The sequence below is a fragment of the Carcharhinus amblyrhynchos genome, chromosome 5 (genome assembly GCF_965287045.1).
Source record: "Carcharhinus amblyrhynchos chromosome 5, sCarAmb.v2.hapA, whole genome shotgun sequence".
Taxonomy (NCBI): domain Eukaryota; kingdom Metazoa; phylum Chordata; class Chondrichthyes; order Carcharhiniformes; family Carcharhinidae; genus Carcharhinus; species Carcharhinus amblyrhynchos.
In genome coordinates this window covers 55,114,067-55,250,258 of record NC_137328.1, presented here as the reverse complement: position 1 = coordinate 55,250,258, position 136,192 = coordinate 55,114,067, and the positions used below count along the sequence as shown (strand labels likewise).

General features: G+C 40.9%; 1 protein-coding gene across 3 annotated transcripts; it reads right to left on the bottom strand.

The window, feature by feature from the left end:
- Positions 1 to 15,774: 15,774 nt before the first annotated feature.
- LOC145343046 (terminal uridylyltransferase 7-like) lies at positions 15,775 to 103,484 on the bottom strand. Of its 3 annotated transcripts, none has more exons than XM_080188821.1 (29): positions 103,363 to 103,483; positions 91,044 to 91,574; positions 79,923 to 80,077; positions 75,346 to 75,462; positions 71,996 to 72,173; positions 68,328 to 68,416; positions 66,810 to 66,861; positions 65,989 to 66,058; positions 63,649 to 63,775; positions 59,311 to 59,430; positions 58,512 to 58,631; positions 58,243 to 58,423; positions 51,892 to 53,186; positions 51,513 to 51,663; positions 48,716 to 48,802; positions 44,648 to 44,751; positions 41,942 to 41,999; positions 34,702 to 34,805; positions 34,334 to 34,423; positions 33,920 to 34,033; positions 33,506 to 33,583; positions 33,161 to 33,338; positions 29,643 to 29,690; positions 29,464 to 29,555; positions 23,830 to 23,945; positions 21,068 to 21,429; positions 20,390 to 20,460; positions 19,891 to 19,933; positions 15,775 to 16,968 (listed from the first exon to the last, which is right to left on the bottom strand). In XM_080188821.1, the coding sequence occupies exons 2-29, from the start codon at positions 91,549 to 91,551 to the stop codon at positions 16,895 to 16,897; spliced, it is 4,782 nt and encodes a 1,593-aa protein (XP_080044947.1). In that variant the 5' UTR covers positions 91,552 to 91,574; positions 103,363 to 103,483; the 3' UTR covers positions 15,775 to 16,894. The 3 variants fall into 3 exon arrangements, with proteins under 3 accessions (XP_080044947.1, XP_080044948.1, XP_080044949.1); XM_080188822.1 differs by having other exon boundaries at positions 21,068 to 21,426; XM_080188823.1 differs by lacking the exon at positions 20,390 to 20,460 and having other exon boundaries at positions 103,363 to 103,484.
- Positions 103,485 to 136,192: the final 32,708 nt, after the last annotated feature.

The following is a 136,192-nucleotide window of genomic DNA, read 5'->3' as shown; positions in this document are numbered from 1 at the left end:
AAGGATTGACAACAAGAAGGCAAAGATTTAAAGTGATTTGCAAAAGAAGCAAATGTGATGTGAGAAGAAACATAGGAGCCTTAGAAGCTTGCTCCACCATTCAACCTAATCATGGCTGAATAGACATGACAATGTCTTTTACACTATCCCTATACATGTTTACATTTTACATTTTTTCATTTTTACTTCTTACATTTTTACCCTTTACATTATTGTGAATCATAAATCTATATACCTCTGCCTTAAACATACTCAATGATTGAATTTCCACAGCCTTCTGAGGCAGAGAATTCCAAAGATTCATAACTGTCTTGTGTAAACAGATTTCATTTCATCTCGTTCCTAAGTGGCATCCCCCTTATTTTGAAATTGTGCTCCTGGTTCTAGATTCCCCAACCAAGGAAAACATCTTACTTGCACTGAACCTGTCTATTGCTTTAAGTATTTTGTAGGTTTCAATGAGATCACCTCTCATCCTTCGAAAATTGAGTGAATGCAGGCCTGGTTTGCCCAATCTGTCTTCATAAGACAGTCTCACCATTTCCACAAGTCTGGGGAACCTTCTTCGCAGTCCCTCTATGGTCATTATACTCTTTCTGAGGTAAGGGGACCAAAACTGCACACAACACACCAGGTGCAGTCTAACAAAGCTTCTATACAATTGAATCAAGACTTCATTACTCCAATACTTAAATCCTATAGGGATAAAGGAGTTTGCATGTTCTGCCCGTGTCTGCGTAGGTTTCCTCCCACACTGCAACAATGTGGATTAGGTGGATTGGCCATGCTAAATTGCCCCTTACTGCCCCAAGATGTGTAAATTAGCAGGGTAAATATATGGGGTTACGGGGAGAGGGCGTGAGTAAGATGTTTGTCAGAAGTCAATGCAGACTCGATGGGCCAAATGTCCTCCTGCATTTTTGGGATTCTAGGATTCTTTGAAAGGCTAATATTCCATTAGCCTTCCTAATAGCTTGCTGCATCTGCATGTTGGTCTTAAGGACACCCTTTGTACATCTACGCTTTCTAATTTATGTATAGGAAATACTCTGCGCATCTGTTCTGCCAAAGTGGATTACCATCCATTTTCTCATCTGCCAAGTCTTGTCCACTCATTAAATCTGTGCAAACCCTCTGTAGTTGCTTTACATCTTCCTCACTACACATTGCTGCTGAGTTTTATATCTTCCGTGAACTTGGAAATTTTACATTGGTGCCCACATCCAAATCATTTGTAAACATTGTCACAGCTGAGGCTCAGATACTGATTCTTGCAGTACCCCACTAGCCATATCCTATCGAAGCAAAAATTTATTCCTATTCTCTGTTACGTGCCTGTTAGCCAATCCTGAATCCAAGACAGTATATCGCTTCCTAACCCATGTGCCTTTATTTTGCTGATTAACCTCTTGTGGGGGACCTTATTAAAAGCCTTCTGAAAATCCAAAACGCTATGTCCATCAACCCTGCTTTGTCAATTTTGTTAGTAAACATCCACAATAAACTCCAACAAGTTTGTCAAATATGATTTCCCACTTGTAAATCCATGTTGACTATGACCAATCAGATCATGATTGTCCAAATGTCTGTTTATCACATCCTTTATAATAGATTCTAACATTTTCCCTACTACTGATGTAAGGCTAGCAGGTCTGTAGTTCTCCGTTTTCTCTCTCCCTCCCTTCTTAAATAATGGGGTGACATTTGCTACCTTCCAGTCTTCAGGAATCATTCCAGAATCTATAGAATTTTGGAAGATGATCAACATTCATCTGGTATATAGCAACCTCTTTCAACACTCTGGGTTGCATAATATCAGGTCCCAGGGACTTTACAACTTTCAGTCCCATTAAGTTCGCCAATGCAACCTTCCTACATATACTAATTTCCTTCAACTCTTTATTCTCTCTAGTCCCTTGGATCTCTACATCTGGGAGATTTTCACTACATCCTATACCTTACATAGTGAAAAAATAATCATTTAGCTTCTCTGCCAGTTCTGTTCCCCATTATGAATTCTCCCAACTCTGTCTGTAATGGACTCTCATTTCTATTTATCAAATGCTTTACCTATAGAAGCTTTAAAATTCAATTTTTTTTTGCTAGATGGCATTCATATTCTGTTCTCCCATTTTTTATCAGTTTCTCGGCCTTCATTGACTGTATTTGAAAGACCTCCCACTCTTCAGTTTCACTCCTGTTTCTGGCAACTATATAAGCCTTTTCTTTCAGTCTTTTGCAATTCTTAACTTCATTTGTTAGCCAAGGTTGTCTGTTTTTTGGGTTTTGAAGAAATGTATAGGGGCGATAAGCTATGTAATAGTTCTTTGAAGGTTATTCATTGCCTATGCACAGTTGTACCTTTTAATGTATTTTCTCAGTTTACCTCGGCCAATTTGTCCCTCATGCCTTCATACTTTCATTTATTTAATTTTCATACCCTGCCTTCAGATTGAACTTCTTCACTTTTAAATATAATGTCAAGTTCAACTATATTGTGGTCACTTGTCCCTAAAGGTTCTTTTACGACTAGAGTATTAATTAACCCTTTTTCATGATATAATATCAGATCTAGAATAGCTTGTCTCCTAGTTGGCTCCTCAACATCCTGCTCTAGAAACTCATCTCTTACATACTGCAGAAACTCATCTTCCACAGCATTACTCATATGGTTTAACCTGTCTATGTGCAAATTGAAGTCACGTGATTATTGGATTACCCATGTTTCAGGATTATCGATGCTACATGCTTCTCTCATCTCCTAATTAGTACCATGCCCACATTAACATTACTATTAGATGACCTATAAACAACTCCATACAACGTCTTCTACCGTTGCTGTTTTTTTTAGCTCCATCCAAGCAGGTTCCACATATAGTTCTTCTGATCTGAGATCCTCCCATACTGCTGCACTGATCCTGTCCCTTATTATTTGCACAGCCATATCTTTTCATTTCTTATCTGTTCTTCCTAAATGTTGAATATCCTTGACTATTCAAGTCCCTGTCTTGAACACCATGTAGCCATCTTTCTGTAATAGCAATTATGGACATTCGTTTTGCACAGCAAGTGGTTCAGGTCTGGAACGCCCTGCCTGAAAGTCTGGTGGTGACAGGTTCAATTGAACCTATTACATCCTTATGATCACACTTGTCATCATAAAAACAGCACTTCAGACAGTACACACTGAAATATCAGCATGGATTATGTGGTCAAATCACATGAGTAAAACTTGAGCCTATAACATTCTGACTTACCACTGAGTCAAGGCTGACAAAAATTAGCTACAAAACAAGAATGTTCAAATTTATGAACTGCAAAGATTTCAGTGAGTTTAACATATAGTACACTACCGCATTAGCTGTTTATGGTCACAAACCCCTAAAAAAAACTTGCTAAGAATGAATGTCAATCAATATGACATAGGGCTGAATTTTCCTGGCCCCATAAAGATAGGTTTTGAGGTGGGAAAGGGCTGAGAAAATTGGGAAGAAGCCATGACAGAATGCCTTTTCAATGAATTCATGCCTTCGGGCACTTTCCCAGGGTGAATTGCGAACCCATGGAGGCAGGGAGCCATTCAGTCCTGCTCAGGAGCTGTTTGTCCCGGTGTCAGAATGTGTGTCAAAGCCACCAGCTCACTTGAAGGAGCCTCCTGGCGATAGCCAAGGGGATCATTAGAGGCTCAATATCTCAATGATGAGACCGTACAGGGATGAAAAACACAGGTCCTATTCCTTAATAGTCCTGCAGTGGTGTTTTCACTCTGACCCAATAATATAGCCTGCCACCTTAAGGGGTGCTGCATTAGCGACATGGGAGGTTTTGAAAGCCCCATATGGGCCTGAGGTCAGAGTCCTGACACCCATTGGCAAACTTAGCCCATGATATCTAACTATTTAACTAAGCCTAACTTCAAGCTCTCGCCCACTATTCATACACAATGAGATTGAATCCAAAGCTATCGGTTTTGATATGGTAGCCTTTTTTTAATGTTTCAGTGGCTGTGGGCATCGCTGGCTTTGGCCCTTGAGGAATGAGCTGCCTTGTTGAATTATCTCATAAGTTAACTAATGGCATCAGTATCTCAAGTGAAATTCTGTTCTAGTAAAGAATTTTGAACTTTGAAGCATTTGGAATAATTATTACCTGGGTTGTATATCTGATGAAAATTTTTACATTTCAAACCAAATTTAATGTTAGATTTTGCTTCTATTTTTCAATAACCATATAAAGAGAAAGGATGCAGGTAAATTTGGGGTATTCGATGTCATATAAATTTACACTATACAGCATTTTATGAATTTAAATGGCTAAAAAAAAGAATTATTTTTAAAAAAAAGTTGGTAAATGTTTATCCAAAAGTATGTTCAATAGCATCATGTAAAGAGAAATAGTTACGTTAATGTTTTGGGTGTAAACGCTGGGTGGACCAAAGATGTGCCAGCTGTGTTAAGAAGATAGGGTTGTTGTTCACGGATTAGCAAATAGATAGTTTCACTTTGACTGGGTGTGGGGAGAAATACAGAGAAGGCAACACGATTAAAATGTATTAAACTTTTGTCGGACCAGTAAATAATTTGTAATGCAGAGAAGCACTTATTTTTTATTTGTTCACAGGATGTGGGTATTGCTGGCAAAGCCAGCATTTATTGCCCATTTCTTGAAAAGTTGGCAATAAGCTAGCTGCCTTCTTGAACTGCTGCAATACAAATGTTGTAGGTACATGGAGTTTTGGAATTTTATCCCAGCAACAGTGAAGGAATAGCAATATAATTCCAAGTCAGGATTGTGTGTAGCTTGGAGAACTTGCTGGTGGTGATTGTTGTAAGATGTTGGATGTAATTTGTTAGGTCTTAAGGTATTTGTAGTCTTAGATAGTTCAACAGTATTTATTAACCACTAGAAACTATATACATTGGTTCAGTACAGGTCCAAGCTAGGCACTACCTCCATGCTTGCTTCTACATGTGGCTCTGGCCAATACTGCATTGAAACCAAGGTGCAGATCATGTGTTCTCTAACATCATTGTGTGGATGGTACTGTATTCAGTCCCACGTTAATCCTTTATGTACCAGAACATATACTACACTTCTCCCCAAGTCTTTATTCCAGTTTACAAGATATTCCAGTTTCTCCCTTATATTTACACTATTACTGGTACCCCCATTCCCCCACTCCCCCCCACCACCCCCCCCACCACCCCCAACCCCCACCCCACAAGTCTCTGAGTTCATAGATGCAAGATGTAGAGATGCCGGTGTTGGACTGGTAAGGAGTCTCACAACACCAGGTTGAAGTCCAACAGGTTTATTTGGTAGCAAAAGCCCTTAGCTTTTGGAGCGCTTGCTGCCCCTTCATCAGGTGAGTGGGATTTCTATTCATAAACAAGGCATATAAAGACACAAACTCAACTCACAAAATAATGATTGGTATGTGAGTCTTTACAGTCTGTATGTTTAAGACTTGATTACCAGTAAAGACTTGCATTCCAATCATTATTTTGTAAATTGAGTTTGTGTCTTTATATGCCTTGTTTGTGAATAGACCTCCCATTCACTTGATGAAGGAGCAGCAAGCGCTCCGAAAGCTAGTGGCTTTTGCTACCACATAAACCTGGTGGACTTTAACTTGGTGTTGTGAGACTCCTTACTGTGTTCATAGATAAAAGCAGTCTGGAGGCCTTCTAACCCTTCTCACTGTTGTTGGAGCAGTAGGTCCTGTCATTGTAGGTAAACATTGTTGAATTGGAAGAAGTTCTGGCATCTGGGTGTTTTTTCATCCACTTTTTCCGTTCTTTGACACTGAATCACTCTCTGTCGATTCCCCAGTTGTACTACTGGATGGCGGTTTATCCCATTCTTTATGGGATAGATAAACCCTGGGTTCATCTCTGTGTTTTTTTTCTTCTTCCTTTGTATGGCTAGTCGTGACACATGCTGGGATAGAAAATCACTCTTAAGAACAAGGCAATTTAGTCCCTCAAATCTACTCCACCATTTAATACGATCTTGGCCCCAACTCCACTTTCCTGCCCATTCTCCATAACCATTCAACCCATTACTTATTAAAATCTGTCCATCTCCTCCTTAAATGTGCTCAATATCCGAGCATCCACCATACTCAGATAGTGAATTCTGTAGACCCTTTTGAGAGAAGTAATTCCTCCTCATTGGTTTTAAACCTGCTACCCCATCCTAAAACTCTGACCTCTCATTCTAACTTGCATCATAAAAGGAAACATTCTCTCTATGTTTATCCTGTCAATCACCTTTATAATCTTATATGCTTCAATTACATCTCCCCTCATTCTTCTGAACTCGAGAGTAGAGGCCTAAACTGCTCAACCTCTCTTTATTAGACAAACTCGTCATGCCTGGAATCAATCTAGTGAACATCCTCTGAATTGTCTCCAATGCAGCTACATCCTTCCTGAAAGGGTCCAAAACTGTGCACTATACTCCATATGCGGTCTCACTATGCTTTGTACAGTTGCAACAACACTTCCCTACTTTTGTACTTTATTTCTCAAGCTATAAATGCCAAAATTTGCTTTTCTTATTACTGCTGTACCTACATGCTAGTTTTCTGTGATTCATGCACAAAGACACCCAGATTCCTCTGCACGGAAGCACTGACGTTTCTCTCTATTGAGATAAATTGCCTTTCTATTTTTCCAACCAAAATAGAAAAAAGTCACATTTATCCACATTAAAACTTCATCTTCCAAATATGGGCCCATACACTTAACCTATCCCTATTCATTTGTAAATTACTATTTTTTGTAACTTACTATGCTATCTATTTTAGTTTAATCTACAAATTTGGTTATAGTACCTTCTATCCCTGTGTCAAAGTTCATATAGATTTTACGAAGTTGGTACCCAAGGACCAAATTTGTGGCACGCCCACTAGCTATATCTTCCTGTCTGAGCTGGAGTTTGAAGCTCTTTTCACTGCGGCTTCTTCTCTTGACTGTCATCCATGTGAGATGTTGCGTTAGCCATCTGGGTGGTTGGTTAGTCTGACCAATGATGGGTCTCTGGCACCTGTAACGATGTGAAAAAACTGGTTGTACAAACATAAGAACATAAGAAATAGGAGCAGGAGTAGGCCATCTAGTCCTTCGAGCCTGCCCCGCCATTCAATAAGATCATGGCTGATCTGTCGTGGCTCAGTTCCACTTTCCCGCCCTCTCCCCATAACCCTTAATCCCCTCGCTTATCAAAAACCCATCAACCCGCGTCTTAAAAATATTTAGCGAGGCAGCCTCCACCACTTCAACGGGTAGAGAATTCCAGAGATTCACCACCCTTTGAGTGAAGAAGTTGCTCCTCAACTCTGTTCTAAACCGCCCCCCCTTTATCTTGAGGCTGTGCCCCCTAGTCCTACTGTCCTTTCTGAGTGGGAAGAGTCTCTCCACCTCTATCCTATCCATCCCATTCATCATCTTATATGTCTCAATGAGATCTCCCCTCATTCTTCTAAACTCTAACGAGTCCAAGCCTAGTTTATTCAGCCTCTCCTCATAGCTCAACCCCCTCAACTCTGGCATCAGCCTAGTAAACCTCCTCTGCACTCCCCCCAAGGCCAAAATATCCTTGCGTAAGTGCAGCGACCAAAACTGCACACAGTACTCCAGCTGCGGCCTCACCAGTGCCCTATACAGCTGCAGCAAGACCTCCCTACTTTTATATTCAATCCCCCTCGCTATGAAGGCCAGCATCCCATTAGCCTTCCTGACCACCTGCTGCACCTGCAGGCTGGATTTTTGCAACTCATGCACAAGGACCCCGAGGTCCCTCTGCACCGTCGCCTGCTGCAGTTTTTCGCCACATAAGTAATAGTCCTTCCTACCATTATTCCTACCAAAGTGGACCACCTCGCACTTGCCAACATTAAATTCCATTTACCAGTTCCTGGCCCATTCGCCCAGCCTATCTAGATCCTTCTGTAGACTCTCCACACCCTCTGCGCAATTTGCCGTTCCACCAATCTTGGTGTCATCAGCAAATTTCGACACCATACACTCGGTTCCCTCCTCCAGATCATCCATATAAATGGTAAATAGCTGAGGCCCCAGCACCGACCCCTGGGGCACTCCACTAGTCACCAACCGCCAATCCGAATAGCACCCATTGACCCCCACTCTGTGCCTCCTATTTGACAGCCAATCCTCTATCCACGCTAACACCCTACCCCCAACTCCATGCCCCCTTACCTTCTGCAATAACCTCTTGTGAGGTACCTTGTCAAATGCCTTCTGAAAATCAAGAAAGACCACATCCACCAGCTCTCCTCTATCCACCACCCTAGACACATCCTCATAGAACTCCAATAAATTTGTCAGACACGACTTTCCCTTAATGAAACCGTGCTGCGTCTGCTCTAACAAGCAATTCCCCTCAAGATGCCTCGCTATTTCCTCCTTGATGACGGATTCTAACATTTTACCTACAACAGATGTTAAACGAACCGGCCTATAATTCCCTGCCTTTTGCCTGCCACCCTTCTTAAACAACGGTGTAACATTAGCCGTTTTCCAATCTTCCGGCACTTCCCCGGAATCCAGCGACGTTTGGAAAATAACCACTAAGGCATCCACTATCACCTCCGCCATTTCTTTCAGAACCCTGGGATGCATTCCATCCAGTCCTGGGGACTTGTCCACAATCAGTCCCTCCAGTCTGTCGAGCACTGCCTCTCTAGTAACAATAATGTCATTGAGACCCTCCTGTCCTACCATCTTTCCATCGCTAACACCCGGCAAATTATTCACGTCCTCCTCTGTGAAGACCGAAACAAAAAAGTTATTCAAGGCCTCAGCCATTTCCCCATCCCCTACCACTAAGTCCCCCCTCTCATCCTCTAAGGGTCCAATGTTCACCCTAGCCAGCCTCTTCCTTTTTATATATTTATAAAAACTCTTGCTATCCTTTTTTATATTAAGCGCTAGCCCAGCTTCATAGTTTATCCTACCCTTCTTTATCAACTTGTCAATCTTTGTTGACATTTAAACCTCTCCCAATCCTCTTCTCACCCACTACTCTTAGCTACTCTAAACGTCTCCACTTTTAATTTAACACTTTCCTTCACCTCCTTCGTTATCCACGGCTTATTACCTCTCCTCCTACGGTCCTTTTTAACCATCGGAATAAATTTCTGCAGAGCGCCAAGAAAGATCTCCTTAAAGATCCTCCACTGCTCCTCAGCAGACCTACCTTCCAACGTGCTCCTCCAGTCAACATTCGCCAATTCTTCTCTCATCCTTCCGTACTCCCCTCTGTTCAAACAAAGGACGCATGTCCGGGAACCCACTTTCTCCTCCTCCATCTGCACCAGAAACTCCACCATACAATGATCACTCTTCCCAAGAGGATCCTTCACCGCAAGGTCCCTAATTCTACCCGCCTCATTACATAACACTAGATCCAAGATAGCTCACTCCCTCGTCGGCTCCAACACACACTGTTCAAGGAAACTATCCCGGCAGCATTCCAAGAACTCCTCCTCGAGCCCACCACGTCCAACATGGGTCGACCAATCAATATGTAGATTGAAATCCCCCATAATTATCGCCGTTCCATTCCTGCATGCCGCACTTATTTGCGCGTTAACAGCCCGCCCCACCTCCAGATCATTATTTGGGGGCCTATAGACAACACCCACCAGCGTCTTCCTCCTTTTGCTGTTCCTAATCTCCACCCACAACGATCCCACTTTTTGCTCTTTGGTTCCTATATCATCCCTTGCTACCACCCTGATGCTATCCTTAATCAGCAAAGCTACGCCCCCCGCTTTTTCCTCCCACCTATCCTTCCTAAACACTTGATACCCCTGGACATTCAGCTCCCAGTCCCTGTCACCTTGCAGCCACGTCTCTGTAATGGCCACCAGATCATGTCCATTTGTGCTGACCTGAGCCACCAGCTCATCCACTTTATTCCGAATGCTTCGTGCATTTAGATAAAGTGCCTTCATCCCAGCCTTCACCTGGACTCTATTTGCCAGAACGCCACCAACCATACTCACGTCCCCTACTCCCTTTATTATTGGGACATCCTCGGCCTCTTCCCTTACCTGTACCCTCTCCTTAACTTTAGACCCTGTAATGTCACCTACCCTCGCACCCTCCCCCCCTCTAATTAGTTTAAAGCCCTACCTACAGTCCTATTTACACGATTCACCAGGACTCTGGTCCCAGCACGGTTCAGACCAACCCCATCCCACCTGAACAGGTCCCACCTACCCCAATACTGATGCCAATGCCCCATAAATTCAAACCCATTCCTCCCACATCAATCCCTGAGCCACCCATTCACTTCCTTAATCTTATCAACCTTATGCCCGTCTGCACTCGGTTCAGGCAGTAGTCCGGAGATAACCACCTTGTCGGTTCTACTTTTTAATTCCATTCCAAGCTTTTCATACTCCCTCCCCAGACCCTCAGTTTGCATTTTGCCTACGTCGTTGGCACCCACATGTACTACAACGACCGGATTCTCACCCTCCCACTCCAAGTTCCTCTGCAGCCCAGATGTGACATCCTGGACCCGAGCACCAGGCAGACAACACACCTTTGTGTGCACTTTGTCATTGTGACAAAGGACAGTGTCAATCCCCTTAACCCCACTGTCCCCAATTACGACTAAGTTCCTTATCACCTTCTCTTTGCCTATATCCTGCGTCTGCATCACTGTACTGTGTGCAGTTTGCTCACCAACCTCACCTCCCTTGTTCTCGTCCACACTGGAAGCAAGAACCTCAAACCTGTTACGCAGATTGAGAGGCTGAGGCATCCGGTCCCCACCCTCCTTCCTCCTCTCAACAGCCCCCTCTTGTTCCTGACCCTTAGAGTTAGCCAGTCTAGGGGGGGTGGATGTCTCTTGCACCCCATTGACAATGGCACCCTCTCTCCCCCTGATGACCCTCTGTCTGAAGCTCAGAGGCCAGCTCATCTATCTTGAGCTGGAGCTCCTCCAGCAACCTGAACTTACTGCAGACATGGTCACTGGGAAGGACCCTGGGGTCCACCAGCTCCCACATCATACCGAAACAGCACATCACGTGCCCCTCCATTATTCACTGTAGTAGTATTGAAAATTTCCACATGAACTTACCTGGCCCTTTTTCTCCCCAGCCCTTTGATCCTAAGCCCTAATAGCTCACTCTGCTTCCCTCTCACTCCGCTGCCCGCTGTCCAGGCGTCCTTTTAAACCTGGCACTGTTTTAAAGCCTGCTCACCCACAAATCCCTGCTATCCACTCCCTTAGAATTCTTAAAGCGGTAAATACAAAAAGCCCGCAAAAATGCTTTTAAATGATTTAAACAGTTCTACAAGGTAAGTTCTTACTACGAAAGTGCTTTCAACTTATTTAAACAGGTTTTTAACAGGTAATTTCTTATCTGACTCTCTGCTCCCTCACTCGTCTGCTCCAGCAAACAATGGAAGAGAGAAGACAGTTCAGAGCTCAAGTCCCAGTCAAGAGATTCTTTCTGATGCCTTGGCAGATTTGCAGATGAGGCCTGTAAAATTCCCTGGGTGCTCCTCCAATATGTTTTTGACATGTTCAAAATCTTATAGGGTTGCAGGAAATGCCTAGGGTGGTTAACCAAGCCTCAGTTTTGAGGTTTCCAGGAATTCAGGAGTGGGGGAAAGCACAACAGATCACCCATCTTAGGCAGGAAGGGGTAGGTGCCTCCCTTCACGATCAATTCCAGTGTGTTTTTGCCATCACTAGGTTCTCCTAATGGTCACATGTCAGAACAAAGCCAGTGGAAAGGACTGCCATGAACATCACAGTTATTTACCTACAGTGACAGGACCTACTGCTCCAACAACAGTGAGAACAAAATATGTAAGGGTTAGAAGGCCTCCAGATTGCCTTAATCTATGAACACAGTAAGGATTCTCACAACATCAAGTTAAAGTCCACCAGGTTTATTTGGTAGCAAAAGCCACTAGCTTCCGGAGCACTTGCTGCTCCTTCGTCAGGTGAATGGGAGGTTTATTCACAAACAAGACATATAAAGACACAAACTCAATTTACAAAATAATGATTGGAATGCAAGTCTTTGCTGGTAATCAAGTCTTAAACGTATAGACTGTAAAGACTCACATTCCAATCATTATTTTGTAAATTGAGTTTGTTTTCTTTGAAAAGATATTGCCCAGAGGAGGTAGCACATACCCAGGGCTGAGTCCTGAGAACCAGCAAATTCCTCAGTTACAACAGATCCAACTTCACAGTTTCTTTAACTGCAGCCTGGCCACAACCACCTGGAGATTCTGCTGCTTATGCTGGAGCTATAACAGAACGATCATCTTCCCCTACTTCCGAGCTCTGCAGCCACTTGATTGTGGGGAGTTGGGAATATATGAGGCACATAACTTTCCACATTGGGCACTACCGCTGTCCTGTCCCCTCCAGGTCTTCCACCAATCCCCAACTCCCCTTCCACCTCTGTAGCAATTTTATGTAACTGAATGGCTTGAGTGAATTTCAGAGGGCAGTTAAGTGCTAAGCACATCACTGAGTCTGAAGTCACATGTAGACAAGGACAGCAGATTTCCTTCCCTTAAGGACATTATTGAACGTTTACCACAATTGACAATGGATTCATAGTCGCATATATCCAGACTGGCTTTTAATTCCTGATTTATTGATTTTCAATTCCTTCATTGTCTTTGGGTCAATATCTTGGAACCTGTTGGAAGGTCCACATACCGACTATACAGGAATTGTCTGGGAAGTTTGGACTTCGGATGCCAAGTCCCCGTCACCTGGAATCCTCCAAAACTGAGTTAGAGACTGCAATTCTCCCAATGAAAAATCAAGTGCTGCTGCCGGTGGAAAAACTGGAGAGATTCCTACTTGCACTGGCAGCTCTGTTCAAGTGGGATTCAACTACTTTAAACATGCAAAAATGGTTCCAGCAAGGATCAGGCCAGACAGCCAGGCATACGTGAGGACCCCAAGTCAAAAACACTTTCTGCAGCATAGATTTTAAATTGACCAGGTCACTTCAAAGATTATACAGAACACCAACAATAATAAAAATTTTATTTAAAAAGTTGCCTGAAATAATCCCCATTCTAAGAGTGATTGCCACATTTCCCAGGGAGAAGTATAGCCACAAGACTCCAATTCCAGGGAGAGCCCCAAGATCAACCCCCTTCACCTCATCTCTTTATTTTGTGTCATATGTGATGTGGTACCTTGTCAAATGTCTTCCTCTTTATCCTCTTCCTCAAATAACTAATAAATTCGTCAAACATAATTTCATGATACAGCTCTACTTTTAATCTTGGAAAAGGTCCACAGCCCTGGAAATATGCCTTTTGAGGCCAAAGAAGACAAATTTCTCATTCTGGAATCAGTACAATGCAAAGCTTGGCAGACTAGTGGGCATAACACCAAAAACAAAGAATGTATGAGTTTTAAATTCTGTATAGCAATACAGCCAAATAAATGCTTAAACTATAACTCCTTCAATATTACACACCACCAGATTTGCACTGTAACATGCTAAGTGATTTGCTAAACGATCATTGACACTAACTACTTTAGAAAATTTGCCACTATTGAGAAAAAGTTGTATTGAATACCAATGGCAAAACACCACAGATTTTCATTGAGAGATTGTCCCATTTGACAGATCAATTAAAGATTTTAGGAGAAAATTACGTAGACTGGTGGTAATATTAAACTCATTGCCGAAAGTTTGATTGAAGTAGACAGCATTGATACATTTGAGGGGAAGCTTGATGCATGTTTGAAGAAGGGAATAGAGAATGGGGCATATTAACAATGATACTTGTCATAGAGTCATACAGCGCAGAAAAGGCCCTTCAGCCCATCAAGTCTGCAACAAAAATATCTACCACTAAAGGCACATTAATCCATTTTCCAGCACTTGTCCCATATCCTTAACTGTTACATTTCAAGTGCTCAGCCAAATATTTTTTTAAAGTGTTATAAGGTTTCTAGCCTCCACTACCTTCCCAAGCAGTGTAATCCAGATTCCTAGTACCCCAAGTGAAAATAATCTTTCTCAAATTCCCCTCTGAATCTCCTGCCCCTTACCCAAAAACTATGCCCCCTCATGATTGATTCCTGAACCAACGAGAACAGCTGTTCCCTCAAACTTTCACACCTCAATCATGTCCCCCTATCACTTCAGTTCTAAAGAAAGCGATCCAAGCCTATCTAGTCTTCCAAAGCTCAAATGCTCTATCCCAGGCAACATCCTGGTGAACCTCTGCTGTACCCACCTCTGGTCCTACCATATCCTTCCTATAATGAAGTGGCCAGAACGGCACACAGTACTTCAGCAAAGTTCTGTGCAACTCCAACATTACCTCTTTGCTCTTAGACTCCATGCCACAACTGATAAAAGCAAGTGTCCCCTATGTCTTCACTATCCTATTCAAATGCTCTGCCAAATTCAATGATCTGTGAATAAATATTCCAAGATCCACCTAATCCTTCCATTTATTAAATTTTTTAAAAATTTATTAGTCACAAGTAGGCTTACATTAACACTGCAATGACGTTACTGTGAAAATCCACTAGTCGCTACATTCCGGCACCTGTTCAAGTACACTAAGGGAGAACTTACCATGGCCAATACACCTAACCAACACATTTTCCAGACTGAGAAGAAACCGGAGCACCCCGACGTAACCCATGCAGACATGGAGAGAGCAAGCAGTCTCCGCACAGACAATGACCCAAGCCAGAATTGAACCTGGGTCCCTGGTGCTGTGAGGCAGCAGTGCTAACCATTGTGTTTCTTTGTCTTGTTTCCTCTTCCAAGTGCATCATCTTACACTTATCAGGGTTAAATACAATCTACCACTGCTCTGCCCATCTGATCAACCCGTCTACATCTTTCTGTAACTTATGGATATCTTCTTCACTATTAATCACCCTATCAATATTGGTGTCATCTGCAAACTAGCTTAATATTGTAAGCAAACAAATAATTAGAAAATTACTTTTGCATTGTTACTCAAAAGATTATTTTATATAATCAAAGTCCAAATAGTAAATATCAATATTATAGACTGAAAATCTGCCATTACATTCATTAGGAAAATATTGTGAATAATTTCAAAGACGCAGTTCCCGAGGACTTGGGTGGTTAAATTGCTGTCCGTTCCCAATATCTGGTTTAAACTGCCGTCTTATGATGCATAGAGAAAACCTAGACTATAACCACAGAATACCTAAAGTGCAGAAGGAGGCTATGTGTTGTTTTGGATCATCCTGCAATTGATCTGCTAATAATGAGCATGGTCAATATTGTCAAGTCCATGTGCAGTCTAAATGAATAAAGGCTTAAATAATAAGTTTTTCCAGCTCAATACCAAACAACTTTGATTTTTGCTGCAGTTTATAGAAAGACCCATTAGAGTTCAACTGCACCAAAGAGAGGTCAAGTGTTCTTTAGATCGAATTCCCATGGTATAATTAAAACCCATGGATATAATATCCTGACCAATGTAGGCCAATTATACTTTAAGGATTTCAGTGTCTTGAGCTGTTTAAGATTGTTTCCAAATTTGAAATAAAAATCTATACAGAGGCATTAGACTGAAATACTTCTTTGACAAATCCTTAAAAAAATTAGTTGAGATTTTATTACTAGATAATAGTTATTGCTGTGCAGGTTGTTTATAATTATGTTAGGTATTTAAGTGTTTGTGATAAATAAAAAAAAATGAATACAATTCAATTGTCGGACATCACCTTTTCCGCATTGTTAGAAACTCAGTAAGTTTTTCTATGAATTTTATTTGTGTTGCCACAAGACTTTACATACAATAGTTGAGAGATTCTGAACGTATATTTACCACATATGTACAAACACAAGGTATCCGTCAACTTTTTTATACAAGCATCATTGTTTTAAACATTGGGCAACTTGAGTAGCAAATCTTCAAAAACACACATTAATTCAAAAGCAACATAACACAATTATACAGTATCAAGCATATTCAAGATTCCCTTCTCCTGATGTGACTTCAGTGGATTACATAAAACATGTTTCTTAGTCGTATTCATTTTTCAAAACCAACATTTAAAAAAATCACTAGTACAATAATTCAGTTTATTAACTTTTTGGATGTAATTTGCAGTTCAAGGTAAATTATGGAAAATTCAGGATAGAATGTCAATAAATAGAATCCATCCACTAAGCTTTGGCAAATCACCAATGTCCAAGATTGATTTTATTGTTTAGAAACAATGATACATTTCTTCTTCTGTTCACATCTATAGTAATTAAATAGCTTTTGAAACACTGTGATATTTCCTTGTGTTTTAATAAATTTATCAAATATGACAAGTTTTTATACAAACTTTTCCCCCGATAAATACACAAGAATGGCACTGCAAAACAAAATAAAATTCTAGAGGTTGAACAGAAATGTAACTTTCTATGGAATACAATATGTGCTTGCCTGAACTTTTATTACATTAATTGCTTTAAAATAATTTAACAGTAAAGGTGCCACCTTCTTATCTATTTCATTTGCATAATAATAAGGAAAGTTGCCACATTATAAATTGGTTTACAGGAAGGAAAAAAATGCCAGATTGGCCAAAAGATTAAAAAAGGCTTGAAATTTACGCTTGATATCACAACACAAGAAACATTTTAAACAAAGAATGTTATCTAATTAAAACATTACTCATTTAATTCAATAACAGGGATCCTACTGGGCAACATTTCGATAGAACATAAAATCAACCTATTTCTTCAAGAACAAGCATAAAACATTTATTGGATTGCCTCTACTGTGTCAGAATTGCAGAGGATTTACACAAAGGTTATGGTTCATAAACATCAAACTGAAATGCAAATATTTTCAGCTTCCTTCATAATTCACTCCAGTTGGATCCTTTTATGTGGAGAGCTTCCCAGAGTTGACGAATTTGTTGAGAATTTACAGGTAAGGCCTATAAACAGATTTATTTCAAATAAATGATGAAAATGTACCAATGAATATTATATTAAAATTATTACTCATTATGTGGAAAATCTGGGGAGTGCTGTCTTTAAACACAGCCCCTAGCATCCATGAAGTGGTGAGGGTAAAAGGTTAAAAAAAAACTTTTTACTCTCAAAAAACTTGGGTGACACAGCTGACTGGAAGTGACTCCATTTAAATGGAATTTTAGCTTCTGTCCAGCCTAGGCACCAAATTAGATCTATTTAATGTCAATAAAACACACCAGCTATGCAAAGTGATTTCTTTATATAACTCATTAGAAAACACAATACAATGGGCCATTCCTACCTTCTAAAGCAAACTTATTTAAGTTTGCAAGCAGTCCAAAATGCAAGTTATTGACATGCAATGCCATGGCTGAGGCCTTGAGAGAGAAAAGGCCAGAAAGAACCCTCATTCCCACTTGTACAACGTTACATAACTAGATTTGCTTCCATGAGTATGGTGCAAATTGTCATAAGCATGAGCAACAGTGTAATTTATAAGGAACATTTATGATTTATTACAAAATACAACACTTGTGGAGTTCAATTCAGACAGGAGAAACTGGCTGAACACTAGACTGAAACTTTCAGCTTAGAACCAGACATTACCTCATTGGTGCCTCATCAAAAACAGCACCACTCTTCCCATCAATTTTTAATGAGTTTTCTTGCAGTGGCAAGTAAAAATTGGTGTAGTATGACAGAGCAAAGGTCTGCAGGGTCTTTGTACATTAAATAAAGCACAAGGACAATCCAAGTCAGTAGTCTGGCCAACTGGAGGTGTTGGAGAAATTGACCTTGTCAAATGCTGTTGAGGAGGATGAGGAGGAATAGCATACCATAACAGTTACATAGGAAGGCATGTGTGACTTTGGTGAGGGCTACTTGATCATGTAGGAAGAATAGAAACCTTATTGGAAAGATTCAAATGAAGAGTTGCAGAAAATATGAATAATTTGAACCTGTGTCCCCTTGTTCTAGATTTCTCCATGAAGGGAATCATCCTCTCAATATATACCCTGTTAAGATCCCTGAGGGGGGCTTATGTTTCAAGCTCATTTCTCATTCATCTAAACTCCAACGAACGTAAGCCCAACCTGCTCACCCTTTTCCAATTTCTCCCTCTTGATTAATTTTTTATTCATCTGTTGCTGGTTTTTTAAATTTTCCCAATCTTCTTTCCTATCACTAATCTTGGCAGTATTATATGCATTTTCTTTCAATTTGATGCCACCCTTCCTTAGTTAGCTACGGATGATGCACTTTTCTGGTGGAGCCTTTATTCCTCAGTGCAATATATCAGCTGAGAATTATGAAATGGCTGTTGTTACTGTTCTATTGTTTCATCTGTTAACCTATTTACCAGGCCACTTTAGCCAGCTGCCTTCATACCTTTCAATTGCATTTATTTAAGTTTATCAACCCACGTTTCTCACTCTCAAAACTAAATGTGAAATTCTATTATGTTATGATCACTCTTGCCGAAAGAATCTTTTACTGATGTCAAGCACCTGAACGGATGGCTTCAAATTTTGGAAGTTAAGGTGAAGGGGGCTGGGGAAAAGAGCTTAAAGGTATGATTAGTAGCAAAGAAAAGAAGCCATGGAGAACATACCCCTGCCTACATCAATGGGGACAAAGTAGAAAAGGTTGAGAGTTTCACGTTTTTAGGTGTCCAGATCACCAACAACCTGTCCTGGTCCCCCCATGCCAACACTATAATTAAGAAGGCCCACCATATAATTAAGAAAGCCTCTACTTTCTCAGAAGACACAGGCAATTTGGCATGTCAGCTATGACTCTCATCAACTTTTATAGATGCACCATAGAAAGCATTCTTTCTGGTTGTATCACAGCTTGGTATGGCTTCTGCTCTGCCCAAAACTGTAAGAAACTACAAAAGGTTGTGAATGTAGCCCAATCCATCACGCAAACCAGCCTCCCATCCATTGACTCTGTCTACACTTCCTGCTGCCTCAGCAAAGTAGTCAGAACAATTAAGGACCCCACGCATCCCAAATATTCTCTCTTCCACTTTCTTCCTTCGGGAAAAAGATACAAAAGTCTGAGGTCACATACCAAACGACTCGAGAACAGCTTCTTCCCTGCTGCTGTCAGACTTATGAAAGGACTTTACCTTGCATTAAGCTGACCTTTCTCTACACCCCAGCTACGACTGTAACACTACATTCCGCGCTCTCTCATTTCCTTCTCTATGAACAGTACGTTTTGTTTATAGCTGGCAAGAAACAATACTTTTCACTGTATGTTAATAGATGTGACAATAATAAATCAAATCAAAATGGTAATTTCATTTTCAGGGTCATCCTGGAATATTGTGCAGTTTTGAAAGAGATGATAGCAATACCAATTTCATGTTATAAAAAAAACACCTATTACAAATTGAGCTACATTGAATTTTAAGATGAAAAATCTGAAGTTTGTTACATATTTTTATCCTCTAGTCATTAACATTAGGGGGAGATAGTGGTAATGTCACAAGGCTAGTAATCCAGAGATCCAAGTTAATGCTTTGGGAACACAGGTTCAAATCCCACCGGGGGAAATTTGTGAATACAAATAATCAATAATTTAAATTAATTAATCTGGAAGTGAAAGCTAGTCTCAATGAAGGTGGCCATGAAACTTTATCTGATTTTCATAAAAATCCATCTTGTTCACTGATGTCCTTTAGGGAAGGAAATTTGCCACCCGTACCCAGTCTGGTCTACATGTGACTCCAACAACATGGTTGACTCTTAACCGAAATGGCTAAGCAAGCCAGGCTTCCTCAAGAGCCATTAGGGATGGGTTATCAATATTGACTTTGCCAGCAACACACGTGAAAGAATAAAATAAATAATAAAAGATTGAAGCTTCCAAACCTGGTTGGGAATTTAGGAGTCCTTTTTGCTTTCTTTTCTCCTTCTGTGATGGAAGGTAAAAGTATATGAATTAGTAGGCAGCTAAATTAAGCTCAAGCACAGCTCCTCCTACCCCTCCCATCCTCCACAATTCCTTCTTGTTCTGCTTGAGAGGCTGATAATTTTGAATACCCAATTACTTGATATCCAATATCTGACAATATCAATGCAAATTTCTAAAATAAAACAAAAAATGCAGGATAAATTCAAAACAAAATTAAAGTTTTGAGTCTATATGACTTCTACAGAACTGAAGATGAATAATTCTGTATGTGAACTATCCCTCTTCAGTTCTGTAGTTGAAATGTTAACTCGCTTTCTCTTCCCACAGATGCTGCCAGACTAATTTATCCACTATCTTCTGCTTTTATTTCAGATTTCCAGCATCTACAGTATTTTGCTTTTGTTATTATAATGCAAATTTCTAGTTTAGTTACCCAGCATTTATTCTCTCTCTTACCACGTTTACTTTGGTGTACTCATTTCCAACATTGGGTGCTGAGAATGCGGAAAATTCAGCATTAGCTACACCTGCAGCAAATCAAAACAAACATAACGTATCATAGAATCCCTACAGTGCAGGCGGCCATCCAGCCCATCGAGTCAGCATCAAATATCCAACACAGCATCCTACCCAGGCCCACCACCTGCCCTATCCCTGTAACCCCACACATTTATTCTGTTAATCCCCCTAACCTTCACATCTTTGGACACTAAGGGACAATTTAATATGGCCAATCCACCTAACCTGCACATCTTTGGACTGTGGGAGAAAACCAGAGCTCCCAAAGAAAACCCATATAGACACAAGAAGGACATGCAAATTCCATACAAGACAGTCCTCCAAGGCTAGAATTGAACCTTGGACTCTGGTGTTGTGAGACAGCAATTCTAACCACTATGCTTCAGGTATACATTAGATATAAAAGAAATTCTGGAAAATGGCATTATAATTGAAAGTAGGTCTTGAATACAAATTTTCAAGGCAGGTGAATTACTACCTAAAGTAAAAAAGAAAATATTTCACTGAATTCTATTGCATCTTTGGACTAATGTTACAAAACCATGTAGAACAACCAATTAGAATTATGCCCCTAATTACCAACAGCTAAATTCAACCACAATAACAAAGCAGTACCTTTATGACGAGGACATTCCTTTTTGATGTGACCTTCCTTCCCACAGATAAAGCAACATTTATCTTTGTCCTCCTGCTTCCTCCTTTGCTCTGGATATTGCCTGGAAGTTCTGTCCCTGAGAAGTTCATTTGTTGCTCGGTCGTCTTTAGATTTCCTTGGTGGTCGAATCTCTGCATGTACCCCTCCTTCTTTCACTGGAATATCTTTTATGCTTTGTCCATGCAGCTTTAGCACTTCCTTGCTTGGGGATTCTTTGTCTTCAGGTTTCTTTTTTGCTTTGATTTCAAAGGGTCTTTGAAATTTATCCTGGAATCCAGATTTAGATCTAACATCATCAAGATTTTGTCGTCTTGTCTTGCTGCTAAGAAATATTTCAAAAACAGTTTTTAGGAAATAATAACTGTGACTGCTGAATTGAATGCATTCAGGAATAAGAAATTCAGTGGCTTTGCTCAACACAAATGCACAACACTCTTGAGGGAAAACAACTATTAGTAGCATGAATGCAATTTTATTTTTTCCTTGTATATATCAATAATTTATGGTGGTTGGAGGTTTATGGGATAGGACAAAAGTATGGAGTTTGTAACAAGAGCCAAATAAAATACCATCAGGTTTCCTTTTGCTTGTATCCAATTCAGGTTACCACAATATAAGAGGATGCCAAGTCACTGAAGCGGGAATAGAGGTTATTTAACCGGAATGATACAAGGGAGAGAAACTTTAGTTCTATGGAGAGACTAGGGAAGCTGGGATTGTTCTCTTCAAAGCAGAGATGGTTTTGGGGAGTCAATAGATACTTCTAAATTATGAAGGGTTTTTAACAGAACTAAATAAGAAACTGTTCCTACTAGCAGATGGTCAGCAATCAGGGGACCTAGATATAAGACAGTTGGCAAAAGGTTTTGTTTTTCATACGTCAAAAAAGACTTCCTTTGATATTTTTTGAAGCTGAAGAATTCTAGCTAAGACAAAGCTCTTCCCTCTGACATTGGCTTTACTGCTGCTCTCCTTACTGTTTCTGGGCTTTTGTAGTAACCAGGATTTTACAGAGCACTTCAGGTTTCAACCTAATTAGGGTACTGACCAAAGGTCATTGATCTGTAACGTTGGCTGGAACTCTCTGGCCATTCATGCCCCGCCGCCACTGCCAATGAGAATGGAAAATTTAGCACTTCACCAAATCTCTATTCACTGCAGCGGGACTGGCAAATCTTAGCTGTGGACGAGATCAGAGAATCCGGCTGGTTAACTCTGTATCTCTTTCACAGATGCTGCCTGACCTGCTGGGCATTTGCAGCATCTTTTGTTTATTTCAGATTTCCAGCACCTGCAGTATTTTGCTTTTGTAACCATGGTACCCATCCAGCTTCAATTACTTCTATGTAACACTACTTTATTACTACGTATTTAATATGTTCAATTGGTTTAGTAATATATCCCAGCACTTTATGATTAACAAATCAACAGTTACCATTAGGACTCTCAATTTTTGCTTTGATAAGATCTATTTCACTTCTAGAGTTCATATTCCTACTTTCACTTTCAACATGTAGTAACTTATGCCTGTCTATATTGAACAGTGTTTGCTACAAATTGGACCAAGAGCTAACACCAATTAACTCTCCTGTGCAAGTCCCTTTGCAACATTAAATTAAAAGCAAAATATTGCAGAAACTGGAAATAAAAAAAACTACGACTCTCTTTACAACACTCCTTTTACAGCTTGCTAATCTAACCACTTTGTATTGAGACATTTATACATGCAAGAAACAGGAGCATGGACCATTGGGACACCCCATTTAGTACCTCTTCCACCATGCACTACAATCCATTCCTCCATGCAGAGGAACAATACACCATTTAGTTGGTTAATAAACCGTCTTTTATCCTTTATACCCACAGACAGTAATTCATATACTCATTCAGCAGTTCATCAAAACTTGGTTTTCTAAAATACACTATCTCCTGATGTTGATGTGAAGGCATCTTTGCACACGTGTTTGCCCATGTATGCAGTTTTCCCTGTCTGTTAAGTATATGATTTACCATGTCTAATCAGAAGCCAAACTTGATCAATTATTAGGGATTAATCAATTACAGCACCAGAAAATGTTCAAAATATGCCACTAAATAGCAGGATGTGGGTTTCTTACCAACTTGTATAAGTAATAACTAATGACAGTAAATTGAAAAAGTATGAAATGAGTATGCTGATTAGAGATTTATGATTAAGAGATCGAATAAAGCAGTGAAAAGGACAGAGGTGGATTTCAAGAGATTACAAACAGCAGATGGAATGGGAAGACAAGTAGCAGATGAAATTTAATGCAGAGAAATATGAAGTAATACATTTTGATAGGGTGAACATAGAAAAGCAGTATTGAATACTGAGTTTAAAATTATCACCAGAAAAAAAAGGGTTTTTTTTTGAAACACAAGATGGTTTTTCAAGATAGATGCTCTATTCGAATTATGATTGGTGGAATTAAAATGGAAAACTAATATTTAAGAAAAGATTATGCTATGTGGAATAAAACAGGGAATATGACCAAATCCCAGGAAAAGCATGACAGGACAAATGACCCTACCACCCCCTTATTTGCTGCAAAATCCTTTAATTTATAAGATGAACCATAAATTATAAAAATGAGCTAATAATAAAAGAATTAGGGTTCTGAACAACGTAGTACTTTTATAACCTATGGGCAATTAAATCATTTCCACAGCAGTGGAAGCAAGATGTTTCTGTGTTACTCACCTTCTCCGCATGGGGCAATCTTTCATAAAATGACCAATTTTCCCACAAATTCGACAGCATCTGTCATTTGGTGCTAACTGCCCCTCAGTCAGAATTTCTGGATCAAAGAAATACTCCTTAAATTAAGAAAACAGTAAGTTAAACACAATAACAATCATTGTATCTGAACAACTGGCAGTATTTTTGATAACGCTTTCTTGTTCAAGCCAAGATTAATTTTCTTACAATTTTACCGAACATTTCAAAGTTATCCTTTTATCTGACATTATTAATATATCAGACAGACTTTTCTATATTAAAAATATTTCCCATCAACAATGCAAGACTTGAATACTACATTTACATCTGGGAAAACAACTAACTATTCTCTTGCAATTTTCAAGAAGATACATGTAAAAAAAAATTTTACCCAAAAGATTTTTTTTAATACATGCATTTCATAGTGTAAATTATTTAATAAAGATGACTCTGATCAATGGCATGAGTGCAGGAGAGTTGAGCTTCTTTCTCGACCTTACAAATTTCCTGTTTTGGATCAATTAAACCAAAGGTATCATTTGATCATTTTTTAAAAAATCATGACAGGTTAGTAGCCTGACTGTATCAGAGCTGAGCAGGTATTTTGCTGGGGATGGCTTTCCAAATTCAACATTTATAGAAACCTCTCAAAATTTGGTATTGTAACAAAGAGTCCTTTAACAGGAATCCTAACAGCTAGGATAGTTGAGAATTTGTTCTTCACGTAATAAATAAGCAACACAGGAATGGACTTTTGAGTAGAATAGTGGGGGTGAAAGCCTTGCAATAGATCAAGTTGTTAGATACCCTGATGTGGGGAGGATGGGAAGGCAATATTAATTTATTTCTGATTATATAGTTACTATAGGTCAAATGGCTCTCTTCTTGGAAATTATGATGGAGACATTTGATTGAGCATGATTGAGCTAGCAGTCAATGGAGTCAATGAAAAGCTTTCCACTTCAGTCACAGTTGACCAGAGGAAAATAATTGCAGTTATCGGAAGGCAATCATCACAGTCCTAGGGCATTGCTGGGAAGTTCTTCATAACCACATTATTGACCGAACAAAACTCAGATGCTTCCCTCCTATCATGTGGTCAGGAGTACAATTGTTTGCTGTGATTTCAAAGTGTTTCATCCCATTTACAACTCTTCATGATAATTAAACAATCTGTACAAGCTTACAACAGAATCTGGCCACCATTAAACTTGGATGGGTATTGTCCATCTTGAACAAGAGATAGCTCACTTATCACCCATTGATTTTCAATGACACCACCATTTCAGTTTCTCATCAATAACATTTTGAAGGTCACCAAGGATTGTGATGTTTGGACTCTGATCAACACAACCAGTTTATTTGTGTTGGATATAATTCTAGCCATTGGAGTTTTTTTTCCTTTGACACAAGCACCCCATCATCACACAGCTATTTATGCCACTATTTAAGGAAATGGTCCACCTTTTATCTTTTACAATTCTGTTATGGACAATTTACATTTAAAGAGAAATCTAAATGCCCTGTTTAATTAATAGAACTCTGCCACAAGATTTAATGTTTTTAAACAAGTACAAACTAAGGTTCATTCGTTTTTCCTGGGATCAACTCAAAAGGTATTCCAGCTCTCTGGAATTCACCAATTTCTCTCCAATGTTCCAGCTGTTTGGCAAGGTACAAGATTTCACGAGGACCCTTTTGTTAGCTTTTGGCTGAGTGACTTCCATTTTCTTCACTGGCCTCATGACTCTGGATTTCTCAGCTCCGGCACACACCTTCCTGCGACTCGTGCGCAGTGGCTTAAATCATCAGAAAACACCCTAGTTTCCAATAGCCTGTTGCTATTGTTTCAAACTACAACCAAATTGATTACTTTCAGAATTCTAACTGCAACAAGGTTTTAATGAGAGGATTTCTTGTAGAGTTATTCCTTGATCTTCCAGCTAAATAAATCTTCCAGTTGTTTTCCTTTTTCCAATTCTGTCAAATACTGAACACCAGCTCCCATCACAAGCTGTGTCATGGATGATAGAATCTAGCATTTACCCTATTTCAGGTATAGGTCTGGTCTTTTCTCTTGATGTCCAAGGAGCTGCAAGCTACACCAGACCCAAAGGTGATATAGTCATATGGCCACTTTTCCAAACATTAATTGGCACTGCCTGCTGACTGTATCCTCACTGAACCCAAAAAGACAAACTCAAAACCAAAAGTCTCACTACTTTCCATCTATTTCCATGGCAGTGTGATACATATGGCTTGTTGCCAGGTAGAGATACAAATTAACTATGTTTTAATTCTAAAGCTTTTCTTAATTCTGAGAATCCACATGAACTTATCCTTTCATGGAATAACTGCAGATATCTCCATGTTATCTAGCCTTGCCTGCAGCTCATGATCTCATTGTTTTAGTTGCTAACTTAAGTTAACATGGCCCTAACCTTTTCAGTGTAATATACTCCAAGCTTCATTAAATTGCTTTTACAGCAGGTCTGTTTGTACCATCTTCTTAACCAGATACTGCCATTTTCTACAGTTAAAACTTTAACTCCTAAAAGCTAATGGAGTTGAGGAGAAATGTTTTCACCCAGTGGATAATTGGAGTCTGGAAAACACTGCCTGAAAGGATAGTTGAGTCAAAAACTCATGTAACCTCTAGAATTACGGGCCAAGCATTGGAATATGGGATTAGTGCAGTCACTACTAGTGTAGTCACTTGTTGACTGTCAGAGATAAGATAAACCGTATGGCCTCCTTCTGTGCTGTAATCATCAGTGAGTCTATAAACTAAAAGTTATGTTCTAGAACATATGAACTTTGACTTCAGGCACATGTAATGTTTGTTCTTGGGCAATCAGGAGTGAGCAATTAAATATAGCCTTAAATGTAGCACTATAGCCTGAGGACAAACGTCAACCTCCCAAGAACATTTGTGTGTCTTGGGTTTTTTTCATTAATACGGCTACACCATGTTCTTTTATCTCTCATATGTACCCTTGAAATGCAGGAACCCCAAGCATTAAATTCTCACAGAAGTCCAAACCAAGTCCTTCTTATAACTGTTCAGATTCTCTTCTGGCATTGCTAATGCTTCTGATCTCTAGTTTTGTTTTAAATCTGCATTTAAAACTATACCACGCAATCTTGATTCCAGTTTTTAATGGTCTTATTTATTAAAGATCCTCTTCCCTCTGAACTATTTTTGATTTCTTTTTAATGCCACTTGCTTTTATTGCTGTGTTCTCATTTTACTTCTCCCCATCTCCTGTCATTTTAGTTTAACCATCTCCCATAGAATTACCAGGAAGGAAATTGGTCATAGCTCTGTTCTTATGAAGTCAATCTCTCCTGTATGCACTATGCATGATCGACAAATAATTTAAATGTGCCAAGAATCTGAATTCTTTTATGCTAGGCCCATATTTTGCTGCATTAATGAGCATGTTTGGCATCATTACTCATCTGAAACTAACAAAAATCTCTGGAGTCCACAAATACACAATTAAAAGTGATTCTATGCTTTTCCGTATGGGGTGCTGTTGAAGTCCCATTGGCCTACAATGAATTAAAAATCACTACATTGACATGAATTTCCAATTTGATGCTAATAGTCTTGTAAAAACCCTCATTAAAAAGTTATACAATATGAGATGTAACTGGATTTTTAAATGGGGTACAAATTCATAATTCTACTGTTAAAAAACTTCTAGCCCTGAAAAATGAATTTTATATTTGTGAAATGTCAAAATTTCCAGAAAAATCCCAGGTATTTTTGGTAATTATTTTCTGTTTGATATTTCTATTTCCACCTTAATCTTAAATGTGCATATCAGAATCTTCATTGCTCTTTCTGTAAAAGGATTAAAATGTATAGAGATAAGTGCTTTGAACTTCCTGGCTCGCTGTCTAAGAATACTTCAATGTGACTGCAAATGCTGCTTAAGAACATCACTGATACTGAACATATGAAGGCAGCCTTGACTTGGCAACAGAATCAAATTAACGCTGATGAAAATAAGATCCACACCACACATATTGCTAGATGTTTGTTCAAGGTCTGTAGTGAGTTCCATCATTTCTAGAAGATTCTGGGATTATGTCGGCAGTCACAGCTTCACCTTTGTCATCTTATTATTCTTGTACTGACCAGCTTGTAGCACTGGGAATAACCCTGAGATTATTACCCTTGAAGCCCTACTCTTTGATTGGTCTCCATTTATAGGATCTTAATTCTGTGGTTATTTGCTTTCCCTCACTAAAATGTTTGCAACTGCGCCATAATATTCTGTAACCTGATATCTGGAATAAAATACACCATTTGGAACTCTCACCTGTGATAAAAAAAATGCCAGTTTGTTTCAAAAACAACGGCATCCCTATTATTCTCGGGTTTGCAAGTTAATTCCTAATTTCTTTGGCAACCATGTACTACATAGCACTGTGGTTTGCTCATGATTGCCTTCCTCTGGTCATGATCACAAGTATTTTATATTTTACATCTGTCTGTCAGTTCAACATGCTCAGGGGAATTCTCAAATTGTCTCTCATCTCCTCTTTCTATCTGATCACCATTTACGTCATGACTATTTCTGGGGACCTTTCAGCCTCCGCTAAGGGTTGGGGCAATGACAACTGTTTTTCAACCGCAGAAACCTTAAGCTTCAGTGAAAGTAGTAAAAGGAAGTTCTGGCATGCACGGTCATCATGTATACTCAAAGCCTCCCACATCGTGCAGATACTGCTTTGGTTGTTCCTTCATATTAAACTAAACTGTGTTCTCTGAAAATTTATAAGAATTTAACACAATGTTTTAAAAAAGATTTCTGTACCTCAAGGCTAAATTCTTGCTCAGGCTAAACTCTACACACTCTTGGCCTTTTACACTTCACTGACTTTTCACTGCTCAATGGTGAGAGGACTGGTGACATACTGATGACACTAATTAAAAATTAATAGGGGAAATTTTCCTGTTGCACCCACCATGGGAATTGTAGCAGGCGGGGAGGGGAACCCATGCAAATATTCACTAACCTTGGGTGGGCTTTTCCAGTTTTGGGGCCAGTGCAGGCGGAGAATCCCATCCAATATGTTAAAATAAGTAGGGAAGCAGAGTTTGCTTTAAATGTCTTAACAATATGTGTAGTGGGTTGCCAAAGAAGGCCCATGAACCAGATGTTAGAGACAAAAAGTTGTGTTTATGCAGAAATAAGGATACACTCACACATTTTATAAGCTAAGTTGATCATTAGAAAAGGACAGATATGCTGAGCTTTAATGGCCAAAAATTCTCAATTCCTAACGATATCAGCAAATTTTTTAAAAATTGAATTAATGCAGAGTATTTCATTTTTAAAAATTACCTCCTAAAAATGAGATTAGGATACAGACAGCCTTATTTAAAGTAAATATATCACTCCTATAATTATGATTTTCTCCCTTTTCCAAAATAAAATGAAAACCAATTGTGCTATTTGCAAATATAGAAACATTAATTTTTTCTTGCCTATGCCACATGAAGAAGTTGCAGCCAAGTAAATTACTGTAATGTAACAAGCAGAACTGATGTTGAGAATGTCAAGTAGATATGTGAATTTCCAGACAAAATACAAAACATACCATCATTGTGGGATATTGCATTGGGATGAATTTAATTGGAGTTCCAAAAACTTTTCTCCCATTGATGAAAGCTTTCATGATAAAATTTGTCACTGGAAAAACAAAAAGCAATCATCTCTATATTAGACCTACATACCTAATGCTGAAAACTATTTAATAGGAGACAAAATACAACTTACTCTTTCGGGACAATCCAGCTCCAAGGTTATGATTGAGGTCAAATGGATCTATTTCAAACAAAATCTTTTAATTACATCTTGAGAAAACTATTTTTTGTTTGTACACAAAACAATCGAGATTTAAATTTTTAATGTGCGCCTGGCAATGTCAAAAAATGGTCAAAGAAGAAACTGTACACAGTCATCGCGCCACCACCATGGGATCAAGTAAAGGCCCTGCAGCCTGTCCACACAGTACAGCACAACTGGACTTTTACCGTTGGAAAAAATCCAGATCTCTTTAAAGGTCTATAGTTAGTCAATACTCACTGCACGTTCCAGCAATCTATTTGACAGGATTTCTGCAAAAGTACTTTCCAATATCTACCCTAACGTTTTATTAGTCCTAGTCCTCCCCTCACTACTTAGTTCAAATGACCTAAGCTATTGGGCATATCCTGAAAATTACAATCATATCTCTCTGAAGTTGAAATTTATGCAACTAAGTAAACTCCAATCTCCCCAAGCCTAGCGTCAATATGGAGCCCTTCCCTAGACTTTCTCTTGGGTCTCAACACCCACCACTACTCAAGAGCAAAACTGCACTGTATTCAAGAAGTAACCATATTCTACATTGTACTGTATTCTGTCTTTGTATTTCAATGTCTTTGATAAACATCCTAACATCAGATTCATTCTCTCTACGACTGAGGAACACCAACAAACATCAGTCAAAAACTTTTATTTAAAGAATATAGGGTACTGCATGGTAGGTTGTTACATAAAGTTAAATCTCACGGGATCCAGGGTGAGCTCTCTAATTGGATACAAAATTGGCTTCTTGACAGGAGCCAGAGATGATTGGAAAGAGTTGCTTTTCAAACTGGAGGCCTGTGACCAGTGGTTTGCCTCAGAGATCAGTGCTGGGCCCACTGTTATTTGTCATTTATATTAATGATTTGGATGAGAATATAGGGGCATGGTTAGTAAGTTTGCAGATGACTCCAAGACTGGTGGCATGGTGTACAGTGAGGAAGGTTATTTCCAATTGTAATGGGATCTTGATCAATTGGGCCAGTGGGTTGACAAATGGCAAATGGCGTTTTACAGACAAATGCGAGGTAATGCATTTTGGTAGACTGAACCAGGGCAGGACTTACTCAGTTAATGGTAGGGTGTTGGGGAGAGTTACAGAACAAAGAGATCTTGGGGTGCATGTTCAAAGCTCCTTGAAAGTGGAGTCACAGGTGGACAGAGCAGTGAAGAAGGCATTCAGCATCCTTGGTTTCATTGGTCAGAACATTGAATACAGATGTCTTGTTGAAGTTGTACAAGACATTGGTAAGGCCACACTTGGAATACTGTGTACAATTCTGGTCGCCCTATTATAGAAAGGATATTATTAAACTAGAAAGAGTGCAGAAAAGATTTACCAGGATGCTACCGGGACTTGATGGATTGAGTTATAAGGAGAGGCTGAATAGACTGGGACTTTTTTCTCTGGAGCGTAGGAGGCTGAGGGGCAACCTTGTTGAGGTATATAAAATAATGAGGGACATAGACAAGGTAGATGGTCAATATCTTTTCCCAAAGGTAGAAGAGTCTAAAACTAGAGGGCATATGTTTAAGGTGAAGGGGAGAGATACAGAAGTGCCCAGGGGGGCGATTTTTTCACACAGAGGATGATGAGTGTCTGAAACAAACTGCCAGAGGTAGTGGTAGAAGCGGGTACAATTCTATCTTTTGAAAAGTATTTAGACAGTTAAATGGTTACGATGGGTACAGAGGGATGTCGGCCAAATGCAGGCAATTGGGATTAGTTTAGGGGTTTAAAAAAAAGAGCGGCATGGACAAGTTGGACCGAAGGACCTGATTCCATGCTGTAAATCTCTATGACTCTAATAAACTGCAGTCAAAAATAGTAACCTCTGAGGGAAAAGCAGTACACATGGAAGAGCACAAGACACTTAAAGATTATAGTTCTTGAAACAATTCAAGTCTGTCCCCTGGCTCCACAACCTTCAAAGTTTAACCCTATGTTGGAATTACCTGCAGCGGTAGCTTGCCTAATTGACTCTAACCTCATTGTCATTTAGCGTGGATAGAAGATTGGTTGTCTAATAGGAAGCAGAGAGTTGGTATCAATGGGTGCTATTCTGATTGGTGGTTGGTGACTAGTGGACTGCCGCAGGGATCGGTGCTGGGGCCTCAGCTGTTTACCATTTATGTAGGTGATCTGGAGGAGGGGGCTGAGTGTAGGGTGATGAAATTTGCTGATGAGTGGAAAAGCAAATTGCTTGGAGGGTGTGGAAAGTCTGCAGAGGGATCTGGATAGGCTAAGCGAGTGAGCGAGGACCTGGCAGATGGAGTATAATGTTAGCAAGTGTGAGGTTATCCACTTTGGCAGAAATAATATTAGGAGGGATTACTATTTAAAGGGCGAAAAGCTGCAGCATGCTACAGTGCAGAGGGACCTGGGGGCCCTTGTGCATGAGTCGCAAAAACCCAGTCTGCAGGTGCAGCAGGTGATCAAAAAGGTGAATGGAATGCTGGCCTTTATAGCGAGGGAGATAGAATATAAAAGTAGGGAGGTCTTGCTGCAACTGTACAGGGTACTGGTGAGGCTGCAGCTGGAGTACTGTGTGCAGTTTTGGTCGCCGCACTTGCGCAAGGATATATTGGCCTTGGAGGGAGTGCAGAGAGGTTCACTAGGCTGATGCCGGAGATGAGGGGGTTGGACTATGAAGAGAGACCAAATAGACTGGGTCTGAACTCGTTGGAGTTTAGAAGGATGAGGGGGGATCTTATAGAGACGTATAAGGTAATGAAAGGGATGGATAGGGTAGAGGTAGAGAGATTCTTCCCGCTTAGAAAGGATAGCAGGACTAGAGGGCACAGCCTCAAGATAAGGGGGGGGGGTGCAGTTTAGATCAGAGTTGAGGAGGAACTTCTTCACTCAAAGGGTGGTGAATCTCTGGAATTCTCTGCCCGTTGAAGTGGTGGAGGCCACCTCGCTAAATATATTTAAGTCACAGGTAGATAGGTTTTTGATAGACAAAGGAATTAAGGGTTATGGGGAGAGAGCGGGAAAGTGGAACTGATCCACTTCAGATCAGCCATGATCTTACTGAATGGCAGAGCAGGCTCGAAGGGCTAGGTGGTTTATTCCTGCTCCTATTTTTTATGTTCTTATGTTGTCCAGGCATACCACAACATGGATGCCCAGTAATATTTCCAAATCGCTGTTAAAAAGAAATCAAGTCTAGTAACTGGTTATTTTTCTATATGCTCGCTTAAATGCTGCATGAGAAAAGCATTAATTCCACAACTATTTGGACTGCTCCCTCAACAATTTGCTGTCCTTGATCAGAACAACTGGGTAATTAAAATCCCCATTACACACACACACACTACTGAATTCTATGGTCCTGAGGGTAAGGGCACTTAGTGTAGCCCTCTTTGCTCACTGTAAACTGTTTAAAAAACTATTTTTAAAAAATTGGATGCAAGCGACACCGAACCATTTTTGTAATATTTACCTTCTATAACAATATATTTAGAAGTCCATTGCTTTTTGAAGGTTGTGAGTAAAGCCTTTCTCCTAATGCTGATAACATGTTCTTTAAAATCAAACTCCTCTGTGTAGAACCTGAGAAGCCCCAGCCATAACTCTCCAACAGACTCCTTATTTTTTCCATAGTCTGGCCATTTGCTTTTCTGCAATAATACATTTTCAAAGGTCTGCATTAGTTTTCAGACAAATAATGGTTTATTTGAGGATGAACTCACCAAAAAAAAATGTTATTCTGGAATAAAAACCGACTGAAGTGAAGAAACTAAAGATGCTTGGCTTAAAAATAACCTCGCCGTTTAAGCTAACTTACCAATTCATCCAATTTATCAAAATAATAGACATTCCAACCATCAATGAATAATTCTGGCTTTTTTGCTGCATCATATATCTGAAAATCAGTGAAAGTTAAATTATGATAATTCTGCAAAACAAATTTAATTCTTATGCAAACCAAGAATTAATTATTAACTGAGTGTTTAGCCTTTATGAACAGCGAAATAGATAAATTTATTTAATTTATAATACAAAACTGTACATATCATCTGCATTTTCAACACACAGCACATATCCCTGGGCTTATTTACAAATCAGTAGGGTCCTAATTAAAAAAGAATGAAATATTAGTGACACTTTGCTTTAAGCATGCAAAATATTGTCCTACACAAGAGTTTAAAGTTGATAAGCAAGTTTATCAAGATGAGGATCTTGGTCAGTTCTTGCATACCTCTTGAAGGACAGGGATGACAGGTGGTTTCCTTTGTTGTAGGAAGTAAAGTGCCATTAGAGTATATGCATATGATGAAAGGCTGCCTCTGGATGCATCACCAATATCGCACACCTGTTCAAAACAAATCACATTTCTAGTATTTGACATGTATGGTTTGCTGACTCCAGAAAAAGACTTCAAGACAAGGTTTAGTCCAGTATGACAAGATCTCAGAGCTTGTTCCAAAGTACAAACTGCCATGTTTTAAATCAATGTTGTATTCAAACATCCATGGAAAATGATTAAATTAACAGATTAATTAAGCCTTCAAAGCCCAAATATAATGGCAAATCATAAACAATCTCAAAGTTTAATCTCTAAAAACATTCTTGCAAAATTTTAACCAATTCTGATCTACAAAAGTACTGTTACCTTGGCAAAAACTTTCATAGTATATCCTAAGCATTGCACTCTGGGGTCAATTGCTGCGTAACAGGCCAACAATCCAGTGTTGTGCAAGGCCTGCAAAAAGATCACAGATTTTGCTTTGTTCAATCAATTAAAAATGTACTCTCATAGAAGCAATTGTGCAAAGCTGGTTGTAGTCTTTTAAGAAAAAAACAAATATAATGGTGAAATTAGTCAATATCAGAAATTTGGGAATCATTTTCATTGCCTTTGACTGACAACAAAGATCAAATACACAAAAGCAATTGGCCATAAATCAAACATTTTTTAAAGGTCTATTTTAAACAATATTTTATTAACATTGCATCTAATTAAAATGTTGTGTTTCTTACCAGAGTGTTATACAAACTAATGTCTCCCTCAAGGCCACTTCTTACATGGAAAAATTTAACAATTGGAACTTTTGCTGTAGTAATAGGCAGAATGCTCTTTAAGCCTAGGATTATATTTTAAAATCAAAGATTATAATTAAAACATACAAACAGCACTGTTTGAAATTATCATTAATAATAAAAAGCAAAGATAGTTACAAATACTCAAAATCTGAAAGAAAATCAAACAGCAACATGGAAATATCAGCAGGTCAGTCAGTATGTGGAGATGATGTGGGTATGCCGGCGTTGGACTGGCGTAAACACAGTAAAAAGTCTGACAACACCAGGTTTTAGTCCAACCTATTTATTTGATAATATTCTCACTAGCTTTCGAGGGGACAGCCTCTTCGTCAGGTGAATGGAGAGTTCAAATAAATAGGTTGGACTAAAACCTGGTGTTGTCAGACTTTTTAGTATGTGGAGATAACAGACAAGTCAATTTTTTCTGGACAGGCCCTTCACTCACTTCTTTGGCAAAAGAGTGATCTGTTGGCAGGAGTTGGGTTGGGCATGGAAAAAGAATAGATTGGGTTGGATTTTTAGCTCCAAATAACCTTGCAGGTTAAAACATTAGTGGGTAAACTGGTCCTTGCTGGGCAAACAGAGAGAAATTTACTGTTGTTCTACTCTGGAGTGTAGCCTGCTAAAGGCATGCAGTTTTACTTGTGGTAGCTCTGATTATGTGTGGGAAACTCCTATGCCTATGCTCTCTGGACTGATATGTGGCCCTTTTTGGAAGATGTATGTTTTTGAAGGGGTAACCAAGAAGGTTGATGAGGGCAGTGCAGTTGATGTTGTCTACATGGACTTTAGCAAGGCCTTTGACAAGGTACCGCATGGTAGGTTGTTGCATTAAGTTAAATCTAAATGGACACAAAATTGGCTTCTTGACAGTGGCCAGAGGGTGGTTGTTGAGAGTTGTTTTTCAAACTAGACGACTGTGACCACTGGTGTGCCTCAGGGATCAGTGCTGGGCCCACTGTTATTTGTCATGTATATTAATGATTTGGATGAGAATATAGGGAGCATGGTTAGTAAATTTGCAGATGACACCAAGATTGGTGGCATAGTGGACTGTGAAGAAAGTTATCTCCAATTGCAACAGGATCTTGATCAATTGGGCCAGTGGGCTGATGAATGGCAGATGAAGTTTAATTTAGACAAATGAGAGATGATGCATTTTGGTAGATTGAACCAGGGCAGGTCTTACTCAGTAAATAGTAGGGCGTTGGGGAGAGTTACAGATCAAAGAGATCTAGGGGTACATTTTCATAGCTCCTTGAAAGTGGAGTCACAGGTGGACAGAGTGGTGAAGAAGACATTCAGCATCCTTGGTTTCATCGGTCAGAACATTGAATACAGGAGTTGGGATGCCGTGTTGCAGTTGTACAAGACATTGGTAAGGCCACACTTGGAATACTATGTGCAATTTTGGTCACCCTATTATAGAAAGGATATTATTAAACTGAAAGAGTGCTGAAGAAAATTACTGGGATGCTACCGGGACTTGATGGATTGAGTTATAAGATGAGGCTGAATAGAGTGGGACTTCTTTCTCTGGAGCGTAGGAGGCTGAGGAGTGACCTTAAAGAGGTATATAAAATAATGAGGGACATAGACAAGGTAGATGGTCAATATCTTTTCCCAAAGGTAGGGGAGTAAAACTAGATCTCAGCCCACCAATCGCCTATTTTTGGTCACAGAACTTATCTCCCAGCTGTTTCTTATCTTTTCTTCTTCCAGTTGTGCTTGCAATCACCTCTCCACTTTTTCTTGTATCATATTCCATTTTATTCCTCTCTGATGTGGCGCAATTTTCCACCTTGTTGGCCAAAATTTTATCCCCCACAAGGAGCAGGCTGGCAGACAATTGCTGGGTAAGGGTGTAGCTGGGTTTCTAAAGATGTGAATGGTGCAGGGTGCATTGCTGGTTGCTTATCCATGTGCATTGGTATTTTACCAGCGGCTAAGTTGATGACAGGCATCCTGCACACATTTGGGTCAACTGAGTCCTTTAAAAGATCAATAAAGGGTTGTCTCCTACTGTCACTGGAATTTTACCAGTGGTGAGGGTGCACGTGCAACATGGTGAAGCCACAGGTTAAGCCCTGACAACCTGATTACAGGCTTGGGATACCCTTCTGTCCAGGCACCCTGTGCCCAAGAACATATCCTTTAACAGCATTGGGAATTGCCACTAGAGGTGGTGCTGCAAGGACTGTAGAACTATGGCTATTTGATTGGTCAAACTGCCCAACAGTCATAAAATCTTGTCATGGTTTCCTGGGCTGGTGGAGGTCGACTCATCCCTAGCTTTTCAGCTGGTGGATACTGTCTTGACATAAAGTTCAGCTGTTTCCCCAAACGCAAGATCCTTTTGAACAAGTGCCTTCCTCTTGCTATTCTCCTGAACATTTGTTGCTGACTGTCCAACAAAATAGAGGGCATAGGTTTAAGGTGAGAGGGAAGAGATACAAAAGTGTCCAGAGAGGCAATTTTTTCACACAGAGGATAGTAAGCAACTGGAACAAACTATCAGAGGTAGTAGTAGAGGAGGGTACAATTTTATCTTTTAAAAAGCATTTAGATATGGGTATGATGGGTACAGAGGGATATGGCCAAATGTGGGCAATTGTGATTAGCTTAGGGGTTTTAAAAAGAAGGGCGGCGTGGACAAGTTGGCCCAAAGGGCCTGTTTCCATGCTGTAAACCTCTATGACTCTACAATTTGTACTGGACAAAAATAAATCATATGGGTCAATATAGATTTTGTATTGTAGATTCTTACACAGATGAGTTTAAATGCATCAAGCCAACCAGTTGATCGAAAATACTTTTCTCTTACCAAAATTTTTCTTTATACAAAATATATTGAATTTGTTGCTATTTTGTTGGACAGTCAGCAACAGATGTTCAGGAGCATACCAAAAGGAAGGCACTGGGCTTGTTCAAAAGGATCTTGCGTTTGGAGAAACAGCTGAACTTTATGTCAGGACAGTATCCACCAGCTGAAAAGCTAGGGATGAGTCGACCTCCACCAGCCCAGGAAACCATGACAAGATTTTATGACTGTTGGGCAGTTTGACCAATCAAATAGCCATAGTTCTACAGTCCTTGCAGCACCACCTCTAGTGGCAATTCCCAATGCTGTTAAAGGATATGTTCTTGGGCACAGGGTGCCTGGACAGAAGGATATCCCAAGCCTGTAGTCAGGTTGTCAGGGCTTAACTTGTGGCTTCACCATGTTGCACGTGTACCCTCACCACTGGTAAAATTCCAGTGACAGTAGGAGACAACCCTTTATTGATCTTTTAAAGGACTCAATTGACTCAACTGTGTGCAGGATGCCTGTCACCAACTTAGCCGCTGGTAAAATACCAATGCTCATGGATAAGCAACCAGCAATGCACCCTGCAGCATTTGCATCTTTAGAAATCCAGCCACGCCCCTACCCAGCAATTGTCTGCCAGCCTGCTCCTTGTGGGGGATAAAGTTTTGGCCAACAAGCTGGGAAATTGCATCACATCAGAGAGGAATAAAATGGAATATGATGCAAGAAAAGGTGGAGAGGTGGTTGCAAGCACGACTGGAGGAAGAAAAGATAAGAAACGGCTGAGAGAGAAGTTCTGTGGCCAAAAACAGGCGATTGGTGGGCTGAGATCCTGAATAGTATCTAATAGTCATGAGTAGAAACTAATATGAATACAGAGTGAAACCTAAAAGTAAATTGACCAGTGACAAGCGAGCTGGCCAAGTTAAATTCTTGAGATAAGTAACATCTTCTGGATCTATCTTGATTGAAAAACCTGAGAACAGTAAAAGTTTGTGGGAAAGCATTGGAATGAAAGTTCAGCTTGGAGCCAGTGCAAGATCAGTAGTTGTTGGAAGGTCATTATTAGAGTAAGGAAGAAGCCATTACAGAATTGTGATAAAGCAGAGCAGTGTCCAGTCAGCAACTGGGTGGATTTGAGTCCAGAAGAGAATACAAGAAAGCAGTTTGATCTGAAAGCTTACTCCAAATGAATCTGATCAGGGAGCCCAGAAAAGTAAAACCTAGGAATCCAGCAGCAGATTCCAGCTGAGAACTCATGGAGGAACAAAGCACAGCTGTTGGGCCTGGGGAATAATATGACAGTTGTGGGGAAATGAAATGGCGTTCAGCCAAAAAATCCTATAGACGATCTGATATTTCATAATTTGCTGTGAGGCACTGGTTCCAGTAGGTGACAATGTTAGTTAGGCGGTGACCATAATGTCAGGAATTGGCGTTGGTAGCTGATGTAGTGAGAAAAACAGATAGGTCAGTATCTTCAGACGGGTAAAGATCTAGAAAGGGCTATAAAGAATAAGACAAAATAAATTTGTTTCATGTACAGATGCAAGGGAAAGCAGCAACGGCCACAGTGAGTAAAACCACTAAAGATGTAATTCCAATTTGGGAGTCAGCGGAGCAACATGTTCTACGTGAGACAACAGTGTCTGTCTTTGTATCAAGGTAGTATTTGACTGAATGTGGTATCAAGGAGCCCTAGCAAAATTGAAGATAATGGGAATCAGAGGAACACGCTCCAATGGTTGGAGTCACATGCAGCACAGAAGGAAGATAGTTGTGACTGTCGAAAGCCAATCATCTCAGCCGTAGGACATCATTGCAAATGTTACTCTGGGCTTAGGCCCAACCATCTTCTGCTGCCTCATCAATGGCCTTCGTCCATCATAAGATCAGTGGTGGGGATGTTCACTGATGACTATACAATGTTTAGTTCCATTCACAACTTCTTAGGTAATGAAACATGTTGTGCAGCATGACCGGAACAACATACAAGCATGGGCTGATAAATGGCAAAAATCATTTGTGCTCCAGAAATGGCAGGCACTGACCATCTCCCAATAATCTAGCCACCTCCCCATGACATTCAATTGTAATAGCATTAACACCCCGCGGGTAACCATTGACCAGAAATTTCAAGAGCAAATCAGAAGCTGGGAATTCTGTGATGAGTAACTCATTTCCTAATTCCCCAAAGTTTGCCCAAGAGTTACAAGGCTCAAATCAATGTTCACACTTGCCAGATGAATGCAGTTGCAGCAAGACTCAAGAAATTTGACACCATCCAGGAAGAAACATTTTGCTGGAATGGTAGCCTACAGTAGCAGTGTGTACCATCTCTAAGATGCACAAAACAACTCAACAAGGCTCTTTTGATAGCACCTTCTAAACCTGTAACCTCTACCACGAAAAAAGACGAGGGCAGCAGGAGCATGTGAACACCATCACCTGCAAGATCTCCTCAAAGACATACATCTTGACAGGAGAACATAACAATGTTCCTTCAATACAACTGGGTCTAAATCCTAGAAGTCCCTCCCTATCATGACTATGGGTATAACTATAAAGTGGGGACAGCAACTGTTCAAGAAGATGAATCACCACCACCATCTCAAAGACAATTATGACTGTGGGGGCTTCCTTCCTGTTGCGGCCTTGTGCATTCCAAGTGGTTTTGGAAGGTCAAGTCCACACAGTTTGAGGCTTTCTTCAACTCCTGAACACCACAGATTAATTGTATTAATGAAACAAACTTTATTAATTACTTTTTATTTAACTGGCAATTAGCCTAATGTCACTCTATTTGCTCTCTCCAAAGTGATTGGGGTTAACACATTTTTGAGGTCAGAATGAACGTTGCTTCGTTTTCCAGATGGCTGTGCTATATTTGAATTCGAGTGCTTGGTCCTGTTAGGAAAACAAAGGTAATTTTATGGGATTTATATTTGTATTGATAAACATTAGAACTAAGGTATAGCCGTAAGGGGGTTTAATTTAATGTTTCTATGAAAGGAAGGATAAAACCTATGATTAGAATCACGCTGGACAAAAGTGTTGGGATTTGTGGAGTTTGGTCCAGTTCCAACTGTGTTTCTATTGCTTAGAGGGGGTTATGGCATGAAGCAGCAGCACTGGTAGCTTAGGAACTGGGGCCTTTTAAAGTAGGAATGTTTTTAATGTTTTAGTTTTCAGCTGTATGTGTATGCAGTTGGAGACTGGACACAGTGGAGAGAACATCTCGCAACTCTGCCAAGAGAAGCTGGACAGGACAAGGGTGCTGAAAAGAGGCAGACCTTTCAAAGAATCAGATATAGTCCAAATAACTAAGGAATTTGGACAGAAAGAATGTCTTAAGAAGACTGAAGCTAAAAGAGACCAAGATAGTGTTCAGAGTTGAATTCAAGGGAGAAGCAGACAATGGGTGGAATTTTATGGCCTTGCTCATCCTGAAAACGTAAAATCCCACCTGAGGTCAACAGACCTTTCCATGTCCTGCCTCTAGCCCGCTTCAACTCCGATGGCAGGTAGGGCAATAAAATTCCAGCCAATGTGTTGTGAGGGAAAGAAACAGATGCAGTAAATATAGATAAAGTGGGAAAGCAAACTTTAGGAGTAAATCAAAAGTTTGATGTCATTTTAATAGAGTCTGGGAATCGAGGGTTGAAACAATTGTGAACAATAGACAAAGAAATCCCGAAGTGGAACTTCTAAAACCTGGATAGTGGACTTTTTGTTAAAAATGAAGTGGAAGCTTTGTTTGAAAGAGTAATGCAGAAAACCTGGACAGGATTTTGGAAAGCAAACCAATGATGGAAAGCATTGTTGTGAAAGAAGATTTTGAAGTATGTTTTTGGGGAATGGAGTTTGGAAGCTCTCACATGACAATCAGCTGAAGGAATTTTGAGGAGAAATCCACAGACATTCACTTGGGTTCAGAGTAGAGATTGTATTTGAACTTGCCAAACAGTGCGCTTAAAGGGAACTGTGTATTACTGAGAACATTGTACCTTAAGATGTATTTTGCAATCTGTGTTAATTGTTAAATCTGCATGTACTTGTGAAGCTAGGGGACCAAGTAAAGGAGTAATGTATCATAATCCAACATTTTATGTTTAATAAATGTTTTTTTCTTGCTGTTAAAGCTAATTAGAGGTTCTGTGACTCTGTTCCTCCATATTTCAAAAACGAAAGCAAAAATTACGATATTTTGAGCCAGAGTTCCATTCTGGAATCTTCCTGTCCAGTTATAAATCAACCGGGATTGAAAGTTCTGAAAGATTTTTCAGCGTCAACCTCTTTCACCCTGATGAGTAGCATGTCCTTTCTGTAGACAGGATTTTAATTGCTATAAACTAAGCTGTGCAATACCTGGGTGTTTTCTGAGCACTCTCGCCAAATCCTCAATAATCTTGATGCAGTTTAATCCCTGCAAGAGATGTGAAGCAAAATGTGTCATTTTTTTTCCTTTTCATCCCTCCCTACCGTTTCTCATAGATATGACCCGGCATGGTAGAAAGGGATTGATAGATTTTCAACAAAGTTCCATTTAGGGATTAACAGCTGGAGTCACATAATGGGTGTAAAATATTATGGTCAATAAATAATAGACGTTTAAATAAAAATCATATTTCTTGACTAAGCCCAAATAGAAAGCAAATCAAATTACTGCGGATGCTGGAACTTGAAACCAAACAACAAAATCTAGAAAATCTCAGCAAGTTTGGCAGCATCTGTAAGGAGAGAAAAGAGCTGATATTTCAATGACCCTTTGTCAAAGCTTGTCAAATGAAAAAATGAAGTCAGACTCCGGCAGGTAGATTTTAGATAACTGATCTAGCAGAGGAAGCTGAACATTGACAGGTATAAAATAATTAGTGCAGTACAGGTGTAAGAAACCATAATGGAGCATGCTTTAAATGGACAATCATACTGTGTGCAATTAAAAGGAAATAGGGATATTTTTGACAATACTTGGTGATGTAGCAAAAGGAAAATCAAATAAAAATCAGGTTGCAATGGTAGAGATGAAACAATCTGGAAGTTACTACTGTACAATGCATTAATTATAACCCATAAAGATCATGGTATACAGCTTTGATACCTGATCGTTGGAACAATGGCCTAGATTTTGCATTCAGCAGCAAAACAAGGTACTCCCCATTTCCCCATGGCAATATAAAAATCAAAGAGATCTCTTAATATGCAGTAGCAACCAGGTAACAACCAGTCAAATTGAGGTACTCATACACAATGGCAATTAAAGGCAATTTAACTAAATTTTCAGATAATGAAATTAATCTGTGATTATATCAAGACTGAAGCTAAAGATACAGGGGTCGATCTAATCAAAAAACTCTAAGTGCCAAACGAGTGTGAAAACGGGAGAACTGCACTTTTTTTTGGCGAGCTCTCAAAGCTCTCTTTGTCGCATGGTGGGACAGTGGATAGCACTGCTGCCTCACAGCACCAGGGACCCAGGTTCAATTCCCAGCTTGGGTCACTGTGAGAAGTTTGCATATTCTCCCCGTGTCTGCGTGGATTTCCTCCAGTTTCCCCCCACAGTCTGAAAGACGTGCTGGTTAGGTGCATTGACCCGAACCGGCGCCGGAGTGTGGCGACTAGGCGAGTTTCACAGTAACTACGTTGCAATGTTAATGTAAGCCTTACTTGTAACTAATAAATAAACTTTAACCTTACACCGTACCTTATGCAATTACTGCAAAAAAAGAGGCAAAGTGTGAGTCATGCCCATAGGGGGAGTGGATGGAGTTTATTCTTGCTGGGAAGCTGGCTGCTGACTCCAAGGGGTGCTATTGCGCATCGGCCTTGATTTCTCAGTGTTCTGTGTGCAAATATATCGTGATCTGTCGCTCCCATCCATCCCCATCAATCGCCATCCCAATACTCCACTCGCCAATCGCTGACCCAGCCAATCCTTGATGCAGTTACCCTCCTGCCTCCCTATCATTACCCTGCTCCATCATGGCCTCAACCCCTCCCAGTAGGCCCCACCCACTTTGCACTGCCCAGTGCCAGACTGGCACTGCCCAACGGGCACCTCCTACCTGCCCCCAACCACCCGGGGGGCCTCAATGACCTCTGGTCCCTATTGCTGGGGACCATATATGATCCTCATCGGTTAGGACATAGACCGACGAGGCTGTTAAGGCACTCCATCTGGGACTCACTAATTGTATTAAAAAAAATTTAAATCTTACAATCCAGGGGCGCTATGATTGTGAGAGATGAGAAACTGGGTGCGAACCAAGATTTTCGCCTCTCTCGCAATCTTACCAGGTTGCCACGCTGACCGACCAGCATGACGAGCCAGTAAGATCGCCGCCATAGACTTTAAGGAATTATTTTTAAAATGTAGACCTTTTAAGTTATTAAACTGAAATTTGATATTCCACAAACATAGGATTCACTTTTCAGGATCAATAAAGTAGCATCACAGTACTTATCATAGATCATTAAAAGTCCCAGTTCCATCTCATTCAACAAGCTGCAAAGTTTTCCTTTTGAAGGTTTTCTTTTGAACAGTGAGACTAGGAACATAAGAACAAGAGTAGGCCACTCAGCCCATCGAGCCTGCTCACCATTTAATGCAATTATGGCTGTCAGAATCAAAATGCTCATCATTTCACGACTGCAAGGAGGATAGCAGTCTGTGGGAATCTCGTCGACAGCAATTTCTAGGTTTCGGCATTATGCTGTACTTGTCCAAATTCTGAAAGTTGCTGTGAGTTTCAGTATGGTAACGATAATGGCTGCACTGTCATTACTGCAGCAGGCCAATATTTTTGGCTCTGAGAGGGCACATATGAATCAGTTATGAAGAATGATTGAAAAGAAAGGTCTCATTCTCTTTGGGAAAGATGAACATTCAAAAATAGGTCTTGGGAGTTTGCAAAATTAGGAAGGGAATTGGCAAGATTCAAGTTTGAAGGGTAGGCAGAGTTAAATATTTTGGTTAATTAGAACTTTTTATGAGAGCATTCCACATTCAGTATTTATTACATAGCAGTAAACCATTTATCCAGATGTGTTTCAAAGAAAACATAGTGAACGTACCTCTGCTGTCTCCCGATCTTCAAACGTCATACAGATATCAAGATCACTTTGTCTAAAGCCAAACCCATTCTTGGAGGAGCCAAACAAACAGAGTTTTGCTTTGGCTGTAAAATAATAAACTGTACTGAATTTTACAAATAGTGTTTCTTCAACTTAAAAACCACACAGGAGTAAAACAAATTTAGCTGTTCTGAGTTTGGGTAGAAATAGATTTCTTCAAACAGTGAAACAAATGTATTACAGCTTTCAATTCTCTACAACAATACTTCGTTAAAATCACTAGTTAAGGATTTTGTTCGTAAGCAAATACATCAAAGACGACTTTTAAAAACAATATAAAATTCTGCTTGTATACTTCAACAACGTCAGAATATAACAGAATTTTTCGATCGAAAGTAAACTCTGAATACTCATTGACTTACAAATTTCACATCTTATTCAAATAAATTCATTTTCCTGGCCTTTCCTCTGAAGGATTTCAATTTCCATGGGTGCAACGGGCAAGAAAAGAGAGGGATGTAAAAACATTGGTGGGAAAAACAAAGGAAAATTTCAAGATGTTTAATATATATATTAAGGTGACCAGGGACGAGTAGGGCCCATTAGGGGCCACAGTGGCAATCTGTGGAAAACGTAGGTGAGTTTAAAAATCAGTTTTATGTATCTGTGTTCAATGTCGAGAAGGACAATGAAGGTAAAGAAATCAGGGAGGGAGACTATAATATAATTGAACAAATTAGCATTCAGGAGTAATAGGGTTCAGTGGGCTAAAAAGTGGATAAATCCCCAGGCCTAGATGCAATCTATCTAAGGCTGCTGTGGGAGGCAAGGGTGGAAATTGCAGGGACTCGGATGCTAATTTTTAAACCCTCTCTGGCCAAAGGAGAGATGATGTGGAGATGCCAGCGTTAAACTGGGGTAAACACAGCAAGAAGTCTCACAACACCAGGTAAACAGAGGTTAACACCAGGCAGACAGAGTACCTTACGTCGTCCAGTAGTTCCCTGGAATGGAGAAGCTACGACATCTTCTCCGGAGCCTTCGGCATGTCATTGATCAAGACGAACATCTCGCCAAGGCACCCTCACACCCCCACTTCTTGCCTTCAAACAACTGCACAACCTCAAACAGACCACTGTCCGTAGCAAACTACCCAGCCTTCAGGAGAACAGTGACCAAGGCACACACAACTTTGCCACAGCAACCTCTGTAAGACGTGCCGGATCATCAACATGGATACCATCATCTCACGTGAGAACACCATCCACCAGGTACACAGTGCATACTCTTGCAATTCAGCCAACGTTGTCTACCTGATACGCTGCAGGAAAGGATGTCCCGAGGCATGGTACATTGGGGAGACCATGCAGACACTATGACAACAGATGAATGAACACCGCTCGACAATCACCAGGCAAGAGTGTTCTCTTCCTGTTGGGGAACGCTTCAGCAGTCACGGGCATTCGGCCTCTGATCTTTGGGTAAGCATTCTTCAAGACAAACTTCAACAACGCAGAGTCGCTGAGCAGAAACTGATAGCCAAGTTCAGCACACATAAGGACGGCCTCAACCGGGATCTTGGGTTCATGTCACACTATCTGTAACCCCCACGACTTGCCTGGGCTTGCAAAATCTCACTAACTGTCCTGTCTGGAGAAAATGCACATCTCTTTAGCCTGTGCTTAATGCTCTCTCCACTCACATTGTCTGTATCTTTAAGACTTGATTACCTATAAAGACTCGCATTCCAACCATTATTTTGTAAATTGAGTTTGTGTCTTATATGCCTTGTTTGTGAACAGAACTTCATTTACCTGACGAAGGAGCAGCATTCCGAAAGCTAGAGGCTCTTGCCACCAAATTAACTTGTTGGACTTTAACCTTGTGTTATGAGACTTCTTACAAAGGAGAGAAACCAGAGGACTGGAGGATAGTTAATGCGGTACTATTATTCGAGAAGTAGGGATAAACCAGGTAATTACAGGTCAGTGAATTGAGTATCAGTGGTAGGGAAATTATCAAAAAAAAAATCTGAGGGACAGAATTAATCTCCATTTGTAAAGGCAAGGATCAATCAGGAATAGTTAGCATGGCTTTGTCAGGGGAAGATCGTACCCAAAAAATTTGATTGAATTTTTCAAGGAGGTGACTAAGTGTGGAGGTGAGGGCAATGCAATTGATGTAGTCAACATGGACTTCAGTAAGGCTTTTAACAGGCTCCCGGCATAGAAGACTAAGGAGTTAAGAGTCCAAGGGATCCAGGACAATTTGGATCCAAAATTGGTTTAGTGGCAGGAGGCAGAGTGCGTTAGTGGAAGGTTGTTTTTGTGACTGGAAGCCTGTGTACTGCAGGAGTTGGTGGTGGGTCCTTTGTTGTTTGTTTTCTACATTAGTGATCTAGATGTGAAAGTAGGACATATGATCAGTAAGTTTGCAGATGACATAACAATTGGTGGTGTGGTAAATAGCGAGGAGGAAAGCCTTAGATAACAGGATAATATAGACTGCCTGGTCAGATGGACGGAACAGTGCAAATTGAAATTAATCCTGAAAAGTGACAGGTGTTGCATTTTAGGAGGACTAACAAGATAAGGAAATGAACAATAGAATGCTAGGAAGTTTAGAGGACCGGGGGACTTTGGGGTGCATTTCCATGGATCCCTGAAGGCAGCAGGACAAGGAGATAAGATGGTTAAGAAGGTATACGGGATACTTGCCTTTATTAGCTGAGACAGAGAATATAAGAGAGGGACGGTTATGATGGAGCTGTATAAAACACTTGTTTGGCTAGAGTACTGTGTGCAGTTCTGGTCGCCTTACTATAGGAAGGATGTGACTGCCTTAGAAAGGGTGCAGAGGAATTTCATCAGCATGTACCTGGGCTGGAGCATTTCAGCTGTTAAGGAGAAGGAGTTAGGCTGAGGTCATTTTCCTTAAAGAGACGAGAAGGCTCAAGCAGGACCTGATCAAGGTGTATAAAATGATGAAAGTCATAGATAGGAAGGAACTTACCCCCAAAGTAGAGGGGTCAATAACCATAGATAAGGCATAGATTTCAAGTAACAGGCAAGAGGTTTAGAGCAGAGTCAAGATAAAACTTTCCACCACCTTCTGGTGGTGGAAATCTAGAGCTCATTGCCTGAAAAGGTGGCAAAGGCAGGAGCACTTCAAATGGCATGATGTACAAGCAATGGACCAAGTGCTGAAAAGTGCGAATAGAATAGAGGGTGTTTGATGGCTGGCACACGATGGACCAAAGGGTCTCATTTTGTGCTTTAAAATTCTATAACTCTATGCTTCTCAACCTTCCATCTCTTTGAGTGCTAAGCATGTGGGTGCCCAATCTGTTCAGGAAAAGCTGTTGCTGCAGCCTGCCTCCAATCCTGTTGGGCCAAAGATTGGCAGGTAGCTCACTATTTTATTAGGTGCTTCCACAAATGCTTGCATTTCAATCACATCCCAAAGTCTGCGGCTAGAAAGGCACTGTCTGCCCCATTTAACTTCCATGTGTTTTCTGGTTCTGGTATTTGGGTGTGCTACTCCTAATTAGGGTCCAGGGAGGAGTGGCAGGGAAATAATTAGTCTTTGTTTCTAAAGTCATTACCATATTTCATAAAATAATTTTGGTTTATGATGCACTAATTTCTTCCAATATGTCTATCATCACAAAGACTTCATCTGGATCCTCTAATTCTGCTCTTTTGTGCATTCCAAGTTGCGATTACTCCACCTCTTGTGGTTGTGCCTTCAGATGCTTAGGCCCAAGCTTGGGAATTCCCTCCCTACACCTCTTTACCTATTAATACATAACTCATGGATCAAGTTTTTAGTTATCTGACCAAATATCTCATGTGGCTTAGTGTCATGTTTTGTTTCATAATGCTCCTGTGAAGTGCCTTGGGAGGCTTCATTACATTAAAAGGTGTTACATGAATGCAATATGTTGTTTGCTATTTTCAGTAATGGTATATAGCAAGATCAACTGAAAAATTCAATTTGTTTAAGTTGTCTCTATTACGGACACATGTAGTAAATTAATAACGAAAGGTATACAAACATCATTCATACCATCAAGTTCTCTCCTGATAAATGTCTCCAGATTTACCAATATATGTTCACGTGCTTGAATTTCCAGATGATCTGGGGCAAAGTCACCTGAGTTGGAAAGGGAAGATGTTTAGTTTCCATAATTTATTTGATGTCCTGACAGGAAGCTTTGAGCTTCCATGGTTGGCACTTGGCTGCACTTCCTTCCATTCCACTTCCTCTAAAGACTCGACTCCATACATTAAGTTTTTCCAACACTGTTGCATCTGTTCCTACGATGTTACCTTCCATACCAATACTTCTGATTTTATTTTTTTTCAAGTTTATTTATTAGGCTTTTGTTAACACTGCAACGAATTTGCTCTGAAAATCCCCTTCTTTCCTTTTCCTCAACAGAGGATTCCTCTCCAGCATGGAAGACAGGGCCCTCAGCTGCATCAACCTCATTCCCTGCACTTCTGTTCTCACATCTTTCCCTCCCTGCTTTGTCTTTACCAATCACCAGATTTGACAAATCATTCCTTCACCATTTCACCTCCTCCACTATCAAACACAACTCTACTCCTCATAACAATACAAATGGACAATTTTATAAGATGCAGAAGTAGGCCCATTAGTCCCTCAAGCCTACTCTTTCCTCATGACACCCTGGTCTGTGCCTCAATCACACCCAACATGCCCTTCCCACACCATGTTACTGTGCAAATGAAGGAGATGCAACACTTGCCTTTTTAACTTCTCCAGGGCCCCAAATACCCCTTTCAGTTGAAATGGTGATTTACTTCTGTTTCCCTGTGTGATTTTTGAACTAGAAGAGCCATAATTTGGACATGATCTTCTCAGTCCAGCAACTGCAGCTGAATGCCACAAAGAAGAGTACTATGTACTGCCTTCATCAATTGGACCAAGGCATTCGACTAAGTGAGCAGAGGTGGTATGTTTAAGTTATTTGAGAAAATCATCACCTCTTTCCCATGAAAACATGATGGGCAAGGTCAGCTACAACAAAGTAACATTGGAACCCTTTGAGGTCCGCAGTGGGGTCAAACAGGCTTGCGTTCTGGCACCAACATTTTTCTGGCATATTCTTCTTTCTGTTGCTGTAATTTGCGTTCAGTTCATTTACACCGGGTATCTATTCAGATATGAGAACTGATGTGAAGTTGTACAGCATTGTCAAAGCATTAGGAAGACAAATATCATGGTCCAGAGTTTTGTCATACTTCCAACTGCCAGCATCATGTTGCTGGAGGTCACTGATAGTTTCACACATCTTAGCTCAACAATCTCAAAAATCCACCCAGCTATGAATAAATACTACAAGTCAATCAATCTCGTTGAAACTCTGTCTCTCATGAAGCATTCCAATCTTCATCTTCAAAATCTAGCTTTGGAATTCTCTCTAAAAGTCTCTCTAACTTGGACGATGTCAATGACAGCTCAATGTCATGTTCCAAGATTCCGTTCCTGATTCTCAAATGTACACTCAAGCACTAACTCACAAGCACAACTTAAGCTCTTCAGCTATGCAATGCACAATACTATGAAAGATAGTATGGAGCCTCATGCTTCGTTCCAACAGCCAACAGCACAGAGTCACCAACCTTCTGTTGTTTTTTTAATGTTCAGGACTGCTCCTGAACCTTCATTACTGTCAAACATAGCCCCTTTTCTGCTTGGAGCCTCTTACTCTGTTCCTCTCTCTTTCTGGGATCTCTCCTGTCTGAATAAAAAATTAGTAGCACCAATTGCTCCTCAGGGAATCTTTAATCCCTGAAAATGAAATAAGAAAGGAGGGGGTGAGGAAAGCAACAAAAGATTTGTTTAAATGGTTATCTGTAGGCATCCCAATTCTGCTCTCTCTAACTATTAAACAGGGACAATGGTAGTTTACAAAACCAATATATTTTGCGCTATCTGGCACTCCCCTGGAATTCCCTTGTATATTTGGAATTTCCAACAGCTTGATTTTTTTAAAAAGTCGGTCACTTCAGATAATGCATTCTTCAAAAAACTACTCATAATAATAACTGATTGCAAATCTGCATAAATTTTTAGGATTTACATTGAAATTTGTAGTTTTTGGATCAGTTTATTGCACTTGAACAAAGATATATTGCTTGGGGTGAAACTGATGGTTTGATTTTGTTTTTACAAAGCCAGTCCGAAAGTCACGCAGTCAGTTGCGCTGTCAGCTTGGTCTTCAGTTGTATGGGTTTACTGTGATGGGCTTCTCAACTGCCTAGCTGCTTCCCCCCAACCTTTCAAAGTCAGAGCAGCATTTTATCTTGAATCTTGAGTCTTGAGCAACTTAATGTCTCATCAACCAGCATTTTGATAATCAGGCACTGTCCATTCCCTGAGCAGGCTGGAAAGCAAGGATTATACTGCAATATAGTTCTATCACTGAATGACAGAATGCAAATTTCTGTCAAAATTCAGAAATAATGACATTTTGTTCCATTCCATTCCTAGGGTTTTGCTGCAGGGAGAGGAATGTCATCTTTTCAATTAAGAAAATAGCATATGCTGCGGTGGACTAAATTTTACACGAAAGGGACGATAAGAGAAAAGTTGTGCTTCAAACAAAATGAAGATGGTGAATTAGAACTTGGAAATAAAATTCCATGATTTTTCACAGCATATAATTAACAATATGATGATACAGCATTATGTTAATACATCCTACTGGTGATGCTCTGGTTTAAACCAGAGAAAAACAACATTTAATTTCTTAAGAAAACTTAAGATTCCTCATTCTTTTCAAATATTAAATATACAGGTTTTTAAAAAACAATAAAACAAGACATATACTTACAGTAACACTGGGGAGGAACCTGATCCAACACATTCAAAAACCTTGGAGTCATTTGTGGCAATGGATCCAGATCAACCTTTTTGAAATCCTCTGGACAATCAGGCTTTAAGTGTCCTTCTCGCTTACACAAGCTGCATACTATTATAGAAGCCTATTTAAGAAAAACGGTGATAGTAATTTTGTCTTTTAAAAAAGTACTGCATTTCATTAATGCAATCAAATATACAGTTACTAAATGCACTAACTTCAAAAAATTTAGTTTATGCAAGTATTTTTCTATGTTTTAACTATTCTGAACAGCAGACTCAAAATATTAATGTAATTAATCAAAATACAGCTCTAGTTTCAGGGAAAAAAAGTTTCTAAAGTTTGGTATTACCTTGCCCATTGTAAAAACAGCTTTGCTGAACGTATAAAACATATTGTCATCACTACACTGCAATTCATTTCCATGCAAGGCTGTTCCAATTCCCCCAAGAAGTGATTCCTTATTTATTTCATGTTGAACAACTTCTTTCTGCTTTGGAGCTATTTCGTTTGAAGTAGTATGTCTGACTAGCTGAGGTGGCACCTCATTTTCACACTTTACAGGTGTATGGTCCTTCCAGTTCAGAAATTCATGATCAATTACTCCATCTTCATCAGACTGATTAACTTCTTCACTAGACTCAGTATATATATGTTCAATTTCATCTTCAGCTGTAAGACTGTCCAGATGAACCCGTGAGGCGAAATTCAGATCCTCCTCATCATCATCATCATCATCATCCCCCTCTTCCTCCCCTTCTTCATTCTGGCTAAATGTCCTTTTATGCTGCTGCATTGGCTTTTTAGAGAAATTATGTAATTCACCTGCACTGTCAGAGCTTTCTTGGGCTTCATTATTCAATTTTGTTCTCTCATGTTTTTCTTCCAGTGGACTGGAGTCATCCACACCAAAATCATCACTTTCCACGTTCCAAGGCGTAGGAAAACACTCAGAATCTGAGAGGTTTTTGGAATTAAAGTGATCTCTGTAACAATTTGTAGGCTTCACATCCAGTTCTTCATCACTAGAGGTCTCATTATCTGCTTCTGTAGATTGTTCAAATTTACCTTCCTTTAGTATCCCACCAGCAACAGTTGAATTGTCATTTTGCTCTCCAGGTATATCAAACAGTTCTTCATCATTTCCACTTTCTAAAAGTTCATCACTGTGTTTATCTTCACCTTCTGATTGATTTAGATCATGCTGATGAAACTTATCTCCTGTAATTCTAATTTTCTGTATATCAGATACCAGCTCTTCTTCTGTGAAGCTCTCATTCTCACACTCATGTGCTATTTGTAGGTTTCCACAAGAATCTTCAGAAGGCATATTTTCACCATTTTTGCATATGACATTATCATGCAACACTGGGCATTTCCCATTGGGGATTTCTGCTGAGTTGACAGATGCCATACTACTTAGTTGTGTCTTTGTAGGGTAAAATTCAAGCAATTTCTGTTGATCTGCCATAACATTAGATGCCCTTTTAGAATTATTTTTTGCATTCTCTCTTTTCTTGAACTTTGCTGACTTGTACTTAGGCAATGCAAAATAGCTGTAAGTAGCTCTTAAACAATGAATGATGTAGTCATAAACCATTTGGCTATTGAGTGTTCGTGCAACATTTCTCTTTACAGAGTATGGATCTGGAGAAACAAAGACATAATTAATGATGGTTGGTAACTGCATTGCTTAGCAAACACCTTATTCACTGAATTCTATAGTTAGTTTACAAGTCAGTTTCAGGGGCATTTTAGTCATTCAGAGCAACAGCACATCTAGGGTTACCACTATTAAATTTTGTGGCACTTGAAGCAATCAGAGAAGAAGCAAATCTTGCGAAATACCTTTTTACATATGGACAATGTAGAGACAGACAAATGGTAAAAACAAATAGCGTAGTAGCTCTGTTCAAACTATGAAATTATTAAATATCAGAAAACTATTAAACACTATAGTTTTCTTAATCTCAGAATATCTCACTCTTTACTAGTTATGGTTCTGGATATCAAGTATTTCAATAATTTTTCAAGAGATTGGTGAGTAATCTATACCTATTATTAGCTCCCAAAAATTCTATTCTGTTTGAAGGTGGTCTTTTATACTTGTTGTAAATGTAAGACTGCATTCATACAAACATAAAAGCTTTCTTTTTGCACATTTTAAGTCGTTTATAAAACTTTTGAACCTACTCTCAAATTATACAGTATTAGGCTAATTATAGGCAAGGTATTGATGAAAAGTTCATAAGACTGTTATAAGCAATGTCAACCAAAGTAATTACACTATTTTTAAAGATTTGTGTCAACATGTTCCAACCTGGACAATTAAGAGAAAGCCCAGGCATCATGCTACAAGGTTCCATTGAACCATTATCATCAAGTCCCTCAAAATCAAATCTGAAAATCCCCATTATAACCTGAAATTAAATGAAGCAACCACACAAAAAAAGGCTATAAAAGCAGGGCAGAGGTTTGTTACAAAGTCAGCACTGCCATGGCATATTTACCACTATCCTGGATGATTACATTCACTACTGTGTTCATGAAGCTGGTTGCTATCCAACTTGATCAATGTCCTTGCCTCTGGAAGTGATGTGCCACAACTGTCATTGCACTCACAGGAAAATACAAGTTCCAAGTCAAAGAAGGAGTTATTAGGAAAGATGACCAAAGGTACAATCAAATGGCAAATGTCAAGGAATATCTTAGAATGAAGAGAGGGAGGGAGAGAGGTGTAGGAATTTAGAATGAAATTCAAGATGGTGGGTCCTAGGTGACCGAAGGCATGACCATAGCTGGTGAGGTAAAAAAATGAATATACGAGGTCAGGGTTAGTGAAAGAACTGGAGAACATTTAAGGATGAGAATTTTAAATGTGTTGTTATCGGACCAGCGTAGGCCAATAAGGACAGCATTGACTTAGTAGGATATAGGCAGCAGTGTTTTGGATAAGCTAGTGTTTATGGAGGGTGGTACCTGTCAGGCTGGCGAAGAGAACATTAGAATAGTTGAGCTTGAGGTCAGTAAAGCATGAATGAGCGTTCCTACAACAGAGAGGTGAAGGTGGCAGCATGAAGTTATGGATTAAAGTGCACAATCTTTATGATAGAGTCATAGAGGTTTACAGCACGGAAACAGGCCCTTCAGCCCAAGTGGTCCATGCTGCCCTTTATTTTAAACCCCCGAAGCTAGTCCCAATTGTCCGCATTTGGCCCATATCCCTTCATACCCATCTTACCAATGCAATTGTCTAAAATTGTCTGACAAAATTATATCCGTCTCTACTACTCTTTCTGGCAGTTTATTCCAGACAATCTCCACCCTCTGTGAAAAAATTGCCCCTCTATACACTTTTGTATCTCTCCCCTCTCACCTTAAACCTATGCCCTCTAGTTTTAGACTCTCCTACCTTTGGGAAAAGGTATCAACTATCTAGCTGATCTATGCCCCTCATTATTTTATAGACCTCTATAAGATCACCTCTCAGCTTTCTACACTGCAGAGAAAAAAGTCCCAGTCTATCCATCCTCCCCTGATAACTCAAACCATCAAGTCCTGTTAGCATTGTAGTATATCTTTTCTGCACTCTTCCTAGTTTAATAATATCCCTTCTATAGAAGAGTGACCAGAATTGTATACAGTATTCCAAGTGTGGCCTCACCAATGTCCTGTACAACTTCAACAAGACATCCCAACTCCTGTATTCAATGTTCTGACCAATGAAACCAAGCATGTTGAATGCCTTCTTCACCACTTGTGACTCTACTTTCAAGGAGCAATGAACATGTACCACTAGATCTCTTTGCTCTGTAACTCTCCCCAATGCCCTACCATTAACTGAGTAAGTCCTGCCCTGATTCATCAAAATGCATCACGTCACACTTATCTAAATTAAACTCCATCTCCATTCATCAGCTCACTGGCCCCATCGATCAAGATCCTGTTGCAACCCGAGATAACTCTCTTCGCTGTCCACTATGCCACCAATCTTGGTGTCATCTGCAAACTTACTAATCATGCCTCCTACATTCTCATCAAAATCATTAGTATAAATGACAAATAACAGTGGACCCAACATTGATCCTTGAGGCACACCGCTGGTCACAGGCCTCCAGTTTGAAAAACAACCCTCTACAACCACCTTTTGTCATCAGGATGTGGAGATGCTGGTGTAAGACTGAGCTAAGCACAGTAAGAAGTCTCACAACACTAGGTTGAACTCCAACAGGGTGAGATAGCTAAATGGATACAATTTTGTATTCATTTAGCTATCTCGCCCTGAATCCCATGAGATTTAATGATGGGAGTGGATGTTGGATCAGAAGCTCAGCTTGGGCCTGAGTTTGAGGTCAAAGTTGCAAATAGTCTGGTCCAACCAAAGACAGCAGGAAAAAAGGAATTTGGTAGTTAGGGAAAGGAGTTTGTGGTGGGGACCCATCACAAACATTGAATACAGGAGTTGGGACATCTTGTTGAAGTTGTACAAGACATTGGTGAGGCCACACTTGGAATACTGTATACAATTCTGGTCACTCTTCTATAGAAAGGATATTATTAAACTAGGAAGAGTGCAGAAAAGATATACTACAATGCTAACAGGACTTGATGGTTTGAGTTATCAGGGGAGGATGGATAGACTGGGACTTTTTTCTCTGCAGTGTAGAAAGCTGAGAGGTGATCTTACAGAGGTCTATAAAATAATGAGGGGCATAGATCAACTAGATAGTTGATATCTTTTCCCAAAGGTAGGAGGCTTTGATCATTCTGAGCTTTAGATGGACAATATTGTGACTTATCCAAGGCTGAATATTGACATGCAGTCAGGCAGCAAAAAGCAGCAGAGGATCAGAGAGAAGCGATTAAGACACAGAGTGTACTGTTTTCAAGATACATGTTGAACGTAACTGCATGTCTGAGGATAATTTACCAAGGGGAAGCATATGGATGAAGAGGAGGAGAAGAAGGCGGCTAAAGACTAAGGCATGAGAAGAAGTCAGTCACTTTAGGATTGGTATGTGATGGTTCAGTATATACTATCTAAAGGAAGCACTAAACTAAATCAACAAACTTATTTCAACAGCCCCTTCTGCACTTGGCAACATCTACCAGCAAGGACAAGAACTTAAAGATCATGGAAACAACATCAACTGTAAGCTTCGCTTCCAATCACACATTACTCTGATTTCGGACAAGCATTGCTATCCAAACATTATTACTGCACAAAATTCCTGGAATTCTACATGCACCATCAGCATTTGGACTGCAAAACTGCATTTACATAGTACTCTTCACATAATAAAACATCCCATGGGGCTTCACAAGAGCTTTATACAGTAAAATTAGTCATGGAGCCACATGAACCAATATTAGGGTTGACAACCAAAAGTTTGATCAAGGAGATAGGTTTGAGAAACATCTGAAAATAAGAACGAAAGGTGGAGAGGTTTAGGGAGGGAATGCTAAAGTAAAAGGCCTAGACATCTGAAGACATAAAAGCCAGAAGAAGATGAGTACAGAAATCTAGGAGGACTGTAGGGCTGGAGGACATTATAGAGATAATGATGGTGAGGCCATAGAAAGGTTTGAAAATAAGGATGTGAATTTTAAAATTAAAACATTACTTGACCAGGTGTCAGTGAACACAGTGATGGTAGGTGGACTAGAGAACTGGACTTGGGGCGAGTAATGATATGGGTTGCAGAGTTTTGAATGACCTCAAGATTGCAGAGGGGAGAATGTGGGAGGCCAATCAGGAGCATCTTGGAATAGTCAGGTCTAGAGTTAACAAAGATTTGAATGTGCATTTTATCAACAAATTTATAGAGCTGGAAATAGATGGTCTTCATGAAAGAATGTGTCTTTGGAAGTTTATCTCAGGATCAAATATAACACCATGGTTGTGGACAGTGTGTTTGAACGCAAACAGTTGCCAGGCAGTAGGACAGAGTCAGTAGATAGGGAACAGAGTTTGGAGTGAGGGCCAAAAACAATGGCTTCAGTCTTCCCAGTAACAGTACTGTTATCGAGGTGCAGCAAGTAAATGACAAATATGAACGGACCAAGGATAGATCCTTGGGGATATCAATGGTAATGGTGAGGAAGCAGGAAGTGAAGCCAGTACAAGTAACATACTGGCTATGGTTAGATACGGTAGTAAGGCAAGTGCAGTCCCACCAACTGCACAATGGAGAAGAGGGGTTGGAGGAGGATGGTGTAGTCAGTCATGTCAAGGCAGATCAAGGAGAAGGAGGAGGAATAGCTTTGGCCACAGTCACATTATATGCCATTGGACAAGAGCAGTTTTGGTACTGTGGCAGGGGTGGAAATCTGATTGGAGGAATCAAACATATAATTCCAATAAAGGAGGACTTGGAAGATAAAGGGTAAAAGTGCTATCAATTTTTTCAGTACAACTTGGGATGAGCTTTGCTATACTACTACTATCTGAAGTATAAATTAAGAAAAGAATTTGTCACTTTTGTACTTTAAGCACTGGTACCAAACAATGATGCCAATGCAGTATATTTAGGGGCAACTTAGAATCACAAAATATTAATGTCCAATAGTACACCAAATTCATAATTTTCCTACCAAAATCGCCCTACCAACTGCAAGGAGATCGGTGCAGAAAGATGAGAAGAATTAGCATTTAGACTCACAATCGGGATGGATTGTTACATTTGTAGGTTTCTTTATATACCTTCCACAGCAATCCTCCTTTTGGGCCAGTCTTTAGCTTCCCGAGAAAGTGGTTCTCTGATCCGTATACAAATTACATAATCAGCCAGTGAAAACTCCAGTGCATAAAATCGAAGCAGTTCAACCCACAGCTGCCCCACTGGTACAGAATTTTGTTGATCTAATCCAAATACAAGAGGAGCCTATAAAGGAACGTGGTCGACAAATTATTTAATTACCATAACTGTTTAAAGAAATGATTGAATCCACCCACAAGATAGAAAAACATACCTTTCCTTCATTAGAATTGCCATCATCCCCACTTGTAGGTTTGAATTCCCAGATAACATTGTTATTTTCTATACCTTTAAGACTGAAGTTGGCTAGGTTTGCCACCACAAAATCTCTGATCTTGGAAAGAAAAATTAATAGAACAATTATTGTGTTTATATATTCCAATGAGCATACATACAATTAAATGAACACCCAAATATTAACATGCCATTGGATTAACAATTCAACCTTTTTCACATAGGTTATGTTGTCCTGCTATGAGGCACAATTTTCTGTGTTTGTTCAATTAACTCTCTTCCTTTTCCTCTGCAAATAGTCAACTCACTGAATATGGAAGAGGAAATTAGAGAAAACTGTGGTGGGGTAAAATCTGTAATCATAATTAAGAAAAGCACAAAAATATTGGCCTGTTTATGATAAAACTGACTAACTGTGGAGAAGCTGGTGCCAATATCCTTATAGCTATTTTTAAGAAGTCAAACCAATTTTTGCTCCTGAGTTTTTATTCCAGAGTTTTTCTTCTAAATAAATGTCAGCAACACATTTTAATAGGCTACTAACTCTAAGTCATAGTTATTGATTAAAAAAATTAAAGGTTTATCTGTCAAAATATACCTATGGTATTCTTGACAATTTCTTCTTTTCAGTAGACTGAAGATAAAACTGAGCAGTTTAGGTTAGGAAAGTATGCAAATACTTCCACATTCCAAACGTTGCTTGCTAGGTAGCTTCCTAGATGGCTAATAAGTAACAAAAGAACTAAAATTTGAGAGATGATATCAAACAGATATCTTACCCATAATCCTAGATACACAGGCAGAATACACTCCTTCCTCTGCTGCAGAAAATAGATTACCATCAAAGCAAACGCATAGGGTGGCAGTCCACCTTCATCTGGACTGTCAATGTGGCAAAGCTGAAAACAAGAAGTTTCTTTCAAAAGAAAATCACACATTTATAATTCTAGAAATGTACAACACACAAAAAAGGCTTGTGGTGAAAGTTGAAACCTGTGTCTAGTTTCATTTAGTGTTTTTTTGAGTTGGTGCTGGCAAGTCTGAGGCCCTGTTTGGTGCACAATTGTTTAGTGATACACAATCTGAATGTTGCTGAAAAGAGAGACGTGAGGCCAATGCTTTTCATCTTGCACTAATCAGGATAAATGTAAGAATGTCATATTTCAAAAGATCACAACAAAAATACCACAGGACAAATAGAGGCTGAGTGGCAGGATGTTGATTTTTTTTGTTTAAATATTCATTCACAGGAAGTGCATGTCACTGGTTAGGGAGACATTTATTGCTCATGCCCAGTTGCCCTTGAGGTGGTGAGTTGCCTTCTTGAATCACTGCAGTCAATGTGGTGTAGATACACACCCACTGTATTGGATGAAGGCAGTTCCAGGATTTTAACCCAGAGGAACAACAATATAGTTCCAAGTCAGGATAATATGCAGCTTGGAAGGAAGTTTGTAGGTGGCTGCTTTCCTTCAGCACTTGCTAATAATCCTGAGTGTGCTAATAGCTACACTAACAACCAGTCAAGTTTATAATGTTTATGCTCACTCAACTCATGGACCTATTTGCTACTAACAAAAGGAATATGCTCAATTTGTGCCTTTTTTGAATTATTCGGGAGCTTGGGGAGCCAATGGTTTTTCACTGTTTTCTCATTACACACCTCAGCCAATAAACCAACTTGTCAATTTATCAATATCCTTATCTCTCTGTATAAATTGTCATTGTTTGAAATTTAATATTGTGTTTGTTCTGATGAGTGCAAAATGAAAAGTTTCAGCAACATGTCTCTCTTTTCAACAATATTCAAGATATTATTATGGTTGAATTATTGTTTAAAAACTAGATGAATAAACTAATTGGGTTTCCTCATCTTTATTTCAGAGCTATAGTGAGAAACACTGTATCCATTAAAAGCTTGTCATCACGAGACATATTACTTGGTACAAAACCACAGGTTCATGGAGAAATGCCACATCTGGGGTGGAATTTTCCAAAAAGAACGACAGAGTAATTTTCGACGCAAACTCAATGTGATTCCTTCCCACCTGGTAGTGCGGTCCAGACCATAATAGTTAGGCACTTAAGAGTTCACCCACCTTGGGGAATCAATTTATCTACTATGAATATGTCTGAACCACTCACGTAACCCTCCTGCTGTTCCTGCAGGAGAAACTTGCCCACAGCATCACCAGTGAGAGAAGACAGACAGTGGGATGCCTGAGTTGAGGAGCAGGAGCAGACCTGTCTAAAGGCGACGTGGTCCTAAGACAGGAAGACACCCTTTGGCCCATCAGGTCTGCCCCAGCGATCCAACACCTATCCATTCTAATCCCATTTTCCAGCACTTATCCCATAGCTTTATATGCTATGGCATTTCAAGTACTCATATAAATGCTTCTAACCTGTTGTGAGGGTTTCCACCTATAACATCTTTCAGGCAGAATTCCAGATTCCCACCATCCTCTGGGTGAAAAAGTTCCCTCTCAATCTTCTGCTTCTTCCTTTAAATCTGGTATTTGACCCTTGTACTAAGGAAAAAGGTTTCTTCCAATTTACTCTATCCATGTCCTTCATAATTTTGTACATCTTGATCAAGTCCCTGCTCAGCCGCCTTTGCCCTAAGAAAACTTACCACTCAAAGGGCGGTGGGTGAGTGGAATCGGCTGCTGTCGGTGGTAGTGGAGGCAAATCGAAAGGGTCTTTTAAGAGACTTCTGGATGAGTACATGGGACTTAATAGGATTGAGGGTTATGGGTAAGCCTAGTAGATAGGGATATGATCGGCGCAACTTGTGGGCCGAAGGGCCTGTCTGTGCTGTGGTTTCTCTATGTTCTAAAAACAATCCTAGCCTCTCATACCTGAAACATTCCATCCTAGGCAACATCCTGGTGAATCTCCTCTGCACCCTTTCTAGTGCAATCTCATCCTTTCTACAGTGTGACATCCAGAACTGCACACAGTACTCTAACTGTGGCCTAACGAGTGTTTTATACACCTTCATCGTGAACTCCCTGCTTTTACAGTCTATGCCTTGGCTAATGAAGACAAGTATCCCTAACATTTTTTTAATCACCTAATCTATCTGTCCTGCTGACTTCAGGGATCTTTAGACATGCACTTCAAGGTCCCTCTGGTCTTCTGTACTTTGTAGCATCCTATTATTCATTGTACTCCCTTTTCCTGTTAGTTCTCCCAAAATGCATCATTTCACACTTTTCAGGGTTAAATTCCAGTTGGATAACAGGAGTGTGAATAATTGGATGGGATAAACATGGGAGAAAATATTAGGTGCTTAGGATCCTTGAATGTTGATTAGTGGCCAGGCCTAAATGAAATGTACCCTGACTGCCAAATGAAACAACGGAAGAAGTTGCAGAACTCTGACCATCATTTTCCGATCCTCTCCAGAGACCAGCATGGAGCTACAGGATGGGAGGGCGCCTCACATTGTACTGGATAGCCCAAATAATTAGTCCAGTCAGACTAATCATGGTGATGGGACAATTATTAGAAAAACTTCTGACAGACAGTAAGCATGGATTTGTTAAGGAAAGGACATGTCTTATGATGCCTAACAATAAAACTAATTTGATTGAATTTTTTGAAGCAGTAACAAGAAACATTAACAAGCAGGGTTCATGAGCAGTGCATTTAATGTCATCAAAGTTCCATGTGGCAAATTTGTTCGAAAATTAAAAGCTCATAGGCCTAAAGGAGCATGGCAAATTTGAGTCAAATTTGACAGGAAGCAAAGCATTACGTTTGAATTTTTTAATGAGTAAAATCTATGTGCCCTGTCTCCCATCAGTACTTTGCAGCTCTTACTTGGATCCTGGATGCATCTTTAACATCTGATCCCACTGGGAAATATAAAGTTACTCTGAGACAGAAGCAGCAAAGATAAATAAAGAGTCATAATAGAAGGTTTTACAAGGTTACAAAATGATTTTTTAGAAGTTCAGGTTACCAAGAGGAATAAGGGCTCTTCCTGCCCCATTGCTGGAAATTTGGTAGAAGTTTCACAGGAATTCCACCTACACGTTTGAAATGGGATTTTTGCCACGGTTATAGTGACAGAGCAGAAATGTCAAGAAATTCACCCCTAATAAGTATAGACATTGGTAGTGATGGTGAGGCAGCGAAAGGTGGTGAAATTTACTAACAGTAAATATACACATCAGAATTTTGTTTCAGTTATGTATGAAAAAAGTCAACCTGAAGCACCCAAGAGAAGAAATTATTGCTCTGTCTGCTGTTAGAAAATGTTTAAATTTACTGCAAATTTGATGTGATAGAATTGTACTGACAATTCTTGGAACAAGTTAAAAATTCTTAGGAAATGCTGTGTGTGTAAGCAACCTTTTTTAAAGAACTGCCACAGTTGTTTTCTCAAGGAATTTTTAATGCAGACAGTAACTCATGCGTCTCGGATAGTTGCATAACCACCTGTCAGATAATTGAATTTGAAGAGGACAGACAAGTCACCAGACGTCCTGGGGTTAAACAACTATACACAAGAGAAATATGTCAGACATGAGGATAGCTGCTGTGCAGCCAAAGGATAAAAGGAGCGTAAGGACCCTCCTTGGCAAAAATAACATGTGGTTCTGAACAATGGACAACACTGTCAATTCCACCCTAAATTTTCTCCAAATCTGTTTTGGGATTTAGAGTAAATGATGCAATCATTTCCCATTCAGGAAGGGGGCAAAAAGTTTTAACAAAAACAGAAAATGCTGGGGAATCTCAGCAGGTCTGACAGCATTTGTGGAGAGAGAATAGAGTTAATGTTCAAGTCTGGATGACCATTAGTTATTCTCTCCCCACGGACACTGTCAGACCTGTTGAGATTTTCCAGCATTTTTCGTTTTGTATCAGATTCCAGCATCCGCAGTAATTTGTTTTTATCTTAGAAGAAAAGTTAAAACCTGCCAGACGCCCGAACATTCTCACTCTGAAGCAAAGCAAGAGAATTTCTAAAAATAAAGTCAAAAGCAAATAAAACACAACTGAACAAAAAGGAAAAGCATCTATTTTAATTTACAAAGTGAAGAAAAGGTATAGCTTAAAATAATTTAAAATGAAATGTAACTTTGTTAAAAATAAGTTCTTACCTTTCCCCAAGTTCTAAAGGCAATAACCAGTGGAGTAAGACAAGGTTCCAACTTCGCCAAGGCAGCTAAGTGACATGTTGTGAGCCATGCATTTTCATTGCCTGCACTCACTTTACATAAAAGGCCACTAAGGGAACAAAAAAAATGTAACAATCATCAAAGATTTAGAGAATGATTACAGCACAGGAGGCCATTCAAACCTGTCATGTCTGTGCCAGCTCCCTACAAGAGCTAGTCCAAATCTCCCACCCTTTCCCTGTTGTCCTGCAAATGTTTCCTGTCAGATCCCTGAGACAATTCCCCTTTGAATATCTATGCTGTATAGACCTTCTGACAGTCTCTTCTCTGAGGCAAACAGCCCCAGCTCCACCAATCTACACACACAATGAAGTCCCTCAGACCTGGAAACATTCTCATAAATCTTTTCTGCTCATGTGTTCCCATGGTACGGTGTCCAGAATTGGGCACAATATCACTCTAGTAGAGTTTGAATCATAGTTTTATAAAGGTTCATCATAAGTTCCTCCCTTTTGCATTTTTATGCCCCTATTTGTAAAATGAGGACTTACGGTCAGTTTTTGCAAATCTTGCACAAAATGTTATAACCCAAATAATTCTCACATTTGAGAACAAAAGCGGAGGGCATCATGCATATTACAAGATGACCTTGGTTTACATGGTTTTATTGCCACTCTTTGAGGATCTGTATATTAGGTAACACAAAGAATTTGGCACATACCCACAAATCAAGCAGCAATTCTGTCCATTAAATCCATTAAACTAAGCATGCTGTGCTTGAGTCCTCAGGGGGGTGTGGTAGGGTGGTCTTACTGGGGTAATGTAATCAAAGAGATTGACAGCGGTGTATGGGGTAAAAACATGGACAAGGACCATGATTGTTTTGCAATGCCTTTGATGGACAGGACCTTCAATTTAAGTACCCAGTGATTTTAAAAGGTCCACTGCTATTCAGAGGTTCCTTGAATTTCAAAGGCCAATTTTATTGTTAATGCAGGGCAAGTATCTTTTCTGTTTGGCCTTTGAAGCGAACAGTAAAAGTTACAGTTTCTCTAAAGATACTATTTGTACTGAATTCTACTGATTTACCCATTGAACAACATTCTTAAATTCGTTGGAGTTTTGCCAGAATCCTGGTTAGGAAAAGTTATATCCTTCTGAATACCAGTGGTAAGGTCATATTGGGGCCACATGATACACTGTAGTAAGTCAGAGCAGTGACAAGAATTCAATGTTTGACCTCTGGGTGTCACTAGTTAGCAATGGCACACAAAGGCATTCTCTCAGTCATTGGATCTGTTCATAATCATGGGCAGTAAAGCTAAATCTGAGGAGAATATCTGCTGTACAATAATCCAAACATTTTTTAAAAATGGCATTTCACCGAAGATTTACCAGCTTTATATTTACATCTTCAGTACAACTAAAGAAAAGCAGGCATTTTTTTACATTTTCACTATGTCTATAGATATTACACCATTAACAATCTATTGATTCAGGGGTTTACTTTTAAGGTATCAAAGTTTTATATAGTTTAATATTTGCTAATAAGCAAAACTGAAAAAAATACGTAATACGTTTTTAATATGCTGAATCTATAGAAAGTTAAATTGCTTTCAAAAAATCAAGCATCTTTTGAAACGTCGAAAAAGGGTCATCAATCCCACAAACTTCACCCGTTGAAAACTTGTATGATCACAGAAAACATCTGAATTATCAAAAGACCATAAATTGAAACAAAGCTAAGATTCATCTGTAGTAAAGTTATTTGTCGAAAAATCATAGGTTGAAAGTAGTCAATATGAGAATGTATCAAGAAACAAAAACCCACCACTCCCGGCAATTGTCTTACAAAAGCTATATTATTTAAAGTATAGATACAGAAGAGTTTATTGGTTAAGGTAAACCTTAAAACATCTGGTTTTACTCATTTTCTAACTAGTTATTGTTCACAGTTCCTCCTGTGAAATTAAGGAAAGTGTGAACAAAGAAGAAAGCTTTATAACTGAATACAAATCTTCCCGCATCTAAATGGGATTGGTTGGGTTCAGTGGCAAGTCATCCCTCACAGCTTTTTAATAACTGAGTAACAAAATGTGCATGCCTCCAGAGGTCAGGGAAAGAAAGAAAGATAATCTTAATACATGGTGCAAGGAATAAAGGAAGAATTTAAGTTTTACATGACTTCTTATGGTGTGTTAAAATGTGCATATTAAATTTGGTTCATTAAAGCTCAGTTAGTCTTTTACAAATGGCTCAGTTCACATTACACATTATAGACAGTAATTACATTCAGATTAAGAAAAGTAAGTCCCGACAAACCTTTGCTTGTCTCTGCATAGTACGACAGGCACTCTGGCATGGAACTCCGCCTCAACATCAATGAAAGAAACTGAATAAATTTGGGAAGAGCAAAAAAATCTATTTAACAATTCTTCTGACTGTTAAACTGTTCTTTCTGCTCATCATTGGGAGATTCAATAGTTATGAACTGAGCTAGTACTAAACTAACCTGAACAACACATTTACTAGGGACTGTGTCGACATTCAAAGTGCAGATCCTTCAAAGGACCATATCCTCCGGCCCAGTTACACATTCTCTTGAAGTAGAACTTAAGCGTTACTTGATAAACAATTAAAAGGCACACAGTATTCGTCACTGTATAAACTTGGTGACTCACTTTCAGTGGGCAACAGTCTTCTAGAAAATTCTGAAGAAGAATCCCTATTCTGATTTACTGGAGCTCTAATGATTTATTTTAGTTTTTGTAAATTAGTTCCTGGGATAGGATCTAGGGTCTTCTACTTTTGACCTATTGGAAAAGGACAAAAATATTACAAAATTTGCTAAATTTTAATTTGCTGGTCCATTTAGTTCAAAACACTATATATGCCTATATAGTTCATATGTTAATTTGTAAAATATACCATAACTTAAGAGGGCAAGATGAATTTCTGTAGTTCTCATGTCTGATTAAGCTCCAGGCAAAAAGATGGACAAATACAACTCAAAATGTGTACAACTTATATTACATAATCATTCAATCTATATATTATTCTATAAAATGTACTGGTTTCTAAAAACAGGGCAAGATGAATGTAATAGATGAAAAATATCTTCTCTTATCATTTGAAGAACTTACTATTGTTCTTAAGGCTTTCCTGAACCAGCAATAGCACATCTGGTTGATTCATCTGAGAAACAAAAAGGAAAAGTCTACTTATTTATGAAACAATTTTTTAACTTACTGCTTTCATATAAAACTTGTTTCCTCCTTACCCCTTCACAAAAGCATCAAAATATTACTTGCAAAATTATTAGGGTACTCAGAATACTAATTGTTAAATTCTAACTTTCCATACGAAAAACCAACTTTATCAGAAACCAACATAACTTTGTTATAGTCTTTTTGTAGACTGGTTAAGTGGGAAAAGTTAGAAGTGGGCATAGCATAGAAAAGATGCCAAGGTAGTTGGATAACAGGAAATTATATCAAGGTATAAAAGAAATTGCAGTGGAAATATTGGGCCCTTGAGTGTGCCTGTGGGAATTGTGCATGCACATGGAAGTACAAGACTGGAATGTCTATGCCTTCCCAGAACTTAAGACCTTGGATCCTTGAGATAAGAGACAGTTGAACATGTGTGGAAGTGAAAAAGGTTATGTGGTAGTGTGATATTCACATGAAAGATACCTGGCTAATCAAGAAAGGTATGGTCAGGCACAAAACTCAAAGTGATTGGTTGAAGGAGGGGTTAACTGGATAACAGACAGACAGAGAGACTTGAAGACTTAAAGACTAACGCTGTGAGATAAACCATTTGTGCACTCTACCTTCTACACCTTGTTGTGGCTGGTATAATCCACATTAAACTGTAAATCACTGCCTGTGTTTATAGCTACAGTTTATCTTAAAACTTAATAAACTTGTCCTGGCTTTGTCTCAAAAAGTTGATTCACCCAAACTTTGCTGCCAAATCTGCTCCTGCCTCATAAGTGAGAAAGACCAAAACTTCTGACACACTCCAGTCTTCACAAGGATCATACTGTTTGCATATCTAGTTCCAAATGTTTTGTTTGGGACATAGCAACACACAGTGCTGGTATACATATTAAATTTCTTCAGTGTATTCCTGTTCATCATTAAACATCTCAGCCTTTATATTTAATTTAGAAAATGTCCCTGTTACATGGTTTTTGATGATATACAGAGCAAAGTGTAATTTTGCTAAGGGACCATGGGTTGAGCCGTGGGAGAATTCATTCCAAGATGGGTAAAATGAGTTTGACATTTTAGCAGACCATGCAAAGGAGGTTACAAAGTTACACAAGATGGTAGGGAAAGCAAGCAATGCCCGACAATTATCAGACACTGAGTCTAGGCTGTTTGCAATTGTACAGAGATTCGAAATACCAGATGGTGCTACTGAGACCAGCCTCTCTTGCAATCAGAATTCACAAAGCATTTACATCAGATTGCAGAGCAGAAATTGTATGCCAGTTTTAAAAGTAATCTGGAAATTCAGTATTCAGGAGGTTAAACAATAAAGTTCATAGCTGATCAATTTTAACATCAGACTTATCTCAAAGAGTGTACTCAAAACCTGATTGCATACACAGTTGATGTACAGAGTTCTTCATTCAGTCTCTGAAAACTTACATGAGCTGGAAACTGTATATCAATGTTAAGGTCAGAATCTTTAAAGCCAAATCGTGTACAAGAGGAGCCATACAGTCTAAGTGAGCAGTCTGGATGATAAAAGGAAACCATTATATAAATACCATATATTTCAACAATGGTTTATTGCAGTATTGTAGTAAAAAAAATTACTACACCAGTATAATATCAAAAATACCAAATGGAGACCTACTGTACAAATGAGTTTTTTTGTGCAACATAGCATTACAGAAAAGCATCTTATTTGTGTGACAATTTATATTATAGGTAAAATTATAAAACATTACACAAAAAAATACTGCAATAAAAAAACAAAATGCTGGAAACACTCAGCAGGTCACACATTTGTGGAGAGAGAGTTAACATTTTATGTTGATGCTGTTTCATCAGAACTGAAGAAAGACAGAAATTAAAAATGAAGTTTTTAAGCCAGTTGAAAGCTGGGAGGTGGGGATAAGAGATGCAGGAAGAATAAAAAGGTGGAAGGCAGGAGAGATTAAATAATAAAACATTTCATGATGCCAAAGCAAGAGAGTGACAGTAGATATAGAAACAAAAAGGGTTGTGTCCAAATTAATGATTATGAAGCAGCCACCTGAATGTAACATGCAGAGATAAATAAGAAACAAGCCAGCAAAATAAAGAAAGAACAAGACAGAGGCAGAGGTTATGATCTAAATTCTTTGAACTAAATATTGAGATGAGAAGATTCTAGAGGCAGAGGTGAACATTGACACGGGGGGTGGGGGGGTGGAGGGGGTGATTCTCCCAGCCTACTGCTCTCTAGAGCGCAGCAGGTCGGGAGACACAAGCAGAGGCTGTTTAGTGGGCTCCCCACTGGACACCACAGCCTCCACACGTGTCAGGTCACCAGAATTCCAGAGCGGAGCTAATATGAATATGTTAATACTAAATTTTAGCGGGCTTAGGACTACGGGCTGACTAGCCTCTCTCTCCCCTCCACTCTGAAAGGAGTGGCTCATGCCAGCATGGTTACAACAACTCCCCACTAATGGGGAGCTGGCGACCCACTGGAGTGAAGGGATCCCCAGAAGGTCAGAGGTAAGAGGGGTACCCCCTGGGCACTGATAGCTTGGACAGAGTGGCAATGCCCTCCAGATATCATGCATTACTGGGGCGGTGGGCAGATGGGGCTTGGCGTATGGGAGGGATCAGTGGGGTTGGGGGCCACTCTGCATTAGAATCAGTGTCAAGGGAGGGATGGGGCTGGCCATTAGGGTATGGGAGAAATAGGGCGATCAGGACTGCCGGCTGGGCGGGGGAGAACCGGATTGGGACTGGCCTAGAGCCATCTGGAAAGCTGGCAATCGTGGGGTGATCACATGGCCAGCAATGCGGACCAGCCATTGGGAGACTGGCAGTGCGGGGCCACTGCGCATTCACCAATCTCGGCTATGACAGATTGGCACATGCACAGTGGCCCGCTCAGCACTCTGCTGCTGGCCTCTTCAGTGGGGATTGACCCTGCCTGCTGATTTTTATTGAGGTTCATGCTAAGGCATTCTGTGATGCAGAATGTGGGAGATTCATTTTGAAAATCACGCTAAAAAACACCAAAGGGATTTACTCCAGTTTTTACACAAATTCTGAACTTTTGAGTTTTTTTTGGAAGAATCCTAGCCAAGATGTTGTTCCTCCAGCTTGCTGCAGCAGGCTGAGGAGAGAAAAGTCTGAATGATAAGATGAAGAATTAAAATGACTTGTGCCAGGAAATTCAGGGTCATGTTAACAGACTGAATAGAGGTGTTTCTCAAAAGGGTCACCTCGTCTAGGCTTGATCTGCCCAAAATTAAGGAGACCACATTATGAACAGCAAACACAGTAAACTAAATCAAAAGTAATCACAATGTCACTTGGAAGGACTATTTGGGACCTTGGGTGGTGAGAAGGAGGGAATGAAGAAACAGGATTGCATCTCCTGCACAGGAGGCAACATCAATACAATCATCAAAGTGCCAGAAAAACAGATGAGGGAGTCCCCACTCTCTCTCAAGTTGGATAAAAACTTGGCAAATAGAATATAATGTAGGAGAATGTGATATTATCCACTTTAGGAAGATTAAAGAGGCTGAGTATTACTTCAAGGAGAAAGACTGCAGAAAGCTGCAGCACAGAGGGATCTGGGAATTCTCATGCATAAATCGAAAAGCTAGCTTGCAGATTCAGCAGGTAATAGAGAAGTTAAATGGAATGTTGGCCTTCATTTTAAGTGAACAAGTATAAAAATAGGGAAGTCTTGCTAAAACTATACAAAACAGTAGTTGGACCACATCTGGGATACTATGAACAGTTTTGGTCTCCTTATCTAAAGAGAGATATACTGGCATTAAATACAGTCCAGGAAAGGTTCACTAGGTTGATACTGCATGTAGAGGGATTTTCTTATCAGGAGAGGTTCAGCAGATTGGACCTGTACTCATTGGAGTTTAGAAGAATGAGAGGTGACATTACGGGGACAGCAAAGATTTTCAGGAAGCTTGACAAGATAGATGCTGAGAGGTTTATTCCCCTTGTAGAAGAGTCTAGGACCAGACGGTATAATCTCAGAATAAGAGGTCACCCATTTAAAACAGAAATGAAGAGGAATAGCTTCTCTCAGAGGCTAGTGAAGTGATGGAACTCTTTACTGCAGGCGGCTGTAGAGGGCAAGTTGTTAACTATGTTCATGGCTGAGATAGACAGATTTTTAATCAGTAAGTGAACCAAGAGTTACAGGAATAAGGCAGGAAAGTGGAGTTGAGGACTATTATATCAAATCAGTCATGAGTTCAGTGAATGACAGAGCAGACTCGGTGGATTGGCATGGCCTACTTCTGCTCCTACCTCTTATGGTCTTACAACCCATGTTAATAGGTTAGATGGTGATGTTAGATTTGTACCTGAGAAAACATAGTGCAGCAATTCAGAGGGAGAGAGGTTAGAGAGTGGGGTTAGCTGACAAATTGAGATCCCAATATTATGCCAGCAATTCTGAATGAAGAGAGGCTAAGAAGCTTGAGGGAATGGTCCAGGTGAAGTGAAAATATTGGAAACAGGTAAAGGGATCCATTAAGCAGGGGAAGACTCCTGGTCAACAAGGTGGCAATGGAAAAAGAGCTCACGTCATGTCGAACTCAAAATTCATTGAAGTGGGGATTTAAGGAGATGAAGCAAGGCCTTTTCTGAGAACAGAGTGAACAGAGTGTTCAGAGTTAGGAAAAGGTCAGAAGGTCTTGTGAAAAGTAGAAAGGGGTAAGATTCGAGAAAGAGGTATGGTCAGTGGGCAGGGATTGGGAGGAAGGATCTGGAAGGTTGTCGATATCTTTGCTTGTGATCCTTTACACCTGAAAGAAAAAATTAAAAAGTTGTTTCTTAAACCACAGAATGAAGCAAAGGATGAAATGAAACTGTGAACCAGAACAGTTTCGAGATTGAATGAGACAGTGTTGCTTAAGAGAGAGATCAAATGTGTGTATGTGGCTGTGCATCTTAGGAGTGTGAACAGTGGCTTTAGGAGTTCTACATGTCTTGGAGAAATTTGTAATCAGAACACAAAGAGTAGACTTTCAGTTGAAATCTACATGGAATAAGTTGAAACTGGAGATAGGTGCTGAAGAAGGAAACGTGCTGTCTAAGTGGATAATATGTACCTGGTAATAAAGTCTGCAGAACCGTTTCCATTCTTCTTGTAATTTCATGCCTTTTGTTCACATCTTCTTCAGTTATACCACTCTCCTGCACTATCTTGTTAATGGCTGCATCAATTGCAATTACTTGCGAGAGATTTGGAGGGGGAAGCTTTGTCAGCATTTCTTCTTCTTGCTTTTCCTAATAGCACACACTGAGTTAGTTAACCAAATATTTTAAATATCTCAAACACAATATATATTATTTTGCATTTATTTCACAATCTTATTGAGAATCCTCCTAATTATTTAATACTTGACACACTTTTTATTTTTAATAATTTAAGAGTTTTAAGCTGAAATAATTGAGTAAAATCACTGAAGCGATTTAATGCTAAAGATAGAAAAGGTAAACTGAAAACAACGCACAGAAGTTAAAAATTCTATCATAATGCAATCATATATAACAGCTATTCAACTTTTCAAAATGAGAGTTTAAAATAAATTGGCAATATTTTAGAATGGGACAAATGGTACGTTTGAATGAAGGCAACTGGATCAAAAGCAGGAAGTTTTCCAACTATTGTATATTAGAAGAGATGAAGCACTGTAAACTTTAAACATTGTGCATGTGAACACTGCTTTTCCTATGTTTAAAAGTACCGCTGTAGTTTTTTTCCTTCAGACGCAGCAACTATCTATTCCCCTTGACATCAAAAAAAGTTAAGCAATTTAAGTACCATATTTTTTTTAAAAACATAAATTGCATAAATTGATAAAGCAAGACTGAGCTTATTAGATACTAAGTATTTAAATCATTAACTGACGAATGCTCCAAACCTTGGTCTTAACACAAGTTTGCATAGGCATGGGGGACTGGGCTTTATGCACCTTCACCAGTTAGTGTAAAGGCAGGGCAGGAGATGGGAGGGGGGTGGGGGGTGGAAATGGGATAGAAACGTAAGATCCAGTGGGGTGGCCTTCCTGCTCTGTACCTGCCCACCCGTGACCTGCCTGAAATTTTCTAGGGAATGGGGGAGGTTTGGGCAGCGCATCCACCCTCGGGCCTCTGGAGGCAGTCAAGTGCCAATTAACGGCCACTTATAGGCCTCATTCCTCTGCTGCTGGTATTTTACCCATGGTGGGGTGATGCTCATGCCATATGAGAACAACAAAAGAACCTCTTTTGCAGGTTTGCAGGGCCCATCAAAGGCTTTCTTCCTTCCCCTTACTCTTCCCTCCCTCCCTTCTCACCTCCATACAAGGTCACCCCCTTAATTTAACTTTCTCCTTGACCTTTTGAAACTAGTTCCCAGTCCTTTTCATGTAGGTTCCTAACCCCAAAGTTACCTGTTCCTCAGTAGCAGCCAATGCTCCCATTGGTACTTTTGGTATTCTGGAGCTGCTGGCCATCCGATCAGCCAGCAGTTTGCTAAGGTGGGACTTCCTCCTAAAATAGTGGTGGAAATCTCTCCTTAAAGGAATTAAAGCTGCTCCTAGTGCTAAAGTGCTACAGACGATTTTCAGAATTGCTGCACCCCCCCCCCCAGAATTTTTAGCTCAGGGCAGGGACCTTGGAGCCCCATAAAATCCAAACCAAAGAGGTTTTCTGCATTTCCACTCCTTTTCCTTTCTCTCACAATGTACCTTTCCATCATGAATATGGTGCACTTAGCAGGTGTCCTCCCCATCCCCAAACCAATGTGAAATTCAAAATAAACTTTGCAAATGTTGAGCATGTGGATTATGAAGCAAAATATTTCAGTGTAATACTGAAACACACAAGGTACCTTTAATACTTAAACTTTGCTCTTAAAACTATTAAACTTGACCACTGCCAGCAACGTAGAGCCCTGCATCAAAGAACTAATTTTAAATCTAAGCAGTACTCAAAATGTAAGTAATGATACCAACAATATCAATTTGTTAAAGCAAGTCCTTTAATGAATTACAACAGCTTTTCATCATTGGATTTCATACACACTGATTTCCTGCATAGAAAAGAACTTTGTATGTTTTATTAGAAGCCATCTGTCTTCAGTTTAGATTGCATATTGCTAATGTGGGGCAAGTATGATCTAAGTCTAATATATTATTAAATATCAATGATTAAGCAACACAAATACTTTTCAAATCCTTAGAAGGAGCCACTATAATGGTAATGTAATAAGCTTTGTAGCCAGCTTATATGTTCAGGGATATAAAATATTCCTAGAAGGTGGTGATCATCTTTCACAAACATCTTGGACATTGGTGGGAAAATATAACAGTACCTTGTCTTTTTTCCTGCTTTATCCATTGTTCTATTCACCTTGTTCTTGAATTTTCTTTAATCTTAATATGTTTTACCTGGCATCAATACACATTTCATGTTCCACAGAGCCATGACATGCAATTTCATGACAAGTCACAGGAAGAGGTCATTCAGCCTGGTGTGTCTACTCTGGCTCCCTGAATAAGCAAGGCATCTGGTGCCATTCTCTTGTCTTCTACCCAATAATTCTTCTCTTCCTTATCAGATTACAATCCAATTCCGTCTTGAATCCCCAGTTGAACCTGCCTCCATCAAACTTTCAGGCACCACAGAAAGAGGTTTTGTCTCATGATTCCATTATTATTTTGTCAATAACCTTTGATCCGTGCCCACTCATTAGCAATCCTTCCACTACTGGGAACAGTTTCTTGTCATCTATTTTGTCCACACTCCTTATGATTTTGAACACTTCTAAAAAAAAATCTCTTAACCTTTTCTTCTCCAAAGAGAACAGTCCTAACTTCTCAAATCTATCTACGTATCTGAAGTTGTTCATCCTTGTAACCATTCTTGTGAATCTCATCTGCACTACCTCAAATACCTTCACATTTTCCCTAAAGTGCGCTGCCTGGAACAGGATGCAATACTCCAATTGAAGCAAAAACAGTGTTTCATACAAGGTTAACATAACCTCCTTGCTCTTTTACTCCATGCCCAATTAATAAAGTCCAAGTAAAAACTCTCTGGACTCTTAATGACTTTGTAACAACTATTAAAAATTACACTGCAATAATTAATTCTGTAATAACATATATTGCAAATATGGTGTTTTTTTCAAAAATATGCTATGAAGGTGAGCTAGAACATAAACATTGGAACATAAGATGTAGAAGCAGAGGGCATTTGGGCCCTTGAGCCTACTTCAAAATTTAAGATGATCATGACTGATCTGATTTGTGGTCATAACTCTATTTTCCTGTGCCTCTCATAACCCTTGAATCGTGCAACATAATTCATGGAAGTAGTACTGTAACTCACTCCCAGTTTCATTTTGGAAACAACAGATTTCAAAGTAGAGAACTGGGAGAAAATATTTTTTAAAACTTTACTACAAACTTACCTTTACACACTTTTTGTGTCGCCTCTCCTTAATGTGCTTATAGGCAGAATGCACAGTTTGAATGAGCACATCACAAAGCTTACAGGTGTACTTTGCAGCAGGGCAGCTTCGGGCACGCTGAAAAAAATTGTAGCACAAATTAAAAATAGAGTCACTTTAACAGTATGAAAGCATGTTAATCTGGGCAGCACAGTGGCTAGCACTGCTGCTTCACAGCTCCAGGGACATGGGTTCGATTCCCGGCTCGGGTCATTGTCTGTGTGGTGTTTGCATATTCTCGTGTCTGCGTGGGTTTCCTCCGGGTGCTCCGGTTTCCTCCCACAGTCCAAAAATGTGCGGATTAGGTTGATTGGCCATGCTAAAAAAATTGCCCCTTAAAGTCGTGAGATGCGTAGGTCAGAGAGATTAGCGGTTAAGTATGCAGGGATATGGGGGTAGGGCCTGTATGGGATTGTGGTCGGTGCAGACTCGATGGGTCGAATGGCCTCCTTCTGCACTGTAGAGTTTCTGTGATTTCTATGTTATATCGAAGTTAAATGTGAAAACCTATGTAGCCAGACTGCTTAATATTAATGCAGATTTCAACATAATTCTGTGCCATAAATTTTGCTCTACAATTTGTTGTGCTAATATCCCAACATTTTAATATCTTAAAAGAGTGGCTAAGGGTGATTCTGATAGAACTAAAAACATTTAGGGAGTAAAGATTTAATTTGGTATACATTAGGTAAACATGTTCCTGAACTGCATTACTTACAATGAAATGCGCCCAACAAAGGCTACTACAAATAGAAAGAAACCATATTCATAAAGTAAACTATGAGTCAGTAACAATGATTAACAAATTTGGTGTACTCCAACAATTTGTTGGGCCTGGAAAGAAAATTACCCAGAGTTAGTGGCGGCATCAATTGCCCATTCCAAAAACCCATGTACATAGAGATCTGAAAAACTGGTTCCAGATAAAAAGCCTTAAATGAACCATTTTGAAAAGAATGGGGAGCTAATCACAGTGTCTCTTAGTTAATTGTAGCATCACAGATATGGATGGTATCTGCCAAATTTCTAAAAACTACTTCAGGAAAATACAGGTAGCCAAATTTTAAAATACACAATACTTGAGTTAATGACCATCATTCTCTATTCCATTACAACTGAGAGTAATGTGACTGTGGTGTGTAGTATCTACAGGATGCAGGAAATCACAAACATATACTTAAGAACACTTATCAATTTTGAAACCTCTATCACTTGGAAGGACAAAGGCAGGAGTTGTATCAGAGCATCCTGGGAATTTGGCTCCAAGTTAGACATCATCCTGAAATGCTTTTATATCACCATTCTTTTATTGTCAATCTCTCAAAATCACCAATCCTGTCTATTTGTTCCACATATTTTCCATTCACTCACTGATATTATATCTCTGCAGGTTAGTTTTGAATTTACCCTGTTGATGTCCTCTGCTTCAACTTGTGCTCTACACAAGGTAAAACAGCTTGGCATGGTCAGCATTATTTAGTCCCTTTAGATAGTCAAGATTTGTGGAGGTTTCTCCGCCAGTTAACTGTTTAATTGTCTACCCAATCAAGCCAGTCCTGGTGATTGCCACTCAAGTGCCCACCCAGAGGACATTCTATACCCCTGTAACCCTCAGTGCTTCCTCCAAGTGCTGTTCAACATCAAGGAGTTCTGATTCACCAGCTGGGGGGAGGTAATAGGTGTAACCAGCGGGGTTTTCTTGTCCATGTCTGACTTGATGCCATGAGACTCCATGGGGTCCAGAATCAATCTTGAGAACTCCCAAAGCAGTTCACTCCCAACTGTATCTGTCGCTATCTCTGGTGGATCATTCCAATTGTAAGAAGTAATAATAGGAAACAAAGCAATGGCAGGGGAACTGAAGTTACTTTGCATTAGTCTTCACGGTGGAAGACACCAGTGAGATGCCAGAGCTCCAGGAGAGTCAGGGGGCATAGGTGAGTGTAGTGGCCATCACTAAGGAGAAGGTTCTGGAGAAACTGAAAGGTCTGATGGTGGATAAATCACCTGGACTGGATGGACTACATCCCAGGGTTCTAAAAGAGAACGCTGAGGAAATTGTGGAGGCATTGGTGGTGATCTTTCAGGAATCACTGGAGGCAGGGAGGGTACCAGAGAACTGGGAAGTAGCCAATGTAACACTGCTATTTAAGAAGGGAAGGAGGCAGCTGACAGGAAATTATAGGCCGGTTAGCCTGACTTCAGTCACTGGCAAGATTTTAAAGTCCATTATTAAAGATGAAATCGCACAGTACTTGGAAGTGCATGATGAAGTAGGACTGATTCAGCATAGCTTTGTCAAGAGAAGGTCATGTCTGACAAATCTGTTACCGAGTTCTTTGAGGAGGTAACAAGGAAGTTAGATAAAGGAGAGCCAGTGGACTTGATTTATTTAGATTTCCAGAAGGCCTTTGACAAAGTGTCGCATAGGAAACTGTTGAATTAGTTAAGTGCCTGTGGTATTAAGGGGAAGATCCTGGCACAGATAGAAGATTGGTCAATTGGCAGATGGCTGAGAGTGGGATAAAGGGGTCTTTCTCGTGGTGGCAACTGGTGACTAGTGTGTGCCTCAGGGGTCAGTGATGGGACCACAACTTTTCACACTGTACATTAACAGTTTGGATAAAAGAACTGAAGGTACTGTTGCTAAGTTTGTAGATGATACAAAGATATATAGAGGGACAGGTAGTACTGAGGAAGCAGGGAGGCTGCAAAGGACTTGTACAGGTTAGGAGAGTGGGCAAAGAAGTGGCAGATGGGATATAATGTGGAAAAGAGGTTATGCACTTTGGAAGAAGGAATGGAGGCACAGACTATTTTCTAAATGGGAAAATGCTTAGGAAATTAGAAACAAAGGGACTTGAAGTCATTGTTCAAGATTCTCTGAAGGTTAAAGTGCAGGCTCAGTCTGCAGTTAGGAAGGCAAACGCAATGTTAGCATTCATGTTGTAAGGGCTACAATACAAGAGCAGGGATGTACTTCTGAGGCTGTATAAGGCTCTGGTCAGACCCATTTGCAGTATTGTGAGCAGTTTTGGGCCCCATATCCAAGGAAAGATGCGCAAGCTTTGGAAAAGGTCCGGAGGAGATTCACAATGAAGAGCTTGTCATATCAGCAATGGTTGGGCTGTACTCGTTGGGAGTTTAAAAGAACAAGGGGGGATTTTATTGAAACTTACAGGATACTGTGAGGCCTGGATAGAGTGGACGTGGAGAGGATGTTTCCACGAGTAGGAAGAACGAGAATCAGAGGGCACAACCTCAGGCTAAAGGGACGATTCTTTAAAACAGAGATGAGGAGGAATTTCTTCAGCCAGAGAGTGGAGAATCTGTGGAACTCTTTGCTGCAGAAGGCTATGGAAGCCAGGTCATTGAGTGTCTTTAAAAAAGAGATAGATAGGTTCTTAATTAATAAGGATATCAGAGGTTATGGGGAAAAGGCAGGAGAATGGGGATGATTAAAAAAAGCCATGATTGAATGGTGGAACAGACTCAATGGGCCGAATGGCCTAATTCTGCTCCTATGTCTTATGTCTAATTGATGGGACAGGGCATACCCAGATATTGTCTCGAACATTTCTGTAAGGTATTATTCTGTCAGGTTGCTGCTTGACTAGTTTATTTAACAGCTCTCCTAACCTTGGCAAATGCCCTCAGATACACAATTAGGATTCCCAGTTTCTTTCATTTTCCAAACACAAATGGGAAGGTGTCATTTTTGTGCCGGCTTCAAACCTCTCCACATCTGAAAACTTCCTCATTGGAGATATTAAGGACAAAATTCACTAGGCAAACGGCTGCAAACAGCATTGGATGTAAATGCAATGCAGAATTAATGCATGCCTGGTCCTTCCAATGCAGCAACATTCAAACTTGCAATGCCTGCTAATTTATAGTTGCTGTCAAGTCGCTGCATGCCTTAGCAGTAGGCTCACTTGTATGAGGTTAACACCATTTATAACGAGCCTGCATTACTTAAAGCTAACCTGCACCTTCTAAAAAGAGCCAGAGCTGTGCCAGGTTGTTTTACAAGGCTGCCTGCAGTCTCCCCCAATGAAAGTCTTCCATCAGGTATTTTACAATCCTTGGTAGGGGTATTACACCAGGCAAAGGCACATACAAAACAGATATAAGAGAACTGCAGAAGGGTGATTATTTAGTTTACGTATGGGATACTGGATAGTTTGTTTGATAAAGTTGGTTTGGAATGTTAGCTTTCTGGTGGTTTTTATTTCAGCATGTGTACATGAGATGCCCTAATGGTCCTTAATAGGTGGTTACTAAGGCGTAGACTGTTGCTTTTGTCCTGTTCATGTTTGTAACAAATAAAAATATGTGCATGTCTAACAGAAAAATGCCACAGATTTCCAACCTCCTTGAAACAATACAAAATTCTTTGAGGAAATGAGAAGGATACACATTACTGAGAAACTAAATTCCCTGCAAATTCAGAGTCTAAACATTTTAAGCATGCGCTAAAATTTATCCTATCAACGCAACAAAACCAGTTTACCAGTTTATTTAAAAAACTACTTTACTTTTTTGAGTCTGAAGATAAATTCTTGACGCAGGCTTTCTTCAGCTTGATATAATCCAATGCGTTGTTCTATTGATAATTTGGACTCATCAATAACAGGTGCATTGAAGTCTTGCATTTGTTCATTTCTTTTCATTTTCTTGGACTTCTTTTGACCTTCAAAAGAAATTAACCTCAAATTGCAAACACCACACACAGATCATAATATAGTTGCAGAAAAGATTCCGTCATTCAGCCATTTGAAAAGGTAAACAAAATCTTTCATTGTGTCATAGTCACAATGGCATAGGAGGCCATTTGGCCCATCAAATTCACTCTGGCTCTTGTCGAGCAATTCAGCCAACCCTGTTCCCCTACTCTATTCCTGTAACGCTTTGAGTTTATTTCCCGCAAGAGCTCCACCCAATTCCCTTTCAAATTCATTGATCCACCACCCACAGTGAGTTCCTGGTCTTGACCTCTCACTGTATAAAGAAGTTCTTCCTCACATCCCCTTGTATTGCATATCCAAAACCTTAAAACTCTGTTCACTTGTCTTTATATCACCAATTAAGTAAGCAAAACAGCTTTTCATCATCCACTTTATCTAGATCTGTTATAATTTGGTATTCTCTCAATAACACTCCCTCCATCACCTGTGCTCCAAGAACACTCCCAGCTTCTCCAATTTAGCTAAAATCCCTCATCCCTAGAGTCATTCTGGCAAATCTTCTCTACACTCGCTCAAGGATCCTCACATTCTCCAATCCTTTGGCACCTCCCCAATATCTAGGAAAGATTGGAAGATTAGGGCAAGTGCTGCTGCTATCCCACTTCCCTTAGAAACCACGGATGCAAGACATGTGGACCAGTTGATTTATCTACCCTTACAATCTTTCAAATACATCATGCCCATCAATTTTCACTCCATTTGGGACACCCACCACCTCTCTGTTGGCATCATCTTCCTTAGTTAATGCCTTCTGGAAGTCCAGATAAACTAAATTCATTAAAAAAAACTCCTGCGACTACATAGTTACCCATCAGCTGGTTAGACATGATTTACCATAAAAATCCATGTTGCATTTTTTTTATTTTTTCTCTCTCTTGCCTTTCTCAAATATAGCAGCTATATTTACACTTAAGGAATAGAATCAAGGGAGGCTCCCTTAGACTGGAAGTTAGCTCATGTAGTTCCTAATTTCCAAAAAAAAGGGGACAAATCTGAACTAAGGAATTGGAGGCCTAACAGCTGACATCCATTATGCCTAACAATTTGGATAACTGTTGAAGATGCCACTAAGGTAAAGAATGAGGAAAATCCACTGACAAAAAGTAGTCCATGTCTAACTTGGCTTTCCAAATGCCTCTGGCGAGGAACCTCATTTGATTACATCACAAGATAGAATCCTGTGGTTAGTAGAAGAAATTTGAAATATTGCATTAGGAATTAGATTTTATCCTACAGTCAAAAGGTTGTCAATAACAATGCAGTTCAGCTTGGAAACATGTCATTAGCAGTGCCCTTCAGGGATTACTTTTCACATTACTTATTACTGATCTGGACAGCAGTATCAAGAGGATGAAGTAAATTTTCACATGACGCCAAAGTCAATGCAAGGAAGTAGATGACTATCATCAAATCCAAAAAAGTTTCAGCCAGCTGGTAGTGGGCATCACATTGGTAAATGGCACTTAATTTAGAAAGAAGTAATGTTATGCATGTTGTAGGGCCAACCCAGATGATGTGTATCATTTGCAAGGAATAATACTGAAAGGTTGAAGGAGAAAATTATCAATGTACGGTTGTGTGTCGATCGCTAAAGCTTCAGAAACAATTACGGGAACTGTAGCTAAAGCTAATAAGACAATGAAGTAGGGAAATGGTTAATGCATTTTGTACCTTGAAAAAGGGAAAGGGTTAATGGATTTTGTACCTAGAATATGTCACAAACATAACCTTTCATCATGACTGATCGTCTCAAGCTTATACTACTCCTGGCAGTAATATAAGTTATTTGTTCATGTCTTACATGCTTTAACTCTCATTTTTATAAAGATAGATAGCTAAATGTGGACATTATTTTGTAGTCTTTGCAAATCTTACCTATTTGTGTTAGTTGGACATCATTACACAGATGGTAGTTTATGATACCGACTTTTGACAGCTGCTGATGGCAGATCGTGATACCAGCTTTTAACAGGAAGAGTCCTGCTGGGACAGCCGCGATCGCACAAGTAACTTCAAAGACAAGGATGCCGGTACTGCTGCAAAAGGGTTTTGAATCGTGACTGAATTGAAGACTGTGTCGTGACTGCAGGACTGTAATTCCTGGTTAAATCTGGGGTTGAATCACAACCAAGGAAGGAAGATCTGGAGCTCTGGCTGGAATTGGAACTTTGAATTGTGATCACTGCTGGAGCTCATAATGTATAAATGCCCACTTGTGTTTGTATTCTATGAGAAGTCTGGTAGTCCCTGTTTGGAACCAGTTCTCCCAAAGCTCTGGAATAAACACCAAAGCTTTGAAATAAAAACCCACATTTTGACTCGCTAACAGTCTCAGAGGTATTATTTTACCTACAACAATAATGAGTTGTATTAATAGAATCATTCCGTATAAATCAGAGACAGGATTTTGACCCTGTGGAGGTCACTGATCAGCTAGTATTTAGAATACTGTGGCAAAAGTTTGATATTCTGAAATGGTGGGTGATATAGTGGCCTTAGAGAAGGTCCAGAGAACAACAAAATTGATACCAAGCTTAAAGAACCTCAGCTACTCAAAGGCTTAGATGGAGTGGATTTCTTGGAATGTGTACAGGAGAACTTTTTAGGCCAATACATAGCGGGTCCAACAAGAGAAGGAATAGTGTTGAAGCCAATTCTGGGAAATTAAATTGGATAGGTGGTTGAGGTGGTGGAGCATTTTAGTGATAGCGATCACAATGTGGTACAATTTAAGCTTGTTATGGATAAAGAAATAGAGAAGTTGCCAAAAAAAACATTTTGGACTCGGGGCAGATTTTAGTGAAATAAGGCACAATCTGGCCAAAGTGCACTGGGAATAGCAACTAGTGGGGAAATCTTGAGAAGAGCAGTGAGGGGCATTCAAAATGGAAATAAGGAAGGTACAAGCCCACTAGCTGTGGCCTCACCAAAGAACTCCAACATGACTTCTCTTCTTTTAGTAAGCTACCCTTGATTGATAAAGGCATCTCATGTCTTTTTTAGCACCCTACTAACATGCCTTTCCACCTTTAGAGATCTATGGATAAACATGCCAAGGTCCCTTTGTTTTATGGAACTTCTTGGTGTCATGCTATTCATTGAATACTTGTCAGCCTATTCCTTCCAAAGTCTATCACCTCACACTCCAAGTTTTAAATTCCATCTGCTACTTAGCTGCCCATTTGACCATCCCACCTACATCTTCTTATAGCCCAAAACACTCAGCCTCACTGTTAACCATCTGACCAACCTTTGTGCCATTTTTGGCGTCATGTGAAAATTTACTTCATCCTCTTGATACTGCTGTCCAGATCAGTAATAAGTAATGTGAAAAGTAATCACTGAAGGGCACTGCTAATGACATGTTTCCAAGCTGAACTGCATTGTTATTGACAACCTTTTGACTATAGGATAAAATCTAATTCCTAATATTTCAAATTTCTTCTAACCACAGGATTCTATCTTGTGATGTAATCAAATGAGATTCCTCATCAGAGGCATTTGGAAAGCCAAGTTAGGCATGGACTACTTTTTGTCACTGGATTTTCCTCATTCTTTACCTTAGTGGCATCTTCAACAGCTATCCAAATTGTTATGCATAATGAATGTCAGCTGTTAGGCCTCCAATTCCTTAGCATTCCTTCTAGGGTGATAAGAAGGAGCAACAAATCTAGAGAACTATGGATTGACAGAAATATTCAGGATACAATTTGGAAGAAAAGAAAGGCTTTTAGAGGTACAAAGGGAACAAATCTGTGGCAGCGTTAGTGAAGTACAGAAAGTTCAGGGTGGAACTTCGAAAAACAATTAGGAAAGGAGGTATGAGAAAGGTCTGACAAGTAAAATCTGCGGGTGGAGGCAGAAGGCATCAGTCAAGTACTGAATAAATACTTCACATCTATCTTCACCCAAAATGAAGATAAGGAATTCAGGAAGCGAGACTACAAGGTTCTTGAGCAAATTGACATAGGAAAGTAGAATGTATTGGAGGTGTTGGCAGTCTTAAAAGAGGACAAATCTTCAAATCCAGATGAATTGTGTCCCAAACTGCTTTGGCAGGCAAGGGAGGCGACTACAGGGGCTTGGACCCAAATTTTAAATTCCTCTCTGGCCATGGGGACTAGTGGCGTTTGCTACAAATGAACCTGTTGGACTTTAACCTGATATTGAGAGACTTCTTACTGTCTTTATCCCAGTCCAACGCTGGCATTTCCACATCATGGGGCAGGTGCCAGACAACTGGAGAACAGCTAATGTGGTTCTGCAATTTAAGAAAGGTTGTAGAGATAAGCCATGGAACGACAGACCAGTGAGTCTCGTATCAGTAGAAGGCAAATTATTGGAGAAAATTCTCAAGGAGAGCATCTATCTCCACATGGAGAGGCAAGGCTTGATCAGGAAGTCAGCATGGCTTTGTCAGAGCAAGGTCATACCTAACAAATTTTATTGAATTTTTTGACAAGGTGACCAGGTGTGTACATGACAGTAGTGGAGTTGATGTAGTTTATATGGATTTCAGCAAAGCCTTTGATAAGGAGCCACATGGGAGACTTATAAAGGAGGTAAATGCACATGGGGTAATTTGATAAAGTGGATTCAAAATTGGTTCAGTTGAAGGAAATAGAAGGCTGTTTTAGTGACTTGAAGCCAGTATCCAGTGACATAGCCAATTATTCATCATTTATATAGACAAGATATGTGGGGGTTAGGATTAATAAGTTTGCAAATGGCACAAAGATTGGTCGGATAGTTAACAGTGAGGCTGAGTGTTTTGGGCTATAAGAAGATATAGATAAGATGGTCAGCTAAGTATCAGATGGAATTTAAAACTTGGAGTGTGAGGTGATAGACTTTGGTAGGAATAGGTTGACAAGTATTCAATGAATAGCATGATACCAAGAAGTTCCACAAAACAAAGGGACCTTGGCATGTTTATCCATAGATCTCTGAAGGTGGAAAGGCATGTTAGTAGGGTGCTAAAAAAAGACATGAGATGCTTGTCTTTATCAGTCGAGGCTAGCTTACTAAAAGAAGAGAAGTCAAGTTAGAGTTCTTTGGTGAGGCCACAGCTAGTATCTGCAGTTCTGGTTGCCACATGATCGGAAGGGTGTGATTGCACTGGAGGAGTTGCAGAGGAGATTCACCACAATGCTGCCGGGCATAAAACATTTAAGTTATGAAGAGAGATTGGGTAGGCTTGGGTTGCTTTCTTCGAAGTAGAGAAGACTGAGGGGAAAACCTGATCGAGGTGTATAAGATTGTAAAGGCATAGACAGATTGGATGAGGAACAGCTGTTCGCTTAGTTAAGAGTCAGTCACAAAGGGATATTGGTCCAAAGTGAGGGACAGGAGATTTAGGATGGATGTGAGGAAAAAACTTTTTACCCAGAAAGTGGTGGCGTTCTGGAATGTGTTGCCTGAGAGGGTGGTAGAGGCAGGTTGCCTTATATTCTTTAAAAAGTATCTGGATGAGCACTTGGCATATCTTATCATTCAAGGGTATGGGTCAAGTGCTGATAAATGGGATGAGGTCAGGTGTTTCTTACGTGTCGGTGCCGAAGCGCCTCTTCTGCACTGTATGATTCTACGATTCAAGGATCTTGATCCATTTATTTTAGAAACACATAGACAAACAAGTGATCTGTTAGAGACCTATAAAATAGTTAAAGATCTGGGTAATCTTCCTATTGATAGATTATTTCCATTTAACAGATTGGGAAAAGAGTTAAAACAATATAAGAGTTGAAATAAGACTGGACATAAGATGTCCCTTCTTTTCCAAAAGTACAGCGAACCACTGAATGGTGTTATTGACTGACTGGGAAGGTGCTGAGTTTCTGCCTGCCTTAAAAAGGGAACAGGACCGGTTCTTGACTGGCTAGAGATTGCATTATGTAGAAAATAAATGTCTTTATAGGTTGACCCTTGGTCTAATTGATTTCCTGAACTGGTGAATTATCTAGGGGATAGGGGGAGGAATTTTATACAGTACTTTTGTCCTTAAAGTTTATTTATTGATGTCACAAGTAGGCTTACACTGACATTGCAATTAAGTTACAATGAATATCCACATTCCACTGCCTGTTCGGGTACGCTGTGGGAGAATTTAGCATGGTCAATGCACCTAAGACATAGCTTTAGAGTTTGTTGAGGGATCAGCGGATAGTTATATTATCCTGCAGTTCATCATTAATCCTGAACTACGCCCCTTGTGATTATAATCCTGATTTTATGAAATTGTCTTTCATCCTGACAAGCATGTATGATATACGAGCACTGAGGCATGTAGAAATTAGAAGCAGAAGTAGGCCATTTGGCCCTTCGAGCCTGCTCTGCCATTCATTTTGATCATGGCTGATCATCAAATTCAATACCCTGATTCTGCCCCTACCCCATATCCCTTGATCCCTTTAGCCCCAAGAACTATACCTAATTTCTTCTTGAAATCAGACAACGTTTTGGCCTCGACTACATTCTGTAGTAGTGAATTCCACACATTCATCACCCTCTGGGTGAAGAAATTTCTCCTCACCTCAGTTTTAAAATTATCCTCAATCTATGACCCTTCGTTCTGGACTCCCCCACCACTGGGAACTTTCTTTATGAATCTGCCCTATCTGACCCTGTTGGAATTTTATAAGATTCTATGAGATCTTCTCTCACTCTTCTAAACTCCAGTGAATATAATCCTAACTGACTTAGTCTCTCCTCATACAAGAGTCCTGCCATCCCAGGAATCAGCCTTTACTGTGCTCCCTCTATAGCAGGATAAGGATATCAAAACTGCATGCAATACTCCAGATGTGGCCTCATCAACATCCTATACAATTTCAACAAACCATCTCTATCCTCAAATCCTCTCGCTATACTGGCCAATATACCATTTGCCTTCTTTACTGCCTGCTGTACCTATTCTCTTACTTTCAGCGTCTCATACATGAGGACTCTGAGATCTCGTTGAGTATCCGCCTCTCAATTTACACTTATTCAAGTAATACTGTTTTCCTATTTTTGCTGTTCCATCCTAGCGCATGCGTGTGTGCATGCATGCGCACAAGCCGGAGAGAGGGGTCTGCCCAGAGTTATGGGATATTTATCCAATTTTTAAAATATTATTATCCTGGCATTTATAGAACATAGAACGCTACGGCACAAACAGGCCCTTTGGCCCACGAGTTGCGCCGATCACATCAACACCTACCAAGGTGTTGCTGAAGGTTTAAATTATATGGCATTCTTTACTTTAATAATGGATCAGATGAGTAGCACTACAACAGAGAGGTAGGCATGAGGTCTGGTGAAGAGGTGGGTGGGCATGGTCTTAAGTCCTTATTGTAGAACAAATGATGTGTTTTTCTTTTGTCATTTTCTGTTAATTTGAGGTTAAAGAGGTACAGACAGATCATATATCCTGGAAAAGACTGGGTTTTATTGCTGTTGGAACATCCGGCATAGCTGGAGTTGGGCCAAATGTTTCCTGGTGCATACCCAAACATGGTTGTTTGGCATTTTTTGGGTTGGTTTCTTATATCCTCCTTGGCTCCTGGGTTGTGACAATGACTACTTGGTAGTTTGACTCTTGGAAAATATGGTAAGCACATCATCCTGCTGGGAGAAGATGCTTGTCCTCCCCTGAGATATCCTGACTGTAGATACCTGGACAACAACTCCTCCTGCCATGAAGATTTCCTTCATGGGGAAAAATGGGTGGAATTCTGGAGTGACAGGGTCTAAGTAGCATCTCATGTGACTGATGATAGGGTAAATTTGTTTGAAACTCCAGGGTGGCGTGAATAGTCCTGGCTTGTCAGCCTTCTGTTAGTTGTGTCACTGTTCCACGTTTATCTTGGCTGGGTAGGTTAGAGCACTAGTTACTTTGATTACCTACTCCCGGACCCTGTGGAGAATATACTAAATGAGGGAGTAGGCTGTCCTCCCAGAAATGTCCCTTTTGGGAACTGCCAGACAACTCTTCCTCAAGGTTTAGGTTCTCCTTTGGGGAGGGGGAGGTAATTATTCTGCTGTTTATGGGACCTGAGTGTGAACCCAGATACCTGAGCTCTGCATTGTCTGAGTTTCTCCTACGAGGTTATGTAGCTCTTCCAGTTAGTGGGGGTCTCCTTGGTGCACAATGGGTTAAATTTCCCAGCTGATGGTGGGGTTCGAATGGCATCTCTGGCGTGGCTGAAGATGAGCGAGACTTATTTTGTGGTGAGCCCAAGCGTGGCGTGAGAATCCTTGGCTTATTGGCCCTTCTTTTCTGTGTCAATATCCCTTACTTTTTCTGGCTGTTTAGGCAAGAGTAGTAGCTATTCTGAAAATACATACTTAGAAGATGTGCAGATTGTATTTTAAGTTTGGATCTCCCTGGTGGGAGGTATCCTGTTAATCGTGTGATCGTTATCTACACTCTACCTGTGAAACTATATAGTTCTGCTCCTCTTATCCCGTGTGTGAGAGTGTACATTGTAATGCTGCATCCTGGGTTTGGGATTATATCCCTCTTTCTGTAGTATCCTTTCATTGTTTGGAGGATTGGGAGCACTGTTTTAGGCTCCGATTGGTTGTGTTTGACTCCATAGGGAGTTCCTAATGCTTTGTATCTAGGTCCTTGTTATCCTATGAGCAAAGTTGTGCATCATTATGCAGTGTGCTCATGGCTTTATCCTGTTATTCCCTACTCTGTGTAATGTCCTTTCACTTATCGGTAGAATGAATTCTAATTGATATTCTAAACTTGTCTGTCTGCATATGTGGGAAGATTATTATGCTATATTGTATCAATCCTTGAGGGCTTGCTTCTGTAAAAGTGAGGGAAAATCTTTAATAAGAATATTTTAAAAACTTCCTCTCCATACCCCTCAGATGATTAAACCAGTCCAGATCACATGGGCCAAAGGTCAAGCTATTAAGACATTTACTGTCTATATAATACAATTCTTGCAGTCAGGAACCAGGCCAGCTGGTGATTGTTGTGAGCATTTGAATAACCTTAATATTTCAGAAGTCCAAATATACTGGGGCAACACAGTATTCTCACCCATCAATTTGAGATGGCCCAATCATGGAGATTGGCATCATTTGCATTACTGGGAGGCTGCCTCACAAGAGCCAGGGATTTTGGAATAGCTTGTTGCTGTTGTGCTGGAAGTCATCAACTAGTCTGACCTTTGCATATTACAAATCTATCTGTATAGCACATTTTGACTTTCAGTTGCTCCCTTGGGGTTATGACACACTCCAAAATCTTACTCTGACTGTAGTTTAGCTATGGCATTATGGGGTCCACTTTCAGTTATCAAACTACAAGTATGCCTGCTTTGTGCAAACACTTACTGCTAATTATATACTGCACTGAACTGGTGGATTTCCCAGGAAGAGTGGTGCTTTACCACTTACTTCTCTAAAACTAGAAATAACTTGCATTTATACAGCCCATTTCATGACTTCCCAAAAAACTTCAGTCAACAACATATTTTTGAAGCAGCGTGTTCGCCAATTTGTACACAGAAAAGCATCACAAACATCCGCAATGAGGTACGTGACCACACAATCTGTTATGGTGACAGACATAGGTTGAAATGACCAGTCCAAAGATCTGCAAATTTCGTAGATTAACCAGGGTTACAGAGATAGGGCAGGGGGTGGGCTGGATAAGATGCTTTTTTGGAGCAGACTAGATGGGCTAAATGGCCTCCTTCTGCAGATTCCATGGATTCTAATGAAATAAATTTTTGGGAGATTTGCAGTTGAATTCCTCCCATCTTCCATTGTAATGTTCAAGTTTTCTTTAAATACAAGATAATATACGGTACCAAATCAATTAGTTGTTAGTTTTTAATCATAATGTTAAGTAAGGAAATCCATCAACACTGGGAAACATGGCTCTCTGAAAATGAAATCTAGAGGAACTGTGTGAAAGTTTTTGCTTTTGTAGGCATATAGCTGCATGGAACATTTGGGTCAATTATGAAGTATTAATTTGTATTTCCATTCAGATGCGGATATTGCATATTGCCAACAATAAGATTTTTGGAGTTTTGATTTCAGATTTTTTAACATATGAAATTACAGTGGCACAGTGGTTAGCACTGCTGCCTCACAACTCCAGGGACCTGGGTTCAATTCTCGGCTTGGTTCGCTGTCTGTGTGGAGTTTGCACGTTCTCCCCATGTCTGCATGGGTTTCCTTTGCGTGCTGTGGTTTTGTCCCACAGTCTGTTAGGTGCATTGGCCATGCTAAATTGCCACTTAGTGTCTCAGGATGCATAGGTTAGCGGGATTACTGGAGTAAATATGTGGGGTTAGTGGGAAAAGTCCTAGGTGGAACCAAAAGAGAAAATGCTGGAAAATCTCAGCAGGTCTGGCAGCATCTGTAAGGAGAGAAAAGAGCTGACGTTTCGATTCCCGATGATCCCTTGTCAAGGCTCTGCTCATCACAAAGCTCACCACTTGCAGCATGGTAGCACAGCGGTTAGCACTGCTGCCTCAAAGCGCCAGGGACCCAGGTTCGATTCGTGGCTTAGGTCACTGTCTGTGTGGTTTCCTCTGGGTGCTCCGGTTCCCTCCCAGAATCTGGAAGATATGCCAGTTAGGTGCATCGACCTGAACAGGTGCCAGGCTGTGGCGACTCAGGGAATTTCACAGTAACTTCATTGTAGTGTTAATGTAAGCCTTATTTGTGACTAATAAATAAACTTTACTTTTGCATGACTGGAATTGGGCACGTTGTTAAATCTTTGGTGACCTCTTCATCAGAGTTATTCAATAGGGTTCAAAGGAAGGATTCAATGATAGTATCATTTTCAAATTCTGGAAACCAAGGCTACTGAACATGAATTGAGAGGGAAGGAGTGGGTACTACTGTAAAGGACAAAATCATTAAAATAAGTGATCTAAAAAAGAAACATACCTTCTGTTTGCTTTCCAGATATTTCATCATTTACATATTCTTTGTGAAGCTGTTTTCTAGCATTCCTGACTTTATCACCGCTACCTTGAGTCTTGTAATTCTGTTCTGTTTTATTGTACTCAAGGTCCTTTGTTGGAGATTTATACTTCAACTCAAAAGCATTGTCCCTCCATTTCCTCTCTGTATTCTGAACTGGAGAACCCTGCTTCTCACCAGAGAACCATTTTCTACCTTTTTCCCTGCGTCCATCATTGGATCGTGCCCCTGTGTTGTAACCTGTTTTTATGAGTGCATTTGGACTGTTCATGATCAGCTGAGTGCCTTTCCTTGGGCTAGTACCATAAATATCTTGCAGTTCCCTTTGCTTTGGGATTTCTGTTCTTTTATTAAAACCTTTCGAATAGCTTCCAGGTGCAAAGTGATTTTCTTGGCTCTTCCAAGAGTTAGTTTCTTCCTTGTTAATGGCCACCTCTTTACTCCTTCTGGAAAAACTTGTCCTTTCCTCCATTTCGGTTCACTCAATACAGGAATCTGTAATTGTAAACAAAAATATTAATTTTGATCTTTCTGTAAAATATGCATTTTTAAAATTTCTTACTACTCCTCACACTGCTGAAACCTGGTGCAATGCAGGCCATCCTTTTTCAGCTTGTTTACATGGTCATTCTTTACATGTGAACATGTATAGTAAGTGTTAGCAGATTTTTTAACTATGGGAATTACCACAGCCGAATTCAATTTTTTACTCACCTGATGCCCACCATGCATGTTTTTTCTAGAGAAGCCATGATGTGGAGATGCCAGCATTGGACTGGGGTAGGCACAGTAAGAAGTCTCACAACACCAGGTTAAAGTCCAACAGGTGATACCAAATAAACCCATTGGACTTTAACCTGGTGTTGTGAGACTTCTTACTCTTTCCAGAAAACAATGGATGGAAATTTGTCTATGCTATCACCAATCCTAACCAAAATCTGACACCATGCATAGAACAAAGTTTTTTGACTATTTAAAATGATCAGCCCAAGATGTTTCCCCTTAATAGATACAGAGAAAACAGAATTAACTAAATTTTTGTAATATACTTTGAACACAGAAAAGGGAGTAGATCATTCAATCCCTCAAGCCTGTTCCTCCATTCAATTATACCAAGGCTGTTCTATATCTTAACGCAGTCTAGTTGCCTTAGTTACATAATCCTTTGAGCCCTTGCCTAACAGAAATTTAGCAATCTCTCTTTTGAATTTTTCAATTAACAGAATCTCAACAGCTTTTTGGAAAGGAAGTGCTGGATTCCTTTAACGGTATTACACTGATGGCCTAGATCTAAGTTTAAGTTTATGCACTCTCGATCTGGACTTCCCCACCAGAGGACATAATTTCTTTTTACCCCATCAACACCTTTAACACCTCATGTAGATCACCCCTTAACTTTCTATACCCAACAAAATAATTCATATCCTGATGGACTCCTGGGGTCCTGACTGACCCCTGATCACCCAGTATCACTCTGGTGAATTTCTGTTGCACTCCCTCCAAGAACAATAGATCCTCCCTGAAGTGCAGTGTTCAGAATTGATCATAGTATTCCAATCCCTTTGTGATAAAGGTCAATATTCCATTAGTTTTTATTTTATGTACCATTTCACTCATTAGCTTTTAGAGACTTCTGTAGTTGGATTCCTAATTTCTCTGGTCCTCAACTCTGGGACCATTAAAGTGATGCTTCAAAATAGCAAGGGGTGGACAGTTTCTAGTTGTATCACAGCTTGATATGGCTCCTGCCCTGCCCAAGACTGCAAGAAACTACAAAAGGTCGTGAATGTAGCCCAATCCATATGCAAACCAGCCTCTCATCCATTGACTCTGTCTACACTTCCCGCTGCCTTGGCAAAGCAACCAGCATAACTAAAGATCCTATACACCTCGAACATTCTCTCTTCTACCTTCTTCTGTGAGGAAAAAGATACAAAAGAGTGAGGTCATGTATCAGCCAACTCAATAACAGCTTCTTCCCTGCTACCAGCATACCTTTGAATGGACCTAGCTTGCATTAAGTTGATCTTTCTCTACACCCTAGCTATGACTGTAACACTACATTCTGCACTCTCTCCTTCCCTTCTCTATGAACAGTATGCCTTGTCTGTATAACACGCAAGAAACAATACTTTTCACTGTATGCTAATACTTGACAACAATAAATCAAAGCAAATCAAAATCAAGTCATTGAGATTTACAAGCCTCAGAGAATAGTTATAAAGGGTTGCATTGCTTAATTGTTGACAATGTTCAATTTTTTCAGGATCCCTATGCATTAGTGAATCACTCCTATTTCAAATGAATGGATTTGAAAATGTTCATGTCTTAATACTTATTTGGACATGTTTTGTATCTCAGGTATTTGTATGTGGTTCACATATTTTTGGTTAGGCATTCTAATATTATTCTATAAACCAGAAAATTCCAAAATCAAGAAATACCTTGTTCCAAGCATTCTGGGCTGGAGAGGTTACATGTACAAGATTTGATCTTAACTTCACAAACACAATTATTCCATTGTGATGATGAAACAAATAATGGGACCAATGTTAACAGTCAGGCCCTAAAAAGTTTATCCAGTCCAAACAAATTAAAGGCTACCTTTTATTTAACCAAAGAGTAGTTTTGATAGATCTAGCCAATCTTGATGCAGATAATCCAGGTGTTTACTAAAAGCCATTAAACCGTCTTGACTTTAAGAGCGTACTGATTCAGCTACACTTCAGCATGACTAAATTGTGCGTTACATGGTATAATTTTTCTGTGCTTCTAAAACAGTGTGTCCTTTGACTTTGTTTGAACATTAGCACATGACACTATTTAAATACACAGCTTGCTTTGTGCATTCTTCCTTGTGGATGAGTGTTGAAGACAAGTCTTTCTATTAAACTGTGATAATCCTGTTTTTGAAGAAGTCTAAACTTGTTCTGCCCTGGCCAAAACTTCTTTACTTGAGGTCACCAATTCTCTTTCCTTCCTTGGCTAATCACTCCCAAATCTAACAATATACAACCTCTGTGCCCTCCATGACCATGAACTAGAGTTTCAAATCCCATACCCTAATCTTCAATGAGAGCAACCAAATCCAGCTCTATAACAATATACATCTCCTCCCTTACCCACCCCGCACTGCCACTGGAACCCTCATCTATACATTAGATGTTCCCAGCCTCAACTCCTTTGACATACTAAGGGGCAATTCAGCATGGCTGACCCACCCAATCACTCCCTGCCAAGCTTGAGCTCCAACACATGTTCAAAACTTCCCCACTAACATCCTGCTTTTTATCATTGTTTTTCTGGCCAGCACCCATTGGCTCCTAATTGCAGGTCACATTGAATTCATACTCCTCATAGATATGCCATCCCACATTATTTGTGACCTGTTGCTGTCTTGTGTGTCAGCTTGTGCTCTCCATTATTCTTCAGGACTCCTATCCACATTTCCTTCCCAAGAGCTTCTTTGTGAGTAGCACTCAGGCCTTTGGCTGCACCGCTTGGAGCTGCTTCCCTAAAGCCCTCCCCTTCAAATACTGCTAACGATCACATCTTTGCTCACCTCCCTTAATTATTTATCTGCTATTGCTTGACCTTTGCACGTTGTGATGTTAAAGATACAATGTAATTAAAATCTATTATTTTAGCAATGAACCACATGGGCCTGAAGAGTCCCAAGTTCAGTTTTTTGACTATCTGTGCTGATTGATTTGATCTCACTTGTGGTCCTAGCATCCCTTGGAAAGAAAGTAAATTTGCTGTTGTCCAGGCTCAGAAATTAACAAATGCTCTTTGGAGAAGGTCAGGTACACACAGAGCTTTACCCCAGTATTCAGGAATGCTAGGAAAAAAAATAGAAGCCTAATAGAAGGGACAACCTAGTGGATAAAATGAAAAATGTGACACTTGCAGCAAAATTCACATTTTAGCATTTTTCTTTAGAATACTATTGGCAGGAACATAGTTCCAACTTCTTCCAATCTTTAATTAAATCAATCAGTCCAAGTGAGTACCAATTTCATCCCACAATGTACCCTCAAGAAGCTTATCTATTTCCAATACTATTAACTCCATGGTGTCATTCTTTTCATATTCATTCTTGGGTGCAGTTGTTGCTGGGAAAGCCAGCTTGCTCATCACTAATTGCCCTTGAAAAATGGTGAATCACCTTCTTGAACTACTGAAGTCCATATGGTGTAGATACGCCCACAGTACTACTGGGAAAGGGTGGACAGACTTTGAAACTAATGTGATTTGTTCCTATGCTTTATCATTTCAACACAGAATCTTTGATTAGATTATTTTTTAATAATTTTACAATCACACATTGCAGTATTGTTCAGAATCAGCTCTTCAGACTGACATGGTAAAAGAAAATTTGTAGAATTTATTTTAGTAATGAATGTGATATTGCCATTCAACAAGAACTTTACTCATTACTGGAGGATTTGGATGTTAACATTTCATGACCTACTCCACTATCAACTTAAGATGCCAAAACTGAAACCCATGAATAAAAATTCCTTAGTTGAGTCAATAAATGTATCCAGTGAATAGTTCGCAAAGACTGTAACATCTTGGATTTGATCCCCAGTCTATGTTGGAACCCAGGTTTGATTCCCGGCTTGGGTCTCTGTCTGTGAGGAGTTTGCATGTTCTCCCCTTGTCTGCATGGGTTTCCACCAGCAGTCTGAAAGACATGCTGGTTAGGTGCATTGGCCATGCTAAATTTTCCCTTGGTGTACCCAAACAGACGCCAAAGTGTGGCGACCAGGGGACTTTCACATTAAACTGCATTGCAGTTAATGTAAGCCTACTTGTGACACTAATAAATATTATGAAAATATTCATAAGAACATAAGAAATAGGAGCAGGAGTAGGCCATCTGGCCCTTCGAGCCTGCCCCGCCATTCAATAAGATCATGGCTGATCTGTCGTGGCTCAGTTCCACTTTCCCGCCCTCTCCCCATAACCCTTAATCCCCTCGCTTATCAAAAACCCATCAACCTGCGTCTTAAAAATATTTAGCGAGGCAGCCTCCACCACTTCAACGGGCAGAGAATTCCAGAGATTCACCACCCTTTGAGTGAAGAAGTTCCTCCTCAACTCCGTTCTAAACTGCCCCCCCTTTATCTTGAGGCTGTGCCCCCTAGTCCTACTGTCCTTTCTGAGCGGGAAGAGTCTCTCCACCTCTATCCTATCCATCCCATTCATCATCATATATGTCTCAATGAGATCTCCCCTCATTCTTCTAACCTCTAACGAGTACAAGCCTAGTTTATTCAGCCTCTTCTCATAGCTCAACCCCCTCAACTCCGGCATCAGCCTAGTAAACCTCCTCTGCACTCCCTCCAAGGCCAAAATATCCTTGCGTAAGTGCGGCGCCCAAAACTGCACACAGTACTCCAGCTGCGGCCTCACCAATGCCCTATACAGCTGCAGCAAGACCTCCCTACTTTTATATTCAATCCCCCTCGCTATGAAGGCCAGCATCCCATTCGCCTTCCTGACCACCTGCTGCACCTGCAGGCTGGGTTTTTGCGACTCATGCACAAGGACCCCGAGGTCCCTCTGCACAGTCGCCTGCTGCAGTTTTTCATGAAAACAATACTAATAAATTAATAATGGTTATTTATTTGAACAAAAATAAATTACTGTAGATGGTGGAAGCTTGAAATGGAATCAGAGAATGCTGGAAATACTCAACAGCTTGGACAGCATCGGTCAGAGTCAAACAATAAGAAGTCTCATAGCACCAGGTTAAAATCCAACAGGTTTATTTGGTAGCACGAGCTTTTGGAGTGCTGCTCCAAAAGCTCACGCTACCAAGTAAATCTGTTGGGCTTTAACCTGTTGTGAGACTTCTTAGTATGCCTACCCCAGTCCAACGCTGGCATCTCCACATCAGAGTCAAACAAAGCTAAACAGGTTTTAAGGAAGTACAGGGAGATAATTGGTTGGGGTGAGGGATTAGTGGAGAGAACAAGAGGAAAGATCAACAATATAGTAGAAGACAAGAGAGATTAAATGACAAAAGACATGATAGTACATGTCTCCTGGCTTCCACCTTAACACCGACCTTGTCCTTTTTTCCTATTCCCCCCGTCTCACCTCAATGCTTACTTAAAGCTCGATTTATTTAATCTCAACTTTTAATGGGCCACTCAGCTTAATGCCCTATTACAGCCTTGGTCAAAAAGAGCTGGTCCAGATCTGACGTGAAAGCATTTGACTGAGTGTGCACCAAGGAGCCCTAGTCAAATTGAAGACCAGTGGAAATAATTCCCTACTGGCTAAAGTTATACCTAACACAAAGAAAGATGGAAGTTGAAGGCAAATGATCTCAGTCCCAGCACAGCATTCATCAGGGTAGTGTCCTAAGACAAGTAGCTTCAGCTCCTTCACCCCTCAACCATAAGGTCTGATGATTGCACAATATTCAGTTCCATTTACAACTCCTCAAATAACAAAGCAGTATTTGCTCACATGTAGCAAAACCTGCACAAAATTCAGCTTGGGCAAAAAACATCCATAGAATCATACAATAGTTACTATACAGGAGGATGTCATTCAGACCGTCATGATCTGCTGGCTCTGTCCTAGCGCAACCCAGCTGGAGCTCCTCTCCTGCCTCTTTCCCATAGGTCTGCAAATAGTTCCTCAGATAATTATCCAATTCCTTTTTAAAAGCTAAGGTTCTATCTATTCTCACCACACACTCAAGCAGTTGATCTAACCACTTGCTGTGTAAAAAAGATTTTCCTCATGTCACCTCTACTTCATCTGGCTTAAATTGGTGCTCTGTAGTTCTTGATCCATTTGTTCCAATGGGAACAATTCCCCATCTCAGTCCAGACTCCCGTTGATTTTGAACACCTCTATCACATCTCCTCTTAACATTCTATTCTCTACGGAGAAAAGCAGCTCCAGCTTCACAAATCTATGTAACTGAAGTCCCTAATTCCCAGAACCATTCTTAAATATCATTTCTATGATCTCTCTAATGGTATCAGAGCCTTCCTAGGGTGCGGTGCCCACAATTGGACAGAGTTTTCCAGTCTGACCAGTTTTATAAAGGATTCATAACTTTTTTTGCTTTTGTACTTGATGCCTCTATTTATAAAACCCAAGATCCTGCATACCTTATTAACCACTTACTCAAGCTTGTGTATTACTTTTAACGATTTGTGTACATTTACACCCAGGTTCCTCGGCTCCTGCACGTTTTAGAATTGTATCCTTTATTTTATATTGCCTTATCTTGTTCTTCCTACCAAAATATGTCATTTCACACTTCTCTGCATTAAATTTGATCTGCCCCGTGTCTATCCATTCCATCAGCCTGGCTATATCCTCTTGAAAAAGAATGTGATCCTGCCATTCAACAAGAACTTTACTCATTACTGGAGGATTTGGGTGTTACCAATTCACGAGATACTTCATTCTCAACTTAAGACACCAAACTAAAATATAGAAGTATTTCACGTAACTAAAAACTCCTTCAATGAGTGCCTTAAAAATTGTTCAGCTTTGTTTGATTCTGGCAAATGCTATGCAATCTCCTGAGTATTTCCAGCATTCTCTAATTTTATTTCAGATTTCCAGCATCTGCAGTCTTTTACCTTTGTTCAACTAAATTGGCACAAATTGGGGATCAAACCCAAGATGTGAAAGAACTACACACTGGATAAATATCCGCTCAGTCCACAATACGTCCAAGTTTTGTGTCATCTGTAAATTTTGAAGTTGTGCCCTGCATCCTCCCAGTGTAGGTTATTGCTCTGGCTGCACACATTTGAGGAACCATCACTTGCACAGAACTGAGTACTAGTTGGGGAGTTAGATGCACTCACACCTGCACTATCTGCTTTTTCTTCCTTAATTGTCTGGTGATCACCCATTCCCTCCTGGCCAGCATATCCTTAATGTGTGGTCACTACATCCAGAATGTGCTATCTATCTAGCTCTTGGCCTTGCAGATGCAGCACAGTGATGCCAGCTGCCACTTGAACTTAGGAACCTGGAATTCAAACTGCTTCAGCTGACGATGCCTCTGCACCTGTAGCTATCCAAGGTAGGAGCAACATGCTGAGTTTCCACATATTACAGGTATGCATTCCATGAGATTGAAGACTGCTCCTGTGTCTCTTATTAAACTATCTAAAGTTAACAGAAGTAAACTAAGGATTTATCAAAGACTTAGCCTCACCATTCAGCACCCTGTCTTGTGCTGACCTTGAGGCTTTTTTATCCCCTTTCCTTGATGCTCATGTTCATTCTACTCTGTCCTTGAACTCCTTTGACTATGCGCTCATCTCAGATTCTTCACATATCCGCTGTTCTCGGAAGTCACTTGTTGATTTTTATTGTTGCCTTACTCTCCCCATGCTCACTTTCTAATTCCTGCTGACTCACCACAAGTGCTTTTATCTGGTTTCCACTTCCCTCAGGCTCCCATCACATATGTGAAAGGCAATGATCATATCCAACAAGAGAGGGAACCCAACTATCTACCTTTAGCATTCAATGGCACTGCCTTCAGTTAATTCCTCAACATCAACATTCTGAGGGCCTACTGACCAAAATATTAACTGGACTACACACAAATTGTGTGACTAGAAAAGGTCAGTTGTTGGAAATTCGGCAATGAGTATATTACTCGCTGACTTACCAAAACCTGTCCACCATCTACAAAACACAAATTAAGAACGTGACGGACTACTCCCAAGTTGCCTGGATGAATGCAGCCCCAAAAACACTCAAGAAGCTCGGCATTATCCAAGACAAATCGGCACGTTTGATCAACCTGCCATATATTACCATGAACATTCACTTCCTCCACCACCAGGTCAGAGTGGCAGCAGCGTGTACTATCCACAACAATGCAGTGATTCACCAAAGTTTCTTTGACAGCATCTTCCAAACCCAAAATCCCTCCTATAGTACTTCTGAAAATTAGGAATTTAAAAAAAATTGAAGCTTTCTGTCTTGCACTCATTAGGACATATGCAAGAATGCAGTACAAGGAAAATGAACAAATTTATACTGTTTCAGAAGAAAATGTCGATAGGGGATTCTGAATGGTGGAGGCATGCCATGGAGAACACATCAGTAGATGGTAACTGACACTTAACTGCCAAGGATAGTTTGGAATTTAAAACATGCAGCCTGGCTCCAATTATTCAAGGCATTGTCCTGAGGAATGAACCAGCAAATGGTGTCACTTATTTAGTTTACCTGAAACAAACACAGCATGTGTATATGTTCTTTCTGTCTGCAAAGAACAAAGTCTTGCAAAGACCATACAGGACTTGCGTTTCAATAGGAATGGTGTGTCCACATGCTCATTTGACACTGCTAGCTTATTCACCATGATCCGCTTAAGGAAGCCACAGATATTGCACTGCAGCACTATATCATGATGATCAAGTCCTGACACCATTGTGTAAGCCAGAATGCATCAAACTTATGAACTCAGCAGCTTGTGTAGTTGATTTCAGTTTTAGCAACACAATGAATGCCCAAATGGGATCTCCTCTAGGCAGAGCTCTTGCAAACATCTTTGTTAGGTTCCATGAGAAACATGTCTTCACTGAAGTTACACCTAACCTCCTAACCCTTACATATTTCCAATATGGATGACATGTTTGTTATATTTAAAACTGCAGCCACAGGTAATGATTTCCTTACACATCTTAATTGGTTCCATCCTGTGTTGAAATTCACCCCTGAAATGAAGCAGTGAAATGAGCTTCCTTTCCTTGAAATAACAGTTGAGAAATCTGCCAGGTGGGTTTCTATCATAGTCTACGGCAAGCCTGGCCAATGTACTTGTTGGAATTCTTACAATTCCACAAACTATAACAGTGGCCTCATCAGCAATTGCTTAAATAGGGTCCAAGAAGCTATCTGCACACCATTCAAACTTGATTATGAAATAAGGCTCATCAAAGACTACCCTGATCACATCATTTTACGCCATACATCACACAAACTTAGGAGCGGATCTAAGACAGCTACTTTCAGCTGCTATTATGCAATAGCAATATGAGTGGTATTCAGGATGCTGCCGCCAAGTCTCACTTGGCCCACTGTCAGCCAGGCTGCTACTGCAACACTCGCAGCTGGTATAATTATGGTGGGAGCATAGCAGACAGGGGTGGGTACACGTAGGTGGCAGGTGAACCTCCCACTGAATTTAATATGCTTTCCATCACCAAAGGAAGAAATTACTATGGAAGTAAACTTGCAAAAGTTATAAAGACAGACCCTAGAAGCTTCCACAAGTCTGTAAAAAGGAAGAGATTCACTAACGGAAACATTGGCTCCCGAGAGGAAAAGTCTGGGGAATTTGTATGGAATTAATATTTAACAACAAAGAAATGGCAGAGACTTTGAACAAATATTGTACAGCAACCTTCATGATAGATGACAATAAAAGCATCCAAAGAATAGCAAAAAATCAAGGAACAAAAAAAGGGAGGAACCTGAAACAATCATTTTCACTAGGGAACACGTACTAGGAAAACTAATGTAACTAAAGACTGACCATCCTCTGGGCTTGATGGCCTTCATGCCAAGGCCGTGGAACAAATGTTTGTAGGCATAGTGGGGGCACTGGCTGTAATCTTCAAAAACTTCCAAGATCCTGGAAAGGTCCCAGCAGACTGAAAAACCACAAATGTAACACATCTATTCGAGAAAGGAGGGAAGTCTTGTTGGAGCTGCACACGGCATTGCTAGGATCACACCTTGAATGCTGCATTCAGTTTTGATCTCCTTATTTAAAGAGGGATATACTTGTATAAGAGGCAGTTAAACAGAGTTTGATAGATTAGTTCCTAGGATGAAAAGGTTCTCTTCCGAAGAAAAGTTGAGCAGATTGGGCCTATAGTCATTGCACTTTAGAAGAACGAGAGGTGATCTTACTGAAAAGTATAAGATTGAGGGGTTTGACAGGGTAGATGCTGAGAGGATGTTTCCCTTTATGGGTGAAATCTAAAGCTTCGAAGTGCAGTTGCAGAATGAAGGATCTCCCGTTTAAGACAGAGATGAACAGCAATGGCTTCTCTTAGGGATTGTTAATCTTTGGAATTCTCTATCTCAGACTGTAGTGCAGATTGGATCAATGAATTTATTCAAGCATGAGCGACCTGATTTATAATTAGAAGGGGGTCAAACGTTATGTCAGGTCGACAGGAAAGTGGAGTTGAGGCCGTGATCAGATCAGCCTTGACTTTACTGAACAGAAGAGCAGGCTCGAGCGAATGAAAGACCTACTCCTGCTCCTATTTCTTATGTTCAAAATCTTGGAACTCCTTAACACTATGGCTGAATTTACATGAACTGCAGTGGTGCAAGAAAGTGATTCACAATCACCTTCTCAAGGCCAGGTAGGGAAATACAGTAAATGCGGCCTAGCCAGCAATGTCCACACTATATAAACAAATTTTTAAAACCTGTATAATTGCTAAATTTCTTCCATCGTCTTCAGGAAGCAGGAAAGGAATCTAACAGAGTTTGGTCCCCTAATAATTAGGCAATGAGATCTATCAGAAATCATCTTTGTGTGGACACTGATTGAGGCAGAATTAGGTTCAGATGTGATGCACTCAGCAGTCAAATAGCTTGATTATCAGCAGACTATAAGGCACACGGCCAAAGTACTTGAGGAATTGCGCCACTGAACGATTAGCAGACACAACTGGCGAAAACTAAAATAAACAGTAAGAAACACGGTAATCCAGCCATCCTGTATCTAATCTATGAACGGTAACTTACAATACTTCTACAAAATCAGTCGAAACAAACAAATAAGATGTGGAAATGTGCTGAGATCTTCCTGCTCCTTGTTTTACTGAAGATCAGGTTTTAGGAATGGGGCAATAATACTGGGAGGGAAGCTGACCTGTCAGCCCCGTAACTTCAGCACTCACCCCCACTGTCAACCCACCCTCCGGGCTTGTGGCTTCATCCAAAAGTCAAAACAAGCTCCACATCATGTTGTGCACCCCTTAAACTGCATCATTTCAAGTTCAGCTTTTTTGGGGGGGCATCAACTTGTGTGTTGGGGGGGGGGGGGGGCGATATTGTAAATGTGCGTGTGTGTGGGAGGCCACAGCACAGGGTCCGGGGCCTAGCCGCTCACAACAACCGTTACCGAGGCGGCCGAGACTTTCCAGCAGCCTCCCCCTGCCCCTCTCCGCCGCTTCTCTCTGCACAAGACGCCGCTTTCTCCGCGGCTGGAGGGACACCCGAGGAGTGAGGGGAGAGGGAGACTAACCTGTGGCTCCTGTCCCTGGCTCCTCGCCACTGTTGCTGCCTCTTGCCGCCCGCCCTCCTTCCTTCCTTCCTCCTTTCCTTCCTCCTTCCTGCTGCTGCTGCGCATTCCCCTCAGACAAACAGAAAGTCAGACACAAAACCACCGCACAGTCTCCAGAGAACAGCTTCCTCCAGTCACAACCTCCACAATAACTGTCCCTGCAGGCCACCAACCAAACTGCAAGAATCTCTGAAACACACGCCAAAGCAACTGGACTGGAAAGATTCTCATCTATCCCCACTCCTCAGTGACAATGGATAGTTTTTGTTTGAAGGTGCTGCGTTAATATTTTGTTGGGCGTTGGTTTTTGCATCTCAAGTTCATCTTGGATTAGTTGGTTTTGGATCACTGGCTCTTGAATCAGAAGATTTTAGTTCCATTCCAGGATTTGATGAAATGAAACAAAAACAGAAAATGTTGGAGAAACTCAGCACGTCTGATAACATTTGTGGAGAGGGAATATTGCACAGATGTTGTCAGACCTGCTGAGTTCCTCCAGCATTTATTGTTTTTGTTTCAGATTCCAGCATCTGCAGTGCTGGACAGCTGGCCGTGACTGAGGTCCTAATTCCAAGAGCTTGAAATATTTCAGAGTAGTAAAGTGAGTCTTCCTTTTCGCCTGAATGCGTAATATTAAAAAAAAATTCTTTTAAAGGAATAGCCACAGACAGGAGCCGCCTCATTCACACAGGCATCCATTGCTGCTTTTTCTCAATGCTGTTCCCATCCTACCCAATGGTCTTTTGGCTAAGATCAAGTGTAGTATCGACATGCTGTGCTTAGTTGAAGTCATTAGGTTATATTTTAGCTTCATTTGAAGCAATTTTTTAAAGCGGCATCTCAGCCTTTTGGCTAAGATGCAAATGAGATCAGGCCTTGGAGGAGGAGCTAAGCCTGCTCCAACCAGCTTGGATCATGTAGATCAAGCCCAAGGCAGGAGGTGAGAGCCGTGTCTTATCAGCTTGGATCGGGAATGTCTCAACTTGTTGGGACTCTGAATTGGACTTGATTTGATTGAATTGAAATAAAAACAAAAAAAAGTCACCATTTCTGTTCCCAGCAATTGGATCCGAAGTGCTTTACAACTTTTCCCCAGTAGGGTTGACGTCAATGTTAACTCCCACAGACATATTTAGTTGTAATATTTTCTTCTCCACAATATCCTTCCCAAGATTGCCACTTATCTCCAAATGATGTTGCAGTTTTACAAGGGGCACAGTCTTACCACGTCTCTGTGCCAGTTGATCAGCATGGTGAGCTGGGAAAATAGCATGCAAAACTAAAAATCAGATTCATGCCCAGCACCAAATGGTTCGCTATCTTACCAACCCCTTTCTACTGGCTTGAATCTTAGCGATTCATCTCATTGCAATTAGACTGCCTGCGTCTGCATACCATTATCAAGTCCAACACTGCTGCTTCCCCCCTCCTGGATGCTTTCCCACTTCCCCAGCAAGCCATCACGCCAGTGAGAATCACTACTACTCTGCAGTAACGGAGCCAAGGTATCATAGCCACACATGGACCGGAGGCCATTGAAGCCTTCAAGTGGTCAGGGACAGTGCCCATTGGGCATTTGGAGGCAGTGCCCACCTAGTATCCTGGCATTGCTCACCTCACATTCTGCCAATGCCTGGTTGGGCACTGTAAGTATGCCAAGAGGGTTGGATCTAAGTGGGGGTAGAGCTACACACGAGGTGGGGCTATGCACAATGAAAGGATGATGTACGATGATAGGTAGCCTACTCGGGGGGGATCCTACGCAAGAGAAGGTCCTTTGCAAGGATGGGGTGGTTGTGTAGGGGGGTTCCTATGTAAGGGGAAGGTTTGGGGAGTGGCTCATGATGGAGCGGAAGCATGTCGGGAATCCACCAGGGGACTCATTGAGAGGGTGCTGATGTCCCAGTGCCAGTGACCTGTGTCGGTGTGCGGGGTGATAATGCTGCTAATGAAGTGGCGAGGAATGTCAGACGTCCATGGGGTGGTTGGTTTAAGAAAGTCTCTTAGTTCACCAGCAGATTGCGGCACTTCGTAAAATGGTGCCCGAGCCACTCTAAAATCCAGCTTCACCAGTCCATTTAGATTCCACCCCCCCCCCCCCCCAACACCCCCCCCCCCCCCCCCCACACCCACCCCAACCATGCAAAGGTAACAGCTGTCAAAAAAAATTGACAGCGTGCTGGAAGGTTGCAGTGCCGAGTTCACTGGAAATACCAACGTGGACAACTCCTGTTTTCTTACCATTATGCACTCTTATGACACTTAACACCACAAATACTCTCACGGTCTCCCAGGCTCGAAAAGAAGCAGACACTGCAGGAAGCGGGGAAAATGTGTAAGCTTGCAGGTGAGAGTGAAACAACGTAGTCCCAAGGCCCCCCTCCTCAGCTTACTCCTTGCCAGTGTCCAATCTCTGGAAAATAAGCTGGATGAACTTGGAGCCAGACTCATTTTACAAAGAGAACTGAGAGACTGCTGTGTACTCCATTTCACAGAGACGTGGCTCATCTTGCTTCACCAGACAGTGTCCTACAGAGGGTTTCTCAATCCATCGAATGGACCGTACAGTGGCCTCAGGCAAGGCTAGGGGAGGTAGTGTCTGCTTTCTAATCAACACTGGCAACTTTCTGCTTCCCAGACCTAGAATACCTGACGCTAAGATGCTGCTTCTACTACCTCCTGATGGCAGTTTACATCCCACCCCAGACGGACATAAAGATCACTCTATGAATAGTCTTGAGACGAAACATCCCGAGGCCTTGTTAATCGTGGCTGGAGACTTCAAACAGGCCAAGCTCAAGTGCATACTACCAAGTTACCACCAACACATCTTCTGTTCCACCAGAGGCCCAAACATCCTAGATCACTGCTACACAAATATCAAACCTACCTACCACTCTATCACCCGTCCACACTTTGGCAAATTAGACCACAAGGCTGTATTCCTGCTCCCGGCTTACAAGCAAAAACTGAAGCGGGAGAATCCATTAAAGAAAGTAATTCTATATTGGTGTGAGGAATCGGATGGTCTCCTATGGGGCTGCTTGAAGACAGTGGACTGGTCAGTATTTTAAAAACTCTGTGACCAGCCTGAATAAGTACCCCATTACATTAACCGACTTCATGAGCAAGTGTGTAAAGATCATTGTGTGCCAAAGAAGCAAATCCGTTGTTCCCCAAACAGAAACCATGGATGAACAGGGATATCCACTGCTTGCTGAAGTCCAGATCTGAGGCGTTCAAGTCAGGTTACACTGACCTGTACAAGAAAGAAGTTTCACGTCATCAGGTTAGAATCCAACAGGTTTATTTGGTAGCAAAAGCCACTAGTTTTCAGAGCAGGTTGCGGGGGTTACAGATAGTGTGACATGAACCCATTGTCGTGTGTATTGGAGAATGCATACCTGAAGATCAGAGGCCGAATGCCCGTGACCGCTGAAGTATACCCCAACAGGAAGAGAACACCCTTGCTTGGTGATTGTTGAGTGGTGTTTATTCATTCATTGTCTGTAGCGTCTGCTAATGCAGACACATAAAGCGGAGTCGCTGAGCAAAGACTGATAGCCAAGTTCCGCACACATGAGGATGGCCTCAACCTAGATCTTGGGTTCATGTCGCACTATCTGTAACCCCCACACCTTGCCTGAGCTTGCAAAATATATCTAACTGTCCTGTCTGGAGACAATTCCCATCTTTTTAACCTGTGCTTAACGGTCTCTCCACTCACATTGTCTGTATCTTTAAGACTTGATTACCCGTAAAGACTCGCATTCCAACCATCATTTTGTAAATTGAGTTTGTGTCTTATATGCTCTGTTTGTGAACAGAACTCCACCTCACCTGACGAAGGAGCAGTGAGTGATCCGAAAGCTAGTGGCTTTTGCTACCAAATAAACCTATTGGACTTTAACCTGGTGTTGTGAGACTTCTTACTGTGTTTACGCCAGTCCAACACCAGCATCTCCACATCATGACTGTACAAGAAAGCCAGATGCAATCTAAGGAGATCCATCAGAGATGCCAAAAGACATTACCGGACCAAGCTAGAGTCCCAGGCTAGCCATACCGACCCCCACTGACTATGGCAAGATCTGCAAGACATAAGAGGCTACAAGATGAAGGCGTGTAAAATTGCCGGCTCCAATGCACTCCTCCCTAATAAGCTAAATACATTCTAAGCCCGTCTTGAGTAGGAAATCAGTGAAAGCATGCCCTCCACCGTGGAAGCCCTAGATGAACCTGCATTTAGGGTCACCATTGCAGATGTCAGAGCAGCCTTCTTGAAGGTCAACCTACGGAAAGTGACTGGCCAGGATGGGATACCCGACCAAGCACTCAGATCTTGCATGGATCAGCTGGCGGGGATATTCACAGACGTCTTCAACCTCTCTTTACAACAATCTGAGATCTCTGACTGCTTCAAGAAGACGACATCATCCTGGTCCTAAGAAAAACCAAGCAGTGTGCATTAACGATTGTCAGCCGGAGGCTCTGACATCCATCATTATGAAGTGTTTCGAAAGACTAGTCATGGCACTAATCAATTCCAGCCTCCCGGATGACCTGGATCCACTACAGTTTGCCTACCTCTGCAACAGGTCTACGGCATCGCCATCTCCCTGGCCCTGCACTCAACTCTGGAACACATAGATAACAAGGATACCTATGACAGACTCCTATTTATTGACTGTAGGTTAGCCTTCACAAAATTGATCTCCAAACTCTGTGGCTTCGGCACCTCCCTCTGCAACTGGATCCTGAACTTCCTAACTCACCGACCACAATCAGTAAGGATAGGCAACCTCACCTCCTCCATGATCATTCTCAACACCAATGCCCCACAAGGCTGTGTTCTCAGCCCCCTACTATACTCCTTATACACGATGACTGTGTGGAGGGGCCAAATTTCCCTCCAATTCGATTTTCAAGTTTGCTGACAACACCACTGTGGTGGATCGTACCTCGAACAATGATGAGACAGCGTACAGGAATGCAATAGAGAATTTGGTGAACTTGTGCAGCAACAATAATCTCTCCCTCAATGTCAACAAAACAAAGGAGATTGTCATCGACATCAGGAAGCATAAAGGAGAACATGCCCTGTTTACAACGACAGGGATGAAGTAGAAAGGGTTGACAGCTTCAAGTTTTTAGGTGTCCAGATCACCAATAACCTGTTCTGATCCCACTATACTATAGTTAAGAAAGCACACCAACGCCTCTACTTTCTCAGCAGACTAAGGAAATTTGGCATGTCAGCAACGACTCTCACCAACTTTTACAGATGCACCATAAAAGTGTTCTTTTTGGTAGTATCACTGCTTGGTATGGCTTCTGCTCTGCCCAAGATCATAAGGATCTACAAAAGGGCATGAATGTAGCCCAATCCATCACAAAAACCAGCCTCCCATTTATTGACTCTGTCTACACTTGCTGCTGTCTAGGCAAAGCAGCCAGCATAATTAAGGACCCCATGCACACCGGACATTCTCTCTTCTACTTTCTTGCATCGGGTAAAAGATACAAAAGTCTGAGGTCACGGACCAACCGACTCAAGAACAGCGTCTTCCCTACTGCTATCAGACTTTTGAATAGACTTACCTTATCTTGATCTTCCTCTACACCATGGCTATGACTGTAACCCCATTCTGCACTCTCTTGTTTTTTTCTCTGAACAGTATGTTTTGTCTGTACAGAGTGCAAGAAACAATACTTTTCACTGTATGTTAATACATGTGACAATAATGAATCAAACCAAACTTAGAAATATTACGGGAAAATTCCACCTTATGCCTCTATTTATAAAGTGCAGGATCCTATTTCATAAGACTTTTAAACTATTTTCACAGCTGGCATTGCCACCTCCAACTTTGTGTGCAATTTCTTATCTCAGTGCCTGTACCTTGTATCTTATATTACTTTGCCTTATGCTTCCTGCCAAAGTAGATAATTTCAGACTGTTCTGCATTCACATTTGATATCCTTATGGAAATCATTGATGCAGATTGTAAATACCTGATCATTGTGGCACTACTTGTAACCTACCAACCTGAAAATTGGCAGTTTATTCCTAATTTCTGACTTATGTCTATCGATTAATCCTCAATCTATGCTAACCTATTACCTCCAATCCCCATATATTTTACATTGATCTCTTTCTTTATATTTTGTTACCTCCATACTACTCATGTGTATTTCTTCCTGATGATATCTCAATTACACACAAGGAAAGTTCCATTAAATAGACCCATCCAGAGAAACTCTCACATAGTTCTCCTTTATAGCAATCAATTATCTCTTCAGTAATTCCAACATTTTTACCTGCCTTTGAAAATTAAATTCCATATGTTAATCACTCTTTGTATAAAGTCAAATATTATGATATTCTTAAATTACCTGTCTCTAAAATTCCTAGATAACCTTTTCCTAAATTTCTAAAGCTATATTTTACTGGTCTGAATCCAAATAAATTGCTTTAAATATTTCCTCAGTGGAATTTTTGTCAGTCTGAAGTTGGAAACTGAAAAAAATTAAATATTCAGCAAAATCATGGACATTTACGCATAAACAAAGTATTTCTTACAAAGCATTACCTGAAATTTTTGAGTTGTCCAGGTTACACTGAAGGGCCCTGATATTTACTGGGTAGGATTTCCAAGAGGGGGAGGGGATGCCAAGTTCTAGTTCAGCCTCGAATCCTGTTGCATGTGAATCAAATTAAACATTAAAAAAGAAACAGAATCCTGACATGTCAGGTGGCAATTTTATTCATTTAACTTCTTGGAGTTTTTTAAAACAAATAAACTATACATTTTCAGATAAGAGATGATGTATTTGTAATATTTGATCACATTGGAGGTACTTCTAGCCCCAGAGAATGCTAGAATAGGATGTTAAAAAATTTAAATCTCAAGCCTGAACACAATCCACTTAAGAGGTGATCATTTTCATTTCTAGAGAGGGGTGGCCAACCAATCTACCCCCCAGGATTTTAATGAGGCTGTAGATTTCAGATTTGATCTCTCTTCTAATTGTAAACCCTGTATTTCTGGGTCTTGGGAAAACAAGCAATTAAAAGGAGTTAAGGACTGCCTATGTGCAAAAACTAAATGGCTTTCCAGTACTGCTTGTGGGCCAAGTGGGATAGGACTGCTTTTTCTTGCCCACCAAGCTAACATGCCTACCTTCCCATATAGGACCATGCCCTGCAATAACCAACCATCCCTGACTTCCCCCATCACCCACCATCCCCCTGCCCCCCAGATCTCTCTACACACTTTTTGTGATCACTCATTAGTTGCTAAAGCACTATTCTCCCTTCCCCCACCTGTGCCAGATGAGTATTGCCCAGTCATGTCCCTCTCCATACATGGTTTTCAATGGCCTCCAAGCTTCCCAGCATAGCCATCATGCTGGTCTCCGTTTGTGGAGACCAATAATGATTCATATGGGTTCCCGCTGCACTCAAGGGTCAGAGAATCCCCCGGGAGTAAGGAGAATCTGGTTTGAAACAAGCATATTTAAATGGTTATTTAAATATGCTAATCTGGTTCCCAACCATGCTAGGCAGGAGCCAGATTATATCCAGGCATGGAGCCTGGGAGAATCACAAAGGGGATTCTAAATGCGCTAGACCCCTCCCCATGATTCTTCAACACTACGCAGTCCCAATATGATCTGCACCAGTCGCAATGCAGCTGGAAAATTGCCCCAATAAGCGAGGGTTCCACAGAAAAAGGAATGAACGCGTCTCTTGTCTGCAAGTTTCTAGTTAAAACGTGAGGTGACAGAAGATGACTTACACCCTAAGGCAATGGGAGAGGTGAATTTGAACTTTTTCCGAATAAGTGGGCAAGAAATAATGAGAGACTGAGGGTTAAATGTTTGAAAACCATAGTCCTTGTTGCACAGTGTTACCAGAGTTTCTGGAGCATGACTCTTCTGGACATGGTTTAACATCACTTCAAGGACAGAGAAGATAGAGACATTGCTGTGCTGGCAATGCTTAAGAATTTCAAGGATCTCAAGAGATGAAAAACTTCAATGTTGTCTTCACTGCTTCTTGTTAAGTATACATAAAATGTTACTTAATAAATTCTGTTTAATTCATAAATATTCGTACCTTGTGGGTCAAGCACAACAGAGGATCCTAGTATTAAACATTAAAAATTGGGACCTTTGATTTTTGATTGGAAGTGTTTTATACCCCTAAAATCATAAACCCCAAATTATGCAGATCCATTAGATGCTTAAATAAGACATGCATTTTTTAAAATGGACATACAAGTCAAAATATGGCTGAGGATAAAAATTCTGAGAATGTAAAATTCAGTGACTGTTTAAGAGTTTCCTTTGTGGAAACACTAAGAGAGAGAGAGAGAGACAATGAAATGTCATAGCCTTTCAAAGACAGACATTTCAAAGGAAAAAGCCATGCAAAAGTGAACTGTCATCTCCTGTGGAGGTAATGGAAGCTGACTATCATCTCAGTAGGAATTATATCGTGCATGTTATGCTTTGTGTGTTTCCCCTCGCAAGAATACACAAGAGTCTGGGATAAGAAGCCAGCTTCATAACTTAGTGCGTGGGTTAGCACTGGGTGTGTCAGAGTGTGTGACACAGACGCAAGTAAAGGCAGCAGCACTCACCCCGCTCTGGCAGATAAAATTAAACATTTTGCTCTCTCTCTCTCTCTGATCACTGAAGCAAGTCAAGTCAGCAAAGCAACAGCTGAAAAACAAAGAGGACAAATTCTAAGCTAAAATGAAAGACCCTAGAATTTCAAAACCAACTATTCAACTGATATAGTCAGCGCTACCAGAACCACAAATCTCAGACAGCTGAAACATTTCATCATCTACTCCCCGTGGATAAATCAAATACTGATTTCTTTTGTATTTGTTTAGAACTTATCTCTCATTTCTAATCTGTATCAATTTCAATATTTGTCAGTTTCACACCTTGATCTTAACAATAAAATTGTAATCAGCAAGCCAAATAATTCAGCTGTCAATTCAATCTGTTGTTAGTTTTATCAATTAACAATACCTACTAGATGAATTTCAGTTAACATCTCAACTTTAACTGCTGTTAACTATGATTGAAAAGTTAATAAAGCAATGTTAGTTAGCCCCGATTTGGTAAGAAAGGATTTTCATTTACTCAGTGATTTATGCATTTCCTGAATTGTGGCTAATAATACAATTGGCAATATAATCTCAACTGGTTAATATTTGACAGCCTGTCTTGCTAAATTTAGACTTCATTCTATCATGGGCACTAGCAGCTGTGTTAGCTGTGAGCACAAATACCGTCATGATCACTAAATCATGTCAGAGACCAAAATCAGGATTTGCGCCAATGAGATTTCCAATTGCGATCTTCCCCAGCCCTCCCTGATGATGCAATCAGGTTCATGCCCAGGAAGGATGTTAACCTGGTTTGCATGAAGTTGAATGAGGTGAGCACAAGTGTCTCCATAGAACACCAGGTAGTCCAAGGGGATAAAGCCCACTGGTTAGCTCCGGGTGTTTTGGGGGAAGGGGGGTGGGGAGGTGTCTGGAGCTTATCAAGGGAGGGGGCATGTTTGGGTGTTTCAGGGATGTGGGCCGCAGTTGGTGGGGGTGGGGGGTGGGCCCTGAAGTCTTGTATCTATTGTTAGGGCTATTTAGGTGCCTTTAGGGCTATGTTAGTCTGCTATCTGTGGCAACTGTGTGATGAGAGTCAAGAAGTAGTGGGCAGCACAGTGGTTAGCACTGCAGCCTCACAGCGCCAAGGACCTGGGTCCAACTCTCACATCAGATGACTGTCTGTGTGGAGCTTGCACCTTCTCCCACGTCTGCATGGGTTTCCTCCGGGTGCTCTGGTTTCTTCCTACACTCCAAACATGTACAGGTTAGGTGGATTGGTCATGCTAAATTGCCCCTTAGTGTCCAAAAATGCACAGGTTAGGGGGATTAGCAGGCTAAATACATGGGGTTACAGGGATAGGGTATAGATAAGATGCTCTGTTAGCAGCTTAATGCAGACTTGATGGGCTGAATGGTCTCCTTCTGCATTGCAGGAATTCTATTCTATAAGGAGCTGGGCTGAATGGATGAGACCCCGAAAGAGAAGGCAACATGGTTCCCAGCCTGGATGGTGGTGGGTTGGGGGGGATGATGGCATCTGTATCAATGATCCGGCATGTCTTGCAGAGGTTGCTGTGGCAGGGTTGTGTGGTGTCCTGGTCACTGTTCTCCTGAAGGCTGGGTAGTTTGCTGCAGGCAATGTCTTTTTGAGGTTGTGCGGTTGTTTGAAGGCAAGAAGTGGGGGTGTTGGGATGGCCCTGGCGAGATGCTCGTCTTCATCAATGACATGTTGAAGGCTCCGGAGAAGATGTCGTAGCTTCTCCGCTCCATGGAGATAGTGGATGACGAATCTGTCCGCCATGTCCTGTGCTTGTCTTCTGAGGAGGCCAGTGCGGTTTTTCACTTTGGCATGTCAGAACTGTTGATCGATAAGTTGAGCGCCATATCCTGTTCTTATGAGGGCATCTTTCAACGTCTGGAGATGTCTGTTGCGATCCTCCTCATCTGAGCAGATCCTGTATATACGGAGGGCTTGTCTCTCGGGGATGGCTTCTTTAACATGTTTAGGGTGGAAGCTGAAGAAGTGGAGCATCGTGAGGTTATCTATGGGCTTGCAGTATAGTGAAGTGGTGAGGTGACCATCCTTGAAGGAGATGCATGTGTCCAAGAATGCAACCAATTCAAGAGAGCAGTCCATGGTGAGTCTGATGGTGGGATGGAAGTTGTTGATGTCATCATATAGTTGTTTCAGTGATTGCTCACCATGAGTCCAAAGGAAGAAAATATCATTGATGTATCTAGTGTATAGCATCAGTTAAAGGTCCTGTACGGTGAAGAGGTTTTGTTCAAACCTGTGTACGAAGATCTTGGCATATTGGGGTGCGAATTTAGTTCCCATGGCTGTCCCGTGTGTCTGGATGAAGAACTGGTTTTTGAAGGTGAAGACGTTGTGGTCCAGGATGGTCCTTCAACAACAGTTCTTCACCCAGACACATGGAATAGCCATGGGGACCAAATTGCAAATAGCATCACGTGCTATCCCAAAGTCTTTCACAACTCTTATCTTCCTCCAGTTGAGCTCAATTACTTTTTGTCACACTAGCCTCTAGCAACTGCTTTACTCCAACTGAGTTCAAGGAATATGATTTTCACCTACAAGACACACCCTAGCAGAATCTTCTTCATTCAGTTTACAAAAGCCTGGTGCCATCTTTTTCCCAGAGTTACATTCAGTCATGGTATAGTCATCTCAGCTGTGCCCTGACTTCTTCACACAGCTTTTCAGAGCTATCCAACTTGTCCTCTTTCTGCTGAGAATAAACTGAACTTTAGAGTTCTCTCTGCTTTGACCACTGGCTGAAATCTGATTTTTGAATTGTTTTGACCCACTTAGTTTTTGCTTCTCTAGCAACCTGAGCCAGAGACTGATTTTTCAGATTTAACGTCATAATCAGGAAATCCAATTAACAACTGCCCCATCCCTACCTGCACTCTCAGAAATCTGGACTTTGTTCTCATTTCAGTTAGGGACTGTCTGAACAAATCATAGGCTTTGAAAATCTAGTCAGTGCATACCATGGTTTCTGAATAATGGATTTCATTATAATGTGCACAAGACGGAAGATGGCACTAAAAGAGTTGAGTTGATGGTTAAAAAGAAAAAGGAGGCTTATGTTCGGATGAGATTTGAGGGCTCAGGTAGTGCACTAGAAAACTTTAGATTGGCTAGGAGGGAGTTGAAGAGGGAGTTAAGAAGGGCTAAAAGAGGACATGAGAAGACTTTGGCTGATAGGATTAAGGAGAATCCTAAGGCGTTCTATAGGTATGTCAGGAACAGAAGGTTGGTCAGGGCAAGATTAGGGCCAGTTACAGACAGCAGAGGGAAGTTGTGTGTGGAACTGGAGGAGATTGGAGAAGCATTGAACCAATATTTCTCTTCGGTGTTCACGCAGGGGGACATGAATATAGCTGAGGAGGACACTGGGTTGCAGGGGTGTAAAATAGACAGTATTACGGTTGATAAGGGGGATGTGCTGGATATTCTTGAGGGGCTGAAAATAGATAAGTCCCCTGGTCCGGATGGGATCTACCCTAGGATTCTCTGGGAGGCTAGAGAGGTGATTGCAGAGCCTCTGGCTCTGATCTTCAGGTCGTCATTGGTCTCTGGTGTAGTCCCGGAGGATTGGAGGATAGCGAATGTTGTCCCATTGTTTAAGAAGGGGAACAGAGACTTTGCCGGGAATTATAGACCGGTGAGTCTTACTTCTGTTGTGGGCAAGGTTTTAGAAAAAATTATTAGGGATAGGATTTATAGTTATTTGGAGTGTAATGAATTGATTAGAAATAGTCAGCATGGTTTTGTAGCGGGTAGGTCGTGCCTTACTAACCTTATTGAGTTTTTTGAGAAGGTGACCAAAGAGGTGGATGGGGGCAAAGCAGTTGACGTGGTATATATGGATTTTAGTAAGGCGTTCGATAAGGTTCACCATGGTAGGCTTCTGCAGAAAATGCAGATGTATGGGATTGTGGGTAATCTAAGAAGTTGGATCAGGAATTGGCTATCAGATAGGAGACAGAGGGTGGTGGTTGATGGTAAATATTCATCATGGAGTTCGGTTACGAGTGGTGTGCCTCAGGGATCTGTTTTGGGGCCACTGTTGTTTGTAATCTTTATTAATGATCTGGATGAGGGTATAGTTGGGTGGATTAGTAAATTTGCTGATGACACCAAAGTCGGAGGTGTGGTAGATTGTGAGGAAGGGTGTCATAGTCTGCAGGGAGACTTAGATAGGTTGCAGAGCTGGGCCGAGAGGTGGCGGATGGAATTTAATGCGGAGAAGTGTGAGGTAATTCACTTTGGTAGGAGCAACAGATGTGTTGAGTATAGGGCTAACGGAAGGACTTTGAATAGTGTGGATGAACAGAGGGATCTAGGTGTATGTGTACATAGATCCCTGAAAGTTGGGAATCAAGTAGATAAGGTTGTTAAGAAGGCGTACGGTGTCTTGGCGTTTATTGGTAGGGGGATTGAATTTAGGAGTCGCAGCGTCATGTTGCAACTGTACACTACTCTGGTGCGGCCGCACTTGGAGTACTGTGTGCAGTTCTGGTCCCCACATTACAAGAAGGATGTGGAGGCTTTGGAGAGGGTGCAGAGGAGGTTTACCAGGATGTTGCCTGGTATGGTGGGGAGGTCCTATGAGCAGAGACTGAGGGATTTAGGGTTGTTTTCGTTGGTAAGAAGGCGGCTAAGAGGGGATCTTATTGAAACATATAAGATGATTAGAGGTTTAGATAGGGTGGATAGTGATAGCCTTTTTCCTCGGATGGAGAAAGCTAGCACGAGGGGGCATGGCTTTAAATTAAGGGGGGGTAGCTACAGGACGGATGTCAGGGGTAGGTTCTTTACCCAGCGGGTGGTGAGGGATTGGAATGCCCTGCCTGCTGCAGTTGTAAATGCACCTAGTTTGGCGGCGTTTAAGAGATCTATGGATAGGTTTATGGACGAAAAGGGATTGGTATAGGCTAGTGGGTCATTGTTTTTGTAACTGGTCGGCGCAACATCGTGGGCCGAAGGGCCTGTTCTGCGCTGTAATGTTCTATGTTCTATGTTCTATGTTCTACACCTCCAAGGATATGCTGTGCGGAGAGGCAGATCAGGTCAAGAGACCAACCCAGAGCTGTGATTAAAGCATGCTGTTAAAAGAGACTTAAAAGCCCCTCAACATCAATCACACCAAGTGGAAAAGTCTCGTTGATGATCAATGCAAATGATGACACCAGTTTTAGGAAGGAACCTTTTGCCACAGAAGCTGCACAGCAGACATGAACCCTATCAACAAGGCTTCAGCAGAGATTCATGCTACACCACCGGCAAGGGACAGCTTCATGTGTGGCACTTGTGTCAAACTTTGTATTCCCAGAATCAGTTTTATCAGGCATCAAAAGAAGTGCAGGTGATGACCTTACTGACCTCACCAAAGCTCTGAAGCTACATTCCTATCATCTCTCATAGATAGAAAGGTGCCAGTCAATCTCATGTTGTCACCTTGATAGAGATTAGTAACATGGTTAGCTTTACTTAAGAATATGAAACCCACGTATTTACTAAAAGAACAAAGCCACAAGGTTCACAGTTTAAATCAAAGGAATTTTTGTACACCAAAATCTGAGAACATGAATGCTACTAATTATATCTTAAATAGTCAGTTATTTTAAAGATATTAAAAGTAAAATGACTATAGTTACTCATACTCTAAAGTGGACATCTTAACTCATTTTCCTTCCACACCCTCAAAACTCAAAGTCAGATACCTAACAAAAATTGGAAACTGAATAGCTTTCAAGATTTGTATATTGGGCCTTCTGCTTACTTCCAGCAAGATTGTCCCTTCAAATCATCTCTAACTGTCCTATTGTTACAGACTCCCATTCAACGTGGCATGGTGTCACAGTGGTTAGCATTGCTGCCTCACAGCGCCAGAGACCTGGGTTCAATTGTGGCCTCAGGTCACTGTCTGTCTGTGTGGAATTTGCACATTCTCCTTGTGTCTGTGTGGGTTTCCTCTGAGAGCTCTGGTTTCTTCCCACAGTCCAAAGTTGTGCGGTTTAGGTGGATTGGCCATGTTATATTGACCCTTAGTGTTAGGGGGATTACATAAGAACATAAGAACATAAGAACATAAGAAATAGGAGCAGGAGTAGGCCATCTAGCCCTTCGAGCCTGCCCCGCCATTCAATAAGATCATGGCTGATCTGTCGTGGCTCAGTTCCACTTTCCCGCCCTCTCCCCATAACCCTTAATCCCCTCTTTTATCAAGAACCCATCAACCCGCTTCTTAAAAATATTTAGCGAGGCAGCCTCCACCACTTCAACGGGCAGAGAATTCCAGAGATTCACCACCCTTTGAGTGAAGAAGTTCCTCCTCAACTCCGTTCTAAACCGCCTCCCCTTTATCTTGAGGCTGTGCCCCCTAGTCCTACTGTCTTTTTTGAGCGGGAAGAGTCTCTCCACCTCTATCCTATCCATCCCATTCATCATCTTATACGTCTCAATGAGATCTCCCCTCATTCTTCTAAACTCTAACGAGTACAAGCCTAGTTTATTCAGCCTCTCCTCATAGCTCAACCCCCTCAACTCCGGTATCAGCCTAGTAAACCTCCTCTGCACTCCCTCCAGGGCCAAAATATCCTTGCGCAGGTGCGGCGCCCAAAACTGCACACAGTACTCCAGCTGCGGCCTCACCAATGCCCTATACAGCTGCAGCAAGACCTCCCTACTTTTATATTCAATCCCCCTCGCTATGAAGGCCAGCATCCCATTCGCCTTCCTGACCACCTGCTGCACCTGCAAGCTGGGTTTTTGCGACTCATGCACAAGGACCCCGAGGTCCCTCTGCACCGTCGCCTGCTGCAGTTTTTCGCCACGTAAGTAATAGTCCTTCCTACCATTCTTCCTACCAAAGTGGACCACCTCACACTTGCCAACATTAAATTCCATTTGCCATTTCCTGGCCCATTCGCCCAGCCTATCTAGATCCTTCTGCAGACTCTCCACACCCTCCGCACAATTTGCCTTTCCCCCAATCTTGGTGTCATCAGCAAATTTCGACACCCTGCACTCGGTTCCCTCCTCCAGATCATCTATATAAATGGTAAATAGCTGAGGCCCCAGCACCGACCCCTGGGGCACCCCACTAGTCACCAACCGCCAATCCGAATAGCACCCATTGACCCCCACTCTCTGCCTCCTATTTGACAACCAATCCTCTATCCACGCTAACACCCTACCCCCAACTCCATGTCCCCTGACCTTCTGCAATAACCTCTTGTGAGGTACCTTGTCAAACGCCTTCTGAAAATCCAGAAAGACCACATCCACCGGCTCTCCTCTATCCACTGCCCTAGACACATCCTCATAGAACTCCAGTAAATTTGTCAGACACGACTTCCCTTTAATGAAACCGTGTTGCGTCTGCCCTATCAAGCAATTCCCTTCAAGATGCCTCGCAATTTCCTCCTTAATGACGGATTCCAACATTTTACCTACCACAGACGTTAAACTAACCGGCCTATAATTCCCCGCCTTTTGCCTGGCACCCTTCTTAAACAACGGCGTAACATTAGCCGTTTTCCAATCTTCCGGCACTTCCCCGGAATCCAGCGACGTCTGGAAAATAACCACCAAGGCATCCACTATAACCTCCGCCATTTCTTTCAGAACCCTCGGATGCATTCCATCCGGTCCTGGGGACTTGTCCACAATCAGCCCCTCCAGTCTGTCGAGCACCACCTCTCTAGTAACAGTAATGTCATTAAGACCCTCCAGTCCTACCACCTTTCCATCGCTAACACCCGGCAAATTATTCACGTCCTCCTCCGTGAAGACAGAAACAAAAAAGTTATTCAATACCTTAGCCATATCCCCATCCCCTACCACTAGCTCCCCTTTCTCATCCTCTAAAGGACCAACGTTCACCCTAGCCAGCCTCTTCCTTTTTATATATTTATAAAAACTCTTGCTATCCTTTTTTATATTAAGCGCTAGCCCAGCTTCATAGCTTCTCCTACCCTCCTTTATCAACTTCTTTGTCAATCTTTGTTGACATTTAAACCTTTCCCAATCCTCTTCTCGCCCACTGCTCTTAGCTACTCTAATTAGCAGGATAAATATGTGGGATTATGTGAGACTGCGGTTGATGCAGACTTAAGAACATAAGAACATAAGAAGTAGGAGCAAGAGTAGGCCATCTAGCCCTTTGAGCCTGCCCCGCCATTCAATAAGATCATGGCTGATCTGAAGTGGCTCCGTTCCACTTTCCCGCTTTCTCCCCATACCCTTAATTCCCTTGCCTACCAAAATCCTATCTACCCGTGACTTAAATATATTTAGCGAGGTAGCCTCCACCACTTCAACGGGCAGAGAATTCCAGAGATTCACCACCCTTTGAGTGAAGAAGTTCCTCCTCAACTCCGTTCTAAACTGCAGCCCCCCTTATCTTGAGGCTGTGCCCTCTAGCCTGCTGTCCTTTCTGAGTGGGAAGAATCTCTCTACCTCTACCCTATCCTTCATTACCTTATACGTCTCTATAAGATCCCCCCTCATCCTTCTAAACTCCAATGAGTACAGACATGATGGGCCGAATGGCCTCCTCCTGCATTGTAGGGAACCTATCCAATGAACACAGGTATCACTAGCGCCCTAAGCATTGCCAACTCCAGGCAAAACTTTCATGGTTTCTATTATTCTTTAAATCTAGAATTTTGCATCTAAAACTCTCCTTTTCTTAGTTTGGTTATACCAGAAGTCCAACTTATAGGAATCCTTCAATTAAAAAGAATATTAAATTCTTTAAGCCAACACTCCGGTGTCAACTGAATCCTTCTTGAAAGAGATGTTTTTCTTTACTCTTACTTGTTCTAAACTTAAATTCAAAACTAAAAACTTCAAACTGGCTTGGACATAGCACCATACAGAATCTACTCACCCTTACAAATAACTTGTTTTTTTCTCTATTACCTGGGTAACCTGGTTACATGATCATATACTGCAAGCTGAGCTCTTTAAGAACTTCATTGCCAGGGGATTTCTGGTAAAGAGGCCATAACCCAAACAAAACACATAGGCCTGAATTTTTCCGGTGGTGGGGTCTTACTTCCCATCATCTGAAGAATCGATGGGGAATACATCCCACTGACTTCAAGTAGCCTGAGGCCAATTTATGCTTGAATGAGTATGAAGTGGGCAGACATCCAGAAGAAATTCTGCCCCTTCAATTTCACACTGCCTCTGCCTAATGGTGGAAAAGAATTAAAATCTGGCCATCTTTTCTCCCCACATGTATATGCACTATAACATTATGTAACTAGTAATATCCTGCAGCCCATTGAAATTCACCCTGAAACCATAGCCATAATTTGTCAGCATTGACTGCACAAGAAAAGGTCAGCCTCCCCTATTGTAACTGGCTTGGTTTATCTTGATGTAGAGATGTCGATGTTGGACTGGGGTAAACACAGTAAGAAGTCTGACAACACCAGGTTAAAGTTCAACAGGTTTATTTGGTAGCAAACACCACAAGCTTTCGGAGTGCTGCTCCTTCGTCAAGAGTTCAAGACATTTACATTTGTTTACAGTTCCAGTATAGAACTAAGCCACAGATCACAGCCAATGCAAGGAAGGTCACTGATGCTGCAAAGAGGACACCATCAATTATGTTTCCTTTTACCAGAAAGGATTTAGCAACTTTTCCTCCCGATAGGGTGAAAAATATGGGTCTCCACTCCGAAAGGTAGTGACGTTTGCTACCAAATAAACCTGTTGGAATTTAACCTGGTGTTGTGAAACTTCTTAAGTGGTTTATCTTCCCATCTCCCTTGACTTTGGTTCGGAGTCCAGGTCTGTGTGACATTGATATCTTTGAACTGGGAGCCTGGAATCTGCCCCAGTCAGCTGTGAACAAAGGCAACTCCTTTAATTATACAGCTTTTGAATCCTAGTCAGTTACTGTTTGACCCCTGAAGGCAGCAGGACTCCAGGCCACAGACTATGCTGTCAACCATCTTACCATCAAGCCGATGGCAGCAGAAAGAACTCTGGCCCTCATCAAAACTGCAAACTACTTCAACATTGAAATCTGTGCCTTCAAGGCTAACTCAAATCTACATTTTGTCATTTACTATTATTATTATTATCTGTCATTTATATTAATAATTTAAATGAGAATAGAGGAAGCATGGTTGGTAAGTTTGCAGATGACACCAAGATTGGTGGCATTGTGGATTGCAATGGGATCTTGAATGATTGGGCCAGTGGGTTGACGAACTGCAGATGGAGTTTAATTTAGATAAATGCGTGGTGATGCATTTTGGTAGATTGAGCCAAGGCAGGACTTACTCAGCTAATGGTATGGTATTGGAGAGAGTTACAGAAAAAAAGGGATCTAGGGGTATAGGTTCATTGCTCCTTGAAAGTGGAGTCACAGGTGGACAGAGTGGTGAAGAAGGCATTCAGCATGGTTGGTTTCATTGATCAGAACATTGAATACAAGATTGGGACGTCTTATTGAAGTTGTACAAGACATTGATAAGGTCACAGTTGGAGTACTGTATACAGTTCTGGTCACCCTATTATAGAAAGGATATTATTAAACTAAGAAGAGTACAGAAAAGATTTATTAGGATGCTACCAGGACTTGATGGTTTGAGTTATAAGGAGAGGCTGGATAAACTGGGTCTTTTTTCTCTGGAGCATAGGCAGCTGAGGGGTGATCTTATTGAGTTCTATAAAATAATGAGGGGCATAGATCAGCCAAATAGTCAATATCTTTTCCCAAAGGTAGGGGAGTCTAAAATTAGAGGGCATAAGTTTAAGATGAGAGGGGAGAGATACAAAAGGGTCCAGAGGGGCAATTTTTTCACACAGAGGGTGATAAGTGTCTGGAACAAGCTGTCAGAGGTAGTAGTAGAGGCAGGCACAATTTTGTCTTTCAAAAAGTATTTAGACAGTTACACGGGTAAGAAGGGTATAGAGGGATATGGGCTAAATGCGGGCAATTGGGACTAGCTTCGGGGTTTAAACAAAGGGTGGCATGGACAAGTTGGGCTGAATGGCCTGTTTCCATGCTGTAAACCTCTATGACTCTACATTCTCCCTCCCCTGGTAGAAGTCTAATTTCTGGAAAGATGGATAACCCTGCAACAGTCAACTTCCTTCTGAAGAAATATTCTATTAGACATTGATTCCGCACCCTGCACACACAAAACCCTAATTTATATTTTTTTACCATGGCGTTGGCCTGAACCTTCTTCCTTTTCCCTTATCCCCTTTTATTGTGAGAGTACAAAAGGGGGAAATGTTTTGAAACTGCCCTCTGCAGTTTTGTGAAATAAACCAACCCTTTTTGTTTTATCTTGCCTCGAATTTGCTGTGCACATTATTCATAGAAGATTGAAACACTCCAAATGTTTATTAAAGGGGAAATGTAAAATTAAAAAAAACATCTTTCTGTTTACAAACGGTTTGTAGGAGAAACTGCAGCCCAGGATAACATTCATGCCCCTTGTTGGTCATTTTTATTGTAATCTCAATCCCTCCCCAGATCTTTTTATATTCTTTTTAAGATATTTAACCCATTCCCAACAGGAAATGTTGTACCTCTGTATTCAAGTGTAGTGATGTTTTGTATGATTTTATAGTCCAAATTGAGGGGATTTACTCCAGTTGTTCTTTTACAAAAATAGAGTGGGCTGTGAAAAGGACAGAAACCAACATTGGGACATGAGAGGTGAAGCCCAAAAGTATGAATTAGATGAGTAGATGGTGAGTTTTACATTTTCTGGGACAGTAGTTTAACAAATCCTGAAAAATGAAGTATTGCAAAAAATTCATGGCATATCTAGTTAAAGCATTTGGTTTGGCTACAGATAATTGTTGAGTGAGATTTCTAAACTTAATTAGTTAAATAAAACCCAATAAAAATACAGGCAGGTAATGTACTACAGCTGTAGCATTTGGGAATTGGTGGACACCTATACATTCCACAGCAACAAAATCTGAAATAAATGTCTGCAGCTTGAGGAACTTTGACTCAGAGCTGCAGTGCTGGAGTCTGAGTTTTGGACATTGCACTACAGCAGGGAGGAGGAAAGTTACCCGGATACTTTGTTCCTGAAGGTAGTCACAATCCTTAGGCTAGGTGCTTCAATTTTTATCTGTGGTCAGGGACAGGACAGAATAGCTGGGAGTTAGGCAAGAATAGGAATCCATAAAGTAGCATCTGAGGAATCACAACCTTTACAATTGTCCAGCAGGTTTGAGGTTCTTGCAGCTTGTATGGACAAGCTGCAATGCAATCTCAATGCAATCAGGCAGAGTAAACATTGTTTTGTGAAAGGAAAATAATGTTTGACTAATTTACTAGAGTTCTTTGAGGTAGTAACAAGCAATATGGATAAAGGTGAACCTGTGAGTGATTTCCAGAAAACATTTGACAAGGTGCCACATCAATAATACCTATGCAAAATAACAACTCATGGTGTCAAGGGTAATAGATTAGCATGGATAGAGGATTGGTTGGCTAATAAGAAGCAGAGGGTAGTGATAAATGTGTCATTTTTAAGTTGGCAAGGTGTGACAAGTGAAGTGCTGGGGCCTCAACTATTTATAATTTATATCAATGGTTTGGGTGAAGGCACCATATTTATGGTTATTAAATTTGCTGATGATACAAAGATAGAAAAAAAAGCTTTGACAAGGACATCAGAAGTTTGCTAAGGGATAAAGATAGGTTAAGTGAGTATACTTTTTCCAGTGTGGAAAACGGAACTTTTCCACTTTGGTAGGAAGAATATTATTTAAATGGAGAAAGATTGCAGAACTCTGAGGTACAAGAGGATTTGGGTGTCCTGGCACATGAATTGTAACTGTTAGCATAAAGGTGCAGTAAGCAATTAGGAGGCACATGAATATTATAACTTATTGCATGGGCAATGGAATATAAAAGTAGAGATATTTTGCTATAGAGTACTGTGTACAGTTTTGGTCTCCTTATTTAAAAAAGATTATAAATGTGTTAGAAACAGGCCAGAGAATGTTCACTTGACAGATACATTGGATGTGATGTTATCTTATGAGGAATGTTTGGAAAAGCAGGCCCTGTATCCATTGAAGTTTAGAAAATTGAAAGATGATCTGATTGAAACATAGAGGATCCTGAAAGGACTTAACAGAGCGGATGCTGAAAGGACATTTCTCCTTGTGGGAGAGACTAGAACGAGGGACACTGTTTTAAAAAGAAGGGTTTCATGCTAAGACGGAGATGAGGAAGCATTTTTTTCTCTCAGAGGGTCATGAATCTTTGGAACTCTCTTCCCCCAACAGAGGTGGAGGCAGATTCATTGAATATTTTTAAGGTAGAGGTAGACAGATTCTTAACTAACAAGGGAGTCAAAGGTTATCGGAGGTAAGTGGGAATGTGGACATGGAGTCACCATTAGATCAGTCATGATCCTCGTGAATAGTAGAGTGGGCTCAAGTAGCAAATGGCCTATTTAATTAGTATGTTTATATGTAGTATGAGGAACAGGAAAGAAGTTTGGTGATCAGCAGTTTTGTTGAATGCATGTCAAATAATGGTTGTAAACTTCTATCTTTTTCACAGGGTTCAGTGACACAGAGCTGAGAGCAAATAAAAATGCATGGTGCAAATGATTACATAAGAACATAAGAACATAAGAAATAGGAGCAGGAGTAGGCCATCCAGCCCTTCGAGCCTGCCCCGCTATTCAATAAGATCATGGCTGATCTGTCGCTGCTCAGTTCCACTTTCCCACCCTCTCCCCATAACCCTTAATCCCCTCTCCTATCAAAAACCCATCAACCCGCGTCTTAAAAATATTTAGCGAGGCAGCCTCCACCACTTCAACGGGCAGAGAATTCCAGAGATTCACCACCCTTTGAGTGAAGAAGTTCCTCCTCAACTCCGTTCTAAACTGCCCCCCTTTTATCTTGAGGCTGTGCCCCCTAGTCCTACTGTCTTTTTTGAGCGGGAAGAGTCTTTCCACCTCTATCCTATCCATCCCATTCATCATCTTATACGTCTCAATGAGATCTCCCCTCATTCTTCTAAACTCTAACGAGTACAAGCCCAGTTTATTCAGCCTCTCCTCATAGCTCAACCCCCTCAACTCCGGTACATCTAAGGCAAGAATATTTAATATAACCGTAAAAAGTATAAATTCGTTGATTCATTGAAATCATTGAAAAGCTTTACAGCAACAAAAATGTTACACAGAGTTTTAATTTGAATGAATGATTAAGCAGCCATACAAATATTGATCTTGGATTTCACTCAAGATAAACACTCAAAAGAGCCCTATAGGGTGGAGATACTTTGGCTGAATTTCTCGGTGGGTGAGGTAGGGGGTTGGGGTGGGTAGATGATGTATTCTGATTGTCCACCATACTTTGAACGAAGAATCATGGAAACGCTAGAGAAATGGTTGAAAGTTATGGCTGATGATTTGGAGAACTGCGTGGTAGTGCAGCCCCATTCTTAAAGCTTGGCTCACAAATTTATCACGCGTTGCCCAATATTGTTATATTTCTGTAGGATTTCTACCCCATGCACGGTGATGGGGTGACCTCATCACTAAATTTTCTATTATACTCTGCCCCCTATTCCTTTGGCACCTTCTTTTGCTTCAAGCATGTCACCTTGTTCCACTCCCTTGGCCTTTTCTGTAAAACCCTCATTCTATACAACACCCCAAGTGTGCTTCTTCTTTAACACTGACAGCTCTTCCTTTCTTTCCTCCATCAGTTTCTGCATATCTTAGGTGATTTAAATCCCAACCTCAACTCCCTTTGCCCGCTCTACTCTGACTTTACTGATGCCCTCTTCCCTCCGTATAAAATATTCTACCTATTTATCATATAGACAATATAATAATTTCCTGGCCAGGCACCCGGAGAAGTTGGTAAAAGTTGAAGTCCAGATGGAGGATGGGCAAACTATGTGACTGAACAACAGATGAGTCAGGAGCCAAAACAAGCTGAGAATGCCACGCAGCTCTATTACCTCATACAGCCTCGCCCATCATCTCAATCACAGATAAAGTCATTTATGACTACTTCCTTGTTTCCTTCACCACTCATATCCCTAACTCCCTCTGAGTCTTCGTTCTGCACTCTATGTGGAATAAATGCTTCCCCCAAACATTCTTTTACTCCAGATTTTAGCTCCTCGGGTATTCAATAATGATGTTTCTGCTGCTGTTAGATTGCTCAAACTCATCGGGTGGAATTTTCCCAAAGTCTGGCAAAGTGTCGTGTTCAGACTGAAAACCGGTGTGTATCTGTCCACACGTGAAGATTCCCTGGCACTCAGTGCACAGAAAATCAGACGTGGTTGGGCTGTCACTCTGGTAGGGCAGGGCCAAATAGAGCTGGCAAGGCCAGCTGCATGGACATCAGGGAGCCATCTTGAAAGGGTGTCCCAATCTGCATTAAAAATAGACTCTCCCCTCCATACCACTCCCCTCCCTGCAACAGCCATGGAGGAACACTCCCCCATAAACATCAGCGTGATCACCCCCCACTCACCAAGCAAGGATCTATGCTCTCCCCATTCCCCACCTCATCATATGAATATCGAGACTTGTTTGCCCCCTTCCTCTCAGTGTTGCAGCTCCCCTCCCCCACCATGTATGTATCAGGGCTTTTCTCCCCCTCCCACCACCACAATAAGGGGAACTGTCCCAATGGGGCTCCCCAGAGGTTCCATCCCGGCAGAGCCAGGGTGCCATCTCTTGGCAATGTCCCTTCACCACCCAGGGGCTATACTTGTCTATACACCTCCAATGCAGTCATCAAGTGATTTTTGTTTTTGAAACCAGTAATGATTTGCGCCGGTGTGATGTCACACCTGGCGGGTGGGAAAGTTTTATTAGAGCTGATGTGACGTGAGTCTAGCTAATTAGATGCAAATGGATTCAAATTCACGTTAATCATGTCCCCATTCTCCTTGGATATGAACCTGATTACGTCATAGGGGAAGGCACAGGAAGGTCATGTTTTAAAATCTTGCCAGTACAAATCCCATTTTCAGCCTGTCAAGATATTTAGTAGCCATTACAGAATTTGCGCCCATGGCTAAATCCCACCCCTCCTCCCTAATGCTTGATATCCTTGTCCCAATAAAACTCTTACTTTATTCCACCCTGATTGTTCCCCCAACTGGCACTTTCTTAACTCATCAGGCCCAAATGGCACAAGCTTGAGCATCTCCATTTTTCCCACCCATACACCCTCTCAACAAACTCTAAAGCTACGTCTTGGGTGCATTGGCCATGCTAAATTCTCCCTCAGTGTACCCAAACAGGCGCTGAAGTATGGCGACTAGGGGATTTTCACAGTAACTTCAAGGCAATGTTAATGTAAGCCTACTTGTAGCACCAATAAACTTTAAACGTTAAACTTTTCATTTCTATTTTCTCCCCTCATGGTCTCTCTGAGCTCACATTGATATTGAGACCCATTTTCTGCATGCTTGACCCCAATCCTGCTAAAATTCTGACTACACAACTTTCCTTACTGCTTCTGCCCCCATATCATAAGTTGAAGCCAAGATTGTTTCCTTTTTTTGGGTATTTCCCCCTTCCTTCAAAAATCATTAAAACACAGCCTCACATTTTATAAAAATCAAACACCTTCTTGGCCTCTGGCCTTGGAAACAACTCTTTCATTGCAAACCACCTTTTTAGCCTCCTTTAGCTTTTTCAAAACATACCAAATGTGCACCACAAAACAAATGAGGTAACAAGAAAATAATTCAACAATTGGTATAAAATTAAACTGTTGGCATCAATTTTTTGGATTATGTTCATTTTCAAAAGAGGCAAAAATATTCAAAGTAGCAGAAAATAGATTTTTCTTTGAATCCAGCAACTAAAACTTTATATAATGAAGGAACTGCAAATATAATTTAAATTGGTGGGGCAGCAAGCACAAGGAAGCCAAAATCCTTTTGTATAATTTGATCACTGCCGTCTCAGTGGACAACTGAGAACTGTCTCGAATACTGTTAACACACAAAAGTGAGAATCCATCTATCTGTTTGGAGATCAGGTAATCCCCTTGCGTATTCTCCACCAGCTCCACAAACTCCAAGAAACTGTCATTACTGGCTTGATTCAGGTTATTTCCTGGTGGGAAATTCAAGAGTAGCTTATGTAAAGGCGTGAGTCAACTGTTTTTTGGCCTTTCAAGTTCCATTTTGCAAGCGACCTGAATGGGAAGAAGCAATGAGAAGGGATTTTTTGAATCCAACAGAAATGAAATAAACCTATTAAGATCACTATTTAAATTTAAACTTGAGCTTGGCTGATGTTTGCTTTGCCTAAAGAGTAGGCTATTATAAATTTGACATTGCAATATTTGCTATTGACTGTGTTTCTGTGGTGTTAGATTGTACGTGATGGCACAAGTAGTTGAGGTACAAGAAAGGCCACTGTTAGGACAAATTCATTGGCTGTAATGTTTAAGTTTTTAAGTTTATTTATTAGTGTCACAGGTAGACAGACATGAAGTTACTGTGAAAATCCTCTCATTGCCACACTTCAGTGCCTGTTCAGGTACACTGAGGGAGAATTTAGCATGGCCAATGCACCTAACTAGCATGTCTTACGAATTGTGGGAGGAAACCGGAGCACCCGAGGGAAACCCATGCAGACGCTGGGAGAACGTGCAGCCTCCACACAGGCAGTGACCCAAGCCAGGAATGGAACCTGGCGCTATGAATCAGCAGTGCTAACGGTTGTGCCACAGCACCGCCCTGTTCCTGTTAATTAGTCTTTTCATTGCTGAACAAAGCATACCATCCTGCTATCATTCCTATGGTTCTCCATTTCCTTTTATTCCTAATTGTAGAAAAGCTACAATCTGATTACTTTTATACACACATGTGCTTTACAGCCACATTCCAGGTGATTATGTCTGCAGTGTCCCACAAAGCCACAGGATAAGCAGCATTTGGTGCATTCTCTATTTTGACGGCTCCATCAGCCATAATTACATAGAATTAGTACACATTTTTTTCCCTTGGACTGCACTATTATTTACACAGCTTTGGGCAGCAGCACTTAAGTCATCTGCATACCATTTATTAAATTTCAGATCTGACTACCAGATACACAGACCAGCAGCAATCTTTTCACATTGACATTAATGGCAATCAATGTCTACTGGTCTCAAATGATAAATCAATATCAAGTAACAATTTCCTTCAGGAGTATTGTTTGAATGCTCACAGATTTGTACCAAATTCTTCTCTCTGCTAATTTAAATGAAGCATTGTTTTAATGGTAAACTAACAGAATTTGATACAAGGATATTAAGCATTTATATAACATCTCAACTGTATTAGTATACCAACATCTAAAGTGAGGGCCTGTCTGTCTTTTCCGCAGTTCAAGCTTGCCATATTTTGTAACGGTGTCAGGCATGGTTCAGTTGGCAGCACTCTTACCTCTGGTTCAGTGTGCTATGGATTCAAGTCACACTCCAAAGACATGAGCACAGAAGATTTGGATCACATTCTGTTGCAATAATAAGGGAGTGTTGCATCGTCAGATCATTGCCATCTTTCAGATCAGACCTGAAACAGAGGCCCCATCTGCTTTTGAACATGGAAGAGCTCAGGAATTACCTGAGTGCCCTGGCCAATATCTAGCCCCAGTGGACATTACAAAAACAAGCTATTTGGTTGTTATCTAATGATGTTTCTGGGAACTTACTGTGTGAAAGGACATTTCACCATGTACATCGTCATATCAGATGTCATTTGTGACTTTGATAAGGGCTGTTTCAGTACTATAGTAAAGGTAGATGCCTGAGGTGAAGGTTTGTAAACAGGGGGCCTTGAGGAAGATGATGCTGATGCAACTCAAGCTTTGTTTGCAGCTGTTCTTGGAAAACATCAATTAAAAATGAGCTTGCTGGGCCATATGGTTTTGTATGGTCTTAAGACTACCTTTATATTTCTTAATGGTTATATAGAATTGGATTTCCTAAACTGGGTTCAGGATTCTGCGGCAGGCTGCTTGTCCAATTAGAGAGTGGTTCTTCAGAATCAAGCCACAGATTCGACAAGCTGGAAGCAGCATGAATCAAAGTCTTCAGATTTCCAGAGCAATAGAGCAATGGGGTGAGGGGCAAGGGGGTCACTGGAGTGGGGAGTGGGGGAAAGGAGCCATCATCGGACCAGAGGTGGGGGAAGGCCAAAGAGATGGGAACCAAGAGAGAGGTGTGTGTGTGTGTGTGTGTGTGTGTGTGTGTGTGTGTGTGTGTGTGTGTGTGTGTGTGTGTGTGTGTGTGTGTGTGTGGTTGAGAGAGGGGTGAGTGGAATCGAGTTCTCCAGCAGCACTCCCACTATTAAATGAATTTGTGAGCAAAAGATCAGAATCACTCCTTTCATTAAAAATGACAAAAAGGTAAGGCTTGGAAGTATATGTTGAATATCAGAACACATTAATTATTTATTTTCTAGACATCTGACGAGGTTACAATCCCAACTGACGTTACTACTGCACAAGTCAGAATCCAGAATGAAACCTGGCTTGATACATTCTAATTTTTAATTGTTTTTAGAAACCATGGCTGTGATTCTCCCAAAAGCGTTGAATTGGCAGGAAAATTGTTCTAGATCCCGAATGTTTTCTCAGTTCAGCTTCTCACCTGAATCTCCGCACGCTGTGCACTGCAGAGGACCCAGTCGTGAATCTCACTCAAAACCCACAATTGGCTGCACCCTGTTGGCACTGCCCAATGGCACTGCCCAGCGGGCAATGTGCCTCCTGAACATTGCCCCTGGTGGGCAGTGCCAAGGGGTGCAGGCTGGCACTGCCAGGGCACCCATGCCCAGTGGACACCGCCCCCCCCCCCCCTGCTGCCTGATCCCCTGGGGAACTCCCATTGTTCCCTCTTTATTCCAGAGGGGTCTCCCACTAGTTCCCTGAATGTGGAAAGCTACTCTAAACCCCACCAGAATGAAGTACTCCTGGTAGAGTGGGAGATTCAGTCAGGACCTGCAAGTTCCCAATAATCACATTTAAAACCTATTTAAAACACATTTTAAAAAGATTCAAATTGCTTACCTGCCTTCACACCAGTTTCCAGCGTGGACTGGCCTGCGACTGTTCGCCAGCTTTGGGAGATGTGCCGGTGACATGTATTTCCCACTGCAACCTGCCAGAAAAATTGTGGGTCGTGATGGGAGAATCGGGGCTCATGATTGTACGTTACTGAGGGTTCCCTACTGCTACCAGCCTTGCCCTTCACACTACAAGGAATGTGCTTACTTGGAACCCTGGTTAACACACTTTTGAAAGCCTCCTACTTACCAAGTGTCCCTTTGCCTTCCCACAGATTCCCCCAATCAATTTTTGAAAGTTCCTATCTAATACTATCAAATTGGCCCTGCCCCAATTTTGGGTCAGACCTATCATTCTCCATAGCTATCTTAAAACTAATGGAATTATGGTCACTGGTCCCAACGTGAACCTCACTAATACTTCTGTCACCTGCCCTTCCTTATTTTCCAAGAGGATGTCAAGATCTGCCCCCTGTCTAGTTGGGCCATCCACATACTGAATGTGAAATTCCTCCTGAATACACTCAACAAATTTCTCTCGATCCAAATCCCTAATGCTATGCTGTCTCAGTCAATGTTGAGAAAGTTAAAGTCCCCTACTATTACCACTCTATTTTTCTTGCAGCAATCTGTAATCTCCTTACATACTTGCTCCTCAATTTCCTGCTAACTATTAGGGTTCCTGTAGTAAAATCCTATCAAAGTGATCTCTACTTTCTAATTTCTCAGTTCTACATATATAGACTCAGTGGCCGAAACCTTGGATATATCCCCTCTCAACACTGCCGTGATGTTCTCCCTAATCAAAAATGCAACTTCTCCATCTCTCTTACCTCCAGTTCTATCTTTCCTATTGCATCTGTACCGCAGAACATTGAGCTGCCAATCCTGGCCCTCCTTTAACCATGTTTCAGTAATAGCTATAATATCCTAGTCCCACATATCCATCCATGTCCTGAGTTCATCAGTCTTGCCTGTCAGGCCTCCGGCATTGAAGTAAATGCAGTTTAATCCAGACTTCCCTTGCTCACTGCCTTGCTTTCTCAGACCATCTGTCTGGTGATGTTTTGTACACTCTGCTTATGTTTTATTTCTCTTAGCCTTACTGGACATAGTCACTGAGTTGTCCACAGTCTCTCTACTCTGCACTGTGGCCCTTTTTGATTTTTGACTTTCGTTTCTCTGCCTTTCACTTTTCCTCTTACTGCCTTTTGTTTCTGTTCCCACTTTACTTCCCTCTGACTTCTTCTATCAGTTCCCATCCCACTGCCACATTATTTTAAACCCTCCCCATCAGCACTAGCAAACAATCTCCCTAAACTCCTGTCCTGTCCAGGTGCAGACCATCCAGACTTAGTTTTGGAGTGTACTCAATATTATAATGTTGGGAATTTCAGCTGTTAACTACCATGTGCACATGTGCAAGAACAACAACCATAAAATAAATAAGACAACCTTTTTTCAATTATGTTGGTTAATGAATAATCATTGGCCTGGCCATCAGGAGAATCATATTTTGCTTTATATTCCATATGACCTTTGGAAAGAGTCAGAATCGTTAGTTGAGAGTTGTGATGACTGTGTTGCATTTGCATTGCCACCCCTTTAGTCAAGGTATCTGGAATAAGTGGTACAACTCTGTTTGTGTCTCCAAGGTGAAATGTTATCTGTGGAGGCAGCTCATCCTGACTTAGTTATGCCTGGGTCTCAGGGCATGGTTGGTGGGGTAATGATGGACTCAAACAGTCGGAAATTTAATTCAGCCCGCTGTGAGAAATATGGCGGCCAGGCCCACTTAATGGCAGGACAGACTGTGTGGCAACCAGTCAGAAGTCTCACCAGGTTAAATTCCAACAGGTTTATTTGGTAGCGCCAGCTTTCGGAGCCTCAAGCTCCTTCTCCAGGTGAGTGAGTCAGGCAACCAGTCAGCAGCATGAAAAGTTCCCACAATTGATTCAGTGGCCAGAAGGGGCCAATGCATCAAGTTTGCCCTCTTGTGGTGGGGTATCAGTGAGGCTCGTTAATGAGCCAATTGATACTACTTAGCCCTGAGCCCACCGGAATTTAGTGATGGGCCTCTCACTGTTCTCCAGTGCCTCTCAAAGGCTGCACAATAAATTGTATTGGATTTGCCACTTGCTAGGGGCCTACAGGAGTATGAGTTGTTCACTGTCAGTGCCTGATTGAGGTACCTGGAACCTAGAAGGACAGATGGGATGCTAAAGGTCCCCCACACTCCCTCCCCCCTCCCCATATCCGCCTTCCCATATCCGCCTCCCCATATCCGTCTTCCCATATCCCTGCCCATCCCTCCCTCGCTCAGCTGTGTCCAGGGATCCTTGGACAATCCCCAGTTGTCCTTGGAGCATTACAAGCAGCAGCCACTACCCCCAGGTGGGCAGGATATCCACCCCTGAAATCTTAAATCTGGGGGAAGGCCAGACGCTGGCCAATTAAGTGCCTGAGAAGTCCTATGGAAGCAAGACAGGGTTCCCACTGGTTCCATGATCATGGGTGAGACTCCGTCGCTAACATTTAATCCAGCCCAATGTGTCTCTGATACAATCTGAGCTCCATGACATCTTATCATGACATTTCTTTCTATCAGTTCGAGTAAGGAGAGGGGTCTTAATCCAGACCTTATTTGTTTAAGTTGTTTAAATTTTGGAGGTGCCTGGCTTTAACAAATATTTAGCCTTTATGTCATTTCTCTAGGGGTGTCCTGCTGGAGTTGGTGTGGGACTAGGGCCACAACTAAAGAATTGCCTCTCTGAGCGGACAGCCCAATCAAAGTAGACGGAACATGGACGCTGAGGTGTCTCAGTTCTTTCTAATGTTCTGAGACAAAGCAGTCGGACCCTGGCAATTAGAGGAGTGAACAGCAGCAGCAGCATTGGAGCTGAAAAACAGCCATTGTTGATCTCCGTCCATGGCCGGGGGTTGTTCTAACATCAGTAAAATGCTCACGGAGGTGTATATAATAGACCAGTTAATTGAATTAAGTGGCCATTCACCAACCAGAGATGAGCCACTGATGCCCCTGCCTTTGGGGATATTCTGTGGCAGCAGGAAGCTATCAGACTTCCCTTCTGATACCTTCCTCTGCCACTTTGCCAGCCCTCATGCTCACAGCCCATCTCCAAAGGACCCCAGCCTCAGAGAACCACCCACTGAATTTCAGGACTACTACCTTTTTCTACTAAATAGTTATAAGTGATCAATGGACTCACCCTAACATTTTTATATAATTTTAGTATACAGATGTTTCAGTATCTTTTGTATTTTGGTTTGAATTTGCTATTTTGAAGTTTTTTGCCTCATGTTTACAAATTCTAATGTTTCTCGCTAGATGGCAGTAAACTCTTAAGCATCCAGCACTGTAAGCAGACACTATTTCTGTAAGTAACTAAGGTTTATAACAAAAACTTGCATGACACCTTTAACTTCAGAAAATGCACAAAGGGCTTCACAGAGGTGCAATGAAAAAATGATTTTTGAGCCCAAGGAAAATTAAGGGGCTGAGGAAAAGTTTAGTCAAAAAGATACGTTTTATGAAGGGTCCTTTGAGGGGAGAAAGTGAAGAGATTTAGGGAGATAATCCCAGCAGTTGACTGTACATTCTGGATTATGAGAGGGGTATTGCAAAAGAGGCCAGAGTCAAATGAATGGAAAGATCCAGGAGAGATGTTGGAACGAAGAGCTTATAGACACAGGGAGCAACAAGCTAGATTTAAGCACAAAGATTTAACCACAAGAATGAAAATTTTGAGACACTTGACAACCGGAAACCATTATAAGTCAGGGAGGGCGGGAGTGATGGGTGAGCAGGGCTTTGTGGATTCGGGTAAAGGAAGCAGAATCTTGGGTGAACTGAAGTTAACCGGACATAGGAATGGACGACCAGCCAGGGGTGCATTGGAATAATTGAGCCCAGAAGTAACAGTGGTGTGAATAGTAGTTTCAGCAGTAGGTTAACTGAGGAAGGAGCAGAAGAGAGTTATGTTACAGAAGCAGAAATATGTTGTTTTGTGATGGAGAGGTTATGTGATGAGAAGCTCAGCTTGGGACCTA

What these genes read in the sequence shown, in the direction of transcription:
- LOC145343046 (XM_080188821.1), bottom strand. Translation starts at nt 91,551, where the DNA reads ATGGAGGAAAGGACAAGTTTTTCCAGAAGGAGTAAAGAGGTGGCCATT. An exon ending in ATCTGGAAAGCAAACAGAAG is followed by an intron (nt 80,078 to 91,043) that starts GTATGTTTCTTT and finishes TTTCTTTTGAAG; the next exon opens with GTCAAAAGAAGTCCAAGAAA. An exon ending in TATCAGGAGAGAACTTGATG is followed by an intron (nt 44,752 to 48,715) that starts GTATGAATGATG and finishes ATTATTTTACAG; the next exon opens with CCAAAGCAAAACTCTGTTTG.